The 144,179-nt window shown below is 36.0% G+C and overlaps 1 long non-coding RNA gene and 1 other non-coding gene across 2 annotated transcripts; both read left to right on the top strand.

Moving 5' to 3' along the window:
- Positions 1–53,864: 53,864 nt before the first annotated feature.
- LOC138695288 (uncharacterized) lies at positions 53,865–118,228 on the top strand. Its single transcript, XR_011331117.1, has 2 exons — positions 53,865–54,014; positions 117,859–118,228. It is a non-coding gene; the product is annotated as an uncharacterized lncRNA (long non-coding RNA).
- Positions 117,690–117,764, top strand: TRNAT-GGU (transfer RNA threonine (anticodon GGU)). The gene has a single exon. It is a non-coding gene; the product is annotated as a tRNA-Thr (tRNA).
- Positions 118,229–144,179: the final 25,951 nt, after the last annotated feature.

Genomic DNA, 144,179 nt, shown 5'->3' with positions numbered 1-144,179 from the left:
ACTGCAGCACTTCTCTTGAAATCGATCGCGATTTTCTCTCCTTGATTTCCTTAAGCTGGTGAAGTAAGGGTCCGAAGAAGTAAGTAGCCTATGGAAAAGATCGACATTTGTGTCTTTTCTAGATGTTTTTCTTGTGAAGACTTTTCTGAAACGTCTGTTATCTTCGTTCCTCGTCTCTTCAACTTCCGCAGATAGTTGACCAATAGGCATAATATAGTGTTCTATTACCTTCTTTCCTTGAAACAAGAGTCTGTGAGGATTGCAGGCACATAATACCACATGTACGTGCACAGATACAATTCCCTTAGCTTCCTTGCATACATGTAAAATGCCTGTTTATCAATTGAAACATCGCAAGAAAGGGTTTCTAATTTATACTCATATAGAAGGCTTATTAGATTTCCATCTAGTCTCGTAATATCTGCAGAAGTTGAAACCTTCACGAAAAATCTTCTTGCGGCATTTCTACCGTTTATATTGCCACTGCTTTGTTTTGGCATGTTAACAAGTAGTCCAATTTCCTGCTTGAATCTATCCTGAAGGTCTTCTTTGTTCAACAGCTTTATTTTTTTTCTCATTTTTATTTGCCATTAACTTATACCTAGTCTGCATGCTCTATGCAGCAGATATTCGAAACATCGAATCCACGCAAGCAGTGGTAATAAACTAAACCTAGTGGCTACGTCAGAGATGTCAAAGCGCCTGTATTACGTGTTCATACTGCAAGCAATACAAATTCATCATGGTTCACTTTTTAGCAAGATAAAATGCAATCATAGCTCTTAAGGAAATGTTGTGCGGGGCTCCTGAGAGCACGCAGTGCAGACGCTTTGATATGCCTGGGCTACGTGCATCAACATTGATTAAAAAATGTAGTAACCATGGGTTATGAAATCATAGTTAAAAATTAACATTGATTGAAAGATAATTTCTGTGTTCCATTCATAACCACCGTTTACTAAAACAAGGTTAGCTGAAATCTCATTTAACCAGGGTAAAGTCTATGATGGTACACCCTTATTACAAACTGACAAAAGAAAAACGTCCATATCTCTGCAAAGATAATAGTCAATGTCTAAAAACGACTTAATTAGATTTAAATATAGGGAATCCTTAATGCCTTGTTAAAAAATGGAATATCCATGAAGAAAACGGATGAAGAAGATTAGTAGAATGTTTGTAGAAGATTAGTAAAAGGGCTCCAATTATACCAGGGAAGTATGCAATAGCCTAAGATCTATCCATAATTGGACGGATAATAATAGACCAACCGGCAATTTGAAAAAACGATATATTTGCACAAGTCTGTTGAAGTCAGGCTAATTTAACTCGGAAAAAATCGAGAATGCGATATCTGAATTTTGCTGGTATTTATAAGCAAAAAATTCCTTTATTGCATTTATTTTGCTTTGAAATATTAATTCAACTGCTGGTCTCTTATTAAAAGTAGGTTAGCCTTTTTTTGGTATTACTTGTGCTATTTTTTGTAATAGTATGAATGTTATAATAATTCTTGCATAAAATGTTTTATATATAAAAAATTTATTCCAATGGCCAATATCTCGAAACAGGTTTTTGGCGCTAGGATCACTATTGTTAATCACCGTCGAATTTCTCTTCGTTCAGCCTGCGACACAGGAAGAGAGATACTCGAGTTGTCCCCAATAAAATACTGAAAATATCAGTTGCATAGAATCGTAATGTAAACAGTCGATTCGTAGCAGAAATATACTGTTTGTGGGTTATCCAAGTAATCCATTTGTTTTGCAGAAATGACACGATAAATTTTTATAAACGAAATTCCTTCCGAAATTTTCGCCACGTAATTCCTCGCAAAAATTCTCTTTCCACTAATAAAACTTAAAGCTCGCCACAATCCCTATCTACAGTAAGTACTGTACAATACTAATTGTCTGAGAAATAATCAGCTGTAGATCTGGCCGTCATTCTGTTACTAGGCCTTATAAATTACTGGTTATTTCCTTTATCCTGGTTGAGTGTAACAGAAGGCCTTACGGCCATAACTCTGCCAGGTTAAATAAAGCCATTATTATTATTAGTTAACCGCTCGAATATGGCCGGTTAGAGATTACCGTGGTTAATCTCCTATTTAAATCCTAACCGAGGTCGATGCACCGTGAAAATGGTTCATCAGGGGTTAGGTGGCAATTTTAACTGGTAGTTACACTAACCGACGTTGATGCACGTGGCTGCAAGTGTACTAGGATCGACGTCTCTCTCAGTCATATCGTGAATTTCAGTCATCTGTTTTGGGAGATGCGCAACATTTCTGACATGACTGGTAAGAAGAAAAGGCACTACATCCACCATAGTGAAATGTAGTTCATGTTCAACAATTACTGTCATGTCAGTATTTAGGACTACTATTGTTGGAAATTATCTCTCTTCCTCACGAATACTTTTCGCCTTTTCCCTAATTACATCTGCCGTTTCTCATTGGACTTTTAATTTGATGGGTCGGCAGTACCGAATAAATTAATGTTTAGAATTTTGTCAAATAATAATTCTGTTTCTATTGGTCGTTAGCTAAAATATAAGTGGCAAAGTGAAATGCTAAACAGAGAATCATCACTTGCAGACCCACTCTTTGAAAACCTTTGTTTATAGCAGCTTTGTTCAGAACTGCCATCACAACTCCACTTTATTCTAAGCTTACTGTATAATTATATTCATATCTTCCCCAACCATCAGACATCCTCTTGTACTTAGGCTAGGATATAGAAGGTTATAAAAAATTCATTAAACCTTGTAAGCACAATAAGTGTGATGGTTTGATAGTGTAGGCCTATTATAAAAATCATATTGATCTTGTTGAATTAGAAGAGGAAATTATGTATTCTAACTGTTCACATTTTTTATTTAAATCTGACAAAACTATATTTTATTCAAGAGCTATTTAAGATCTTAATAAATGTATGTATGAATTCATAATATATGCCTTTGAACAATTTTTTCAAGTTCACAAAATTTGGAATCTCACATTATTGTTCGTGACAACAAAATACAAATTCTTGAAAACTATTTAGATTATTACTACCATATAATGAGGTAGTGCTGAAAGGTACTTGTGCATGTATGAACATATCATATGAGCCGTTGAGAGTAGAAGTTGTGTAAGTCAAAAATGGGTAATGAGGGTTAAAGTAAACATTCTGTAATATACAGCGCAAAGTAGCAGTTGATGCACACCCAATCCCCGAACAAGCCAAAAAAAAAAAAATTCAAACAAAAATTATCGAACTGAAAGATGATGGCTACAGTTTTTTGGGATCTAAAAAGGAGTATTGTTGACAGAGTTTATGTTGCCTGGGACCACAATAACAGCAGATGCTTATTCCGAAACGCTAAAGAAGCTTCGGAGAGCAATCGAAAAAATAAACGCCGCGGATTGCTCTTCAAGGGTGTCATTCTTCTTCATGACAATGCGAGACCCCATACTGCTGCTCGCACAAAGGCTTTATTGGACAAGCACACATGGGAAACTTTCAAATATGCCCCCTACTGTCCAGACTTGGCGCCGAGCGACTACCGCCTCTTTCCCAATATGAAGAACTGGTTAGCTACTCAGCGCTTCAATGACAACGAGGAGCTCATGGACGGAGTGAAAACCTGGCGTCCTTTTATGAAGAAGGAATACACAGCTAGTCCCACGCTATAACAAGTGCTTGAATTTATGTGGCGACTATGTTGAAAAGTAGTGTCACTATCCAGGAACGTTTTCCAAGCAATATATAGTTTGTAACATTGTTTGTGTTTTTTTGTAGCCAATCGGAAGTTGATTTCTCAATAGCCCTCGTACGTACATACATACATACATACATACATACATACATACATACATACATACATACATACATACATACATACATACATACATACATACATACATACATACATGCATACATACATAAATGTGTTTATGTGTACTTTGAGTTAGCACCTTCTTGCTCTCAAAACTTTCATTCTTTGACGTCCATTCCTCCGTGTGTAGTGCGTGATATTCAAATCTGAAGGTCGATTATATCTCTATTACACGATACTTCATTTAATTGCCCAATTAATTGTATCAAATTTCCGTCTCATCCTTGTACTTTGAACACCTATTTGAGAGCTCACGAAACTAACATATTTTATGAAAGACTATCGTGCATATGTAATTCAGAAATGAAGACACGAAACTAAATCTCACAATAACTACATTCAGCACATGCAGAATTAGCGGCATATTGTTTATGAAAGCATTGGATATTTATAGGGTAACCTGAAGTGATGCTATAAAAAACGTTCCTAATAGTTTGGTCAAATATCAATCTCATTCACATAGATTAAATATCTAACCCAAATAGAGCAAACAATTACTGTTCGAATTAAATATCAACAATTTACAGTTTTCACGATCCAAAGAGAATAACTAAGAAAAATGTATCTGACTCCACCCAATGCAGGACATAGCTGCATGGTATGCCAAGAAGTTTCTGCTATCCCCTTACAATGTTTCTAAATAGGCTCATGGGATATCCACTATGTGTAGGTGTTTTAAAGTGACAATAGTCTGTCTGTATTTCGTACAGTAAATAATTTCGTAACTTCAGCTACTTAAAGAAAATCAAATATTAAAATATTTTGATTTATATGAAACCATAAGAAAAATTAAAATATTAATACCCCTTGTCTTTAGTTATAGAAGGACAGTGAATCCACAACAAGAAACTTTTCTCTTTTACAACTGGTTGTTCACTCAAAAGTAGTCGCAGTTAAGAGGAGACTTTGAAATAGAAGAAACTGAAGTCGCCTCTTGAAAAATATCAGCCTCTTTGCTATCTTTGATTATGCTTTTATTTTGGTAGAAGATGACAATTTTCGATTACCATGAAACTGTAGTCGAACTGATGAAAAAGTTTTATAAAGGCCACACAAAGATCAAGATAAAATACAAGTCATCTCTAGAAGAAAACGAAAAGGAATTAAGTAAATAAGACGAAGACAAATAAGAAAATCAGATATTGAAACAATATTATGAAGATGAAAATGAATAGAATAAACGAAGAAGAAAATGATGAACACAGTAAGGACGACGGTAGAGAAATTAAAACGATGAATATTATTAAGATCAAGGTCAAGAAAATTGACGACTTACGCGAAGACGAACATGATGAAGATGAAGACAAAGCAGATGATTGAGTGGAAGATGTGAGGTAATACATTGAAGATGATAATTTCGTACGAGTAAAGTTGAAGATGATAGAATGATAAAGTTAAAGATGACAGGATGATAAATTTTAAGATGATAGAATCATAATGATAAAGTTAAAAATGACTGAATGATATAGACGAAGATAACAGGATGATAAAACTGAAGATGACAAAATGATAAGTTTAAGATTAAGAGTCGATAAAATGACAATTTATGACAGCATAACAGAGGCACGGAAAATCAAGTACTTATGGAAAAACCTGTCAAAAATTGTTGACTTAATTGTAACTTAACACTAAACAAAAACAGTCCTCACAAGGATCCTCAGTGGAATTTTCAGCTGTTACATGCCTCGCATCCTCTGATTGAGGTTCTGACTGATATGTTATATCTATTATCAGGCAGTACATTTCACTTGACGGTATCTGTCAGAGGAAGAACAACTGTTTGTGTAATCTGAAATCTGACTAGTGGAATATGTAGCTAGTCGGCGATGTATGCAATGGAGGGGGAAAGGAACTGGCCACCCTACTCCATTATCTCCTGGTCTAGTTGCCTCATAAGTGGTGCCTTCTTGGTATCATTTGTGAGGTTCAGACCTGTCTTCGGACAGTTGACTAAACAACATGCCTCGCACAGTTGTAGCGAAATAGGCTGCCATTTCTACGGTAGTGACTTGAGTTTCTGAAATCTGTTTAACAAGGAAAATGTTTACAAAGAACTCAGAAATAAATACACGTTCATCTTACTTTTGTCACAAAGATATAAAAAGTGTCCTGCCTCTGTTTGAATATATTTTTGACATCTTGGATGTTGTTATGTAATACTCGACTAATCTCTTCTTGCAAAACGTTCGAAATGTTTTGTCGGATATTTTCTTCCACTTTCTCATAACTTAAAACTACAAAAAAAAAAAAAAAATCGCTGCAATATGCTGTACACCATTATCAAACAGTTATAACAAAACAAAATAGCTTGCATTGTGCACGAATGAGTAATCCATTCAGTGTCCTCAAAGAAGTAGGAAAAAAAACAATAGCTTGCACTACATTTTGCACGGTTGATTAATCCCCTTAGTTGCTCACATACTGAGGTAAGTAGCACGCATGCAGTACCCGGAAAACTCCCTTGAACCTCTGCGCGTACACAGGCGCACTGCGGGAGGCAACGTTTCTGTAAGTCTCGTGATATCATATACGGAAGAGTCTGTGGAAATACTTCCGTAAGTTTTAACGATTTAGATATGACGCGGTCCTTCCAGCACTTTCGCGAATGTTACGCCCTTGAGCCTCCCTATTTAACCACCTATGTACGTATCGAGGGACTTACATACCCTTGTAATGGCTTACCCCCATTTCATTTCTAGTTTCCATATGTGATACTAAACGGATGTACGAGGAATTGAATTAACGTGAACCTAAGACAACATACGACAACATATTAGCGTCAAAGAAACATCAGTGCTCTAAATGGAATTATAACCTACGCAACATTAAAACTGACTTAGCAGCTGCGTTCTTTGCGGTCGGAAACATATAAATTAACTTATGTCGTAATCGAATTGGTAAATTCCCAGAAAATTGTGCAGCAAATCATATACTAATTAACTGAAAATGTGTCAGAAAATGACTGCAACTATTGAATTTTAAAGGTATGAAAATCATGAGATGACTGGCAGCAAGTACTACAAAACCAGAATACTCGGAGTCCGTTCTTCTCATAGAAGAGGAACTGTGTATTCTCACAATGGGTCTGACTGGCTGTGTTGTGTTTGTCATTCATTGTCCTATAGTGTGGCCTTTCGTCATTGTGGACTTTCGTTATGCCGACTACATAATCGATAGTTTCATGCTTGTGAATGTTTAATGTTGGTTCAAAACCTTCAGAAGATTTGGGATATGACAACTGAAAGAACCCACTGAAGATATTTGTAGATGTTATTGTTGAAATATTCAATCAACAGAAATAACTTAATACCTATTTAGTGAACGGCTGAAGCGTAGCTTTGACGCTAGAAGAACAATGTTTCCAGCGTTTCAATAATGGATAAGGATACATTAAAGATTTACAACGTCCTGGAAGACCTAAAGTATGGAACATTGAGAATGTACACAGAGTTTTGAAAGAAAATCCACAAAAAGTACTGGTACGTAGGTTTCCAGAAGTACTTGGTGCTTCAAAAATACAGATACATCGCCAAATTAAAACGCTTATTAAAATAATAATAATAATAATAGCCTACGTAAGTTGTAAATCCGTATCTCATGAATTGAAATTTTAACAGACAACGCAGAGTGGATATCTGCCGTCAGCTTATAGCTAATCCAATGGATGTTAGATTTATCAGGAAAATTGTCACATGTGATAAAATGGTATATTACAGCAACCCTGACACAGTCATAACATTGACCTGGTGTCCGTCAGCCTGCCAAAGTCGCCGTTGAACAAAATCGATTTAGGTCCAAGGTAATGTATGTCTAGTGGAATTTTGATTCACAGGTTGTTTGTTCCAAACGGACTTGCTGTCGATGCGAATCTTCATTCTCAGAAGCTAGAACGAGTTCATAAAGTTTTGAGAGAGAGGTTCTCAGTTATGCATTATTGGGCAGAAGAATGAACACTGACATTAGAAAATAATGAAATATCAATAGCCTAAATGACACATTTGATGAATACATGAACTCTTGGTTGCAGCATGGGGAACGAATAAGTGAAAATGGATTCCCTAAAAGAATAATGTCTTACAGACAAGAAGGAAGAAGGAATACGCAACGTCTGTATAAACGCTAGTGCGACTAGCCATTTAAGGCGCAACAGGCTAATACCCTTAATACTTGCAAGAAAGAAGACGAATGTACCCCGCTTTAGTTATTAGAAATAAAATTGCCTTGCAACTGGACAATGACAGACCCCATACCTCTCGAACAACCATGAAAAAATCCAGAAATTTGTAAAAATCGAACTGCTACTACAACCGGCATGTAGCCCTGACATTGAGCCTTCAGATTACATTTGTTGCTATCCATAGCTCATTTTCTGCTTGGAAGAATTTCCCAAAACTTGGAAGCCGTTGAAATGGGTATAGCCGTATTCATTGCAGCAAAAAGCAGAAACTGGAACTGTCGCGGGATAACAAACCTCGCTGAAAGCTGGCTCAAGAACATAAAATCTAATAGCTTTTACTTTGAAGATTAGGTTAAATTTTAGTCACAGCACACACCAACTAAAATTTTCCTACAAAACCGAGATTACTTCATTCATTCATAATTTTCTGCCCAAAGACAAGTCTCTCATTGCAAACCCAGTATTCTCCAATCTTTCTTTTGTCTGTCTTCCTCTTAGTCTCTGCATACGAACCATTATCTTAATGTCATTTACATTACTTAATGGGAGGGTATATATATATATATATATATATATATATATATATATATATATAATCTAGATAAACACTACATGACTATATATTTTCTATTAGAATTATCATCATAACTGTCCTACTCGTCCTCAAAGGTTTTGGCTTTGGCATTTCCGACTACCAGTTGGCGAGGGATCATCCCTATGCACCCTAGCCCAAACAGGCTTTTTGTACACGCGTTATGAGTAGCGTGCCATTTTACTGTTCGGCTGTGCTGTCCCCAACATGCGCCGCAACACGCATTCCTCTCCAACCATGCCACTTGTAGTTGTTTGCCTTACCTCGGATATGAACTTCAGTCGTCATATTTCTCGGTATAAAGAGAATACTATGACCTGGTCGGGGTCTCCGACCTCTCTTTGCAGGTAAGTGAGTAGTATACAAACCACCACAGCTGCTATCTACTAATATTTCGGACAAAACACAAGGAACAAAACACAAGGAACGTCTTCTACTACTGACGGTCGATCCGACGCCGGGCAAAACGGAACTAGATGCACTATTTTCGAAATAAAGATGATAATTGTAGGGAAATTGTGGAAGAGTGGTATTGGAATGAAAGGACAAAACGAGTGAACTCCGAGAAAAACCTTAATGACTTTTGCTTTATCCACAACAAACGCAACTCCACCAACGCCGGGATTTGAGCTCGTGTCCGCGGTCATAGTAAACCAGCATTCTCCCAATGAGCTGCGAAGGTTTTATGCTTATAGGCCTGCCTGTTTGGAACTTCAAGAGAAACAATCCTCCCATCTTGATGGCAGTACGACATCCCTGTGCTCTATAGATTTGTAATTAGTAGATTTGTAATGTTGGACCGATTACAAATGTTGACTTCAGCATGGTACATAGGCCGAGGATGTGAGCTTGTACGAGAACACTGACTTGGTTCTGTGATCGATTACAGGAATATTAAGGTGAACATAAACAAATCTGGACAGCTCAGAAGTAAATATAAGCAACATAGCATTACAAAGATTTTATTTTCTGCAATGGTCTGCCTTATTTTACAGACTGTTTTGTCGTAACATAGTTTTAAATACGTTTGCTGCAATATTATAATTATGTCCCCATCATTACAAGCCTAGTAATTAGCATTGCTAGTCGTTATGTTGTAAGTTATTATTCTTTATTAAAATTAATTAATTGTGAAAAAGCAAATTATTATCACAAGCAGCATTTTCTACGGATCTCTGGAGATAGAACTAAGGAAGAGTTTAGTGAAGTGCTTTGTGTGGAATATAGTAGTGTATAGGGAAAAAAACATTGACATTGCGACGAAGTGAAGAGAAGCGAATAGAAGCGTTTGGAATATGGATATGTAGGATGGAGCGTGTGAAGTGGACAGACAGAAATGATGCTGTGTTGGAAAGAGTAGATGAAGAAAGAAAGATGCTGAAACTGATCAGTAAGAGGAAAAGAAATTGACTGGGTCACTGGTTGAGAAGAAAATACCTTCTGAAAGATACACTGGAAGGAATGGTGAACGGGAGAAGAGTTCGGGGCAGAAGAAGATATCAGATGATAGATGACATTAAGGTATATGAATCATATGAGGAGACAAAGAGGAAGGCAGAAAATAAGAAAGACTGGAAAATGCTGGGTTTCCAGTGAAAGACCTGCCCTCGGGCAAAACACTATGAATGAATGAATTGAAAGTTTTATCATTTTCAGTCGTTAGCATTTTGTCTTTTCATGCAATTGCAATTTTTTACAGGCCTAGTGGAACTTTAGCACAATGTCAGCACAATTCTGGACATTCATCTAGAACATAACGTGACACTGACTTGGAAATTACAGCCGTTACTCCAAGTTGACGTTAAAACTACTCTCTACCCATTGAATATAATATAACATTAATCAATATTTCACTACCACCATCACCTTCGATATCATCATCATCATCATCATCATCATCATCATCATCATCATCATCTGATTCTAAAACTTGTTACCGGTCCTCAAATTTTATTAATATTATTATTTTTATTAATATTACTTCTGTGCGTTTTTACTATATAAGGAATTTTGACTTAGTTCACGTGGCATTTTGGTGACATATAGGCCTATGGGAGTCTCACAACAAAAATATTGTCAGACGGATCTCCACTTGAGGCAGAACAGTATATCTCATTAGCAATGGTGTGATAGATTTATGTCTTACTAAGCATAGGAAACAGATATAAAAATGAGTTGTATGTCCAGATCGAGGCACAGTATATAAATTACTAAAAATATAGCAACAGCTTTTCTGGTTGCAAATCCATGAGACTTAGGTTAAATTCTCTGTAAGATATTGTAAATTCTTCTCCCTTCCATGGGAACGTTGACACATTATCCTGTGTCTTACGCAGTTGTATTACGCCTTGCTCACTACATGACCCATGCAAGAGTCCTGGTACTTGTGAAATTGTTCATATTCTGACACAAACTGTGACAGGAGCACGCTAAATAACCCCAATCTTTGAAATTGACGATACTTTTCTTGCCTTCTATATCTACTATGTATTTTAAAATTAATTATGAAAAAAATGTATATATTACATTCAGATAAAGGAATCGGGAAAGAACTGGAAAAACTTATTTAAACAATTAGCTAACCACAAATAATTTGTTGGATCTCTGGTATCAAAAACCAGTGAACTTGCCAGTATGTACTTTTTCCTTTTTCGCAAAGGAAATACAGTACTACGTATTGGAACACTCTGTACGTACTATTGGAGCGCAGTAATGGTGTTGTGTCAGATTCAGGATTACAAGCCTAATGGATTGATGCAACATTCATACATCTCAGAGTCGGCATCGCGATTAATCGCCTAACAAGCAGATCGTGTAATAAACGGCATTGACAGCGATTGCCTGTCCATCTACATGACACAGACCACGGTCATGCCTAACATGGGTCTGTAACATCTGCCGCGGCTGTGGGAACCGCTTGCGTTGCATTGCATCTCCATGAGTCCGTGTGTCCATTGCATAGGCCTATCGCAACGTTAGCAGGCACATCTGCAACAATCAAGAGACTCTGTCGGAGTCGGTGACTTTTTTCTTCTTCTATTAAAAGCTGTCATTATACTCATAATTATTATTTTCATCCATCCATTCTTTCTCCATTCAATCATTCTTCCATTCATTAATCGTCCTTGAGTAAATCTATTCATGTATCCTTCGGTTCATAATTTTTTTTAATCCAGGCTTGTGTCCGCCCGCTTATTGATTAATTAATTAATTAATTAATTAATTAATTTATTTATTTATTTATTTATTTATTCACTCATTCCACATGGCATTCCATTTGTCCGATCGTCTATCCTTGCAACGATTATTGCGTCATACTTTATCCAACACTCCTCTGTCCACCCGCCCAACATTCCGTCCGTCCCTCTAATCGTCCAAACTCCATCAGTTCGTCCGTCCGTCCGTTCGTCGGACATTCTGTTCATCCAATATTATCTTTACTTCACCATCCACAAATATTTTGTTCCGCCCAATCTTTTGTACGTCCATCCACCCAATCACCCATCCATTCATCATCGTAGTAACTGAGTAATTTTATAAGAGTAACCTTAGTGATGCATTCAAAAGTTATTGATTACCGTATTAAAACCATCTTACCCATTAATCCCATTTTCCTATGAATTGGACGGAAACATAATTCCAGTTAACCGACTATTGTGTCGAGTGTTTGCTTTCAATCAAAGGTTATTATCAGTTCAAATAACTCAGTAACGTATTCTGAACGCACTCTGTCGAAGATTTTCAACAGTCGCTTGGTGTATTCCCGCCTAATCGCCATTGGTTGAAGTAACTGCTTCCTGGCTACACATGCCTGCAGATATGCATACTTTTTTATTTATATTTCTGTTAGTTATATAATTCTAAATTTTCTATCATGTTATTGTTGTCTGGAAATGTATATAATAAACCTCTATAAATGAAATCAAGTCGATATTTATGTATACCAGTGTTCAAGATAATTGTGTTTACATTCAGTGTCATATCTATAAGGCATTGTGACAATACAGATTACTTTTCTACTATGATTTTTCCAAACAAGAGAGCAACGCAACTTGCAGTCACCTGAGGAGGCAGTGGATATCTGTATCAAATATGGGATAAAGTAACAGATGAAAATGAAACCAACTCAATCTCCGTGACTATAATTCCCCCATCACCAGATTCCCCCAACGATTTTGAGAATATTGATGACGACGACGTCATTGTGGTTCCTGATAAAACTACTGGTGTGCCATCTGATATTACAGGTACGATAGAGCCAACAATAATCCGGAACTATTCCGGAGGAGGACGATATCTTGCAAATACCACGAACACCTCTGAACCAACTGGGACAAATAATCAACCCAGCAGTACAGAAACAACTTCCTTAAAGTCTCTAAAAAAAAAAAAAAAAAAAAAAAAAAAAGGAAAGAGGGGCTATCGACAAATATTTGGATAAAAATAATAATACTGACATAGTTCGCTGGAATGATAACAAAGTTGTAACAGTTATCACCAGTTCTGAATCCCTCGACTATAAACAAGAAGTGCAACAAAGGACAAAAGGCTCAAGAACTAACATAGCAATCCCACAATATATTAGTTCCTACAATAAGTACAAGAATGGAGTTGACCTCTTCGATAACCTGATGGCTCTATACCAAATCCGGATTTGAGGCAAGAAGTGGTACTTCCCTCTATTCACAAAATATTATCTTAGACACCATGATGATAACATCTGGAAGTTATACACTACTTCTGAGCTGGGTACTCAAGACCTTCTTATGTTTCTAAGAGAGTAAGTAATCAACTTATTTTATGATGTTAGTAACCATATGACATGCAACAATTGAGGGGTTTGCCGGAAAAAGGGCGTATACGTCAATATGGCGAATTGAGATACATGCAATCTAAGATTTTAAAATGCACCTGAATAAAATGTTATACACGCATGCAGCCCTGTCCTGCAGCTATGTACAGTACAATCAAAATAAAATTTCGCTACTATAATTATTCACTACATTTTAAACCATTTTCCCCAAGAAGGGCGTATAGGGTAAACATTGGTAATTTCGTGGCAGTGGTTATTTCGTGATACTTTTTCTTTGCTCTTTTGTGAACTAACCAATGGTGTTACGAGATCCAAATTTCCGCGAAGGGATTGCATATGTTGTCCAGTTTCCAGAAACATACAGCTAAGCTTTGTGTGACTATTGTAGTTGCTTCAGTGAGCTTTTATGTTTGGAGAGAGCAAGTTTGCGTAGACTTCTCAGGCGTACAAATTTTGTGGATGTTAGTAATTACATTACAGGCTTATTACTAAAGGTAAGCATATGATATTTGGTACAAAGATTTATTGTATCTTCATGAAATTTTAGGAAATGTTTTTGGAATTTTAGATACATCTGTAGTCGCCATATAGGCTTAGCTTTACTGATAGAAATCTTAGCTGTTTGAGGCGAAATTTTGTTGAGCATTAAGTGTTACATTTTATACTATTTTAAAAACTGTATTACAATAGGAATTTTAGAAATCTGAAGACAAGATGTGATAACAAAAAAGAAAACGGAGACGCAATGGGTTCAGTGTAGCTTCTGTTTGATTTGTTATCATGCTAAGTGTCAATGATATGTGCTGGATGACTTACTTGCAAGAATTGTGACAGAAGATGGAACATGGCTCCACCATTTTGGACCGGAGACAGAGGCAGACAATGGAGTGGCATCATGCAAATTCACCAAAGAAATAGAAATTCAAAAGTACATCTTCGGCAGGAAACGTTATGTCTACTGTGTTTTTCGATTCAGAAGGGCTCTTGCTTGTGGACATCATGCCACACGGAACCACCATTAATTCTGACGGGTATGTTGCAACTCTCAAGAAACTTAAAGCTCAACTGAGTCGTGTTTGACGACATCGGGAGAAGCAGGATGTTATGCTATTGCACGACAACGCACAGCCATATGTCAGTAACAAGACCACAGACCAGATCAGAAAATTCGGATAGACAACACTGAAACATCCGCCTTACAGTCCTGAACTGGCACCGTGCGATTACCATATCTTTGGTAAACTGAAGGATCACTTCGCGGAACGAGGTTAGAAGATGACTCCCTTGTGCACGCTGCTAAAGAGTGGCTCAGACGTGTTGGTCCAGACTTTTACCGTGCTGGTCTACAGGCCCTCGTTCCTAGGTTACGTAAGGCAGTTGAAAGGGACGGGGATTATGTGGAAAAGTGGCATTTTGTTCCTTAAGGATGCATCTACATTCTGTGAAAATAGCAAAGCTGTAGGATAAAAATATAATTTTTAAACAAACGTTATGCATTACTTTTGGAGTTACCCTAGTAATATAGGCTATAGTAAAGTCCGTAATAAAAGTGTTCACCCTTTCAGGGCAAAGAAGATCCCTTTTCAATTTCAATTTTTACTTTGATTTCATTCTTATTATGTGTTGATATGTATTTCTATGTTTTCTTGCTATGAATATTAGACAGAATTACTATGTTTGAAGTCTTGTAACAATAAATGAGAATTTCATTTCACTTTAATGAATTTTTCCACAATTATTCTACCTCTCACGAAATTATCAACAGTAATCTCACTAGACGTTTTGATTTATCTAGAGAAAATCAAAACTCGAGTGGGATTTAATTGACTATTACACGATTAGAAGAAAGTATATAAAGATTAGAAGTAACGAAGTACTCCAATACAATAAAATATTAATTGACTTACGAAAATACAACTGTCTTCAAATGTATTATTGTACCATCTCAACATTACAAATATTACGCTAGATGCATGCTAGATGGCAGTAGTGAGCAATGCCTTCTCGTCGAGAAGTTCTCGATCTATTATACACGATGGCAATGTTACTAGTCAAGAAGACTTTGTTGATTCAGTTTCATTTTTATTGAAATGCAACATTCCACTTCAATTATCCGAAACCCAGTAATCAACGTCACTTGACAGATGATTTTCAATAAATCTTAATATTAAACAATCTCTGATACGTGACTATCCATAATATCATATAGCAGAAGCTATAACATAACCTAACTAATATACACAAGTGTTAGAAAAGTTTTAATTAACGACGATGACATAAAAAATAAACATGAATAATTTTAAAAGGAATAATTATTGAATGTACAATTTTAAAATTTGAATGTGGTTGGTGGTTCAATTGATGTTATATTGGACGTGTGCGTAATAGAAGTGGAACTCGTTGATTTAGGCCTACATGGTGTATTCAACTTATTCAGAATTTCCGAATGAATAATTTTAAAAGGAATAATTATTGAGTGTACAATTTTCAAATTTGAATGTGGTTGGTGGTTCAATTGATGTTATATTGGACGTGTGCGTAATAGAAGTGGAACTCGTTGATTTAGGCCTACATAGTGTATTCAACTTATTCAAGATTTCCGAATGGTCCTCTTCATTTATTTGTAAATCGGATTTCAGAAGATGCATAGGTATGATCAGTGATTTTTATTAATTCTTATTCTTGAATGTCAATGCGAGTCATATTTGAAACTGCTGTGTATCGACTGGAGTGGTTTGTAATTTTATATATATATATATATATATATATATATATATTTTTTTTTTTTTTTGACGTCCAGACCAGCGCAGTTTCAAATGTTGGCAAACAAAGAAACAAATGCTAGGGACGCGATAAAATTAAACAAATGCTAGGGACGCGATAAAATTAAACAAATGCTAGGGACGCGATATAATTGTGCGATAAGCAGCCATGATTGGTTGAAATACGTCCTTTCGTACCGTTTAATTGGTCAAAAGTAGTATGACGTAGTAAGAGTGTAATAGTCAATGCAATATCACGAAATTACCAAGGTTATCACGAAATAACCAACCTTTCAGCTTAAGTTGTAAAAGTGGTTTTTGGCACATTTTCAATCTTTTATGTCTCCAGATTTGTACAGCAAGTTATCTTCTTTTATATGAAAAAATCGGAATAAGGATATATTTACACATTTGCATTTTAAATTAGTTTTCATGAAATTATCACGAAATTACCAATGTTTACCCTAGGTCTATCCGCCTTTCTTCCGCCAAAGCCCTCAATTATTAATATTATTATTATTATTATTATTATTATTATTATTATTATTATTATGAAAGGTATCCCCGTAACATGCCATGAAGGCACTTGGGGGGCATGGAGGTAGAGCCCCATGCTTTCCATGACCTCGGTACTAGAATGAGGTGGTGTGGTCGGCACCACGCTCTGACCGCCTTTTACCCCCGGGAAAGACCCGGTACTCAATTTTATAGGAGGCTGAGTGAACCTCGAGGCCGTTCTGAAAGTTTGGCAACGAGAAAAAATCCTGTCACTACCTGGGATCGAACCCTGGACCTTCCAGTTCGTAGCCAACTGAGCTACCCGGCCGCCCATTATTATTATTATTATTATTATTATTATTATTATTATTATTGTTAGGTTTCAGATTGACAATGTTTTTCTTGAAGAGTAGTGATACACCGAAACCCAGACCGGGGCCACAGTTGTAAAGAAAATGTCTTATGGACGTCAGGTTCGGCAACATTGGACATTTCATAGCAAAAAAATCCATCAGGAAAACAACTTTGGTGTGCCTACTATCCGGTGTGCAGACAACAATATGTCTGAAGTATAAAAAGGGGCTCTGGGTCAAATATTTTGAAAAATATCACAAATTGTAAAATTAATGGATTAAGATGTGCAATTAATATACTAGTCGATTTCTCATATGGGCCCAATATCCTATGTATAGGACCCACTGTATATTTCAAATATGTTTTTTTTTTAAGAAAATCCAGTGTGTAGGCCTACATATGGAAACAACATATCTCAGTTTGTTTAGTAATAGGATATTAAAATAAGTAATGTTATGCTATTGTGAGTGTTAATGGGTATATGAAGAAATTAATAGCAATAAGGTAAAAGATAATTCAATCGACATTTGAAAAATGAGTGTCATTAGGCCTACACGTTTTATGCGTTTCGCAAGAATTAATTTCCTTCTTATGTTGTGGATGACATTAACAATTATAGTTTATTTTCATGAACTATCATTTAAAATATATGAACTATAAATGAAGTCACATGCAATGCACAGAAAGAAGAAGATACGTAGGTCTACATTTGCGTTTCCTGACTTGCACATGAAGATATAAGAAAACATTATATTATATCAACAAAATAAAAAATTTAATTTAATTTCTTATAAACTGAGTAAACTTTGAGTAGAGTCCGTAATTCTTTTTTCACATATTTTCACGTTCCATCTTTACAGTATTACTTTGCATTTTTACCAAAATCAGTATTTAAAAATAACAGAAGTATGAAAACATGTCAATAAATTACTGAGATAAAATAATCATGAACATTTCCTTTGTAATATAAGGAGAAGTTTACATACGACTGCGAAAAGCAAACGGATAATCGTCTAATACAAAACACAAATCATAACCAGTTTCACTGCAATTTATAGCTAGAAAAGAATTCTGGTTTTATATTTTGACACTTCAATGTGTCTCCTTTTCGTTACTCTTTTTCCTCAAATGCTAAGTTTACGTTTGATCTGGAAATTAATTCTTGTACATATCTTAAAGCCCTGAAAGTTTATGTATGATTAAGATTTCTACTGAACATATATTTATGTAAATACAGTATGAAATAATTTATAGAAAAAAATGAAATAAGTTTATTGCTCTACTTCCAGTACTGGAAAGAGATGCGTTAATTTTTCAAAACAATTCGGATAAATGATTTAGGTGTGCTAAGTATTTATCCTAAAACTCTTGGATTGCAGGCATAATTAGAGTACATTAGGGTCTACAACTGCCAAGAGTTTCGTTACATAAATGGCCAGACTTGCAACGTTTTGACTTTACGCATCAAATACAACACGAGGCAAAACAAACGACACTGGAATGTTATTTAATTGCGTTGGTACAGTATGTGTTCAAAATGTGTACCACCACGCGCCACAAATGTTCATAACGTTTCAGAAGATTATTGAACATGTTGATGGACAAAGGTTGCTGTAAAGACACAAAAGTTATTTTCTAGCGTAATTCGGAAATATTTGTGGATAGGTTATCCAGCGAATAGGGATTATAAAGAATGGACACTTCGCGTCGGTACCTTTGATGTAGCCGGACTGATTTCAATGACCTTCAAGCCAGCTAAAGCGTCAGATTCTGCCTTCTCCCTAGAGTTGGCGCTGACATCACACCAGCTAGCAGTCGACACAGCGGAAATATAACACATACAATTAATACATCTAGGTACATTATGTTCTCAAATAAAATAAATTGGATCCATAAAATAATAAATCCTTCATTAACTGCGATGTCTAGACTTTAGAGTTCCTTTATAATGAGAGTTGAGACGTTGACCCCAACAACAATTAAAATATGTAATGATTTGATAGCGCTGAAAATGGAAAAACAAAACTATTACGAGAAGTAAATCCATATACCTATATTATATTATTATACAAATATTAAACGAATTCGATACTTAATTTTATAATGTATTATATTATTTTATAATATAATGTATTATATCTGAAATATAAAATATTATTATTACAACTAGTTTGTCACTGAGAAATAAGGAAAAGCTATTAACTTGAATTTATTTGAAGCAAAGCGTTACTGGATTATGCAATAAGGTAGGCGATGTTTGGATCCTGTGCCTCAACTCTATTCTCAATTTTATTATTATCTTAGCGTATGCTCGATTACACTACCTCTAGCGCTTGAAAGTAGAACTAACCGCTGGCGCACAGAGAAACAAAACACAGGAAAATTCGCTCAGTGTCCATTCTTTATAATCCCTATTCGCTGGGTTATCTGTCTTGAAAACTGATTGTTTCAACATGCCCCTCATGTAGGCATCTGGGATCTATGATCCGGGAAGCAGGAAGGGTACGGGACAGAGTTTCACCAGAAATTAGGCTATCTCCAAAGTGTCGTTGTAGAAGAGCAAGTGACCCCGGCGGTGTGAGCAGTAGCTCCACCTTGCTGCATTCATTGTTGGAATTTTTGACGCGACAAAAACTGCGCAAATCCCGCACGAATGTGAATGAGTTCTTTGTAGAGTACCTGGTTTACTGTTTTTGGATTCTATGCAGCATCCTCGACGAAATAAGGGCCTAATATTCCATGACCGGATACGGTGCCCTAATCGTAACCAGAGCACTGTGCAGGGTTTATGTATAACGACATCAGGCCTTTCAAACCCTAAAAAACGAGTTGTTTGTCGATTAATGTAGCCTTGAAGGTAACCATCTGAAAACCATAATATGTTGCATATGGATCCTGATACTTTTCTTTAACGTGGAGCAAACTTGGCCCATTGTGACGTCCTACTCCGTATGACGGGAAATAATGTTCCACGATAAACACCTCATCTTTTATTGTGGGAACCATGATTTTGCACAAATCAACACAACAAAAATTCACAATATTTCAAACTATTATATACAAAAAATTAATACTTCAGCAGATGAACAAATATTTCAGTGTCGTTTGCTTTGCCACATACCGTATGTATAGGTATGAGGCCGAATAAATTTAGGGGAAAAAATATTGTGACGGCCACGTGAGGTTCGATCTCACGACCGACGGTGGAAGGGCTAAGTCGGCCGTGACGGGCAGGTTACGCGCGCATCTGCTACTTGCCGAGTGGGGAAGGAAGCAAACTGCTACGTGCGGAGTGAAGGGGGGGACGGACCCTCCCGAATCGTCCAGAAGTCCGTCGAAGTGGAAAAATCGAGAGCTCGAACTTTCTCGCTGTGGTTATAAATTACGCACGCGAGTGAGTGAGTGAGTCAGTCAGTCAGTGTTGTTACAGGCAGATTTGGACAGTAAGCGAGTTAGTCGTGTGTAGCAGTGAAGCCAGCTTCGAGACCAGAGCGCGACTTGAGTTGTGTCCGTAACTGTGGAGCCTGAAGCCCGGAGTTCGCTTGCAGTGGACAGCAGTTGGGGGACCTGAGTTCGAAGTTCAGCGGATCGTCTCTGAAGATCTGGGGTTCGAGATTCTGTGAACACGAGTGACTGAGCTAGAAGAACTAGCCAAGACAAACGAGCTGTGAACTGAGAACTGACAGTTCTGTGTTGTAAATAGTGCTTTGTGAATATTAGTTAAGATTAACAGTTCATTGTTGTTCGTAATAGTCCAAGTAAATTGTCATTGTCGTTTGTGGAATGCATTAACGAACGCTGTGTTGCTGTGCGGAGAGCAAATCCCATTGTTGACGGGAGTGAAATTAAATTGTAGAGAGTGATAATTATTGTTGCTTTGAATAAAAGTTACATTGTTGAGTTGGAATAAATTTACAATATAAATAGAATAATGTTAAACAACCCACTATGTAAAAAATAAAAAATACTCTGACATGAATTTTTTTTGGTATATCAACTAATTGCATAACTTCATTTATCACTACATCTTGAATAAGTAACAACATTAAACATACCAATTAAATCACTGTCGTGGGGTTTCGATTTAAATAAAAACCCAATAATTTTTGCGTAAAATGATTATATTTCACGAGAATCATTTAAAAATGGCTTGTACTGGCTGAATATAAAAAAAATCCATCCAAAAATTTAGAATAAATCGCTTTACACATACAGATAATCAGACGACAGGCAGAAAACTACTTTTCTGATATCGATAATATTGAAAGCATTTATTGTTTCCATGAATATGTCGAAACATATCTTTAGAATTCACAATATTTCTTCTTTACACTTTGTACAACCAGACAATCAAATTTATATTAATAGACAATAAAATGAAATGTATTCCGGCTTTCATATATTATCAGACATTTCTTCTGTCCGTATTTCCGTTAACACTCACATTCGTCCATTCATCCATCCAGTCATCCTTTCTTCCATCTATCTATCCGTCTGTAAGTCTTTTCATTAATCATCCATCCATTCATGCACTTATTCACCCTTCGATATATCCCTCCAACCATCCTTCAGTTCTGTCCCTTCATTCGTTCCTTTGTACATCCATTTCTCTGTCGATCGTTGAGTAATTTCGTCTGTCCCTTCCTTATCCAACTGTATCTCCCTTTCTTTCTCTACACGGAAATCGGTCTCTCTTGAACGCAACGCCAACGACCATGAAACTCGCCACAAATTAACACACTGCATTGTTTATTTTAGTCCTAAATATCACTCAAGAAAGGCAATAAATATGACTCAGCTCCATGGTATAAATGCATGATAATAACTAAAAAAAATCGCGTCTCTCTCTAAGTGTTTTATGATACAAAGATTCTATTTCATACTCAAGGCCGAGCTCGCGAATACTTTTATAAACTGTTTATTATGGAGTACAGTTATTTACTCATCTTGTTCTCATCGCCCGCAATAACTTCAAACAAAACTTCGAAGTGGGAGTACCGACTCACGTCAAATACCACTTGCAACTACGTGTAATTTATTCTGTTTTGAATGCCCCTTTGAATTAGAGAGATGAGTGAGATACGATGATATAGATATAATTTGTTGATGCTTCTGAATGATATAAATTAAAACTTGTCTCACGGTCGATTACACTCTAAATAACGATCTTCAATCTGCTGTATACGTAACATCAAATTAAAATAACTAGGTAAAAGCGGACTACATGATATAACCTATACATGTATGAAATTTTTAAAATAAAAAATACAAATTTGTGAATGATTAAAGCCTACTTACTTGACATGTAGTAATTCAATTCGACCATTGAGAAAGTAGTTACTTTTTCAGGAAATGATAATTGAAGATCTAACATTCTCAATGTGTTAAGTGCCAATTTTTTAAATTTCATTTCATTCAATCTAAGAGAGGAACAACAATATGAGAATACCATACTAAATTGTCTTTGTCGTAGTTGAACTGTAAATGACTCATCGTGCACCAAAAGACGGTGTTGTACCTGGGTAGGTATCTCAACATGGATTTCGTAGTGAATTTTTCATCAATATCTCGTAAAGTTGTTTTTGGCACTTAGCACATTAGAATGTTAGGTCCTCAATTGTGTTACATATTCATTCATTCATTCATTCATTCATTAATTCATAGTGTTCTCTCTAAGGGCAGATATTTCACTGCAAACCCAGCATTCTCCAGTCTTTCCTATTTTCTGCCTTCCTCTTTGTCTTCTCATATGATTCATATAGGCCTATCTTAATGTCGTCTATCAACTGATACCTTCTTCTGCCCCGAACTATTCTCTCGTTTACCGTTCCTTCTAGTGCATCCTTCAGAAGGCAGTTTCTTCTCAGTCAGTGACTTAGCCAATTCCTTTTTCACTTTCTGATTACTTTCAGCATCATTTTTTCTTCACCCACTCTTTGCAACATACCTTCACATCTTAGTTTGTCTGTCCATTTCACACGCTCCATTCTTCTCCATATCCACATTTCAAATGCTTTTAGTCGCTTCTCTTCACTTTGTCATAATGTCCATGTTTCTGCCCCCATACAATGCTACACTCCACACAAAGCACTTCATTAATCTCTTCCTTAGTTCTTTCTCCAGAGTCCGCAGAAGATGCTCCTTTTTCTATTGAAAGTTTCTTTTGCCATTGCTATTCTCCTTTTGACTTCTTGGCAGCAGCTCATGTTACTGCTTATAGTACACCCCAACCTAATTTAGAATTCGTAGGTTCACCTTCTTCACCTTTCTTCCTATGACCATCGTCTTCGCCTTGTTGGCATTTATCTTCATTCCATACTGCTCACAGCTGTCATTTAGCTCTAGTAGCATATCCCTTAGTATCATCACATCTTCTTCTAACAACGCCATATCATCAGCAAATCTTATACACTTTATTCTTCTTCCGCCTACTATCACTCCTCCCATGTTCTGAAAACAGTTCTTCACTAAATGCTCCAAGTAGATGTTGGACAGGGTACGTGATAAAGGACATTCTTGTCGTACTCCTCTCCCTATTTCACTTCCTTCTGACATTTCTTCTTCTATCCTGACTGTGACTCGTTGTTTCATATAAAAGTTGTTACCTCCTCTCTTTCCAATGAATGCCAATTTTCTTTAGGGTCCCCATCAGTTTAATCCAATCCACTCTGTCAAACGCCTTTTCTATGTCCACAAATACTACAGTATATACACTTCTTTTTCCTTCTCTAGTTATTTTTCGCCGATTGTTCGTAGCAGTCCAATTGTATCTCTCGTACTTTTTCTCTTCCTGAAGCCAAACTTCTTTCTTCCAACTGTTCTTCCATCTTAGAATATAAACGTCGATTCAGTATAATACCCACAACATAACTTCCGAGGACCTCATGCCGTGTTTGTAATTCAGCACTAACGATCTGGTCTCCCATTCAATTGTTCCAGGTTCGATCTCTGGCCTTGTCGTGATGGGTGAACAAACCAGACGTTGCAGAGATTATTCGGAGTACTCCACTTTCTCTCTTTCATTCCACCAACACCGTCCACCTCCCCACATAGGCCTATCATCTAGCATCTGCAATAGTTAAACACTGAACGACATAAGTCTTCTGTGGAGCACGGGTCTCCTATGCTGATATAAACTTTAAAAAGGGTTTAGTGATCCGTTCCTTAGAGCTTGTTGGATACTTGTCTGGAGATGGAAACTGACTCCATCAGGGACGAAATAGGATGAGCTGCCTGTCAGCATCGGATTCACAAATGTGACCTACGTCACTCTTCGAATTTGGAACCACGATCGCATATATGGATGTAGGGCGAACAATGGGCCAATGTGAGCATTAGTACATGGATCCATTCAGGGTCCGGATCTCAAAAAGCCAAGATAAAGCAAGTCAAGAGGGTCTCATGTCGACAGCAAACTGACTTTATTTCTCTATACGATCGTGTAAGAACTGACAGTAGTGGTGAAAATTTAAATATTATTTTGAAGTAAATAATTGAGTAAGGAAATATGGAGAAAGATAAAAGAGAACATCTTACGAAAGATCACATACAGTACGCCTATATTTAAGTAAAGAGCGATAGACAAGAAGTGTGGAACGGCGAAGAAAAGAGTTGAAATATGTCGTCATGAAATATCACCACGAATTTCTCGAAAAAATGTCATCCTCGGTGGCCTAGAGATTAACATACAAAATTAGCTAGGTCAGATATCAGAATTGAAGTTTTTAAAGCGTTATAAAATCCTTAACATGAGATCCTCCGGGAGGGAATTAAAGCTGAGAGGCCCGTACATATTTACGGAAAACAAAAGGATCCTGTTCCTGATAGAGGGCTCAAGACAAAATACAGTATATCGGTCATTTCATGTCTACGCTAATTAACCTCTTCAGCTGAAAGTGACTTTCAACTGAACAAAAATAATAACAATAATAATATTGCTGCTGTATTACCAGAACTATTAAAACTACGAAAGCTACAACTGCTATGTTGTTACTGTTACTGCTACTGCTACTATAGAGCATAATACCACAGTCTAGTATATACAGTCACGAAGCTCAATACGTAGGAAATATGCATCCATAGACAGCTGTTAATCACTAGGATCGCTACTATCGCCTCATCAAAGAAAATGCGAAATAGTACAGGCACAGTCTATTGTTTCTAGTACCCTCAAAACTCAAGTTTCGTGATTGTATATACTAGACTGTGATATTACCATATGATGAGAGTTGAAAGAGACATTTTCATTTTGACACAAGGGCGTTGTTTTCAATATAGAAACATATGACTTCTCCGATATTCAAACAAATACGCGTTAATATTTCGTTTTTTTTTAAATTACCCTGACTCCAACATTTGACGCTAGAGTAATTATAGTGTAGTAATGGATGTCTGACGAACAGATCTCAGTAGTTAGTACTATGTTATTTGAGAAAAACGCTGAGAAATAATTTTTTTTCCGACAAAAGAACTCTTTGCAATTTCTTGTAAATATAAGACTGGAGTGTCAGAGAGAGATTTCCCCGAAATCGTTAGAACACATTCAGGACTTCATAATTGAACCCAGTCCACACCTGTGGAGTAACGGCTAGCTCGTCTGGACGCGAAACCAGGTGGCCCGGGTTCGATTCCCGGTCAAGGTAAGTTACATGGTTGAGGTTTTCCTCAACCCAATATGAGCAAATGCTGGGTAACTTTCAGTGCTGGACCCCGGGCTCATTTCACCGGCATTATCACTTTCATTTCATTGAGGCGCTAAATAATCTAAGATGTTGAAAAAGCGTCGTAAAATAACGAACTAAAATAAAAAAAATGCAAATAACTGAACCCAGATCTGGCATCCTGAGATATTTTGGAATTTACAATTATGAGAAAATAGCTGCGAATCGAAAGATTTCTAAAGTGGCGGAGAGATGATAACCGTGTGCTCACAACTCCGTTCAAACTGGAAAATAAATTATTCACAGCATGAAGTAATGGCAGGTATAACAACTACTCTACTAAACCACCGAAGCTAACTTTGACATACATTAGTTAGTTATTTGCGTTATAGCCTAATAAGGCGAAACTTAGTAATTCAATCTTTTGCTTTCTTTTATTAATGTATATGATATAAACTGCTTACACAACTTTTAAGAACTAATAAGAGTATCACTTAGGATCTTAAATATGAAGTTTTAATTGAACATCGCTTTTGCCTTGAAATTGCATTTGTTCAGTTTTCAAAGTTATCCCTGCGTAACGGTTCAAAATAAGTAGGCGAATTTCCAGTTCACAAATGATATATCTCTAAGATGGAACAGAGAAAGTGGTTTTCAATCATAGGAAAGATTGTTTTCAACACTGTTTGATACGCTCAACTGAAACACGGTTTAGGCCAATTGTTTTAGAAATGGTTTCACTGGGAGTAACTGATGTTCTTGAAATAAAAAGGGTTGGTATATGGACCTAGAACTATAAATGGATAATTTGTGAAAAGAACAAACATGGAGTTGATGGAGATGTTTGGAGAATCAAACATAATATCCTTTATTAAAAGAGAAAGGCTTAGATGATTGGGCCATGTTGAGTAGATGCCAGGCTCTAGGTTACTCTGGCGAGCATTTTCTGGACACTCAAGTGGAACAAGACGAAGAAAAAGACCCAGGCTTAGGTGACTGCAAGGTATGGAGGATAATTTAAGGGAGATTGGAGATAAGAGACGGAGGAGATGGCACAGGACAAGACAGGTCAGGAGAGAACAGAATGGCTACAAATAAATTAATGAGGCCCAAGCCCTGCATCGGCTGTAGAGACAGTTATGAATGAAAAGTGGTTGAATTAGTTATCGAAATACTGCATTTCTAAATGAAAACTCTACATTTATGAGGCAATGGGATAAAAACAGTCATTCTAGTTCCAAGCAGTGACTATAGAGAAAATAATTAGCAAAATCGCGGGCGCATCTGAGTTACATTAGATTGTTCTCAAGTTTCATTTCGTAAGACGTCTCGAATAAAGACCGATAAATGTACTGTCTATATTTATAGAGAGTTATTCAAAAGGTTGTGCTGAAACTGAAGGAGCTTACAGAGAGATTGAATATATGAATTTTACAATAGGAACTCACGGTATAAAAAAAATAACTTTCAGTTAATAGGTCTACAAGCATGACGGACAACATACCAATAAAGTAAGTAATTTATTTAACAATTTAATTATTCAAAGATTACAAGAAATTAACAATTAATGTTGAATTACACTAAAAGTTTTTCGAAATGGTGACCACCACATTCATTGCAGATATTTCATCGTCGAAGGAAATTCTGGTGCACTCTCCCACATACCTCAGATATCTCACGAACCACATCAGATAGCCTACTGAAAGTATCCATACTAAAAATGTTTGTGTCTTCCAACGTGACACAATTTCCCACGGGTGCTAAATCAGATGTTGGAGGAGTACTGGGTGGTTTGTTTGCGCAATGGAAATAATAATTAATAAATACCAAAGTTCTAATAACATAACAAATATAATTTGACTGAACGATTAACAATATAACAATGTACAATGCATTGGTGAGTGAATAACAAAGATGAATCTGCTAGAATGAAGATATTAAAGTACAATAATAAAGATTCAACTATATACTTATGGCTGCCATTCTTACCAAATCTCTTTGGTTAACCTCGTATAATACCATTCTAGCAATAATATTCCCTTCAAGTAGATTGCCATATAATACGATAATAAAAACTAATCCTATAAGCTGACTTGCACACAACACAGTCATACATGTTAGCTTTTACTATGTCTCATTGCCTTGACTTCTCGTTGTAGCTAACATTCAAACATTTCAATCAATGAGTTACCGTATAACACTATAACACAATATACATTCCTAGAAACAAACTCCTAATCCATACAATTATATATATATATATATATATATATATATATATATATATACTTCGTTGCCATCACAAAATAGAATCGTAATACTTTAACTATAGCCATTCATAAAATCATGTTTACACATCTGTACAATACTTTACAAGTTTGGTATATCGAAGAGAAAGGAGGAAAGAAATACTAGCCTATATACCAATGAACTAGTCAATGTAATCCCATTTAATTACTCCGATCCATGCAATACTTCTATAGCGATCTAGAATCTCCTATTTCCCCATTCGATAATATTCTACGACGTTCCGTCTGTACTCATTATAACGTAGAACCACAGTCTAGCATATACAGTCACGAAGCTCAATACGTATAAATAAGCATCCAAAGATAGTTGCTAACCACTAGGATCGCTAATATCGCCCCATTACAGATAATGCGAAATAGTACTGGCACAGTTTATTGTTCCTAGCACCCTCACAACTCAAGCTTCGTGACTGTATATTATAGACTGTGGTAGAACTCTGCCTAAAAGCCCGCGTAATTTTACTCGCGACATAAACCCCTATAAACTCCGAAAACTCAAACTGTTCCATAATACGAACTCGCCGATTATCATACTCAATATACCGACGGAATGGTCTTCAGATTATTATCCAAAATATAATTCCACGACGACATTAATATTCTCTAAACAACTCACTATATTATCATAATACTCGACGACTATAACCTTGCACAATACTACCATATCTATATGACAGAGTATAACTTAACACAGAATTACAGGCGACAGATATCCAAATAACCTCACTGTTATTACTGCCATATCACTACGTCTCAGTAGTGCTGCTTACGATTAGGTTTTCTCCGGAGCGGTTGTTTGCACGCTTTCAATCGGAGATCTCCGGTTACCTCCGATTGATGCCGCGCAGGTTGTATATGTATATGTGCTGCGGCGCAGACATACACTTTCCGCTGAACATTCCTTTAATCGGATCAGGTAGTGATTGGAGTCCGCTGACGTCCGTGTATCTTTTAGAATAAATGTGTAATTTTTTGTTGTTTATTTTTTCTTTTTTATTTACCTCTCTCTCTCTCTTTCTTCGGCTCTTCTTTTTTTCTTGTTTTGCTTGAAGTACCTATGTACTAGGTTAGCTGACAGATTTTTTTTCTAGTTTTGGAATTCATAGATTCATAGTGTATGTGGAAAGGCATATTAGTTTTATGTCATTGATCAAATTAATAACATTAAAATTAACTGAAAACTAACGCAGAAGTAAAGCTTTTCAGTAGCTAACGTAAACATTTATAATTTTCCTGGAAACACTCGTTTATTCACAAACAGTTTTTGTCAATTATTATTCTAATCGGTTTACATTAACGTAAAATATATTAACGGAGCTTCAGAATGGAACAAAAGAAATGTGTGGTATCAATGGTTTAAAGTTTACTGTCCAAAATAATTTATTAAGATTCTTCACCAGACAGGATTGTAATCATTTTGTTAAAGGGTGTCAGTGTTTGAACTGCCTCGTCTAAAACGCGTCACTCTTCCTCTGTAATAAAAAATATAAGCGGATATCAACTTAAGGATAACTGTAATTATGTTATTACCACACGTTTCTTTAGTTTAAGAATGAAACTCAATATTTTAATCCAATAACTCAAGTTGCCTTTTATATATTCCATATAAGTTATGTATGATTTTTATTGCCTCGAAAGTTACGTTTTACAGAAATTTCAAGACTTTTTTTCTAGACTGTGGATCTTTGGAACAATAACACTAAAGCAGTTTAAAAAAATCGTATCAAATGTTTTCCGTAATTTTAAAACTATGAAAACGATGATATCACTAATTAACCGTCAATGTTTATCTGAATGGTAATAATTTATTTTTGACAGCAAGTACGAGTACCACAACCGCGACTCTTAATGTTAGCCTAAACACTTAGGCCTACATACCTACATTTTAAAATTTGGACCTACTCAGAGAATCTATCTAACCTGGTCCACGCCATGGAGCAGCGTTGTCAGACACAGCCGGAGCGGAGCGCTCCACTATAACTTGTTGCGTGCTCCGGTGCTTCCACAGGCATAAGCAAGTTCACGCTCCGACTGGACGTCTCCAGCACCACAACCGGTTTCGGAGCTTACAACTCTGACACTACTGCCATAGAGATTTCCAAATACGGATCTGTTATCGTCCTAGGAACGTTTGGCTTTTCTGGCAACACAATCACCAACTCATATTTCATTTCAAGTAAGCGGCTCATCACTGAAGTTTGGAGTTTCATCTCGTAACAATATGCTGGATCAATCTTAGAGGGTCCTTTTTTGTTGAAATTCTTCTACTTTTCAGTTTTTCATTCGCAATGTTACTCTGTCTGCACACAAAACCACGAAATTATTTATTAGAACTTTTATAATATAAATCAAAGCAAACACGCTTTTTAAAAGAGTTCAAAAGTGTTTTGAATAGTTAAATTTACTTACATACTTTCTTCAAGTTCGCGATTGTGCGATCGCTTCAAATGGTCTAACAAATTCGAAGTACCTCCACCCTTAGAGTAAATTCGCCCACAAAGTTCACAGCGTGCGACTTTATTATTATCTTCAACTAAATTAAAGAATTTCCATGCGACGGATATACGATTTGGTGCCATTTAATTCCACTCACAACTACCCTCAGTCCGTACGCGCCGGTCGTCCTTGAGCTCTACGTCCTCCAACTTCGCTTCGCTCCGAACCCCCGCATCCCTCCTTTGTTCCCTGTTCCTCCTACGATAGTATCGGAGATCATCGGTGGAGAGCTTTCTTCGTAATCTCCGATTTCTCCGCGGTAGTAGTCACTCCGATGAGCAGCACTAGGCGAATCTCATCTCTAGGGCTATGAAATGGGAGCAGTAAAGCTAGTGATGGTACCGAGTATAGCTGCGGCTGCAGCTGCCGCAGCTATACTCGGTACCATCACTAGCTTTAACTGTTCCCTTTTCATAGCCCTACTCATCACGATTGCAACTCAGTAATAACCCAGTATATGCCTACAATTTTCCAAACATCACAAGTAACCTATCATTACCAAACCTCTCTTTCCAAGTCTACTAAACCAGTCGATGTTCACCATCCCCGTAGAATTTCGGAGACTATTAGACAAGTACACGTTGCCTATCCCGCTGGAGTTTTCTGAGTGTATAAGACTAGTAGACGATGCCCATCCCACCCGAGTTTTCTGAATGCTAGGTCAATCTGTCGACATTTCGTAGGAAAGCTCGGTTCTCCCTTTCTGCGATATCCACAATTCCTGCTCTCCAATAGAAGGGTAACAAGGAAATGCATACGGAATAGATGGCACTGATGTCAAGATGGCGTATGGAGAACAAGAATATAAATATATAATATACAGTGTATATTGTACGTTCGCTCGGAAAAAAAAACCAGAGGATGGGGACTGAAAACGGAAGGCCACTCAAGTTACTGCTGTTTCCTTCATCCCGCGCAGAGGTAAACACCACATAGTTGCCAGTTCTGTAAAGACTTGGAGTGCACATAGTTTGCATTATTTGTTTGGTTTTCTTAGTGTACATTAAAATTAGTTAAATAAAGTGACGACCATGGGATTTTGTTGAAGAGTGAACAGCATAGTAATGACGACAATAATTGCAATGTTCGTACTACTTCTGTTGGAAGAGGTCATTCAATATAGAGACAAGCTACACATATCATAAAAAAATATATACGTATTTTTTCAGTGAAGGAGAATGCAAATGCAATTTACCAATTGGTAAAACTGTTCGCGCTAAGAGTGTTTCAAGATCATTAGTGAAGAAAATAATTTATATCAAAATAACCGAATATAACCTTACTAAAAAGAAAATCCAGACTGCATTACAAACAGTTAAAAAATTGAAGAAACTTGATTTCGGACGTGATATAATACTACACACTATTTATGAATGTTACAACAATCATAAGCCCTATATCTCTTACATTGGATATCATTTTAAGTGCAATGCAAGAAAAGACACAAGGCACAGATTGCGAAATGCTGTATTGGTAAAAGAATTACATGACTCAACAATTGTTATAGATTATATTACTCTGAAATTTGTGAAATTCACAAATTTATGTTAACTGTATAGGAGAATAAAATTATATATGACTCAAATAAATAGACTTTTTTCATATTTGTAAAATGAGTCTGAGAGACTCAACCCGTGATAGATAATTTGTAGAAACAAAAGCCGCCCTAAATAAGGGTTCGATAGATCGGCCTACTAATCAATCCAGAAAGAATAATAAGTAAACAAAACGATTTTGTGACACTTGGAAAGAAAAAGAAAAAAAACATTAAGATAAGAAAACGTAGGAAATTATTTACAATAAAAATTTTGTTGGGTACAAATGATTACTAATTATAGCTAAGGATGATTTTAACACGTGAGATCCTATGGCATCAATCGTTGCATCAGAAATTTTATATTGTTTAAGTTGATTTAAAATTTCACGTGGGATCGTGCCACGGGCACCGAACATGAGCCCAAAAACTGTCCAATGTGTAATGTGGTATTGTGCTCCAAGATGCTGACAACAAGGCTCATATATGACTTGTTTTTCACGACACACCTCTTGTGGCTGTTGCTCATGCATCTCAAAACGGATTGTGGGATCAAGAATGACACCCTTATCCTTCTGCCGATCAATTATGATGATATCAGCCCGTCTAGTAGAGCCATCAGAAGAGACGCAACCAACCTCCTCATAAACCTCATAGGAAGCATTCTGACGGAGTGAAGCTGCGATGAGAGAACGAACCGTATTATCTCTGTTGATTCGGAGCAATTCTCCATGATGGCAGAAACCCAAGACGTGAGGAAGCGTTTCTTGCTCGTCGCATCTTCTGCAACGGGTTGAGTCAAGAGTTCTACCAGGGAGAGTACGTACAGGTATTGTATTACAGTTCATCTTAATGGCTTGCGTCCACTGACTGCTCGAAAGTCCCTTTTTGGTTGAGATCCAACATTTCATGACAGTTCACTGGAGGGATAATAATAAATATAATAATAATAATAATAATAATAATAATAATAATAATAATAATAATAATAATAAGAAGAAGAAGAAGAAGAAGAAGAAGCTAACAAGAATGACAAATGTTATTAGTGAAAATAAACATAGATCGTAAGTGTGACGTTTAAGTAACGTACTCTAGTAGATGTTGCAACGTTGCTTTCATAGTCGCGTGTCGAGTTGTGTAATAACAACCACTGCTTCGGAAGCTTACTCACTTATTGCACTCTTTTCTCCTAGCGAACGTACAATATAGACAGCGGACAGAAAGTTCGGGGTGGATGAAAAGTAAATTCCAATCTTGATCCCATTTGGTATGTTAGATTTTATGAAATGAGAACTTTGCGTGTGGAGAGGAACGTTTACGCAATTACGCACGTACACACATACACTATATATATATATATATATATATATATATATATATATAGTGTATGTGTGTATATATATATATATATATATATATATATATATACACACACACACACACATACTGTCATGGGTTACATTATTATTATTATTATTATTATTATTATTATTATTATTGTTATTATTATTATTACTTATCTTCAGCGCCGACTCTTCTACCTCTATTTATGCCATGCCCTACTCTTTGTAATGGTAGATTTGTTTTGAATAGATTTCTTCGTTTTACTTTGGTAAACTATTCAGTTCCCTTAAAAAATTTGTCAGTATTTCAAGATTTTGTCCGATTTCTATATTTTAAATACATCTTGTTTTGTACAACTTTTAACTAAATGTAATAATTTCATCTCCGATCCTGAGCCATGAACTAATATGGGAACATCTAATATTTCGCAAAATAATTACGAAATATGGAAACAATAAAATTATCACAATAGTATTCCGATTAAAATAACATTTCCTCTGCGTGGAATTGGATTGTTTGTCCTTCCTGCCATAATTCTAGTGAAGACTAAGACCAACATTAGGCTTTAATACTTGATCGGAGTCTATAGCCATGTGATCAACATGACGCAAGGCCACGGCTTAAAACAACACGCGGTGCAAAGAAGGCAAAGGATACACACCCAGCTGGAGGGAGTCAAATGTCCACTTCCTTGCCTGGAACCAAGTCCATTGCATTTTAACTCAAAACGTTACCTTTCGCTCCCCATGGTAGGATAGCTCGATGATAACACTTCCGCTTGTGCCTGATGAAATTTTTTTTTTTTTTTTTTTTTTTTTTGTCTGTGCGTCACATTTCACGGAAGACGCAGTTCAATGTGAAATATTGCAATGTTACCACTATTTCTCTTTATTTTACAACGTTACTCCAAGTAATGTGTTTAACTTCAACATGATAATTGGTGGATCGTGAATGACATGGGAAAATAAGATGGAAGGAGTAAATAAGTCATACATACACATGTACATATGAGACCTAGAATACATACACTTGATGTTAACTATAATAAATTATCAATACAAACTCAGTAAGCTACGTGTTTTCTATACAAGAAGTCTAAACACATTCTATAAACAAACAAACAAACAAGCCAAGCTCTGTACGAAACATCTAAAGTCTCTGCTATGACGTTGTGTGTATGTGTAGTTGCTGAAAAGTAGAATTAACTCCGATTTTTGGCGAATGGGGTTTATTGTCTTAACGAGAGCTGATTCCGGAATGGGTCCTTGCACGCAGGATATTTTGGGCAAAGAAGATGAAAAACATTAAGCAGTAGCACAAATGAGATTCACTAGACATGTGGCAAATGTCAATTGTATGTTAAAACAAAGTATTTATATATGAGAAGGATGGAAAGAAGCAAATCATGTATAATAAACCAGATAATACCAAAACAACTGGTAAAAACACTTAAGAAGAATGCTTTCAGCAAGTCTTATCATCTCACTGGTAAACGGGATATAGGATCCCTAAGGAAGAGATAGAAAGATATATTTAGCCTCTGAATGAGTCACAGATGACCCATCCTTTTGTAGATTATTATTATTATTATTATTATTATTATTATTATTATTATTATTATTATTATTATTATTATTATTATTACTTTTCTCCTCCCGTTCACTATTTCTGTCAGTGCATCCTTCAGTAAGCAATTTCTTTTTAGCCAGTGACCCAGCCAATTTCTTTTTCTCTTCCTGATCAGTTTCAGCATTATTCTTTCTAGCACAGTTTCATTTCGTCTTCTGTCTGTCCATTTCACAAGCTCTATTCTTCTCCATAACCACATTTCAAATGTTTCTATAATGCTTTCCACGTGAAATAGTTTATGCGTCTCATCTTCTTCTTGGCCACAATATTTTGCCTGGTTGCATGTAACAATACAACTAGGCAACATTGCTTATGCCAGGGTTGGGCAGAATTATGCACTCTATGCTTGCACGGTGTACTACGAGAGAAGTGTGCTTATAGAGTGCACGAAAACCGGTTTATTTAAGTTGCGTACATACTGTATGTTTCAAAAGAAAATGTTATTCTACCGAACTAAATAAGAACACAAAGTAATGAAACACTTCCTTAAACACAAAACAAAACATGTCTGTTGCACATTAATTCATATTACTCAATTTCTCAAGATTTGGAGAAACTGTATTAGCACAAGCTATGCTAAGAACTGCCGTTAAAAGCCCATCATTTCTTGTTTGAGATTTGTTTATTTTCGTAATAGAAAATAACTGTTCACATCTATAAGTGGAACCAAATAAACACAAAACTTTCTCACACATCTTATGCAGATTGGGAAAGTGTCTCCTTGGGAATCCGTCATAAAACTGCATAAGACTCAACCTTGAATCATATTTCGCTCGCATCTCTCGATCACATCGCGGATCAATCAATTCACACTATAATGAAGGGGGGACGTTATCAATAATCAGTTGGAATCGGAACATATAGCAAAAATACGCAAATCCATTTCCCGGCAATCTAAATCGTGGAACCTTGATGTATAGTAAATTCCTCTAATAGACCGGATAGAATACATGCGTACATTTCGAAATTTTCATTTTTCAAAATTCTATGCGCTTAGATAAGGTTGGGAAATGACAAATTTCGCCCTTTTGCATTTGACGTATCCATAACAGCAATTTCTCCTTAAAAGCTGCAATTCTATCAGTAAATTGTGTATTAAGAATTTCTCTTCCCTAAAGTCCTAAAGTTAGCTCATTTAAAAGCTGTGTAAGGTCTGTTATAGCTGCTGGCACACTACAGCGCGCTGCAGCGCTCGCACTTGGAATTCCCCGTGCGCACGGAGGCCAAATGCACTCAAACGGCCATCGCTGGCTTAAGCGCTTATTCTGCCATGAATTAAGTCGCATGAATAGGAGTGTAGTCACTTCTCTTTATTTCATCGTAATAGCCATGTTTCGTCTCATACAGTGAAACGCTTTACACAAAGCACTTCACTAGTCTCTTCCCTAGTTGTTTTTCCAGGAGACCGTAGATGCTCTTTTAGGGAAAACAAAAGCACAAATTAAAAAAAAAACATTTTAACAGAAATTCCATTTGAACTAACGGGAATTTTAACCGTTGTAAGATGGTGACAATCTAGACCAGTGGTCGTCAGCACTCGCTGAAACGGGTAAAGTGCAACGAGTGCAATGTAATATGCTCCGTCGTGCAAAAGGAAAAAATAGAAAGCATACCCGCCAGCAAGCACGGATGCACACCAGTGGAATGTTCTATCCGCGGGTAAGAGCGCTAGCCCAAGGGTGCTCTGTGCTGATGACCGCTGTTCTAGATGTTCGGATAACACTGCACCCGTAGTTTCTTACACTATTTATTGTTCTATCCTTGACAGAAGTCGCCAAACTCACTTATTGCAAAGGGCTGGTACTGTGAGTCAAATATTGAATTCTTTCCTAATCCGTTTGCTTTGGTCAGCTAAGAATAAAGGACCCAATACAAGAGTCCATGCAGAATAACTTTCATTATTTCAGGTGATTGAAATACAACTGAGCCACATATGTGAATATTTGGATTTTTCAACCGCCAAGTGCCTAGAAACTTCGCAGATTTTGTAAAATTCAAAATCTTTTTTCAGAACGTTAAGACCTTGTAAGACTGACATTTCATGTATGGAATGCAGCTTACTTTATTTAATCTTTAAGAAGAATAATCAGAGGCTTGTGTCAAAGTTAAGACCTATAGCTCCAGATTTTTATCCCACTTTAATCTCTATATGCGATTTCTGCCATACACTGAACTTCAACAGTGGCCTGCTGAAGGTTATTGAACGAGATTACACTTAAGCAACCAACGCATCTTGGAACAGGAGTGCACAAATTGAAGATATCAATGTGGATAGAGGGCAATACCTTGAGACTCTGTAAAGGACAGCTCTTCAAGAAGAATATGAGGTGGTCGCCTCAGCTTAATATTCTTTTCATATTCATTTCAGAAAAACTTTGATTTAGCTATGTACTTCCACATCCTTCTAAAAAATGTCAAGAAATAAATAATGAATGTAGTACAAGACTATTCTTTATTTAACAACATTTTAAACTTCGAAGGTTATTCAGAGTTGAAATTTAATGTGAAGTAGAAATGGCGACAACTTTTTCCTGGAGCTCTTGCCATAAATCTACGACACGGTCCTTCCAGTCTTACTTTTCTTCCATAGGGAACCACGTCAAGAATTTATCATTCTTTAAACATCCATCGCTCCGGGTTTCGTTTGAACCAGGGAACACCAGCATGGTAACAGCATCATCAACAAAGACGATATTCATGTAGAGCAGTGGTGACCAAAGCGGGTGCCGTGTTTCAAACGGGTACGAGGAGTTTCCTGTACATTGCTGTGTGTTTCATTCACGTACTGAAGGCAAGTAGTGACGGTATCATGTCGCTCTACAAACTTTGTCTCTGCAAGCAGTAAAAGGTGGTTCCGTAAAGAACGAGGAGAACTTTTTTGTTGTTCTGTCGGACAAAATGTAATGTGTTTACTTTGCTCAACGATTCAATTAAGAGTATACAGAAACATTAATTGTCACGCTGAATAATGTATTATTATTATTATTATTATTATTATTATTATTATTATTATTATTACTGACCACTAAATATGTATTGTTTCTATAAATTCTTCTGTACGTGAATGAATATTGATATTTTTAGAACTTCTCCCTAGAAGGATAAAATTATTAGGTTTTATAAATATTAATCTCACTAGAGGTTTTAATTTCTCTAGAGAAAATCAAAACTCGAGTGGGATTTAAATTGGTTATTACATGATTAAAAGAGAGTATATAAAGATTAGAAGTAATGAAGTACTCCAATACAATAAAATATTAATTGGCTTACAAAAATACAACTGTCTTCAAATGTATTCTTTTACCATCTCAACATCACAAATATTACGCTAGATGGCAGTAGTGTGTTATGATTAGCTGTTTTCTTGTTATCAATTGTGCCAACTGTGGAATCTTCATTGAACTCTGTGGACGGTTACTAGTCAGGAAGGCTTTGTTGATTCAGTTTCATTTTTATTAAAACAGTTGCATTCCACTTCAATTATCCGGATCACTTGAGAGATGATTTTCAATAAATCTTAGTATTAAACAATTTCTGATACGTGACTATCCATAATATCATATAGCAGAAGCTATAACATAACCTAATTAATAAAAATAATTGTTAGAAAAGTTTCAATTAGGGATGATGAAATAAACAAGAAAAGTTTTAATTAAAGATGATGAAATAAAAAATAAACATGAATAATTTTAAAAGGAACAATTATTGAAAGTACAATTTTCAAATTTGAATGTTTTAGTGGTTGGTGGTTCAGTTGATGTTATATTGGACGTGTGCGTAAAAGAAGTGGAACTCGTTGATGTACATAGTGTCTTCCTCAACTTATTCAGAATTTTCGAAAGATGCTCTTCATTCATTTGTAAATAGGGTTTCAGGGAAGATGCATAGCTATGACCAGTGATTTTTATTAATTCTTGCTCTTGAATGCCAATGCGAATCATATTTGAAACTGCTGTACATCGACTAGAGTGGTTTGTATTTTTTTTTTTTTTTTTGACGTCCAGGCTAGTGCAGTTTGAAATGTTGGCAAACAAAGAAACAAATGCTAGGGTGTGATAAAAAGAAACAAATGCTAGGGAAGCGATAAAATTAAACAAATGCTAGGGACGGGGTAAAATTGTGCGATAAGCAGCTATGATTGGTAGAAAGACCTTGTTTCGTACCGTTTTATTGGTCAAAAGTAGTATGACGTAATAAAAGTGTAATACTCCCAATAATTTTAATCTTCTTAATTTTTAGGTGAGGGCAACTATTTATTAGTTATGCATTTAATAATAATACTGTAAAAAACTGATTCAATATTATGTGCCAACGAATTGTTAAACGCCAGGAATTTATTGACATGTCTTAAAACACAGCCAGGAAGAGAAAGATAAGATAAATAAATGTAAGGAAGTCAGCTACCTAATGAGGTTTGAAATATGTCGTGCTCTAAAGTCTTTTAATAGAACAGAATTTCTCAAAAGAGTAAGGATTAAAATACCTTAAATAACTTTCCATAAGAAGATTTTAATTTTGAAAACTACTAATTTCTCGATCAAGTATCGAGAGAAGAATTTAGAAAATTCCTGATTATATTCAAGAGGGATGTTAAAAAAAGAAGCAAGAAAAATCGTAGAACTATATTATTCACTGGCTCTTAATGACAGCAGTGACATTACAGATACAGCAAATCTTGAGATTTTTATCCGCGGGATTGATCAAGATGTACGTACAGGAACCACCATTGGTTATAGTTTTCATGCCAAGTACCTGTCCTCCGTCTCCTTACTTCATTGGTTGTCTGTCGTATGTAATCACTGCAGGTCGAGTTTTGGTCACTGTTGGCTTAGATCATAAGGCTACGAAGTGGGACAAACTGTAATTTATTATGCTGGTAGTTTTGATTACTCGGTATATCAGTCCTAGAATTCGGCTGTATTTCATTGATCAAGATTCCAGTGCCGTGTTTTATTAAATTATGGTAGTGACGACGATGCTATTACGTAAGCGACATATTATTGATGAGCTAAGTGACATTATCTTTTCATTCGGGCGTGGACGGAAATTCTATAACATTACGACCAATACGTCTTATGCACAAACTTATTTCTCTCTGAGGAAGAGATGAGATGGACAACCTTCAACGAGTGGATTTTCAACTTCGTTGATATCACAGAGATAAGCTCAGGGAGTTCCCTACCCACTTATGATAGAGGAATGAAGTCTCTCCTAGGCGTATTTCTATCGATGTCGGGACATGGACATAAACATTACAGAAAAAATTATATTTTGATGACTTCCGAAAATAGACTAAATGATTTACAAAAGACAAAACCCACCTTGAGTTAGTGTTTGCTTCAATTGAATATCTTGGGGAAACATTTGTGAATATTTCCGGATTATTTTTAATTAATAATAATAATAATAATAATAATAATACTAATAATAATTTATTTAACCTGGCAGAGTTAAGGCCATACGGCCTTCTCTAACACTCAACCAGGAGTAAAAACTGCGTTATAGAAACACTACAAATTTACAAAGTAGACACAAAACTGAATAAGATAATAATAATAAAATGTAAACAACAAGTAAGAAGAAATCAGACATAATATATAACATACAGAAAGAAAGAAAAAAGCATAATAAAATGTGAACAGCAGGTCAAAAATAAATGAGGCCTACAAAGTATAAAAAAATAAGAAAATTATTGATGATGATAATAATAATAATAATAATAATAATAATAAATAAGAATAGTAATGATAATAATGATGATAATAATATTAATAATAATAATAATAATAAATAAAATAATAATAACAGGCCTAATAGTAATAATAATACTAATAGTAGTAATACAATAGTGCAGTACAAAGCATACAATGAATACAATATTTTTAAGTATACACAGTAAGGAAAATTATGTTTATATATAGCTCAACTTATCACATTAGAGATATACCATTATCGGAAAATATGAAAACAAAAATATAAAATAAGTTAAATATCACTAGAACATAAAAAAAAATGTGAATACGTGGAAACATGCAATACAACACTTGTCATAATAGTAAGTTAGTTTGGCAACTCGTCATAAGATAATTTTCTAACTTGGATTTGAAAGATTTCAATGTTCGGCAGCCCTTGACTTCAGGCGGCAGAGAGTTCCAGTGACGAGAGGTAGCAACAGTGAAAGATGAGGAATACAGAGATGATGTGTGAAGTGGAATTTCTAGCGTGTTATCGCGTTGTGATCGAGTATTAATATTATGATAGCGAGAGAGAATATGAAAACGAGCGAATAAATAAGAGGGGGATGAAGTGTGCATAATTCGATATAGGAGAGAAAGTGAGTGCAGATTTCTCCTCTCATGTAACCTAAGCCATGATAACTTCTCGAAAGAAGGTGAGATATGATCATAGTATCGAACATTACAAATGAAGCGGACGCACGCGTTATGAACACGCTGTAGTTTCTGGGCGGAATCAATCCTGAGATCACTGAACAAAACGTCGCAATAATCGAAGTGAGGTAGAATGAGTGTCTGTACCAGCGTCTGTTTTAATTTAGATGGATAATGATACAATCTTTTTAGTGAATGAAGAATAGAGAATGCTTTCTTACATGTATATTTAATATGCGTATCCCAACTAAGATTAGATTCGAAATGCACTCCGAGATTTTTTACGGTAAAGCTAAACGGGATGATTGTTTTATCCAGTTTCACAGGTGGAATATTCAGGTCGTTGACTTCAGGAATTAATCTACGGTTCGCGAACAGAATAGCCTGTGATTTACATGCGTTTAGGTTAAGCCCAAATTGTTGAGACCAGGAAGAGATGGAATCAAGATCTTCATTAAGATTATTAATGCTATCATTTAGTGCATCAGGACGCGCTGAAATATACAATTGAACGTCGTCTGCATATATTTGATATCTGCAGTGCTTAAATGATTTAGAAATTCCATTTATATAAATAGAGAAGAGCAAGGGGCCTAATACTGATCCCTGAGGAACTCCTGTATCTACAGTACGCCAGGATGAGAAACGATTATTAGATATGACACGCTGCTGGCGGCCAGTAAGGTAGGAGTACATCCAGGTGATAGCACTATCAGAAAGGTGTAGCGTTTGTAGTTTAGTCAATAGTAGATCGAAGTCAACAGAATCAAAGGCTTTGCTATAGTCCAATAAAACTAGTACAGTAGCCTGTCGTTTATCCATGGCTGCGCGTATGTCCTCAGTAACATTCAACAAAGCGGTAGAAGTGCTATGGCCATTTCTGAATCCTGATTGTAAAGGGTCTAAAAGATTAAATTCTATTAGGTAGTCTGACAACTGCTTATGAATGATGCGTTCCAGGGCTTTGGATAAAACGGGAAGAATGGAGATTGGCCTATAGTCTTTTGCAGAAGTTGGTGAATTTACTTTAGGAAGTGGGCGTACCAAAGCTGTTTTCCAGAGTTGCGGATAAACAGACGTGATAACTGAAGAATTGAAAATATGGGTTATTACAGGAAGCACGATATCAACTAACTTATTGATAAAGACTATGCTTATGTTGTCAGAGCCTTGTGCTTTAGATTTAATGCTTTTAAGAGCCCTTCTTACTTCAGAATCAGTAATGTGCGAGAAGAAAAATTTTTCGCGAGAAGGAGGAGGATTAGCTAGGAGAGTATTAATTGTATTTAGTTTTGACTGCTTTTCAGGTCTTATAGTGGGAGGTGAGGTAAAGTATTCATTGAGTTTATCAAGTGGTATGTTTATAACTTCAGCTTCTGATGCTTTCTTCCCTACTCCCATATCACGTAAGTTATTCCAAAGACACCGCGGGGGAATGGACGGGTCGACGAGACTCAGGGCGTGACGGCGTTTAGCATTCCTAATGCTTTGTGTGGTTTTGTTTCTAAGTTTTTTGTAGTTGTTAAAGTTTTCGGCAGATTTGTTGTTTCTGTACTTCCGGAAAGCAGCGTCACGTGACGTCATAAGATTACGAATACTGTCATTCAACCATGGGGCGGGTCGGTGGGTGACTCGTCTCTTCTTTAAAGGTGCATGTTTGTCGAATAATTGTATTATCATGTCATTAAAGGTGGCAACTTTTTCGTCAACTGTGATTAAATTAAAAATAGTATGCCATGGCATTTGTAAGGCGTCAGAAGTTAGTTGGTCGTTGTCAATGCCTTTTAGATCTCTGTAATTACCTTAGCTGCATTTTTTGGGCACTGAAGAGAGTACTCGGCAAAAATAAGATCATGACCAGATATTCCCGGAACTGGTAACTGTCCCGAAGTTAGAATTTTATCAGAATTATTCGTAATGATTAGGTCAATTAAAGTATCGGAAGTAGGTGTGTGGTGGGTAGGATCGAGTGGAAGAATTGTTAGATTGAAAGTTTCGAACAAATTACGGAGTTGATTAGTCCCATTTGATCTCACTGCCAGAAGATTTAAATTGAAATCCCCCATAACCAAGACATGTTCATATTGCGGTAAAAGATCGGCTAACATGTTTGGATGCATGTTTGAAACAGAGTTATTGCGACAGGCGTTTGACAGATTTCTCAGGGCTACGAGTAACCGCTTGCTGTATGCGTGCAAGGTTTTCTAATGAACTTCGGTCAGGCAAGTAATTCCTTTTCTCTTGTCCAAGATGGAAACTTTTCTCCGAATTTCTTCACTAATCTTTCAATTGTTAACAGTCGAGGAACTTCCCCAAACTGAAATTTTACTCTAAAATCACATTGTACGACAACTAAACTACCAGACTGATATGTTTCACATAGGCCTAAAACATCATTTGATCAGCAGTGTAGGCGATTTTGTTTACTTGCCATAATAACTGTTAAATATTTCGTTAAGGATACACGTTAAACCATATGAGGCGTTCCGTAAGAGAAGGGTGAGCCCGTCAAGGGTCGAATTTTCTGTTTTTTACTCCTCCTAATATTTAAGAAACATATCTGCAACTTATGCCTTGCAGACGTTGGCAGGCTCTCCCGTACTACAGCGAAATTACCATTGTTTGTAAGGTTGGAGAAACTGCGTAGTCTGTGACAGGTTCATAACATTCATATTACTCCGTACGAGAAGGATGAATACGCCACTCCGCCTGAAGGCGCACGCAATTCATTGTCTCAGTGTTGTAACCACATAGACTAGTACAACAGTAGTGAGGAATTACGTGTATTTATGACATTGTAATTGCTTATTATGAGTAATAGTGACAGTGATAATCAACCAGGCATATCTGGTTATTGTAGGAAACGTCAGAGGCATGTCGAAAAATGGATAAACATACAAGCAAGGATTAAAAGGAACAAAGGTGAATCGTATACGTATTAGTACGAAAACATCTCGACATGTACAAGCTCGCGGTATAGACCCGCCATGTACTTGTGGGTGCTTCAACGCATCAGGTATGGAGAAAATACAGCCTGTATTTCGCAATTTCTGGGAGTTTGGTGATTATGACCTCCAGAATGCCTCTATTTCTAAGCTCGTAACCATTTTTGATGTGAACAGATGTATTAAGAACAGACCGACCTCTCTCAGATGGTTTTTCCAAAGAGGTATGTCACGCCAATAAAGCTCACTTCTGATCAAGTAAAGGATCTGAAAGCTCCCCTTATCTATGTGCTACACAACGTTTCTGGATGACGTGATCAGCAAATCGTGGAACTAGCAGCGACTGACTCAGAGGAACCTCTTCATGAAGATGATGTAACGGATTATTAGCACCTCTGTTCCCAGAACAAGTGAGATCACTTTTGATAGCAAGGGTAATAATATATATTTTTGTTTATTAATAATTTCATAAACTTCGTAAATGTTACATCACAGTGCGATTAAGTGTTTTTAATTTCCTATTATTATTATTATTATTATTATTATTATTATTATTATTATTATTATTATTATATTTTTATTAATGTCTGCCACTCTTGAATTCATTCTACGCCCTTTGCTTTTTCTAATATACTGTTTTCAAAATTATTCCCATAATACTGACGAATTCATAATGTAATCTATGATCACTATTAAGTTGGAATATTAAATTGGACATTTAATTGCAGTTTTCAATAAAGGTATTCGTTTTTCAGTGTATAAAGTAAAGTACGTATCCTTGGCGGCTTCGCCCTTATCTCGTTTACATTTAAAATACTTTGAACATCGATTATCTTCACAGGTACATTTGGTGGGTTCGCCCTTCTCTTATGGAACGTCTCATATAGCCTCCCGAGTTTATGATGTTGTATGACACCAAAATGAATAAAACAGTAGGTTCAATGTACAGAAAAGGTATTTGCATTTTAAATACAGCGTCCCTTTGTAATTGTCCAGCACTAACAGTAAGTTTAATACTAGCCCACCTCTGGAGGCACGGTTAGTACGTTGGGAGAAGTTACCTAGTTGAGGTTTTCTCCAAGATTTTCCCTCAACCAATTCAAGCAGAATTTCCGGGTAACTTTCGGTGTTGGACTTTGGATTAATTTCGTCATCATTTACGTTTCTCTGCTAGATTTCGGGTTTGCTCCGATGTAGAGTCCTCTACTGGCCAACGCCGAACTTGGACTCCGTGTTGGTGATCGCGTTACGCACTGTGGGCTCTTCATTGGGCTCATGGTAACTCATGGGACCCGCAGTGAGGCTTACATGGAAAAGGCATAGGGATCATGTAGGCTATAGGGGGGTTCGGAGCGGTGAGCAGGAGAATCTATAGCGTGGGGAGCCTTACGACATGCACACCATTCCATCCCGGTTAGTAAGTTATAATGGGCCCTCCCGAGCGACATGGGTGCCAGTTTAATCCGTACCCTCCCCTAAAGGGGGAATAACAGTAGATAGAATTCATATTAGAGGAGAAAAATTCGCTCCAGCCACCACGTCACTCAATTGAGTGCGCTCCTTGTATAATGGCAGTTGACTTAATAAAATATCTACATAAATACCAAACTTGGAGTCAGGCCACAAAGAGAAAAACACTGAAGGAGGGGAGTTCGATCCGGTGCTATGGATTGTACTTCGGCGTAGCTCAATGGTAAGAGCGCTTAGTATGTAGAACCAAGGACCAGGGATCGATCCCCGGCGCCGGAGCGAATTTTTCTCCTCTAATATTAATTGTTACCGTAACAGATATATTCTGTAGGATCCAAAAAATTATAATCTTTAGATAGATAGAAATTTAGTACTAATGTTTTAACTCCGCTTTCATCTGCAGCGGTTATTGATAGTCAAAATTAAATGCGGACGAATGTTGCTTGCTCTTCTTCTATGATTGAGGAGACACAGGAGAAAACAGTGTTGAGATATTTATCACATTTAAAATCCATCACTCACGGGAGGTTTCGAACCTCCGAACCTCGGAGAACGACTAGCATAGCAATAACATTAGACCATTGAGGACGACTTCTGTAAATACACAGAATATGTAACTAAGATTCAAGGAAATATTTTGACAGTATTTTATATTGCTCACATTATATAATACAAATAATTATGTCATATTGAAATGGTTCCTTTTACCTAGCGTAGATATTGTTCGTTTATTGGTTCAATTAGTTTTATGTATGTAGGATTAGGTGTTACAGTTAAGGAGAAGAGAGATAATTATTTCAATGAAAGACGGGAAGCAAGTCGTACACTTAGGAATAAAAAGAGAAGTTACTTGAAGGAAAAAGTGAATGAGGTAGAAACAAATATTAAGAATAAAAACATTAGAGATTTATATAAGGGTATAAAGGAATTTAAGAACGGATATCAGCCAAGGGCAAACGTGATCAAGGATGAGAATGGTGACTTGCTTGCAGACTCTCCATCAATCCTAAACAGATGGAAAAACTATTTTGCGCAACTATTAAATGTACATAGGCCAAATAGAAATGATCGGGACGAAATTGAAATACAAAACTGCTGAGCCATTTATACCCGAACTCGCGCTTTCAGAAGCCGAAATTGCGATAGAAAATCTGAAAAAGTACAAGTCTCCAGGTATCGATCAAATTCCAGCAGAATTAATGCAAGAGGGTGGAAGTGCATTATATAGCGAAATTTATAAACTTGAACTTGCTATTTGGGAAAAGGAAATTGTACCAGAACAATGGAAGGAGTCCATAATTGTACCTATTCTTAAGAAGGGGGACAAAACCAACTGTGGTAACTTTCGAGGCATGTCACTTTTGTTGTCGTCGTACAAAACTTTGTACAATATTCTTTTGAGAAGATTAGCTCCGTACGTAGATGAAATTATTGGGTATCATCAGTGCGGTTTTAGGCGTAATAGATCGACTATTGATAAGATTTTTTGTATTCGACAGATAATGGAGAAAAAATGGGAGTATAAGGGTACAGTACATCAGTTATTCATAGATTTCAAAAAGGCATATGACTCGGTTAAGAGGGAAGTATTATATGATATTCTTATTGAATTTGGTATTCCCAAGAAACTAGTTCGATTAATTGAAATGTGTCTCAGTGTGAAACTTACAGCAGAGGTCCGTATAGGTCAGTTTCTATCTGATGCTTTTCCAATTCACTGCAGGCTAAAGCAGGGAGATGCACTATCACCTTTACTTTTTAATTTCGCTTTAGAATATGCCATTAGGAAAATTCAGGATAACAGGCAGGGTTTGGAATTGAACGGGTTACATCAGCTTCTTGTCTATGCGGATGACGTGAATATGTTAGGAGAAAATCCACAAACGATTAGGGAAAACACGTAAATTCTAGTTGAAGCAAATAAAGCGATCGGTTTGGAAGTAAATCCCGAAAAGACAAAGTATATGATTATGTCTCGTGACCAGAATATTGTACGAAATGGAAATATAAAAATTGGAGATTTATCCTTCGAAGGGGTGGAAAAATTCAAATATCTTGGAGCAACAGTAACAAATGTAAATGACACTCGGGAGGAAATTAAACGCAGAATAAATAGCTATGGGAAATGCGTGTTATTATTCGGTTGAGAAGCTTTTATCATCTAGTCTGCTGTCAAAAAATCTGAAAGTTAGAATTTATAAAACAGTTATATTACCGGTTGTTCTGTATGGTTGTGAAACTTGGACTCTCACTCTGAGAGAGGAACATAGGTTAAGGGTGTTTGAGAATAAGATTTTTTTAGATTTAGATTTAGATTTATTTATTTAACCTGGTAGAGATAAGGCCGTCAGGCCTTCTCTGCCCCTCTACCAGGGGATTACAACTATAACATGAACAATAAGATTACAATTAATATTAAATTTACAATTACAATTACAATAAAAATTAAATAAGAATACCTGATTAATGAAAGCTAGACATTTTATCATAGAAGTTAAGAACAAAGAATATTTTTGTATTTACTAAATTACAAATTAAACCTACAATAACAAAATTCTATAGTGATGAAATTACCGGATATTGAGATATTTTGTGGTAGATTAAAAGAACTATTTACAAGAAACCATGTCTGAACGAGTCTCAATTACTGACCAAGTGCCTAGTAAGTTTGCGTTTGAATTGAATTTTATTTCGACAGTCCCTGATGCTAGCAGGTAGCGAGTTCCAGAGTCTTGGCAGGGCTATTGTGAAAGAGGATGAGTATGAAGAGGTGCGATGGGATGGTATTGTTAGTATTGTTTCATGGCGAGAGCGTGTGTTCAGATTGTGGTGGGAAGAAAGGTAAGTGAAGCGAGACGACAGGTACGAAGGAATAGAAGAGTTCAAGATTTCGAAGAGAAAGAGAAGTGAATGTAAATTTCTTTTCTTATCTAGTTTAAGCCAACCTATTGCTTCCAGGGATGGGGTAATATGATCATATTTACGAACATTGCTTACAAAACGTACACATAAATTATGAGCACGTTGAAGTTTCATTTTGTTGTCGCTGGAAAGGTCAGTCAGTAAAATGTCAGCATAGTCAAAATAGGGAAATACAAGGGTCTGCACAAGGGACTTTTTTAAGCAAGAGGGAAGATGAACATTTATCCTTTTTAGCACATGAATAATAGAATATACTTTTCTGCAGGTTTCTGTGATTTGCATGTCCCAGTTGAGATTATTATCCATGTGAATGCCAAGATTTTTTACCGAAGAACTGAAAGGGATATGCACTGTACTTACTTTAACGGGGGAAATGTTGAGGTGCTTTACAGCGTCGGTTTGCCGTTTGTGTCCTAATATGATTGCTTGTGTCTTTCCAGGATTGATATTAAGATGGAATTTCTTTGTCCATGTCACAATCGAGTCAATGTCTTCGTTCAATTTATCTATAGCGTCATTTATTCGATCTAAGCGGGAAGAGATGTAGCATTGAAGGTCGTCAGCATACAAGTGATAGTTACAATGCCTTACATGAGATGTAATATCACTGACATATATTGCGAACAACAATGGTCCGAGTACCGAACCCTGTGGTATACCTGATGTTATGTTAAGCCAGGAAGAGCTTCGATTCCCGGATACAACACATTGTTGTCTTTCCCGTAAGTAGGATTCGAACCAACTCACAGCAGTCTCTGACAAATGCAGATTTCTCAATTTATGGGTGAGCAGGTCGAAATTTACAGAGTTGAAAGCTTTGCTAAGGTCAAGAAGTGTTAGTATTGTTACTTTATTAGAGTCGATTGCTTCACGAATGTCTTCGGTCACTTTAAGTAGAGCAGTGCTTGTGTTGTGTCCAGCTCTGAAACCTGACTGATACTTGTCGAATAGTTTGTGTTCGTTCATGTAGTTAGTAATTTGTCTGTGTACGATTCTTTCCAGTGCTTTTGATATGGCTGGCAGGATACTGATTGGTCTATAGTCGTTCGGGTCGGTGGGAACTTTGACTTTTGGAAGAGGAAGAACGAAAGCTTGCTTCCATATTTTAGGGAAAGTTGAAGTGATTAAGGAACTATTGAATATGTGTGCAATTGTAGGTATTACTATGTCTTGTATTTTCTGTATGAGTAATATGCTAATGTTGTCTGGCCCTTGAGCTTTTGTCTTGATGCGTCGGATGGCTTTCATTACGTCAATGGGAGTGACGTCGGTAAAATAGAATTTGTCTCGAGTTGGGGGAGCTGAGTCAGGCAAAACTGTGTCTTGTTTCGTTGTGTCGTTTAAGGTCGGGTCCTTTACAAAGTGTTCGTTCAATCGGTCAAGTGGGATGGGAATGTCTGCTTGCTCACTAGCCCTTCCAAGTCCAATAACCTTCAGATTTTTCCATAATTCGGAAGGGGGGGGGTGCCATAAGGTGCTTAGGAAAATATTTGGGGCTAAGCGGGCTGAAGTTACAGGAGAATGGAGAAAGTTACACAACGCAGAACTGCACGCATTGTATTCTTCACCTGACATAATTAGGAACATAAAATCCAGACGTTTGAGATGGGCAGGGCATGTAGCACGTATGGGCGAATCCAGAAATGTATATAGAGTGTTAGTTGGGAGACCGGAGGGAAAAAGACCTTTGGGGAGGCCGAGACGTAGATGGGAGGATAATATTAAAATGGATTTGAGGGAGGTGGGATATGATGATAGAGACTGGATTAATCTTGCACAGGACAGGGACCGATGGCGGGCTTATGTGAGGGCGGCAATGAACCTTCGGGTTCCTTAAAAGCCATTTGTAAGTAAGTAAGGATTAGGTGTTAGGATATTATTAGGATATTTGTATCATATTAGTTTTGCATATGTAGCTTACAAGGAGAGGACACGCTCTGAGATTTTGTGGCATGAAAGTACAAGACACACTCTTTAAAGTCATACAGTCATACCTGGTATGGGTAGCCAATGACCCCTCGTTTTGGAAATATTGGCTATTGTTTATGACATACTTCCGTTAGGTGCCTAATAGGGAAGCATTAGACTGTGTAACAGCGTAGCCCATGTGGTTGTATGCTGAGTTGTCATCCAGGCAACCCGAGTTCGAATCATAATGCCTTCTCATTTTTTTTAAAGCTTAATATTATTATTATTATTATTATTACTATTATTATTGTTATTATTGTTGTTATTATTATTATTATTATTATTATTATTATTATTATTTTAATTTACTTTCAGTTGTCAGTTCCTATATTCAAAGCCATGTTGAAATATGCGTGGTATGCATCAAAATTGATAAACGAACGAGAAATGTTTGTGAATGTGAAGGATATCTGTTTCGCAGCAGAAGTGCGGAAAAATGTGTGTGACTGTGGATAACCTTCTTTCATTTGCTGTGCATGGTGCAGGAAATATGTATGTTTTGTGTGTTTTTATGACATCATAATGAATCGGGTACAAAATGAAATGGAATATCTGCTACAGAAATAGAACAGACACCAGTGACACATCTTACCTTCCTACGTGAGCAGTATTTCAATGTTTATCCTTTAATATACAATGTTAGTTAATTAGTAATTTGTTTAAAACCTGATGAAGCATTCAATACATTGAGAAATATGATATAGGTATGTAAATAGATAACTGTGATCACAATATTAATCATTATTAAAAGAAAAAAATATAGGACCAGCTAAGATTCGAACTGAGGTTGCCTGGATAACAACTCAACATCCAACCATATGGGCTACGCTGTTACACAGTCTAATGCTGCAAACCAAGCTTCCAGGTATAACTCCCTGTAAAGTTGATTTGAATAGTTTCGAGGGAAAAACTGTTCCGGGGCCGGGCATCGAACTCGGGACCTTTTGTTTAACGTACCAACTCCCTACCAGCTGAGCTACCCGGGAACTCTACCAGACACCGATCCAATTTTTCCCTCTTTATCCACAGACCTCAAAGTGGGCTGACAACCGTCAAGCAACCAACGTTGAGTGCACACTAACTCTGTGTGACTTAAATTGTGGTTTTCTGTTAACGAACAGTGACGTGTATTATGCAAACCAAGCTTCCAAGTATAACTCCCTGTAAAGTTGATATGAATAATTTTTCCCTCGAAATTATTCAGTCTAATGCTTCTAATGAAGTATGTCACAAACAATAGCCAATATTTCCAAAACGAGGGGTCATTGGCCACCCATACCAGGTATGGCTTTAAACAGTACGTCTTGTACTTTGTACAATCTTATTCCATTCGGTGATATACAGAGCGTGTCCTCTCCTTGTTAGATTGAGAATGTGTTAAGTTAAACTCAGAGCGTTAGTTTTAGCATAGTAGCAGCGCTACGAGGACATGGGACAAAGGAGTTAAGTGTGAAGCCATTGTTATAGGCAGACGTGTGAAGCCAATGTAATCAAGCATGAAATCGTCTTTTGAGCTGAAGTGTCCTCTAGTAACATTCCGGCAGCGTCCGTAGAGTACGATGCGTCTGTCTTTGTGAGAGCGGGGGAATTTCATAGTTCTTAGAATTTATAGAAAAGCCATTAGTAGAGTTGTAGCGTCACTACAACGTATATTTTTTGGAGTAAGCGTCTAGGTGACGTAGGGCTCTTGTAAGCCAATGGTAGCCTATAGACAGATCAAGTGATCTAGAGATAGCGTGGGTGATTTTGTTATATTGAGGGCTGCTAGACGTGTGTAGCGTCAGTCTCCGAAAATCATCGGCGGGTGAATACAGCATTCTCGAAAAGTCTTCGGCGGAGTGTAGAGTCAATCTCGGAAAGTCGTCAGTGGGGTGTAGAAGCAATCTTGGAACAGTCGTCGGTGAGTGAATACATCACTCGGGTTATTCATTCGGTGGTAGGAAGATACTGTGCTCCAACCACGAGAAAGTCTCCGCCGGATGAGACGAAGGGAGGTAATGCTGTGAATGAATGTTGATGTCATAAGGTCACATACGTGGGTACACTTATCTCTATTGGCTAGCCCTCACAGCACAAACCATAACATTGATACAGGCATATTGATACTACCCTAGTTACAAAATTAGATCACAGTTAATCTCCTGGTCTTTTAATGTCTTCATACAGGAAATAACATATGCAGGAGAGCGCATGGTTTTTAAACTGGCGTTATAACGGTAATATTATTTATCTACTTCGTGCCAATAGATGAGGCAATTGTAAGCACATTCCTTTCACGGTTGATCTCCTGGTTGGAGAACAGTATACATACGCGTGCGATATTCTAACTGGAACGGTGAATAGTTCATACGGGGAGATAGAATACAAGCTAATTATAACGTCATATAATTTGTGTATTTAGAGAACCTACAGGCTCCGTACAATATCAAGTACGAACTCAGAGTCCACACCTGTGGAGTAACGGTCAGCGCGTCTGGCCACGAAACCAGGTGGCCCGGGTTCGAATCCCGGTCGGGGCAAGTTACCTGGTTGAGGTTTTTTCCGGGGTTTTCCCTCAACCCAATACGAGCAAATGCTGGGTAACTTTCGGTGCTGGACCCCGGACTCATTTCACCGGCATTATCACCTTCATATCATTCAGACGCTAAATAACCTAGATGTTGATACAGCGTCGTAAAATAACCCAATAAAAAAACGAACTCAGAATTTTATTTGGAAGAAGGATCAATGTTATTAAGTTCGGGAATATACCCGAATAATCATAGTAGCCTCCCTCGAGATAGTATTAATATTGTTCTTGAATCATACAAGTAACTTTCAATATTAGCATCTTCGATAATTCGCCGAGTACGACCATAATTATTACCCGTCTAGCTACGCTCACCGTAAATTTGTCAATTGATATTACAAGTGAAATTAACACTCTTGGATACGTGTTCAGCTACGTTAAATAGCATCATATAATTGAGAATAAACGTCCCGTTGGGGCTGTGGATACAAACTCATACACGTGTTAATCACATCATTTCACACGTTACGCCACGGTCTTCCGAATTCCTCGTCCCAACCGTTCCCTTGGCAACCTGAGAACTCAGATCTATTGCAGTTGATTCGAGGAACAGGAGCAGGAACAACAACAACAACACAAATTTCGCCACCTCGAGTCACCTGCTCCAACAGAAGTGGAACTGGCAGCCGGAGCTAAACAAGAGGCAGAAATCATCGCGACGCAGACGACGAGACAGGGCGACGGCCTCAATGTGAACATGGGTCTCGAAATATTATTTTTCTTACAGAGATATATACAGAGTGGCCCACTTAACTCTTTCACCTCTGACAGCGTGTGAAATATTTCAGATATACACAAACCGACAATTACAAGTTAAATTACATCGAAGGGGACATTTGATACAGTAATGTATTTTTTGTACATGACATAATTTTCAGGATATTAGAGTCAACTTTACTTTTTTAAATGGGAACCAACTATGACATTCAAGCAGTCAGTAAAGTAGCCAGTTGTTATTAGACAAAGCTAATGCATCATTTACAATACAAAATAGAGTTGGATCCCATTTAAATATATAAAGTTGACTCAATTACCTTGAAAATTATTTCATGTACAAGAAATACATTACGTGTATCAGATGTCCCATTCGATGTAATTTAACTTGTAATTTTATTGTCGGTTTGTGTATATCTGAAATATTTCACACGCTATCGGAGGTGAAAGAGTTAAATGGGCCACCATGTATAGGAAAACACAGTCCAAATATCAGCAATCACATTAAAATAATTCGCGTTCCCTATCTGTATCAAACATTTTATTGGCATTAAACATGTTTTTTGCCTTGATTTTTAAACCTATACGAACAAAATAATATACTTGAGTAAATGTAAGCAAGAAACGAAAGTTAGTGGTTTCTTGAGCATAGAAATACGAGTAAAGATATTTTCAATGTCTCTGCGTTGAGATTGGTGCAATATTATGCAATTATATATAAAATCGACACTTCATTCCGTATTGATTCACAGAAAAATAATGAAAATATTTCCCGCTCTGTGGTCGGTAGAGTGCTGTTCAATGACATTCCTAAAAACGATGTATATTTTTCTGGTTTCTTAGGAAAAAGTGAATTTTTTTCCGCGTTGAGGTCGGCATAATATTGAGTTATGATATTCCAAAAAAGAATACTTTCCTCTATGTTTACATTGAATCAGTAAAATAATGTAAAATAACATTCCAACAAGACACATATTGTTTCTTCTTGCCTCATAACCTATGTTCGAAATAATGTTTGCTTTGAGATTGATAGAGTAGTGCGTAGTAACAGCCCAAATGTGTCAGCACGTTTCTCAAGTTGTCACGTAGTGAAAGCTTCAGGACCTACATTTAAGACATTTCCCATATACCCCTTACTATTTCACAGACAAATGAGATATTCTACTTTCGGGGTGTTTAGATATTAATATTGATGATCATATTATCACTCGTCTCTAACGAATATAAATAGTCCAGTTCTTATTCTCCTTTTGACTTCTTGGCAGCAGCTCATGTTACTGCTTATAGTACACCCCAAGTTTATATTTTTACTTTTCTTCCTATGACCATGGTCTTCGTCTTGTTGACATTTATCTTTATTCCATACTGCTCACAGCTAACATTTAGCTCCAGTAGCATATTCCTTAGTATCGTCACCTCTTCTGCTAATAACGCCATATAAAGGGCATCCTTGTCGTACTCCTCTCCCTATTTCACTTCCTTCTGACATTTCTTCTCCTATCCTGACTTTGACTCGTTGTTTCATATGAAGTTTACTGAATACATTATACTTATACTTATATGCAACGATATAAAACAAAAGAATACATGACACAATGATGAAATTGTAGTGAAATAACTTAAACAGAATGAATAACAGCATAATTCTGAAACAAGTTTTCTTGAAAACTAATAATGTTGGTTGTCCACATCAGAGATCACAAACTGATATCTAAATAGACTCTTCTATAGGCCTATTCTGAATTAATGCAGATTAATAAATAAACAGAACTTCGCGCTTGGCGCGTTAATTACAGTGGTCTGCATTTTGAAATTTTTTTATTGTTTTGCATCTGATATGTCATTCTTAACGGGTTTTTCGTGTTGAATTAGAGAATAATTTCCAATTTCTTTGAATACGTCAGTTTTCATACAAATCATAAAAATGTGAATAAATACTAATAAATTAAGAACCATCTAGTTAATGAAGTTGTAACTTTGTAAAAGTCATGAAAATTATTTTCAACAAGCATTTTGAGAGAAAAAATTGGACTACAATTTGCTAATAATAATTAACAGTCATATTATTCATAACCTTAAGTTACCTCTATATTTCATAAAATTTCCTCCTTTTTGACTTATTGAATGTTGTTCAAAGCAGTCCCTTTGCAATATTCAGCAAGCAGCCACTATGTTGCCACTCCACTTCCCTTGACGCCTCATTTTCATTTTTTGATATCTTGGTCAAATCTTTCACCTTGTTTCTCATTAAAATCTTCTAAATTATCAGAAAAATAATTTGGATTGGAATGAAGGAAATATACTTTGACAGTAATGTTGCAAGAAATTTGTTTAAAATTTTGTAACAACACTTTTACTATTTTAACATAATAATTTGGGTCTTTTTTTACTTCCAAGGAGATAAAAAACGACTCTTCGGAACGTATTTCAGCTCTTCTTTAGATTTTCACTCATAATATTCTTGAACTGCCTGCATATCATCAATTTTCGAATTTCTGGACAATTGAATAGGCCCATACAGCCTTAATTTTTTTCATAGGTTAATAACGTAAATTTAATAGAAAGGCGTCATTATTTAGAGAGTTCACAAATTGTTCCAGTTAAACATGAGGACAATCTAATGCACCTCAGATGCGGCCGCAATTTTGTTAACTATTTTTCTCTAAAACCACTGTTTGGAACTAGAATGACGAAGAGGAATACCCATGAAGATAGGAGACGGAGAAGACTGGCACAAGACAGGACAGAATGGAGGAATGAATGCATCAATTAATGAAAAACGGTTGAATTAGTTATCGAAATACTGCATTTAAACTTTTTCCCAGAGAACTTAGGAGCTATAAGCGATGAACAAGGGGAAAGATTCCCTCAAGATATACACAGGATGGAACAACGATATCAAGGAAGGTGGGATTCTAGTATGATGGGGGACTACTGTTGGTTTTTGTTCAGAGAAAGTGACGCAAACTGCAAGAGGAAAAAATAGCTGTAAGTAACGAAATATATTTTAAAAAAATCTAGCTTGAAGTCTGTTTATGGTTATTTAATTCATGTAGGGCTCCTAAATTATTTGGTTTGAGATTTTAATCAATTTTATTTTATTTATTTATATCACAAGTTTGCAATGTCTTAAACACCTTTCTGTACCCATTTCAAGAAATTTAATTTCATCATCATCAACATCACGGGTTGAGCCGGTAGGCCCGTTCCGTCCCCATTAGAATTGTTCTCTCCAACGAAAACTAGGACGACCAACATTTCTCCTTCCTCTTGGAGCATACTGGAAAGCTTTCTTGGGGATTCGATGATCCTCCATCCTTTCTAGATGTTCCATCCACCTATTTCTGTGATTTGTTAACTTTTGTGTTATTCCCTCTATCCCTAATTCTTTTCTGATATCTTCATTCCTCTTGTGTTGTAATAAAGAATATCCCGCCACTGATCTTAGGAATTTCATTTCTGAGGCTTCTAGTCGTCTTTTGTCTCTTTCTGTTAAGGTCCAAGTCTCTGCTCCGTAAAGTAGTACTGGAAGGGCTACTGTTTTGTAGAGTTTTAACTGTGTTTCTTTCGTTGTTCTTTTTCCTAAGCTCCGTCTAATTGTTCCACATATACCTTGAAATCTAATTTATTAACCTTAAAAAATTATAGTTCATCTGATTCAGATTTAAATTAATAAAATAAAAGCCTATTTTTAAGGGGAAAAGTATATAATGCTACTTTTTCTTATTGTAATTATTTTTATGCAGCGTTATTATTTTTCTGTGCAACGTCAGTGTATTTTGTGTATACATTTTGTACCTTAGGAATTTATTTCTTTTAACTGTTGTAATTACGTATTTTGAAAAGCGCAAAACCCTTTTTTATATTAAAATACTTCCGCTTCTGTCACACAAAAATGTTACTTGTAACAGATTTTTCGTTGCGATTTTCGTAATAAGCAGGGTGGTTTAGTAAAAAATCAGCTGATTTTACTTCTGTGGCAGACAAAAAGTTAAAATTTGTTGGCTAGTGTTATTTCCAAAACAACAAAATGCAGGCAGACCAGTGTTATAAACAAACAAATAGTTTGCAGCAACGATGTCGCAAATTAACCGAGTCAGATTTAAATGCTAAATGAACTGTATGATGTCCTCCTTTGTTTACCCCTGAAAAAATTCATAACACTCGTTGCTGTTTGTATCCAGAGTACACTCGTTCAGCGAATTACGAGTAGTGCTGCAGGGAGTGGCAAAGAGGATGTCACTACACCAACCAATAACAGTAACTTATCTCCCTGCAAACATGGACCGCATTGGTTGCATTCTGACGGCCTGGCACTATTTCACCTGCAATAATTACATCTCGCGTCGTACGAAATATATCAAGCCCAGGACAATGACACCAAGCGAAAAGAAGCCTTCAGTGTTGCCAATATATCTACTTTGTATTCATTTACATACAACATAATCACTTCCTTTTTCTTCTTCGTTTGAGTTCAAAGGAAATGTGTTTTAAGTCAAAAGTCATCGAGATCAAAATGAAAGCTATGTATTTCGTATAGCATATATTTTAGTAAAACAAAAATTTAAAGTTGTACAGCTTTCGACAGAAAAAATGACCGCTCTCCTGTAGCGTGAATTTGTCTAAATTCACTACGGACTACGCCTGGATCACACGACTTGCGAAAGAATGTTTATTTTGTACTTAATTTTTCCCTTGAATTATCTTTGTCATAAAATACTTATTGCAACATATGGTCTATAAACGGCCAGGAAAAGCACCAAACAAACAAAACAAAGGAAAAACAGAGCAGAGTTGTGTATAAGAAATTCGTTCCCTTGTAAACCTAAGCTCTCAAGGAAACAACCGTAGTTTTCCGGAAGGGACTTTGCGTATGGCAGCCGGTTATTATTATTTTGTCTAATATCAGACGTGTAAATTTTCACTGCTTTCTGCAATTTATAGAATTAAAAATTAACGAGTGACGTTTTCTATCACATTCCGAAAATTTATATGACACCAGTAATTGTCGTCATCAGTTACGATGCAATGGTGATGATTTATTTTAAGATGCAAAAAATTAAATTCCGTAGGAAAGGTTACACTTAATTTTATACATGAAAAAGAAAAACATTAACGGTCTTACTAATAAACAGTGTACATATAGTTTTATACGAGACTTATGCAGAGCTCAGACGTTACTAATAAACCAAGTATAAGCAATGGATGTATAAACAGCCTGTAACTATACATGGGAATTGAAGAGTTCAGAACCATAGTGGGCCAAGCAACATTTACTAAAATTGTAGAAAACAAGGGTTAAAATGAAGTTATCTGCAGTAATCTCAGACCTCGAGTGACATTTATTAAGACTATTTCGTGGATAAAATAAAAATGTAAATAATATATCCCTAAAATTCGATCACGAAATGTTAATAATTGTATAAACGAATACTTAACCTATTCAGACATTGTGAAGTTGAAATACTCGTAGATGAATATCGATTACTGCAATAAAGAAATTCGATGTTATTCAGTAATCCCAATTGCGAAAAGTGAAATACAGGTTTAACAATGTTAATTACATGTACTGCCCTTTTCTCTTATTATTATAACACAAATACATTTTCATTATCTGTTGAAATCATAAATTAATTTAACAGTAACAGTGGGGACAGCTATATACCAATGCTTATATTTTCACAGCGAGACATGTTGCTACACATTGAAGTCATCTCTGTATAGATAGGCCTAATTAAAAAACGAATTTTATTACGCCATACGGAAGGCAGTTTGATCAAAGACCTTATTATTACTATGCAACGACTTTGTGCGATGATGTTACATAAATTTGAACATTTGACTTTCTATTAATTATAGGTTAAGTTACCTGTGGGACCAGGACCAATGTCAGCTGTGCCTTATTTCGACCGTTACAATCATTGCTACACGAAAGCATTTTTTATAGTTCGACAAACGCATTCTCGCTGTAGTGTATAACGGAACTGAAGCTGCATCTACACAGTTCAATATTCTAATCGCGTATGCGTGCAATCTGGGAAGAATATTGAAAGAATCAATTTTAAAATGTACGTTCAATTAAGATGCATGAAGATTTTGTGTCTACATGGTGCGCCGTTTTGAACGTCGTCTTCACTGCGTAAATATATCAATTAATATTAAATATCAATCTTGCATTCATTGCTTTAAAGTTGAAAGAAAAGTTTAACCGTGTAGTTGTATCTTAATGTCTTCAAGATCATCAATTTACGGGGAAACAGTTGGCGACAGTGACTAAACAAAAGAACGACCACGCGATAAATTGATAGCGATAAATCTAGCTAAAAACATTATCGTAAAGTGTGACTGTGATTGGTTGGAATTCAAAATTTCATTAGTCGAAAATGGAATGACGTGATATAAGGAAATAGTCACCATAATTCAATGGAAACATATAGCAAGTAGAATTACATTTATATTTATTATTGGATTATTAGTTGAAATTTTATTATGAAATTGGATTTAATTGTAATTTTTATAATTGCAATAAAGTATACACATTCAAACTAAATTATAAGTCAATCTTCATTAAACTATGGTATTCACTTAACTTTAATGCTTGCTTTCTCCGTTTTTAGTAAATCGAGCTTGGCCCACTATGCTCTGAACCCTTCAATTGCTCTGCAGTAATTATATACACTATACAACAGGGGCGTATTTTGCGGACTACCGGGGCTACCGGCGGTAGCCCAAGGAAATTACAAAAGAAAAAGTTTATAATATAACATAATGTAATAATTTTGTATTACCGTATTAGTTTTACCACAGTAATTAAAATTAAAGTAATTGTTAGATTTATATGCGCTCTCTGCTCTCGAAAGAAACAAGTTGTCAAGGCGGCATCACTGGAGAAACCGCTGCTACGAAGGATAGCTTGTGACCGTTCCGCTCACGTCGCACAACTCCCCGTCCCCCCGCTCCCACCTGTTTCCATCGTGCACTGTAGGTAGGTGAGTTGCCGCTCTCGTGATCGGTTTCTTGGAAGGCGCGAAGCAACAATATGCTTAGTACGCTAGCTCATTAATGTAATTGTGTTCTTGCAGTGCAGTATTTTAAATTTGTGACTTATTCGAGTGTCTAAGAGTTATATTAATTGTGAATTATTAAGTTTCTAATTTCCAAATTAAGTGATATTGTGAAAAATATGGCAGAACAAGTTTCTGGAGAGGTTTGTGTTGAAAATGACTGTGTAATAGAAGGTTTATTAAAAGTGCCTTTTAACCGTCGTACATACAACGAGAAAGTTGAAATTGTGAAAATGGGAAGACCAACTCCTGAGTTAAATTTGTCCATGGACGTAAAAGAAAAACAGCGTGAGTACATACGCCATTTCACTTCAACATCATATGGTAAGTGGAATTGGTTGTGTGGTAGTTCTAAACTGTCTAAACTATTTTGCTGGCCATGTTTGTTATTTAGCCACGAAACTAATGTGTGGTCAAGAGAGGGGTTTTGTAATATGAACTCCCTTCGAACGGCAGTCCTAAAACACGACAAATCAAAAGTTCATATTTATAGTAGCATGAACTTTGCAAACTTTGGGAAGACAAGAATTGATTTACAGCTAGATAAGCAAAAAGTTCTACACATCAACCAACACAATGCTATTGTGAAAAAAAAAATCGGGAGATTTTACTGCGTCTTATTAACGCAGTCTGCTTTCTAGGAAAACAAGAATTGGCTTTACGGGGTCATAATGAGAGTGTGGAATCAGACAATAGAGGAAATTATATTGAATATTTAAGTTCCTTAAGTGAATTTGACCATTTACTGGCCAATCATCTTGAGAGTTCAACAGTATTCCGTGGTACTTCTCCCGCAATTCAGAATGACTTAATATTTGCTATAAGTGGGGTTATGATAAAGAACATAAAATCTGAAATAGAAGAAGCACCTTTTGTGGCCATTGTTGTTGATGAAACAAGTGACTGCTCTAATCAGAGTCAATTGTCCACTGTTTTAAGATACGTCGACAGTACTGCCAATGTTCAAGAACGGTTTATAGGATTCACAAATGTCAGTTCGGGCAAAACTGCTGCTGCTTTGTTTCAGCATGTGGAAGGTGTTATAGCAGAATACAATGTCGGCAATAAGTTAATTGCACAGACAAACGATGGTGCTTCAGTTATAGCGGGAAATATTAATGGCTTAAAAACAAAAGTTCAAGAAAAGTATCCTCAAGCACTGTTTGTCCATTGTTACAGCCATGTTCTCAATTTAGTTTTGCAACAAACTACTTTATCCATTCCAGAATGCCGCATTTTTTTCAAAACACTGTCGGGTTTAGCTGCATTTTTCTCATCTCCTAAAAGATCAGAAAAACTCAAGGAATTTATGAAAAAGAAACTCCCAAAAGTAGCACCAACTAGATGGAATTTTACATCTCGGCTTGTAAATACAGTAAAGTAATACAGAGAACAACTGACTACTTTCTTTGAAAATATCATTTGTAATGACTCTGAAGAAAACTGGGATGATGATGTAATTGTGCAGGCTCAAGGATATTTGTATTTTTTCACACAGTTTCAGAATATATTTCTTCTTGAAGTCTATGCTAGAGTGTTCGCACATACAGATGTGCTCTACAACATTCTTCAGACAAAAAGTCTAGACATAGCATACTGCTTGCAAGAGGTATCAAAGTTAAAACATACTATATCCGAGTTCAGACGTAGTGGGTTTCCGTCCATATGGAGTAATATGGAAAATGAAAATTCTTCAGACAATACAATGGAACCACCATTAAAGCGAAGAAAAGGAGATGATGAATTGAAATACAGGCAGCTGTACTACAGCATACTAGATCGTATGCACATGGAAATTACTGACAGATTTTCTGATTATGGAAAGCTTCAGTTCACACATCTTCTAGATTCTCAAAAATTTTCTGCTTATAGAGAAAACTTCCCGAATGAGGCACTAAACAAATTATTTCAGTCCTGTAACAGTCACTTTGATCAAGTACGTTTGAAAAATGAATTAAGTGTAATATATTCAGCAGAAGTCTTTGATTTTTCGAACAAACCTATCCATGAAATATTATCTGCCATATATGAAAACCAGCTGAACCAAGTTATTCCTGGCAACATTAATTGTGACAATACCAGCTGCGTCAACATCGGTAGAAAGAACATTTTCTTCGTTGAAGAGAATAAAATCCTACTATAGATCAACTCATACACAAGAACGTTTATCCGGCTTGGCACTGATGTCAATTGAAAAGTCATTTCTACAGAAACTTCGCAAGCGGCCCAACTGTAATTTCAATGACGAAGTCATCAAAGTATTTTCGTCCCAATCAAGACGTCTGGAATTCACATATAAATAGGTAAGGAATTTTATTATAGGGTTTTTAAAATATATTTTGTGTAATAATATGGTCAGTGGTAGCCCAGACCCTTAAACCAGTATACGCCACTGCTATACAATAAACTCCTTGTTTAAACGTTGTATGTACAGAAAAAAATGGCCGCCCCTCTAACAGCTGTTCGTATCGATTGTCATTTTATGATTATGGTTGCTTTGTAACCACAGAAGAACAAACCAAAGAACACAGCATAATTAGAATAATATTTCTGTAGCTGTACTCTTTGACCAAAATATAGCGTGGTAATCGATCAGCCCAGTTGTCCTATCGATACTTAGCGCGGCACAGTAGCGAGGATTATCGGATACAATAGAGAACCTCAGTTATTTTATTACCTTTCGTAATGAAGTAATGACGAAACTATGACGTAGATGTGTAACAGTTGTACTGTTAAACACGACGTATGTAGTGATTATTAGTAAGGAATTTACACACGACTTATAAACGAGCTATTCATTGTGTCGGGATCAGACAGTTAAACGTCTGCATAAGAGTATTTATTAATAGGCTTAATAAACTCAGACTCATTTTAACATCTTGATACAAAGTATGACATTAGCGAAAAAGTATTAATAAAATACATTTATTTACAACAATACGTACAGAAAAAGCCACGGTGGCTCAGTGCTAGAGCACTGGGTTGGGCCCGAGTTCAAATCCGGATTCACCTTGAACTTATAATTTGTGTGGGTAAGCATATGGTCCAGGCAACACAGGGAGTTCCCCAAGGTACTCAGGTTCCCCAGTGATATCCCAACAATTATCAATTATCATCATTCAATACGAATGCAATGTTGTGCATACTGAATAGTTTCTGACAAGCTAAGAGGCCTGTGCTTCTTGACACCATGGATATCAATCAGCCACGCTCGTAGATTCGGAACAAATATTGACCATTCCACTGATTGCACAAGGAAAATACATTATTGTGGAAAATAAGGGTTGGTTGGCTGGCTCTACGAGAGCTGGATCCGGAACGGTCTGTACACTTAGGCATATTTGACCCACTGCACGCCCTATATATGCGACAATCGTCTAAGTCAGACAGGTGTCCCGAGTGACATTCGTGAATCCGACGCTGACAGATGGGCCATCCTTCCTCAGCTCATGATAAAACCAGGTCCTCTCCGCATGCGAGTAGCCCGAAATCCCAAGTCCTTATGAAATGCCTGTTAGTTAAACATAGGCTAAAGGATTGGCAAAGATAATCGAAATCAAATTCTAAACTGCTGAAATAGATCTTTAATACAGCAATGTTTGTAAGGACAGAACATGAATTAAAAATCACCTCACAACTACCATTTAATTCAACTTTGAAGAATATTCCAGAAAACTCCAAAGTAAGGCCCTTTTGTGAAAAAGCCCAAAGATATAAAAATCAGTGATAAGCCAAGAAATTATAAAATTTGTTTCAATTGCTTGGTTGCGATGAATATTCGCCAAACGAAATCTATACATTTCTAGATATTTGGAAAATCATTAAACCACAGTAAGTAAGGACACCCTGTTTGACACTTATAAAGTAATGGCTACACTAGTTCTTCTCTTATTATTGCACAATTTTGGCACTCGACAAAGTACACTAAAAAAACTGAAAAGTGGAGAAATCAAATTCTTCAGATAAGCTGCTGAATATATAAGAGAAGACGAAATAATTAACCTCACGTCAGTATACTTTACAATGAAATAAGATTTTATTAATCACATAATATATGAAACAAAGAATGAAAAGAATTTGCTTATTAGCAGACCATATTAGATCTACAAATAGCAATGTTATGATAAAGCCACTTATTCATCCAAATCAAGAAAGAGAATGCTGAAATTGTATGCCTTCTTGTTCCAAATATTTGTCACATCTGTTAAAGAAGTGACGCGTCACTCGCTCCATTTCCCGTTGATAAAGTAGCTGCTTGTTTTTTCGGAGAAGTAGTATCCGAGAAAATATCGCTTTGCAATTTAGTTTGTGTAAGTGAATAATTATATTCTATTATAAAGGTCTTCCAATAAGAGTGTCACACTTTTAAAATTATTGTATAAACGAAAGAGGTTTATTTATTTAATTACTATTATTTGGAAGCATACTTAATGTCATTACGTATGGAAGAGAACGTCAATTAAATGGCCGCCACGGCTTCCTTGGGTTGCGCGTATACGGACGGGTTTTCCAATTTTCAATAACAGAAAACATAAATCAGGCTCAATTTCAACACAAATAACGCACATGATATTGTTCCTTAGGTTATTAACTGTTTCTGGCTTGTTGGTATAAACTCGTTATTTAACATAACCCCGTAAGAAGTAATTCAGCGGCGTTAAATCACATGATCTCGGGTGCCAGTTAACATCACCACCACGCGAAATGATGAAGCCTCTGTACTTCTACCTCAGAAGGTCCACTCTTTCGTGAGCAGTACGACACGTGGCGACATCTTATTGAAATAGACATTTCTGAGGTACATACCTTCCAAAAATAATCCCTTATCATAGCCCGGTATCTTACACACTGTACACTTCACGGAATGCACGGAATGCTTGGTGAACGGATGATTTTTTTTAATAATAAATTTTAATCATTTCTACCCGTTGTGGAATGGTGTAAAGTTTCATGATTATTTGTCAACAATAACTGTAACGTTGGAAAAATATGACTGCTATAGCTTCATAAACACGGCAGCTGTTATATGTTAAAAGTAGGACCCTCTTATTGGAAGATCCTTTTTATGAGGCGCTCATTTGAGGCGTTCCGTAAGAGAAGGACGAACCCGCCAAATGTACCTGTAGAGATAATCGATGTTCAAAGTATTTTACCTGTAAACGAAATAAGGGCGAATCCGCCAAGGACACGTCTGTATATAATGATAATTATTTTGTACACTGAAAAACGAATACCGTTATTGAAAATTGCAATTAAATGTCCAATTTAATATTCCATCTTAATTGTGATCATAGATGACTTTATGAATTCATCAAGATTATGGGAATAATTTGAAAACAGTACTAATATTAAAAAATCAAAGGTCGTAAAATGAACTCAATAGTGGCAGACATTAATAATAATAATAATAATAATAATAATAATAACAACAACAACAATTGTCACTGCGATATGACATTTACAAAGTGACTGAAATTATTAACAAATAAAAAATAAGTAGATCTCTGTCATGTTATTACCCTTGCTATCAAAAATGGTCTCATTTGTTCTGGGAACAGAGGCGCTAATGATCCATTACATCATCTTCATGAAAATGTTCCTCTGAGTCGGTCACTGCTAGTTTTCGTACTAATGTTCGATTCACCTTTGTTCCTTTTTCTTAGCTTGTACGTTTTTCCATTTTTCGACATGCCTCTGACTTTCCTACAATAACCAGATATGCCTGGTTGATTATCACCGTCACTATTATCATAATAAGCTATTACAATGTCATAAATACACGTAATTCCTCACTACTGTTGTACTAGTCTATGTGGCTACAACAACACTGAGACAATGAATGGCGTGCGCCTTCAGGCGGAGTGGCTTATTCGCCCTTCTCGTACGGAGTAATATGAATATTATGAACCTGTCACAGGCTACGCAGTTTCTCCAACCTTACAAACAATGATAATTTCGATGTAGTAAGAGCTAGTCCGACAACGTCTACTAGGCTTATGTTACAGATATGTGTCTTAAATATATGAGGAGTAAAAAACACAAAATTGGATCCTTGGCGGACTAGCCCTTCTCTTACGGAACGCCTCATTTTCAAAACGTCTCTTGTCCACCTGATAACGAAAGTCAGAGTCCATGGATACCCAGAGTAGCACAATCAGCTAGTCGGACGCCACTGCTATTACATTTAAACACGCTTGAGATACGAACATTTAAAGTAAAACTCAATTTAGGCCAATGTCCATGGCCCTTAAAATTAAAAATATTTTATTCTGATTTAGGCTACATTCATTACCTATACATCTGTATACGGCAAATAGCGCAAGCTGGAATACCAATGGCTGATTTGTCGGCATTTCCGGTGCAAATGATTGCGGCACACTGGATATCGACGGGACTCTGACGAAAATGAGCTTCTTGCGTCCATGCAATCTTCAAATAAAACTTTACACAAAACTATCATGATTTGGCTTCATAACGCCCTCTAAACCACTAAAATCTTCCATTAAAAATGACTATTGGAGTCAAATTGACTCTTCTCCACAGAAAAATTGCGATAAAATATTTGTTCCAGCTTTGGAATCTGAGTCTCACTCTTCCATTTGGTTCTAAATGCACAAATCTCTTTGGTTTCATAATGTCTCTTGCCGAGCTGGTAAGAAATTTTAGATCTGAAATCGTTTTTCGTGATTTCTCACAAAGTTCTGGGACTGGACAAGGATCATTTTGAAAATAAGTTCCTCATGTTATGGTTACATTTACTAATAACAAGTTGATGCAGAAGTTCGTAGTGTCTTTGATTTCCATGGTAATAACCTAGGACCTTTGTAAGACATTTGTTTGGGCTTTTTATTTTAATCCCATAGTATTTTGTTACTAAATGTGTCTTAAATTTTCCAATCTGTAAGAAACTTCGTTAATTATGGTCTAAATAAAATGGAGTGTAAATACAAAAAAAGAAGAAAAAAAATATTTTCGATATACCTTTCTATTTGAATTTAAGAGTAAAAACATCGGAGGCCACTAGAATCATTTGTGTCGTTTACTGCGAGAGCACCATCGAGGAAAGTACGAAACGAAAATGATTATTTATTTTTCCGTTTCAAAGAGGGCCATTTTGACATGAATAATTTCCCATGTACAGAAGAACTTCCGACTTTTATGAAGACTTTTCAAAAGTTTAATCCATGTGAACTACCTCGAGAATTTGCCACCATGAACAATTGCGACTAATCAAAAATCATAGATATTTACATCCCATGGGAAAAATAAAAAAAATGAGTACTTGGGTACCGTACTTTATTAGTGAAAACAGCAAAAGATTAATGTGTTACCATAATTTTGTCCTTCCGTACTTGATCGTCATCGTTTAGGTCATCAACAATATCGATCGTTTTTGTGTCAGATTGTTACTAATGACGAAAAATGATGTCTTTTCATCAACAATAAGAACAGAAAGGACTGGCTGACCTCTCTATTTCTTTTCCATAGATGCTATGATAAGATTTTTTATCTCCTCTCACAGCCCTCTGGTCTGCTTAGGACCCATGACCGAATAGTATACTGGAAACGTTTACCATCAAACCACTGAGACCAATTAGTAGGGAGTGAACGGAGCAAATTTCGTTTTTATTACGAACGAAAGTCCAATTAATAATGACGGGCTATATAACAGAAATTTGCATTTCTTAAAAGAAAAAAATTGCGTTCCTTTTATAGCTTTATAAGATAAAATAAATTAATTTAATAAAATTAATGAATTTAATTTGGAAACAAAACTATTATTGTGTTGGCTGTGAATTGCATGAAATTGTATTCTCACAAAAAAATCGATTTTTGGTTACGGTATCTTTTCTATAGGTCTATAGGTGAAGCAATGCAAAAATTGGTGCATAGGAACATAGGCTACTCTGTAATGAAACACCATTTTAAATTTTAAAGTTATTAACATAACATATGCACTCACTTAATTAATGAAGGTAATATTATAAAAGTTATAAAGACGACTTTATACACTATTGACGCTACGAGAAGTATATTTAGCAAGAGAAACTGCTTTGAAGGTGGGTGTTCAAAAGGTAATGCATCAAACAAGTCATCTTTCTTCAGGGATTTCACTGGAAACTATTCCAATAGATGTCATCATTTGTCTAAAATATTTATATACTCGTACACAAATATTTGAATTGGAGAGACTTTCTTTCTCGAAATGTTCTACGCTTTGACATGTAGACCTTACAAATGTCACTAGATAACCAAATACCAATATGACGTCTATTAACCACTTGAAAGATGTTTTACGAATTAAGTGGCTTTTCAAACTGTGCACAGAACAAAACATGAATTCTACATATGTACTATAGAGAAAGAGAAAGGTTCTGTGTAAGTTATTTGTTTTTCTTGTTAAGAAATAAAGACGCTTCTTTGATCACATTTCTAACGAACATTCTTGCACATATAAACATGTCCGAAATTTTTCGCAAACATTAATTGCAAAATTCGTTAAAATTAGTATACACTGAGGTGGTTTTTCAATTTCTTTCTAATGTGCAATAAACACAATTTTTTAAATTTTATTTTTATTTCCTTACAAATAAGCTTAATTATTTATTGCCATTATTATTATTATTATTATTATTATTATTATTATTATTATTATTATTATTATTATTACTACAACTACTACTACTACTACTACTACTACTACTACTACTACTACTACTACTACTACTACCACCACCACCACTAGCACTAGCACTATCACCACTTACTCATCGACATTATCACCATCACAGAAAGTCCGATAGATAAGAAAAGTGTGTTCCACGGGAAATTATGAGTTCTTCAAAGTATTCCTGGAGAAAAGAGAATGTGTTTATGGCCATGTCAACAACTTCTAACGTAACTGTGTTACTCGGTGAAACATTTCACGGAAGCTATTTGAAACCTGTTTTAAAGATGGGCTATTTGCACATTGAAGTCCGTGTGAATGTTTTATAGAAAATAACGTAAAACATTCTTAACATTATAATTATACTACAATTCAAGGAATAGTTCCTTTGACCATTCTTTTTTCTTGAAGTGAAAGATAACGAGGGTACTATATCTATCCTCTGTGAAGTAGAGATACTCTAGATTTGCACTTCTCTATCAAAATTCTAAGCTGGGTTCGTTGATTTGCAGCTTATCATTTTACGAAACGCTCATATACGAATTCCTACTTAACTGTTGATTTTCCTGGTAAAATGGCTGAAATAACACATGCAGATCTTCAATACAAATCGGAAGGAAAGCTTTCTTCAGAATAACTCATTTCAGCGAATGAAGCTGAGAAAGGTATCTAACCAGGAAGCTGCAAGAAGCCTAAAGACTCAAAGTGTGAAAGAGAATGAAGAAACGATATAAAATTTGCGTTCTTCGGAAAATGTAACTTAAGTCAATATTACCTCTTTCTAAATTTAAAAGTTCTTAAATTTCTCTGGAGTCTTAGAAATTGTGGAACACGCTGTATGAATGAACGTTTACAGCTGTTGCAATGATCTCGCCGTTACATTGAACAGGTGAGTTGGTAAGCCTAATCCATTACCATGTGTCTAACAATATAAATGTATTATCCTTTCGCCTTAGAAGGTAAAGGAATGACCCATTCCCGCCGCTCTTCCTCGATAGTGACTCCATCATAATGATGCATCATGCGGCCACTATAGGTCACAAAGACAAGCCGAAATGACCGACTGATTTAATAGCGCTCTCTGACCTTATCCCGAGGCGCCTCGTTTAAATCCACTCTCCACGACTAAATTTCGGATTTACGTGTGTAAGTGAATCTATGCCCCTAAAAGTGAAAGACCACCACCACCACCACCATCATCATGATCATCACCACCACCACCATCATCATGATCATCACCACCACCACCACCACCACCACCACCACCACCACCACAACCATCATAATTTTTCGCCCAAAATTGCCACAGTTATCATTATCCTGTGAAATATATGGCAGTCAAAGTTACTATAAGTTGAATTTCTCTTAGTTCTTTTGTTTCTCCATCCATTCTTATTCCAACAATTTGATTTTACTATTATACTAGGACCTCGTCGTTTTAGTAGGTTTTGTAATTTAGGAGTCATATTAATAATTACTTTATTAATTGTCATTCTAATTAAGGATTGTCATTGACTATTTTTAATTGACTGAAGATGGTTTCTCCACCTCTACTTCGAACGTCCAGCATTCTTGTTGTTTAGTCACCTGTCCGAAAACAGGTTGGAATCTCAAAAGTGACACCAGTAAGCCATCACTCATGAGGTAACTAAGATAAGAGATAATGGGGTAGGGTGGCCAGTTCCTTTTCTCCTCTATTGCATATATCGCTGACTAGTAACATATTACACTAATCAGACAGAGATGCTAGTAATAAAAATTGATCAATCTCTAACACATCGCCAAGTAGATGTATTGCCTGAAAATATATGTACATATCACCCAGAATCTCAATCAGAGCTACGTCCAGCATTATGTATGTGAATTGAAATACACTCATTTCAGCCTAAAACATATCAATTATGACATTTTCCATTCACTCAATCAGTCAAACCTTATACCTACTGTATACACTTTTCTACTCTAGGCCTATATGTATTTTCTATGTATATGAGGATAAATAATTTCTAAATTAAATAATCTTATTTTCTTCTTCAAACTTACTAAGTTTCATTACCGGTACGCAATAATATAATTTATTTACTTTTTACACTTATCACAATTTCAAATACTTGGAATGTACAATAAATAATAACACAATGGTAAAGAAAGCTTTCAATAGAAAAAGAAGACACTAGTGAAGTACTTACTTTGTGGTATTGTATGGGTCAGAAACATGGACATTACGACGAAATGAAGAAAAACGACTGGAAGCATTTGAAATGTGGGTATGGAGAAGAATGGAGTGTGTGAAATGGACCAACAGAATAAGAAATGAAGCTTTGCTAGAAAGAGTGGATGAAGAAAGATTAAGGCTGAAACTGAATAGGAGGAGAAAAATAAGCTGGCTGGGCCACTGGCTAAGAAAAAAACTGCCTAGTGAAGGATGCACTGGAAGGAATGGCGATCGCAAAAAAGTTCGGAGTAGAAGAATATATCAGATTGTAGACAAGATTAAGATACATGGATCATATGCGGTGACTAAGAAGAAAGAGAAAAATAGGAAAGAGTGGATAACGCTGGCTTTGCAGTGAAAGACCTGCCTTTGGGCAGAACACTATGAATGAATGTTTTACTTCACATCATTTGCCTTCACTCTAAAATACAATCGTAAAATATTTTCGTATGCGTTACCACATCTTTCTTTCAAATTCATTTAAAGTGAAATATTTAAGCTCGAATAGCCTATACTGTAAAATGGACAAAACGTTACGAAAATATCAACATCTGACGTCACTTGCTTAGCAACGGCAATGAGTTAGCTACACTATTCTTATGTTTCTTGCTTAGCATGGAATCAGACTCTTATACTGATATAGAATTTACTTTCATACATGAATTACGAATGTATATTTATTATTTCTCTTATCTTACAATTAGACCCATACTAACGGCTCTCCGACAAATCAATTCACGTGAAAGACAGTAATTCCATTGTAAATGCTTGTACAGATATAAAGAAATAAGAAGATATAATAATAATTGAATAATAATAATAATAATAATAATAATAATTATTATTATTATTATTATTATTATTATTATTATTATTATTATTACACAAATTGGATAAAATTCATTTCACTCTCAATCATGCATAAGAACCAGTTCCTTAAAAATTCAAATATCAGAATAATACAAGAGTTGGGGGTGTGACAGCGTTTTGCCGTCACAGCTCCGAACTGTGACAGCTACGGAAAAATCGCTGTGACAGATAATAGCGATAGTTCTTGGCGATTGCGAATGTTGTAACGCCCTGGAATTCACAGAGTCATTTAATAAACATGATGACAGTCAATATATGCCACATTCCAACGGTAATGTTGTCACCAGTCATAACGTGGACGTTTCTTGTTGCTGCAAGTCCCAGCTCGTCTGTGTTCTTCAAGTCTTCAATTCGTGGTCATTTTACAAAATTAAGGAATATAGCTGTTCTTTGCAAGGGGAATGTATATCGGAACAAAGCCGGAATGAACCCGAACATTACAATCAAAAGGCATAGCACAACCCGTAATGTACCGAACACAAATCTTCGTTTTGAGACTCAAACCATTAGGCCTACTTCTAACTGGTGACCAGTGATGTGTTCGGTCTTTTCTTTTACATATTCCGTAACATTAGATTATTTCAGATTTTATAGAAGTCAGTAATGAGTGTTAAATTGTTGAATTCTTTTAAATTAATGTTCTTTAGCAATATGGACTATATAAACTGGCAATATATTTAATCAAAATATTTCAATGTTTCCTATCTCGAGCCAACAGTTTATGTTCAACTCTCTTCTGAGAATTTAATTAATATACAAGTCTCTCAAGCACGGATTACCGACGGCAGGAATGTGAACGAAACAATACAATAAGCAAGAGCGGGCGACAGGAAAGGTCACGAGATAGCTTGAATAATATTCAAAATTGCATCGGAAGAGAAACGACATCGATAGAATCAGTCTTGCGTTATGATAGTTGCATTACGGTTTTAGTTTCAGTTTCACTGCATGTGAATACGTGTCTTGTTCCAAGTGCGTTTATTTTATTATATGTAGTGATGGAGCGTTCCGCTCGCAGAGTATCATTAAGCCTATTTTATTCGCAAACATATGTTGAGCGTTTAATTCTCTTTGGATTTTCTCTTGCTACGCTCTTTATTTCCACAAGCGAGTCTCCATCTGTTTATCTTCTTAGAAGAGGCATTACTTCCATCGGCCCGCATCTCTCGCTCCTTCGGCGTGCCTACATACACATGTCAAAACAGACACTAACGCCACCACTGCTTTTCGGTAAAAACCGCTGCTTTGTATTGTATAAACAATAGTGATTAGAGCGGCGAGTATATTAAAAACTTACCACACTCGGGCCTGTGTTACCTGCGATGTGTCCCAAGAATGTTTACTGAGGCGAGTCATTCGTGAAAGAATATAGACGATGGCAAGTGCTTCAGTATCAAAGAGTTGCCCTCGTTAAGCTCTAGAGTGGGGCGTTAGTTAATTAGATTTCAGATATCGATGGATCAGAATCAAGTCCTTTTTAATTTTTTTTTCAGGAGTGCTACTTTAAGCTCATGACATTCAAAGCTTCATGAAACGATTTGGAATAGCTTCATAGCAACCTTATGGAAAGGAATATTCACAATTTTGTTCCATTCATATATGCAGACAAGAACTGGAACACAATGAAACACAGATTTCTTTCTTATAAGAAGTTGGTCTTAGAACAGTCTGGTTCTCAGTCATCGATATGTTGTTCCTTCATGTTAAGCTTGTGACTTGTAACTGTCTCGATCCTGGGGCTATTATTTACGTACATAAGTACATAAGAAGCCATATCTATGAATCATGTATCTGTCTGAGATGGCGATTTCTCGGCGCTGTGATTTTGGAACTATAGTCAGAGTCGGAACCAGTGATAAATCTATCACAGCGAGAAAGCACAGTTCTGCAAATCACATCCAATCACTAAATAATATCCAACTGAGAGCATTAAGGTTTCACGCAATTATAAGGATCCTATGAAGTCTTCTCACTTTTTTAAACTATGTTCTTTCTAGATACGCCTACACTTTCCTTCCAGTAGTAGTAGTAGTAATATGATGATGATGATGATGACGACGACGACAACGACAACGACGATAACGATTACGATGAAAGAGAACATGATGCTGAAGACACAGATGAATATTCCATTGAAGACGAAGGTGATAGTGTCGATGTGTTCAAACAAATACATTACTGCAGGCTTATTTTTATAGTCTCGTTTTTATGTGTATGTCATATTACGTCTCTCATAAATCTTAAACCTCATTTAATTTCCATTAGACTTCTTTTTTAATTGCCATTACCTGTGTCTGCCGTCCTTATACAGCAACTATTTTCGCCATTGATTTATGGAATCGTAATGAGCTTGAGTTTTTATGTTTCTACTTGTAGTTCCAATCATAAATGAGGATACCTGTAGTACTCGTATGAACAATGCGAGAAAAATACAATTAATTTATTACGTATATTACTGTGTCTGCTATCTTATGAGAACATCGTTTAAATAAATAGTGACATAATTGACGAGATGGATGAAGCTGAAGTGGGATAGATATCTACGTTTTCCTGATATTTCATCACCGCATTATTATTAACCATTACATCGCTTGTTAGCATCTAATAATCTGCTAATTGAATGAGACGTTAAAGAAGAAAAATGTCATTTAATTAAAACAAAATGAAAAGTGTATATTTTAGTTTTGCAACTCTAAACCTGTTATAGAAAATTACGTTTCAAACGATACAGTCCTACAACTTCACTCTGTTCTTATTATTATAGCTGGAGTGATAGAAATTCACAAACTTGACACAGATATTAAAATTCACAACAATAATATTGTTTATCTTACAGGAATTTTCTACAAGGCTCATCAAAAGTCGTACTACTGAAATAATAAAATTATTATTAATTAAAAATTAAAGCAAGTGATAGATAATCCTGCATCTTTTAATTTTATGTCAATACTTAAGTTCAGGCATAGATTATAAATCTGCTTAATGTGCATCAAGTTTTAATATATTATAATCAACAGATACATATTACACCTCTTCCACACCACCATAGCACCGTCACAATCAATATCATCACTACTTTCTTCACCATAATCACGAACTATTTCTCCTACAAAATTCAGTGCCAGGCAGAAAAAAAAAATGAAAAATAGTATAGGTATCCCCTTTATACAGATTTGGGGGATATGGAGGTGGAACATAGTGGTCTAGTCGGCACCAGACTGATTGAGCCTCGGAGCTGTTCTGAAAGTTTTTGCAACGAGACAAATCCCATAACAACTCGGGATTCAACCCAGAATCCTTCAGTCCGCAGCCGTTGTTCTACTAACTGATGTATCCAGCTATCATTAAACATTATACTTACTTTAAGGGCATATTTCACAGGATTTTTCGTACTTTCTATCATAATACCTGACCGACGAATTGCACTCTTGGGAGTTTAAGACTACTTTAATATAAATTAATTACCTTGGAATATGTATTATATGACTCCTTGTGTTAAATTCTATCGTACCTGGTTTACATGTTTCGACCTATTATGGGTCATCCTCAGAACTGGTCGTTGCTGGTTTTGGCGCCTCTTGTTTTGTTTCCTGTGAGGGTGTGTTTGTGTGGTGTAATGTGGAGTCAAAGAGTGTGTGTTCTGAAATTGAGTTGTGTGTTGAGAATTTCATTGGGGTGAGTTTTTGTGTGTCTGTATATTTAATATTGTTCTAGTGTGTTTAGTTTCTGGCTTTTTGGTTGGATGTGTAGTATTTCCATGTCTTTGTTGATGTCTCTGTAGGTGTGGTTAGCATTTGTGATGTTCTGCATATGTGAAGGTGTGTTGTAATTTTGTTATGTTAATTACCGAATAAAAGAACGGATGGACAATGAAACGTAGCTATGGATGGATGCATGGATAGATGGATGGATGAATGGATGGATGGATGGAAGGATGAATGCATGGATGGAAGGAGAAATGGATGGATGGATGGATGGATTGGTGAATGGATGGATGGATGGATGGATGGAAGGATAAATGGATGGATGGATGAATGGATGGATGGAAGGATAAATGGATGGATGGATTGAAGTACAACTAAAAAAATGGATCGAAGAATGAACGAATAATCGAATGAATGAATACTAGGTCCACATTAAAAAGAAACAAACAAGACATTATTTATGGCCGGATAATGGCGACTAAGTGAGTGAATGAAGGGACGTTATATCAAAGGAAATAGTGAATTAAAATTAATTCATCAGTAAGGAAGTAATTGGTAAAATGTATAGAGGAAATGTTACAAATGTGAAATAGGGATAAAAATATGCAATAGGGGTACAAATATGAAATAGTGTGATATACGACCTGAGACATGTTGTATTTTAGCGAAAGGCTTCCAAATTACTACGCACCGATACTCTCTTTAGCGGGAATGTGTTGGTTTGCAGTTACAAGCTGAACTGTTCAAACGTTTATCATTATAACGTTTCCGAGGAAAGTGAAAATATTGGCGGTAAGTTCTTTTATTGAATATACAATGTTATTCCTTAAGTTATAAATATTAATTAATTATATATATATATATTCTTAAAGAGAAATAATCTACGTACATAGCAATGCAAGTTTAATTTATTTCGTTTCTAATTATGATATGTTTTGAGGTTATGACATACAACTTCAGACCGTCACAAATATGAAATATTAGCATTATTAGTATTCCATCTTTATACCCTGGTTTTCTGTTTCAGTACTAGTGTTGGTACCTGTAGGAGGAGGGAAAATCTCACCTTTCAATAAACTTAGAAAACAGTGGAATGAAATGGCAATGCAAGAAGCCATGAAACAAGGCGTGACACACGATTAATCTGGATTCAGTATTACGGTTGGAAAACATCACCTAATGAAGATGCGGAATGCTTGTTCTGCACTTTCCTTAGTAGAGGTCATTTTGACTTTGCAATTTTGTTGATCTTGTAATTTGTTAACAGTATTCCATATTTGTACCTTCGCTTTTATGAAGGAAATATGTTAGATTTTGAGGAATTTACTTTTTTTCAAACATTTTATACCATCTAACGAACTTGTAAGTCCGGTGTACCATTCAAAGGAACATTCAGCAACAAACAGGACGATACATTACGTTCAGTGTTCAAAATATGTAGCCTATGTTCTAAAACGAGAAAAACAAAATCATATTCCATATTTGTGCCTCTTCCTCTATCAATGAATGGGTGAAAAATAATGGACAGAGGATACAATGATAGTAATAATAACAATAATGCAATACAGCCAATCACGGTAAAATATATTCATTTATTTTGCTAGGAGACAGAAGAATGTCCTCTTTAATCACCGTAAATGGAACCACGCAGATTTAAGAATTTTCGATAGTAAATTTTGCTAATGGTACAGCAACAATAAGTAAAAGCTAAAATTAAAACGAGAGAAACTGGAATTCCTCAAAGCAAATATATTACACTATATAATTATTAACGCACATATTCCACAAAATTTAAGGTAATCGAACCCTGTTTTCTGAGGTGAGAAAGTTTTTAAAGTAAATTATGAATTTGATCTATTATATTCATGGTGCATCCAATACATCTTGCGTTAATGCCAGTGATAACTTCTCGCTGAATGGCAACGCAGTCCCTTCTAATAATTCGTCGATTCCAATTATGGGTTGGCGATTAAGCAGCCAACAGCCCCGAGCGTGTGTGATGGTCCTTGTTCCAAGTATGGGAAAATTCTCTCTGGTGTCTGTATCTTCGCATGGATCGCAAATATCAGCATTCTACCTTGTACCTCGAGGGTGAATCTTGTATACAACATACAATCCGTCGTTCTAGAATTTAGATGGTCAAGTGGCTATCATGTTAGTTATTAGACATGAGGATCATGGGTTCAAAAGAAAAGTTTTAAGATCAGAACCATTAGCATAATTTCTTTCGAAAGGGAAGCAAATTCGTGAAACCCACGTTGTAGAGATATGGCATGAAATAGAATTTCATCCATATGGTTCCTCTTTCATGTCAAATTTCAGTTCTGCCAGTTATCGTGCACGGCTATCGCTTTTATAAAGAAATAACGAATTCAGTATGTTTGTGTGTCTCGCATTGGAAAAATACGTAAAATCCCCAAAGTGAAAGAGGTTGGAAGAATCTGAATTATATCTCCAGTCCCAAAAGAAATTGAATACAATGAATCAGGATTTATGAAGACACGTATTTTCACTCTACTACTCAGAAGCGTTAATACATTCACACTACCACTTCCAATGTGAGTTCCTTTTCTTTCTGTACTTCAAACCATTTATTATTTATTAAAAACGTTTTAAAATCTATGCTACACTGAACTCACATTGCCTAGCAAAACAATATTCATATACCGGTACTAATCTTAGTTTACGCTACCTCATTCTAACTTCATTCTTGCATCCAAATCATCATAAATTTCATAATAGCATAATTTCGTCTGAGTCGTATGAAATAGTGTCCCAATACTCACATGTGAGCTGTGTATAAGTAGGCCTTAGTTTTATTCCAATAATAATAGGCTAATAATAATAATAATAATAATAATAATAATAATAATAATAATAATAATAATAAATACATTTCATAAAGTCTTCTCATTTATGGACGATGGTCCAATAAACTATTCAAAACATTTTCTAAACAGATCAATAACTTACGATACCGTTTTTATAGATCTTAAAAACTTCAAGAGTGTGGAAGCACAAAGCCTATCATCGTTCTTAAAGAAGAGCGGAAATATTTTTAAATAGAAACGTGCGGTTCTGGTGTTCATCACAGAAGTTCGCCGAGATGAAACTAGAAATGCGGGAAAAGATTACGCTAACGATTTTAAAAAAATTTCTTAAATATCCTACACTTGTAGACATATTGAGTCCTCTCAAATTTATTTTCAAAGACTATGATCAATAGCCGATTACAATTTTCTCATGTGTTTTAAAATATAATGAAATAAATAAGAAATACATATCACATCTCTGTTGTCATTATGATTATTAGCAGCAGCAGCAGTAGCAGTAGCAGTAGTAGTAGTAGTAGTAGTAGTAGTAGTAGCTGTAGTAGTAGTAGTAGTAGTAATAGTAGTAGTAGTAGTAGTAGTAGTAGTAGTAGTAGTAGTATTGTATAGTCATTATCTCTTTAGTTACTGAATGGCCCATGGTTTAATCATTTTCAGAAAAAAATGTAATGTTTTATTTAACGACGCTCGCAACTGCCGAGGCTGTATCAGCGTCGCCGGTGTGCCGGAATTTTGTTCTTCTACATGCCAGTAAACCTACAGACATGTGCCTGTTGCATTTAAGCACACTTAAATTCCATCGACCTGGCCAGGGATCGAACCCACAACCTCGGATATAGAAAGCCAGCGCTATACCAACTGAGTCAACCAGGCTGACTCATTTTCAGAAATATTGCGTAACTTATTCCCGAACAACATTAATATTGTTCTTTTAATTTTATGTCAAACTTAAATTCATCATAAAATGTTTTAATTATGATGAATTGTCTAAATAAAAACAAATAATAAAAATAATAGGAATTACAATTAAACTACTAGTAGATACTACATAATATCTTGAACAAAATGGTGTTGGTGTTACGTATGTAAGTCTATGTTCAAAAGATCTCTTAATCTAATCGCCTCGTTTGGCGAGGTGTGATCGCACGAGATTTACTTACTTACTTACTTACTTTCTTACAAATGGCTTCTAAGGAACCCGGAGGTTCATTGCCGCCCTCACATAAGCGCGCCATCGGTCCCTATCCTGTACAAGATTAATACTGTTCCTTTAATTTTGTGTCAAAACTTAAGTTAGTCATAAAATATTTTAAATTATGAATTGTCTAAATCAAAACAAATAATACAAATACAGTACAGTCTCATTAATCCGAATTAATTGGAACCAAGACCTATTCGGATTACAAGATTTTCGGATTAACCGAAATATTTCCTGTAATGCAATGCGTGCTATTCACGATCGCTGAGAGATGGTGGTGGGAGTACTCTGTTGCTATTTTTAGAACCACAATCAGCAGGTTCATTTCAATACGACAACAGAAAATTACTGATTTTATGAGCATAACCGATGTGTAAATTACATGGACAGAAAACACTAATTGTTGTAAGTACCCTTGAATGTGCTATTTTCATAATTTTTTTAAAGTAAAAGAAATTGAGTTAATTTATATACTTTTCTTTTCGCTACTTTATACTATTAAAATAAATTTGTTTTTTTTTTCTTAAAATAATTTTGTTCCGATTAACCAGATTTTTGGATTAGCTTAGTTCGGATTAACGAGACTCTACATAGGAATTACAATTAAACTACTAGTAAATACTAAGACGTCTTAATCAGTAATTATACCTCTGATAAATTTTGCATCAATAATTTTGTGTAGTTAATTTTTATCAAGCTTTTACAATACACGGAAAATTCATCCATAAACTGGACATTAAATCGGAATGAAGAGAATTGGAATAATTCAAATACGAGTTCATTAGATTAATATTTCTGGAATGGTATGGTTCAGACATTTGAAGAAAACGTTAATGAATGGATATATCATTTTTATTTTGTCTTGAAAAACTGACATCTTCAAAAATAAAACTTTCGTTTGCTACAAACAATATTTTCAGGAGTGTTACCATTCTTAGTTTGCATTGTCATTTAAGTGTTTCTATGTTTAAAAGAAAGTATGTTAACCCATGCAGAAAACAGAAGATAATATCATCTTTTTACTGAACGTGTATGCTTTGTCTGTGTTTATTCTGAATATTAAATGAACATAAGAAATAAGAAATCGTTAGACTAGCAGGTGTAGAAGAATAATATACGGGTCTAACGATCGAACCGAGTCCATCTATTTTCTTTAAGCTTGTGTTACTCAGAACACGGCTGGAAATTCAAAGCTAATGCGCTTCACGACAGTTGATTTATGTAAAACTAGTGTCTGCTCTATACGAGTACAAATTTCGAATTCTTAGCTGCAGAATTTTTATCGTATAAAAGTTAGAGGCATGATGAGTCTCAATATCGCATCATTGACATACACGTTAATCACATATTAACAATTTACTCTCTTGTATTGTATTCCTCGATGGTCTAGCGAATACTATATCAGACATAGAACTCGAGGTTCGAAGGTTCAAACCCAGTCGAGGAAAAATTGATTTTAAAGGGATATAAAATTCTTCCTCTGGGAGGGAAGTATAGCTGGAAGATCCGTGTCGTATAATTACGGCACTTGAAACAGGACTACAGGACTTTTTCCTGAAAGAGAACTCTAGGTAAAATTAATAACGTCAATTTCTCAGACACGTAGCAATTCAGAAGGAGCATAATAGATCCATAGCATGGCATAAATGCGTGCGGGCTTGTTTCACTATCCACCACTATATCCATCACTGTCTTTGTTGTCTCTGAAAAAGCGCCGATATAAGAGTATCGGTATATCATATATTAATAATAATAATAATAATAATAATAATAATAATAATAATAATAATAATAATAATAATAATAATATAAGAGGAGAAGGGAAAAACACTATAGGAGGGGGATTCGATCCGGTGCTGTGGATTGAACTTCGGCATAACTCAATGGGTAGAGTGCTTGGTACGTAGAACCAATGACCGGGTTTGAACCCCGGCGCTGCCGGAGCGAATTTTTCTCCTCTAAATTACAAGTCTTACCATAACAGATAAATTCTGTACGACCAAAAATTAATCTTTACGTAGATTCTTCGCCCAATTCAATTGAGTTCGCTCCTTGTATAATGGCAGTTGGCTCGAAATATGTCAACAAACATGTCGAACTTGGAGTAAGGCCACAAAGGGAAAAAAATAGAGGAGGAGCATTCGATCCGGTGCTGTGGATTGAACGTCGGCGTAGCTCAATGGTTAGAGCGCTTGGTACATAGAACCAAAGACCTGGGTTCGATCTCCGGCGTCAGAGCGAATTTTTCTCCTCCAATTACAATTGTTATCATAACAGATAAATTCTGTAGGACCAAAAATTAATCTTTACGTAGATTCTTCGCCCAACAGTGCATATATATATATATATATATATATAATAGTTACAATTTAGTTTTAAATAAGACAATTTGGATCGAAGGAATGATTAACGTAATGAAGGAAAATTGATAAATTAAACACAAATATTCTACAAAAGTAATATTTCAAGAAAGATCATATTCTAGAAACGAAAAAGAGTTTTTCTGACAATCGGATTTTGAAATTATTCAATATCTGACAGCCGTTTACACGATGTACACTAAAATACACTATTTTCACTATTACATTACCATAAAAACTACATTGATCAAACATTATTTGCACTATTGTTTACAATTTACAAGATAAGTAGGCTACAGTATTACAAAATAAAGTACCTTGCATTACAATACACAACACTGGCACTACGTAAGCTTAATAGTGTAAATAATATATTTTGATCAATGTAGGCCTACATTTATTATTACAGTGTAAATAGTATAAATAGCGCATTGTAGTGTATATAGTGTAAATAATTTAAATTGTAACTATTCGTAATATTGTTAAAGTGGTCCATGTTTTGTTCTGCTCCACTGTACGGAACAAAAGTCGCGTGAGCCGTCAATCAAGTACTTCGCTTGCTATAAGCACGCGCGACATCCACTTAAAACCTCTAGTAATACTTAGCCTTGTACACTCCTCGGATAAAGTACAGTCCCATTGTTAAGTTGAATATGTTAAGCTCTTTCTTAATGATTCTCAGTTTATAAATGTATGCGTTTTGAAAGCGTAGTTTCAATTTACTATCCCTTTTTTTTCATCTTTATTGGAGTGATAAATTCGAAGTAACTGGAGAGCTTACATAATGCTACAGAAGCCGGCCTAACAAAAAATGAACAGTATTACCATTTCACCTTTATGTGAAAAAAAAAAAAATCCAAAACTTACGTGCTCAAACCGGCTCGAGTGCCGTTGCTTGCGAACCTTGCTTAACGATCACGCGAGGGCACACACCCGGACGACCGGCATACAAAACAATTTTCCCCTACTGTATCTGAAGCGTGCTCACCCGTTATCGGATTTTAGGTAAGCTGAAAATTATGTGCCAAGGACATGCAGTCTCGGGTCTAATTGATTGGAAGCTATGTCACGTGCGCTGGCGTCTATGTAGTAAATCACAAGTGTCGAAGTGGCAACAGCAAGTAACCCCAGACCTACACGAAATTTATTTTTAATATCGTCTATGGAAGATTGAACACTAGACAAGGAATTTACTCTCTAGCTGAGGTTGCTGAGCACGTGCTTGTAAAATGTGTGCAGGCCATAACAGATTAACATTCGCTTCTGTTTTGACGTAGAAGTGAGGGGAAGGACAACTTGGGACTTGACCGTCACATAAAAATTCACCCTCTCTCAGTCTTCTTCTCCTTGTAATCCCCTTGTTCACCTTGTCATTCTTGTATTCCTCCTCTTGTCCTTATATTGCCCTTGTTGCCATGGTGTTCTCATTGTTATTGCACTTCCCGTATCCTTCTTGCCTTCCTCTTATTCTCCTTTTCCTCCCCCTAATTTCCCTTGTAGGCCTATTCCACTCATTTTCTGCATTCTCCTTGTTTACATCGTCTTCCTCTCGTTCTCCTTATATTCCACCTGTTCTCCTTGTATTAACCTCGTTGTCCTTATATTAGCCTTGTTCTCCTTCACTTTCACTTGTCCACCTGTTCTCCTTATATTACCATTGTTCACTTTCACTTCCACTTGTCCACCTGTTCTCCTTGTATTAGCCTTGTCCTCCTTCACTTTCACTTATCCACCTGTTCTCCTTGTATTAGCCTTGTTCTCCTTCACTTCCACTTGTTCACCTGTTCTCCTTGTATTAGCCTTGTCCTCCTTCACTTTCCCTTGTCCACATGTTCTCCTTGTATTAGCCTTGTCCTCCTTCACTTTCACTTGTCCACCTGTTCTCCTTGTATTAGCCTTGTTTTCCTTCATTTCCACTTGTTCACCTGTTCTCCTTGTATTCCCTTTTCCCCTTCACTTCCACTTGTTCACCTGTTCTCCTTCACTTCCACTTGTTCGCCCGTTCTCCTTGTATTAGCCCTGTCCTCCTTCACTTTCACTTGTCCACCTGTTCTCCTTGTATTAGCCTTGTCCTCCTTCACTTTCACTTGTCCACCTGTTCTCCTTGTATTAGCCTTGTTTTCCTTCATTTCCACTTGTTCACCTGTTCTCCTTGTATTCCCTTTTCTCCTTCACTTCCACTTGTTCACCTGTTCTCCTTCACTTCCACTTGTTCGCCCGTTCTCCTTGTATTACCCTTGTCTCCTTCACTTTCACTTGTCCACCTGTTCTCCTTGTATTAGCCTTATTCTCCTTCACTTCCACTTGTTCACCTGTTCTCCTTGTATTAGCCTTGTCCTCCTTCACTTTCACTTGTCCACCTGTTCTCCTTGTATTAGCCTTGTTCTCCTTCATTTCCACTTGTTATCTGTTCTCCTTGTATTACCCTTTTCTCCTTCACTTCCACTTGTCCATCTGTTCTCCTTGTATTACCCTTTTCTCCTTCACTTCCACTTGTTCGCCTGTTCTTCTTGTATTAGCCTTGTCCTCCTTCACTTTCACTTGTCCACCTGTTCTCCTTGTATTAGCCTTGTTCTCCTTCATTTCCACTTGTTCATCTGTTCTCCTTGTATTACCCTTTTCTCCTTCACTTCCACTTCTTCACCTGTTCTCCTTCACTTCCACTTGTTCGCCCGTTCTCCTTGTATTAGCCTTGTCCTCCTTCACCTTCACTTGTCCACCTGTTCTCCTTGTGTTAGCCTTGTTCTCCTTCACTTCCACTTGTTCACCTGTTCTCCTTGTATTAGCCTTGTCCTCCTTCACTTTCACTTGTCCACCTGTTCTCCTTGTATTAGCCTTGTCCTCCTTCACTTTCACTTGTCCACCTGTTCTCCTTGTATTAGACTTGTTCTCCTTCCCTTCCACTTGTTCACCTGTTCTCCTTGTATTAGCCTTGTCCTCCTTCACTTCCACTTGTCCTCCACCTTTTCTCATTGTTCCCGTTATCACTTAATACTTTGAAAGGACAAGAGAGAAGTTTCAGAAGTGCATTTCTAAAGTTTCTGCATATTCATATCTTCTACTCAACTAGTATATGCTTGCAGATTGAATTAATTTGCTTGCTATGTATTGTATATTTTTATATCACTTTAGACGTGTTCCAAATCTCAAAGCTACAATGCTGATGTAAGATCTATGGACTATAATAAATAAAATGAAATGAGATATTCTCCTTATATTCGCCTTGTTCTCCGCTCCTTTCCTTTCTTCTTGCATTTTCCTTGTTGTTCTCGCGTTACCCCTTGTACTTATCCCATATTTTTCTTGTCTTTCCTTAGTTTTCCTTGCATTCTTCCTATTCTCCTTGTACTCACTTCGTTCTACTTGTATTCCCATTGTTCTCTTATTTAATTTCTCGCACTATCCATACGCAGTTGTATGTAGAGCTATGAAGCAGAGTAAAGCTATGGACCTTTCGACAAGTGATCGCATCCACACGTAGTTCTAAGTAGAGATCATTCATTCATTCATTCATTTAGTGTTCTCCCCAATGGCAGGCCTTTCACTGCAAACTCAGCTTTCTCCAATTTTTCCTATTTTCTGCTTTCCTCTTTGGTTCCCGCATATGATCCATATATCTTAATGTCGTCTATCATCTGATATCTTCTTCTACGCCGAACTCTTTTCCCGTTCACCATTCCTTCCAGTGCATCCTTTAGTAGGCAGTTTCTTCTCAGCCAGTGACCTAACCAATTCCATTTCCTCTTCCTGTTCAGTTTCAGCATCATTCTTTCTTCACCCACTCTTTCCAACACAACTTCATTTCTTATTCTGTCTGTCCACTTCACATATTCCATTCTTCTCCATATCCACATTTGAAACGCTTCTATTTGCTTTTCTTCACTTCGTCGTACTGTCCATCTTCTGCCCCATACAATGCCATATTCAATACAAAGCACTTCCTTAGTTAATTTTCCAGAGGTCCGTAGAATATGCTCCTTTTTTAAAGTCTTCCTTTGCCATTGCTATCCTCTTCTTGACTTCCTGCCAGCAGGTCATGTTACTGCTTATAGTACACCCCAAGTATCTGAAGCTATCCACTTGCTCTATTGTCTCATTTAGAATTCCCAAGTTTTTCTTCTGTATTTTTCTTCCTATGACCATGCTCTTCGTCTTATTTGCATTTATCTTTATCCCATACGGCTCACAGCTGTCATTTAGCTGCAGTAGCATATCCCAAGTATTGTATCCTCTTCTGCTAACAACGCCGTATCATCAGCAAATCTTATGCAATGTATTCGTCTTCCTCCTGCTATCACCCCTCCCATGTTCTGAAAACAGTTCTTTACTAAATCCTCCAAGTAGATGTTCAACAGGGTAGGTGATAAAGGGCATCATTGACGTACTCCTCTCCCAATTTAACTTCCTCCTGACATTTCTTCTCCTATTCTGACTTTGGCTCGTTTCATATAGAGATTACTGAACAGTCTTCTCTATTTCCAATCCACATCAATTTTCTTTAAGATCCCAATCACTTTATACCAAAACACTCTGTCAAAAGCCTTTTCTAGTTAAATAGAGATAAGCAGCATAATAAAGCAATACACCTGTCGACAGATAATCGCTCCCACACGTAGTTATACGTAAGGATTTGCGGCATAGTAAAGATATATGTCTTTGGACGTGTGACCACTTCCATACGTAGTTCTACGTAAGATATGCACTATAGGAAAGCTATATACGTCATTTTTTGCTTAGATTTTTACAGGAAACTGGTATGTGTATGTGCGCGCGATAGGACGAATATCTATACGTTTGTGAATCATCCAATTGGATCCATTACACGTACAACCTCCAAGGCGTAGAGGTGATCTGAGTGGATAATTCATTGGTAGCTTTTCAACTACGGAGATACCATAGAGCCAGTCAAATAGGTCAGATCGCTTACCGAACTCGAGAAGAACTCTTTATAGGCAATCCCCGTCCACCATGATCATCCCACAGCTACCAACGAGACAAGTCCCTCGTTTAGGATCTCCACTAAACTTTTCCCGCCAGTAGCTATTAGGAGTACCTATAACTTCGCTAGGAGTTTAACCACTGTCGACTTCAGTGATGAATATTCATATTCACAGACCGAAATAAATACAGGTAGCTTGCTGTCTCCACTAGGCATCACCGAATCTACTGTAGTACACCCACCACTAAATTGTATCTATTTTATTAAATAAAATGATATAGAATGAGAGAATGGTGAAATTAATAGTATTGTTGCAATTATATTAATTGTACTGCTGAAGGAAAAGGGGAGAACCTCAAGAAAGCCTCAGCCTCCGACCTTGTCCTCCGCAAGTGCCACTTCAGACAGTGTTGGGGATCTAACGCGAATTCACGCATTGATAAGTCCGCGTTCTAGCACAGAGGTACCAGAGAAGTCCAAAGTAGCCGTGCACTGTTGCTAACTGCAATCCGTATAGTATTTTTCCAACATTTTCAGAATACTGCTTTTCTAAATGTCACTGTAAACTTGTTTCGCAAAGAGACGATAATGTATGAGCTGCCTAGTCTATAACAAAAGTAATCACTAACGTCGTTCTATAATTTCCTTCTTAAGTGAATGTTAGGCAAATTTAAATATAGATCTAATGCCTTTCACGCGACTTCGTTCATATCCCTCAACTTCTTTATGGCTACAATGTTCTGTGTGGGCGCATCTGATATTTAACTTAACATAACTAACAGTAACTGATTCTTAACATTGCGTTCAACTCAGTGGCATACGCAGAATTTTGTCAAGGGGAGGTCATTATTATAATTGTTTACAATTTACATTATCGGTATTTAAAATGTTGTGTATTATTATAATTATTATTATTATTATTATTATTATTATTATTATTATTATTATTATTATTATTATTTTATCACCTGAATTTTCACAGGGGAATATGAACTAATTCCTCCTCGAAGAACGATCGCGACACCATCGTAACACTGCGGCTGCGAAAAAACATTTGCCAATGTGAAATTTTCATTAACCTCGCGAGAATCACTAGGCTACACGACTTTTCGCTAAAAAAAAATTGTAAACTTGAGCACTGCGGTCGCTTAGACATATCAAAGAAGCCGAAACGATATTGTGAAATTTATATTAAAAATATGAACACACAAATACACAAAATACACAAAACGTGAAACGAAGAACCTTTTCAATATGTTTCACAACAAGTTAAATTTCATATTGTGTGGCTTCATTTTATTACAAGGTCGGTACTAGGAAGTATAAGTTAATAAAGATAGCGTTGTTGTAATTTGAACGTGCCACAGCACCAAGCACAGGGATTATATTCAAGGATGGTTAGGACCACACCTTATGTCCTTATGTCGATTTAGATTTTGTTATTCTGACAGTGAAAAATTAAAGAGGAAACGATTATGTATAAAAATATTCAAATCTAAATATGAAATTTTTTCAAAACATTCAAGGGAAGATTCAAATCTGGTAACTTTCCCTTGCGTTTGCCCCTGTTACAACTAGACAACGCTGAAGGGTTCGTGTTGTTCTAGGCGGCTAACAAGCCACGACCTCCATGAAATAAGTCGCATGAAAATAGATATAACAACAAACTATTATAACGTATTATTTAAGAATTGCAAATAGTCCTAATAGCTGAATAGTGTACTGAATGCAGAAATTTGTAATACAATTAACGGTATACTAGGAGTATATCAACCATTGAGGAGTAACAGCTGGCTATGAAAAGAGCTGACCCAGGATAGGATTGGCAAAAGAAGCTTTTAATAAAAAAAAGAGCATCTTCTGCGATTCTCTGAAAAAAAGAACTAAGAAACTAGTGAAATGCTTTGCGTGGAGTGTGGCATTGCATGAGGCAGAAACATGGACATTGCGGCCAAGTGAACAAAAGCGTCTAGGAGCATTTGAAATGTGGATATGGAGAAGAATGGAGCGTGTGAAGGGGACAGACTGAATAAGAAATGAAGATGTGTTGGAAAGAGTGGGTGAAGAAAGAATGATGCTGAAACTGATCAGAAAGAGAAAAAGGAATTCGTTGGGTCACCGGCTGAGAAGAAACTGCCTACCGAAGGATGCACTGAAAGGAATGGTGAACGGGGTAAGAGTTCGGGGCAGAAATAGATATCAGATGACAGACGATATTAAGATATATGGATCATATGCGGAGACAAAGAGGAAGGCTTAAAATAGGAGAGATTGAAGAATGCTAGGTTTGCAGTGAAGGACCTGGCCTTGAGCAGAACACTTACGTAGTATGTAGTATGGGTCTATGATAAGGGAAGTAATTAATGAAGAGTATGCAATCTATTTCCTCTTATGTGGAGCGATATTCTGAAATTAGTCCCAGCTCAGAACAAATTTTTCAGTGTAGTTGTACTGTACGTGCCCATTATCACTTTCATACTGCTCTCGGTGCCGAGATATAAAATACTCGTAGAGAGTCAAATCTGTGGGAGATGGCTGTCGAGGAATTACAGAGAGTTTTTTTTTCCTACGCAGGTATCAAGTTTCCTATGGAGCGTGAATGGGCAAAATTGTGATATTATAATTAGATACCGGTAAATAAGTTCAGAACTCTAAATTCCATGCTTATTAGTGAAGAGAAAATCCGGCGTTAGATTATCAACTGTAGCTTTCATTCCTTCTTCACGTGCTACTGCCATTCTCTTTTCATGTTTTTCTTTCCATGGTTTTTCAAGTAATTAAAGCCTAATTTATTACTATAAAGATTATTTATATGTTATTGTTTTCTTAATATTAGGCCTACTATTAGTTACACAATGAACCAATGCAACCCGTGTAACTACGTGCAATAACGCTACCTCCCCTCGCTACTGGCATAAAGGCGCCGAAGTTGCGTATAAAATTAGCCGTGCCAAGCGGCCTCTCTCTGTAATATCTCGGCATCGAGACCAGCCACAGATCTATGCGTCTGTTCGTCTAATTTTTAATCGTGAGATGTCAAATACGGAAGTGATAATAAACACCTACGATATACTTCGAGTGAACCGTAGTGAAAAGTTTGTTGTGAGCCGGGACTAATTCCAGAATGTCGCTATATATATGAAGAGAAAATATACAGACGCGCTCAAACCTCCTGACGTTTCGCGAAAGCCAGTAACATGCGAGCGCAATGTTGTCACAACTACTCTCTCCGTCTCTGTCACTCAGCGGCAGTAGTTTTAAAACTATGGAGCGCGACCCTTAACCTGAGGTTGGTTTGATAGGGAGATTCAGAAGACTTAATAATAATAATAATAATAATAATAATAATAATAATAATAATAATAATAATAATAATAATAATATTTATTATTATTATCTTCAGATTGCATCGAATGAAATTAAAAGTCACAAAATATAGAAAAATTAGTTGAGTCAGACGTAACTCGCTGAATTTATATCAGTTTTGTAAGTTTTACTTTTATTAGGGTTAATAAATTTGTCGAATAACACAAAGGCGCAGCTTGATCAAATAAATTGAACGATAGGATTAATTTGAAATAGTAGGCCCTAATTTTCTGTAGCCTACAAATGAATTGATTGAATTGACATGGCCGTAAATAGCATTATATCCATGCAGTCAGAGCACATTCTTACAAAAATAGCGGTTATTATATGCCTGTGTTCCGTTTAAGGAAAATGATGAATTAATAAAACGTACCTTTTGTGCTGGAAATTTATACTCCAGTGGCAGAGCTAATGGTGAGCCAACATCGTCGTCATCAGCCCCCTCACCATCAGTTTCACTGTCATCTGTGTCCCTGTCTTCTTGTAAATTAATGACCACTGGTTCTAAAATGCTTTCCCGGCCTAACTCTTTAGCGAAATCTTCCTCTTGTAATTTCACCGCGTGTTTCACGCATTTTCAAGTTCCTTATTTACAAGTTCTTCCACATCCGACATTTTGAAAGTTTTGTTGTTTCTAGCGACCTCCCTTTTCACCTGGGCCCAAATTAGTTCTATTGCACTATACTGGCAATGATAACGTGGGAGTCTTATCACTTCATGCCCCATTTCATTGGCCAGCTGATCAAGTTTATACATTTTTTTCACTGCTTTTGAAAGGCAACACTTTTTCCAAAAGTTCTGACTTAGTGTTTGAGGGAGAAAAACTAACACCTTTACTTTTCAGCCATTCACTGATTTCATCTTTTTTGGAGGAGATATTTGGTGTTTTAATAATGCTAACGGAATGGTATGGAGCATTGTCCATTATAATTATATTCCCTTCCTCTAGATGATTTAGAAATCTCTCTAAGAACCAATCGCGAAATGATTGTGCCGTCATTTCTTCGTGATAATCACTGATTTTCTTTGATCTGCATACCCATTTACTACCTGGAACGAAATCTATTTCAGCTGATCCTACATGGCAAACAATAAGTCTACCTCCCTTTCCTAAAGGCACTTTAAGACCTCTATTTCTATTTGAGTCTTGCCAAACATATTTCAGAGAATGATTTTTGTTGACCCACGTTTCATCAAGGTAAAATGTGGGTCGAGTGTCACCTGATGATCTGATCATGTGCATTTTGCGCAGAAACGTCAGTCTTCCGGCAACAATATCATTCCGTTCCATTAGATATTTTTGCCCATCATTGGTTTTCCTGTAGCGGAATCCCAACCGATTCAATAATCTTTTAGCGGAAGAAATTGAACCTGAGTAATTATTTTTTTTTCTAAGCAGTACGGTTAGTTTGTCAGCTGTCGGAAATTTTCCGTTATCGTAAAAGTAAAAAATTGTACGTCGTACAACGTCTTTTTGGAAGTCGTCTAGATTTGTAACTCTTTTAGGAACATTCATATGCTTTCTAGGAGAATGAAACAATTTATCGGCACCCTGTGTGTGCGCTCTTTTAACGTCTCTGCATACACGGGACACTGTAGACACACAAAGGACACGCCTCGGCAGTCAGTGCTTGACATTTTGAAAAGTTAAGATTTTTACGCATTTCATCAGAAGAGTATTTCCTAAAGAAATTATAAACACTAAACACCATTTTCCGAATTTTACTGCAATATCCACTCGATCCACCATTCCCACTTGCACTGGGCTCACTAAGAGACATAATTGTTTTGAGAATGACAAATTGCCAACACACGAAAAAGATGTTACATTACACTTTCATATACCGTACTTTAAACAGAGTCAACTGCACACAACACCATCAGAAATCGAACTGACATTTCAATTTAGTAGTTTCTCTTCTCTCCTCTCACAAAGAGATAACTCTGTTTATATTCTGAAGGGACCCTTTGTTTGAAGCTGTAAATTTATGGTTCTCAAAATTCTTACACATGATAAACATTCCTTATTGCATCGCAGCTGTATAAACATCGTCCACTATTTCATTGCTGGAAGTCAGCACAGAGCATTGAGACAGAGGCAACTGTGACGAAAAAATCTTACGAAATTACGATGATTAGAAACAAGTCTCTGATTCATTAGAAATCCCATCATCCACATTAAGAACAATAATAAAAAATCTCTGCAGCTGCGACGTCGGAAGGATGTAAGCGCAAGAGAGTGAAGTGTTATAAACATGAGAACTTGGAAACACGCACACGACAAATAACTATAAATTACTTTTTTCGATAGAATTGAGTACAGTACATATTGTAAATGTCTTTGACGTACAATACAGTAATTACATAATGGAGTAATACTGTATTACTTTTCATGAATCATGTATTTCCGTAAAGAAAAATGCTAATAGATACTGAATATAAGTGAAAATTACAAAGTATACCCGTCCAATAAGCGGTCCCGATTAATACGAGGTTTACACGCGGACCCTTGAACAGGTCTTATCGGGGTTTTATCGTATTAACCCATAAAATTGGAACCACTGGGGGTAGAAACGTGATTTTTGTTTCTATGTGTTTAGAAAACATTAAGCATTCATCATATATACATGCAGGGTCCATACAACATACCAATTTTCCGAGCGCACATGTTATTTGATTTCGAGATTTCTAAGCGGCGACTATGCGGCGGTTCTGCGTAGCCCGTATGTTGCAACGCAGCACTGCCGCTATTGGCTATCGCCGATAAGCAGACACACCTGCAAACGTCAGGAGGTTTGAGCGCGACTGTAGGTCCATAATTAATTACTTGCACTATCATAGACTCATACATTCCATTTGAAAACCGAAACAAAAATAAAACACTGAAAACAACACAACTGTAGTTTTTATTCCGAAAAGTGGGTTTACTTATTCTAGCCTATGTCTCGGTGTATCCCCTATCATGAAGTTACAATTTTCTTATTTCACTATCTTTTTTCGGCTTTGATATTTCCATCCTTTCTTCCTCTTTTTCTTTGCGTATTTTCCTTGTTTATTTCGCTTTACTTTCTCAATATAAGAATGTATGAAGGACAAACAAATAATTATGATGTTGCAAAAACAGATATTTTTGTGAAAATATACATTTTCAACATTTCTAATACGGAAGAAATATTCGAATGTAGGCTTTCACGGTCGGCGTCAATGGGGTTAGAGTTTTCTGGTATATGTAGAACAGTTTATTCTAAATTAGCGGACATATTTTGTTTATATTCATTATCTTAGTAACCAAATATTCTGCAACAAAATTAATGCAATTTTTGTATCAATATTATTTAGTGAATTTTATTGATCTCTATTTAACCCATTAGTGTTCACTGGAAATTTTAGTTGCCGTTTGTTATAAACAATTGTAATAAACATATATTAGGTTGACACTATTTTTTGTAACGGAAGCTCTTCTTGATATTATGATCCCATCATCTCAGGCACAATCATTAATTTCAAAGCAAATTGTTCTGGAATGCAGATGCGAAATTATGTACTAGAGCTTTTGAGTGTCTATATACATGAAACTAAAATGCAATTGCTGTCGTTAAATCTCACTTCATTATTTCAAATCTCACTAAACATATCAGAATATTTTAAAGCTAATTTATAATTATAGTTTTGTTGTCAGTATAGCCTACAGTGTTGTGAAATCATGTAACAACTTTAGTTCCCAGTGAGCACTACAGTATGCAAAAGTGTGTGCATTTCGTTCAATATGTCAGATGATAGGTTAATTTATTCACTGCGAACCAGATTTTAAACGCTATAAAATGATATTTCTAGTGCTCAGTGTAAACTAAAGTTGCCATGAAATTTTAGCATCTTCTGATGTCTATAGATTTTTTTTTAGTATTTTTCCATTACATGAGCGATGCATAGAACAGATATATGTGAAAAAAATGTAGAATATTAAAACGGAAATAGTTCTGGGCAATAATGGATTAAAATCAAAAGCACTCAATCACTACCAACGTTAATTCGGATAAAGAAATTTTCTTTGTGACTTTCATAACGTAAAATATACTGACAAGTTTGGATATAAAGTTAATATCACGCAAAAAGTATTTCCAGGAAAATTAATTATTATGCACAGAAATGTTTCTTTAGCTATCTGTTGGTATTTTAGATTAAGATTTTATTTCCTCTGGCCAGATGACTAAACATTTAAAGGAGACCAATTTTTCTTAAAGGATTGTCGGTTGCTAGCTGTAAACTTCTTTGCTACGAGTAGATGAACTTCAGGAGGGCCAATTTCTCTTAAAGGATTGTCGGTTGCTAGTTATAAACTTCTTTGCTACGAGTAGATGAATTTCATTTCAACTGAAACCTGATCTAAAAGATTTCTAATGAATAAGAAGGAAAATGTTTAGAGTCCATTACTAACCACTAATATATTTTAACATCTATTTCATTTTAAAATACAAGTTTTTCGTAATTAATAAATACTATTATAAATAATTAAATGTACTGTATTATAACTAAATATTTTAAATTTAAACTCATGAAAAATTACACGCATAAGTCTTATATGTACAAGTTACACACTATATATAGGCCTACATACGCTATATAGTTCAATCGTAAAATTTGTTATTTATATGAAATTACATTTTGTTATTTATGTAAATGCGGATGGATTTCATTTATGTACTGTATTTTGCATATCAGTTCAAGAAAAACTACAAACATTCACATTATTCGCAATACTCTGACAAAAAAGGCTCTAAATTGTTATGAAAGTATATATCATCCTCTTGGCACTCATTCTGCTTCCACTTTTTAATTGTTTCTTTCTTTCGTCCTTTCTTCCCCTCCTCATTATTCCTTGAAACAATAATAATAAAAATGATTTAATATTGTACTATGAGAGAACAATGTCTGCATCCCGTTCGACATAAATGGTCGTATGTCTGTAAGTACGGTATATGACACAATGGTGTCATCTTTAATCAAGTTGCCAACATTGTTAAACACCATCACGTCATCTTCCAGTAATACTTCCTTCTACACCACCCACAGAGTTGTCATCATAGCAGTTTCATTAGCTTATCCGAGGCCACCGTGTAAATACATTAGAGAATTACGAAACCAAGCAAACGGTAAAGATGAGCAGAAGCTGAATCAAATAACTGTATAACAGCTCACTGGAAGAACAAAGTAATTTATTCCTATAACTATGGTCATACTACTTTGTTCTATGTATGGTTCAGACATAATGTGAAATGCTCAATTATCTCAAGTAAAGATTCCCATTTACGTCTAAGAATAAAATAGAAATTCTTAGAGATTAAGCCTGCAGCGATGATGACTAGGCATTCCGCACAACAAAATAGTATATTACGATACAAGGTTGGGAAGTATACCTTTTACAAAATCGAGGAAAAGTTTGAAAACCGTGAATTGTACAACATTTTTTGCACGATCATATTTTTTAAATTGCTAACACAATATATTTTGTACTGAAAATTTAGAGCAATATTATTTCAAAGCCTTCGCAAAACTGCACTGTAATGGTAACTAAGTAATAATAAGCGCACTGTAATGAGTCTATTTCAGTATAGGTTTATGTTATTAAAAATGGTTTTTCTAACAACAAGTTTCTGTGTGGGAATTCTAACTTTCAAGGCCAAACAACAAGAGCGTAAATACAACAAAAAACACGATCATGCAAAAAAATATATATATATTAGTCATCGGACTTACCAAGTGATAAAATCACCACAATTTTCCTTTAATTCGGACCTGCCGCTCCAAAGTGTCCAAGAGGATAGCACCGCAGTCTCTAATGGACCTTTTGTACCTTGCCACTCCTATATTAAGAACGATATTTAAGTCCTAATTGCCCTTTTCTTTTTGTAGGTATCGCGACTCAGCTATGTGGAACCACCTGTCGATTCAGCTATGTAGACTTCAGGTTCCAACTGTCCCAATATACTGCTCTTAGCTCCCTCCCCCGAAAGCGTACTACGCCTCCTCAAACAAATGCAATCTTTACGCCAGTAACAATACTGCATCATGCCACATTGTTTTGTTGAATAATATCGAACTGATTATAATAATACGAAATGTAGAGTGACAGTGTAATGATGCAGGGAAACGAGAGAACAGTGAGAAAAACTCTCAGAATATTCAGCTTTATTCATCACAAATACGTTTCCGCTATCTGCGGAATTTGAAATCGGGTCCGCAGTTGCAAGCCAGTGCTCTGCCAATTGAGCTAATATAATATAATATGATATAATATAATATAATATATAATATAATATAATATAACTCTGCCAGGTTAAATAAATCATTATTATTATTATTATTATTATTAATATAATATAATATAATATAATATAATATAATATAATATAATACATAGTCTTTCATAAGTAACGATTCTATCGAAAAATCAACTATTTCGGATAATTTTTTGAAATGATGTTCATCCTCACGAGAAAGAACACTTCCCGGTACCGTACAGTTGATTTGGAAACAAACACCCCCTTCCCTCGCCGCCAGAGATATTAAACGAAATAATGGTTAGTGTTTTAAACCTTTATTAAAACATATAAATGTAAAAACAGTTTCAATTTTTGACAAATTATGGTGTACAACTTTCAAAATGTCTTCCGTTCTTTCGAATGCACAAATGTAAGCAACGTATCAACTCTTCATGGACTCTCGTGAACATGTCAGGCATAACCATTTGTATTCGTCTCACTAATTCAGGAATGGTGCGTGGCTTAGTCGCAAAGAAACGATCCTTGATGAATCCCCAGAAAAAGAAGTCCAGAGAAGTCAAATCAGGTGATCGCGAAGGCCAACAAATTGGGCCTGTGCGACCGATCCATCTGCCAGGAAACACTTCGTCTACCAAATAAATGCTTAATTTAAGCGACACTATTTCCAAGTTCAAAGCAGGCAGAAATTTTTCTCTTCTGTAATAATGTTAAGCGGCTGCGTGGCATTTTATCATTTCAGTCTATCACAACAATGTGTATAGACATGACCATGTGCCATTATCCTTGGCGTATAGAAGGCCATTCTGCAGGTCATTTTAAGTCCTTGGCATAAAGAAAACCATGCTCCAGGTCATTTTAAGTTGGCATCAAATGCACGTTACACATGGATAAGTAACTTCCTCTGGCGGCGGTGTGAGGAGATGTTTGTTTCCAAATGGACTTTACGGCACCGGGAAGGGTTGTTTCCCGTGGAGATGAGCATCGTTTCAAAAAATTATCCAAAATAGTTGATTTTTCGATAGACTCGTTACTCATGAAAGTCTCTGTATAATACAACATAATATAATATAATATAATATAATATAATATAATATAATATAATATAATATAATATAATATAATATAATATAATATAATATAATAATGTTTATTGGTGTCACTTATAACATTACAATCTGTCTTCGGACAGAAAAATTACTTATTTACTTAGTTACTTACTGGCTTTTAAGGAACCCGGAGGTTCATTGCCGCCCTCACATAAGTCCGCCATTGGTTCCTATCCTGAGCAAGATTAATCCAGTCTCTACCATCATATCCCGCCTCCCTCAAATCCATTTTAATATTATCTTCCCACCTACGTCTCGGCCTCCCCAAATGTCTTTTTCCCTCCGGCCTCCCAACTATCGGACAGAAAACTAAACAACATGATAATTATAATACAGACCTTGATATAATACAAGTTAATAATATGTCCCGTGCCGTAACGACGTAGACTAATATAGAGGTGTTCAATCTTTACTGTTAACGAACCCACAAAGTACATTTTCTTTTTAGAGTCGTACCCTCAAACTGCATTACAGTTATAAAAGAAATAACACAAGTCTATGACTGAAAATACATTATTATTATTATTATTATTATTATTATTATTATTATTATTATTATTATTATTATTATTATTATTATTATTATTATCATCATCATTATAAATACAATAATTACACTTGTCAACAATGAAAATGTTTCTTGCTCAAAAATAGCTAATTCTTATGTATTTCCACCTGCTGAATTCAAAAATCAACATAAAAATGACAGATTAGCTCTTGCTTTGGACATAAAGTGACATTTCATTTTTTAAAGTAAACATTTTCATTTTGGGGGAAATTTTGTTTTGAGAGTTGGCACACCTGTCAAATAACAAAACACAAATGTTCTTCAGCTGTCTGTAAGTTACAAACATAGATATTGTTGCTATGGCTGTGAATTTCATATTGTTTCTGCTGTATTAATGCAGAATTTCTGGTTTGGAAGTGTTTTTAAAGTGTAAAATTGTAAAAATTCCACGAAAATTGTGTGTTTGAAGTAGCAAATGAAGACAGTGTGGAACAAGAAGAAGAACCCAACAAGCCTTCCACATCCCATGACCCTGATTTTGAGGAAAAAAGATGATAAACTGCACAGACTGAGTCAAGCGGAATTGAGTGATCTCATTATAAACCTTGACCTGTCAAAGGAGAAGGCAGAAATTCTAGGGTCTAGACTACAGCAATGGAATCTTCTCGAACGTGATGTCAGGGTCTCACAGTACAGACAACGTCACAGGAATCTGCTTCCCTTTTTTGAGAAGAAAAACAATCTTGTTGTTTGCTGCGACATTAATGGCTTATGAAATGTTTGAATTTGAACCATGATCCAACTGAATGGAGGCTATCCTCCAAGCTTAGTTTGAAAGCTATATTACTTCATAATGGCAACCATCTTCCTTTTATTCCCGTTGGTCATGCAGTTCACATGAAGGAGATTTATGCAAATATGGCAGCCCTCTTCGACTCAATCAAATATCATGAACACAAGTGGAAAATCTGTGGTGATCTAAAAATCATTGCTGTACTCTTAGGAATGCAACTGGGGTACACAAAATATTGCTGCTTTTTATGTATGTGGGACAGCAGGGATAGGAAATCACATTATATTCAAGCAGACTGGCCTGCAAGAAATCATAACCCTAGCGAGAAAAATGTCGTTGCCGAGCCTCTCGTGGACCCAAAAGATGTTCTTCTTCCACCCTGTATATTAAGCTGGGTTTGATAAAAAAAAAATTTGTCACAGGTATGAACCAAGAAGGACAGGCATTTAAGTACGTAAGAGAGAAATTTCCGAAATTAAATGATGCCAAAGTCAAGAAAGGTATTTTTGTCGGGCCACAAATTCGAGAACTTGTAAAGGATCCTGCATTTGACCAAGTTTTGGAGGGGAAAGGAAAGGAAGTTTGGGAAGCCTTCAAAGCAGTTATTCATGGATTTTTAGGCAACAAAAGAGATAACTACACTCAGTTGGTGACAGTGCTCCTGCAAAAATACCATCAACTCGGATGCAACATGTCCCTTAAAATCCATTTTCTCCACTCCCACCTAGACTTTTTCCCTCCTAGTTGTGGAGCTTTCAGTGATGAACACGGATGAAGGTTCCATCACGATATTTCTGTTGTGGAACAAAGATATCAGGGCCGTTGGAATGAAACAATGCTTGCGGATTACTGCTGGTCTTTGCGTAGGGATGCTCCGGAACTCACACGAGGCAAGCTAAAAGATGACGATCTCATGAAGTCACACATGATTCTCTTCAGACCCAACCATCTGCCAGGTATTCTTCCATAAATTTAGAACTCATAGAATGTAACTGCCATTACAAAAAATTACATGCACTTTCAATGTTGTTTGCATATGTAATTAAAATGTATCGTTTTCTCTTAATCCGATAAACTGAAATACTTCCACCTATTGTGTATCACAGAAACTAAAGCTAAGAAAATTTTTCATTGTCATAATCGTTTTTCTCAACCCAAAATTAGTAAGAATTGACTCACGAAGTGCAGGAAACATACAAATTTTTTTTTTTATTGGCCAGTGTTATTGGTGAAATGATAACAGTAATGAACTATGTAAAATGTTACTGAAGATAGAAAAAAGAAGAGTTGATATTGTAAAAGAAAATTTGTAAAATGCAATAATCATCACCAAGTATAATAAAATAAATGTCAGCATTTTTATGTACCGGTACGTAGTCTCTGGGATGAGTACCTCTAGAGACAACTCCGCTTATCCCTGGGGTTAAGCGTACCATAGATTGAATACCACTGGTGTAAGGTATCATGCCTTGTACTAGACTCCCTTGTAGGGAGTTTGTTTTTCTCATGAAATTGCGACCAGTGTATTGAATCGGCGTCCACCAAGATCGTGATGAATTTTGGAGCTACATTAGGTAACAAAATCCGATTCCGAAAACCAGCAATAAGGCTGGGGAAACCACCGTGCTAACAACACTTACCCCGTACTTGTTGGAACTTAGACCACCTCTGCTGAGGCATGTGAACGTTAGCTCAGCAGTCAGTTGGTAGACCTTGTTCCTCTATTGGCTGTTGCGCGTAATTTATTATTATTATTATTATTATTATTATTATTATTATTATTATTATTATTATTATTATTATTATTATTATTATTATTACATAATATGACAATATAGTATTATATGTACGATATGAAGAGTCCACTGCAAGAATGATGGATGTCATTTGGAATACATTTTGCAGGAGAAGCAATTAAAGTTCGAAATGCTTAGCGCTCAAAGCTTAACCGTGATTTTCCGATAATTACTGGACAATGACTATCAATGTTAATGCAATATAACTCTCTATGTACATTCTATATGTCTTAAGCTATGCAATGACAGTCTTGGTTCATTTTCATTCTTGCAGTGGGCTCTTCATATGTAATATATGATATGATATAATATAATGATGTGATACGGTGTGACATGTTGTGGTATATATAACATGACATGACATATTGTATGATTGGGTGTGATATGAAATATGCGATACGACGTAATGTGATATGTAACATAAATACAATGTAAATTATTATGTAGACATTTATACATAATATACAATCTGTTCTCTAAAAATACAGTAGTTATAGGAAAACATTCTTGAGGCTCTGAATATGCTCTCCAAAGAGAATTAGAATAAATTAATTTATTGACATCTTTGCATAAATTAATTTTTTGCCTAGCCGCCTGTGCCTTTATCCAAAGACCATTGGAATGAACGTGCCAAGGCTATTTGCTATTACTTACTTACAAATGGCTTTTAGAGAACCTGGAGGTTCATTGCCGCTCTTACTATTTGCTATATAGTAGTATAAATATAACCCTGCTACAGATCACGAAGGCCCAAAGGCCTCTGGGATAGCAGGAATTACTGATATTTGCTATGAGCTTCATTAAAATTCGGTGTTTCTTATTCCCTTTGAGGCAGCCTACAGTCTCTTAAGCGGGTACTCCAAAGTGGCAAATGGGAAATGTATCCCAGATATTGGGTAGCCTACTACAGATGAAATAAAATACACTAGAACCTCTATTATCCATGGTAATGAAGGGAATAGACTGAACGGTTAATGGAAAAGGTCGGATAGTCCGTACCATAAAAAATTCATAAATTAAGTGCATAGTATTTACAGTTTCGTAATTTAAAGTTCCTACCGTACCGCAAAAACTTGTTCTTCATACTACACACTCCACTATACAATATTACGCTGGTTGTAACCAATAAACACAACGAAGTAAAATAATATGTGCATACAACATTAGACTATCCTTGTTTTTTATTAAATCACGTACAGTTGTAATCCCAATCTCGTATTCTGATGCGAGATGAATCATATTTTCTCCTTTCCCAAAGCGTCCAATTATTCGTACTTTTTTCGATATTTAATACATCTTTTCTTTTAATACCCGTAGAATGGTGCAAGGGTTAGCAGTAATATGGAAGTTATTGGGGTTATTTTTTTGAAAAAAAAAAAAAGATAGTGACTATTTTACAAGCTGCGAAAAATATTCCTTCCAAAAATAACTATTTCTGTCGCCGCCAGCAGCAGAATTTCTATTACATATTGTGTAACGGTAAAGGCTTGAAGTAACTTTCTCTAAAAAAAAGTGTCAACACAATGCACAGTAGGGTATATTTAATATTTTTCCTGCAGAAAATAAGCGATAAAGAGTCGGATAACCCGCTGATCGGTTAATACGGTGATGGATAATCGGGGTTCTACAGTAACATCTGCTGACTAACTGGCTGGGGATAGAATTGAACTAGAAGATGAAAACTAAAGAATATAAAGCTCCAGGTTGAGAGTTAACGCAGTGAATCAGCTCTTAAATCATTATAAAAACTACAACACTAAACAGCAAGCAATAATAGACAGTTAACCATTTTACCGAGAGAAGAAAAAATTATGAACATTGATGAAATTTCTCTAGGAACGAAATAAAATTTTCAGATAATGACTACCTTTTGTTAAGAGGAGGTTCAGCATCATATTAAGGGGTTAGGTACACCTTATAGCAGTAAAGTTTTGGAAATATTCAACATTTTTTCCCTCCATTATTGTATCTTGTACAGTAATGAAAATTGGTATGTGTAAAACATTGTCGTCCTGCTATATGAAACAAATATTTGTACGATTTAAAAGAAATTATATATATATATATATATATTTTTTTTTTTTTCAAAATTCATAATGGTGGTAGTTCACTGTGCAGTGATGAAGCGTTTCCCTCGTAACTCATAAACTTCTTAACTTTTTCATGTTCTCTCTCTTTTATTTTATTGCTGAAACTCATGTTTACAATATCATGCTTTTTCAACTACATTCCTTAATAAATAATTTTGTGTTATTTTGTGTTCTAAGAAAATACTGATATTTGACAATTTTTAAAATGAATTTACATTTCATCAGACAATCTATCAAAGGTAGAGAAGTGATCTTGTATCATCCCGTAGATACGGCATGCATAAATACACACAAAAAATTTAATCACAGAATGTTGAATAGTTTTTTAGTTATGTGGAAACGCTTCATCACAGTGAAATGAATTTTTAAAAAATGTAAATATTTTTTAAATCGTAAAAATATTTTTTCTTGTAGCAGAAGGACAGTGTTTTACACATATTAATTTTCATTATTGTACAAGATACAGCAATGGAGGAAAAAGTATTGAATATTTCGAAAATTTTACTGCTGTAAGTTGCGCATAACCCCTTAACTCCCCACTAAGATCTAGCACACTATATCTAAAAAGGTGTCATCTACAGTATCAAAACTAAGGTCAAAGCTCTCATTCCGGTTGTTTCGAGCCACCCATAGACATAGGATGAAATTATGCCTCTTACATCACGGAATACAATGGCAGGAACAGAGCAGATTTTGGAAGATTTTCACGGCAGAGTAAAGCAACGATTGGTGGCAGGTCAAGGCAATGCTGATAACGACACTTCCTCACATGTTAACGACGTCGCGTGGGATCAATAGTTCGACCTATCGTGAACCCTTCCCGTCCTTTCCCTCATGCGTCGGCCCGGCCTTGTGGAGACGATGCAAATGGCATGGTCACGACCTCAGCTTCTTCGGATTCCCAGCCGGATCTTCTGCATGTTATTCGCTGTTGTGAAACAATACAGTCCTAATTACTTTCCTATGAGTGTGAGATGAATATTCGACACGCCTTCGAAGCGCTCGCACAGGTGAGCTTTAGTTACAATAACGTTCCTTAAATAAATGTTACAGTGTAGAGAATTACTTCACGATGACGGAAACACTTTAGCTCGGGAATAGTTGATATGATTCTCCAAGGTGCTGTAAACAATGAAAGGTGCGAACGGACAGATTAATTAAAAACACAAGAGTAGGTCAAGACATTTTATGTTTTGGTAGGTCCGGTTTGAAAGGATATGTTAGAAGAGAAAGAATGCTGTCAAAGGCATATTGAGATAACGTGAAGAGGAAAGGTATTGCGATCAGTTATTTCTAGGTTTTGTTTTCTCATCTTTAGTTTTTGCATTTCGTTTGATTCAGAAATGCTCCTTCTTAGGAAGGACATCTTTGACTTTTTCTTCAGATCTTGCATTTCAGTTTATTTGCACATAGGAACGCTCTAAGGGAAGAAACGAAAATCCTCCTTGACATCTTCGCTATGAAGAACAGGGTTGCCAGATGATCCCAGACCAGACCAGACTATACACCAACAAGGCGCCAGATAGTAGCCAGGTCGCCAAGTGGAAATTTTCGTCGCCACAAGGAACATAAAAGGCGCCAGAATGGCGACAAGTACCCACATCTGGCAACTCTGATGAAGAAAGATATGTCACCCTGCGACTGTGCACATATGACGTCGTGATGCAATGGATCTTGCGAGACTTCTGCGTTCAACTGGAAAGGCATGTCATTTATGTACAGTACTACTGCAGCCATATTTGTCAACTGAAGCAAGTGATTTTTTAATAAGCCACAGTAATGCTATATCCATTCCTTTTTAATAGCTGCAAGAAAAGTTACAGATTTTGAAAATGTAATATGATAAGACAAAGTTAACTGAAGTTCAATATAGGCCTATCTTTCTTCTAAAAAATTACGAAATTATTGACTCTGCACAACAAATCGATAGGGTTTGGGTAAAGATAGGTAAGTCATAAAAATGAGTTTTGATACAAATGAAAATTTAACTTCGGATCCTTACTGCAAACAGCTTTCTATACAAATAAAACGTATGGAATATTTGTATTCTTCTGTTTTTGTACACCCACTAGTAAAATTTAACTTGTTTATCCAACTGGAAAACGAAACTCCATTTGCAAAAACAACACCATCAAAATATTCCAACTGAAAGAATAAAGAGGGAAAGATTAAAACTGTATGCATCCAAGAAATTGAAAGTTGGAGACTGGAGCGACAGAAATACCCGTAGATGGAAAAGTGTCGTAAAGCACTGAGTGCTACGATAAGGCTCTGTATCACTGCAAAACTTACAGTCAGACAGACAAAGCAGAGTAATTAAATAAGCCATAGACAAGACGAATTTAACCAAATATTAGTTAGATAGATAAACGTATGTAAATAGATAGAGAGATAGAAATACAGACAGAACAAATTAATCGATTTATACACTCAGTACAAAATATGAAATATATATTATATTATTAGATTATGAAAAAATAAAGGACATTGGATATAATTACATAGTTCGAATTGGGACGGTATAAGATCTATCACTACGTGGTGGCAGTTCACTGTTTCGGAGTAGGCGTTGAATAGAGTGACACATACAGAGTAAAAGTAAGCAAAGAAAGCTTGGTACAAAGTCAAGTAGAGTGTACGGTAATAAAAATTCAATTAGCACACGAAATAGATAGCTACTCTTTTTCATTGTTGTAGGATGACGACACAGGTGGAAGTAAAAATTTTTCACCACACGATTATACACAATATATAGGACTCTGATCAAAAAACAATTTTGAGAAACAACAAATACCTCACAGCAGCAAGGACATACGACACCACAACATGAAACATCTATACATCAAAATATTGATTATCATCTTGTGTTACGCACTTCTTAGATTTGTAATTGTTATAAAGTAGGAGGTTCTTAACCACAGATTCGGATTCAATACATAAAAATTAAAGTAAAAAGTTCATTTTCATTCAGGCATAGGTCTTGTTTACTAATGGCTTTGTACAGTTTGTGAAAATTTCCGTATCATCAGGTGATACATGATTTCCCTTTCTTAACGTTTTTTGTAATTTTTTTTAAATATTGTAGTAATATAATCCGTGGCGCCACAGTCCTAGATGCTGCGGCCGGCGTGCGAGCCGCCGTGCGCTGGCCGCAGTGTTAAAGAAAAGCACTGTAGAAGACACTTTAGATTGCGCTCATTCATAGACAGATGGGTTGACAAGATGTGAGACCGAGACTGGAAACAAACTCATTTGTGAAGCCGGAAAGGGCAATACGAACTAACTCATGAATTGCAGATGACGATGATCATTATGATGAATTACAATTCCTAAATTGAAGGGCTTGGGTCAACACAGTGCTAAGCCACATTCAAATTTTATAGGAAAATAACTCTTAAATCTTTAAGAGCCTTTTTCCCTACACAATTTGAGTGAGGTTTAGCACTATGTTGCCCCAAGCCCTTCAATTTATACCTGATGACTCTTCTGCTATACCTCGTCAAATTTTGCTAATACGAGTATATATTCTAATGATTTATTGTTGCTTTCGTACAGTAACAGTGACCCTACTAATATTTTGAAACTCTTAGGACTTGGTGGAGTATGTTATGTATACAGAGAGGTTTATTATACATTGTGTTTCCGGGCTAGTGTTACAAACTTTCAGGGATGATGGGGAAGGGCACATGTATCAATTTGAGATAAGGAACTCTGATCCGGAAATGACCGAGTCGAAAGTTACAATAGTTGTGTGAAAATGAAATAATTTTATCCCTCTGTACACCTTATTTATATGTATTTATCTGTAATTACATCTTACATATACTGTATTCATCTGACCTTGTTTACGTTGTCTACCTACAGTATTCCGTTCAGTGCGCTGTCTGAGGGGTGGGGACAGGAAACTACACTAAAGCAATGCAGATGGCGTAGTGTGTAACGGACATGGTCGGTCCTGATATGCACGTCTGTCGACAGCAGTGTATGTGTACAAGTTGCAGTGTCCAATCGATTAGTCCTAGTGAAATGGAGGAGTACACGAGAGGGGAACATGCAGATCTGATTTTCGAATACGGATGAGCCAAGGGGAACAGTAAACAGATCACAGATTGTATCGGGCCAAGTACCCATGTAGGAGACATCCGGCCAACACCATCTTTCCACGACTATTCCAAAGGTTAAGGGAAGGAGGGCGTGTGGTGCCAAATTACAATTCCATTTCCACACAACTATTTTGCTTATAACTTTCGACTCAGTCATTTCTGGACCAGGGTTCCTTATCTCAAATTGATACATGTGCTCTTCGCCACCATCCCTGAAAGTTTGTAACACCAGGCCGGAAACATTCTGTATACAGAATTTATGAGCACCAAGATCTTGCTGTAATTTTAAATTACATTCGTACATTGAAGCGATAACAGTCTCTTGCTGTCGGGTTTTGCTGATGCATCGGGTTACATTACTTACTTTTTCAGAATGACTGAGTACTTTTTCCAACAAAAGAAAGTCAAATTGCAACACGTGTATCCTGAAAGGCGTTTACCATGTAAGAGATATTTCTCATTCGCGTCTCAGTGCAATCTTACACCACATATAATAGTCTCCGATCCTCTAATTACAGTCTACGATTTCGTTAACACGACACGACGGATTCTGATTGATGGGTGGGTACGCCTCACACCCTCCGCAAAGTCAACATGTGCCTCGTAATAGACGTAATCAATCACGCCAAAATAAATTACAGAAGAAGGGTTTCGAAATTTGGCGAAGATGAAAACATTCCTACAAAAATACCACAGCGTTCCTGAGGGAAAGGTTGGAACGCCCGAGAGTGCTGTAAGACACAGTGACCAAGGGTTAAAGGATCAGCCAGCACCGCACAGCTTGCTTTCTACTTGTTGTGCAACTTGCGGTCCGCTGATTGATGAACGGCCGTGTCCCATGCGGGAGTCATTTGCATAGATTGCATCGGTGACGAAAAGAACACTACTGTGTCTTCTGGGACTGTTCTTCAGGTTGTTCAACCGAATTAAAATCTGTCCCCGTGGCTTGGTTACTGTAGCTGTTATATATTTTTCGATACTAGCAGCATCAATTTATGATAAAGAAATGAAATGTATAAAAGAGCCTAGAAAAGAATTAGGGCCTACTGTACAATTACCAAGTCCCCAATTAAATAAATGAATAAATAAGTAAATCAATAAATAATCCAGATTGAACAATTGAAATAATATAATAGAAAAGGCTTTCTGGTGGAAAAAGTAGAAAGTACAGCTTTCATCGAAAGACAGTAAATTCTTTAGTTAGTAGATTTAACACATGTGAAAGGTAAGTACTCTACGTCAAGGTTTACATTACTTCGTTCTCCACTCTTAGTATCAGGCAGCTTCAGGGAGTCCTGTGGTGGAAAAGAGAGAGAACATGTAGGTTCAAAAATTCATTACTCCACAAAACTTTGTGCGTAATAACACCACAGTCTAGTATTTACAGTCACGAAGCTCAATACGTAGGGAATATGCATCCATAAATAGTTGCTAACCACTAGGATCGCTACTAACGCCTCATCACAGACAATGCGAAATAGTACCGGCACAGTCTATTGTTCCTAGTATCCTCAAAACTCAAGCTTCGTGACTGTATATACTAGACTGTGGCAATACTATGTAGCCACCGGCGTAGCTCAGGCGATAGAGCGTTTGCCTGGTGATCCGGAGTTGCGCTCGGGAGTGAGCTTGATTCCCGCTTGGGCTGATTATATGGTTTTATGAGGTTTTTCCTCAACCGTAAGGCGAGTGTCAGATAACCTATGGCGAATTCTCGGCCTCATTTCGTTAAATACTAACTAGCTATGACCAATTCCATTGAAGCTTAATAACTCAGTAGTTGATATAGAGTCGTTAAATAACCAAGTAAGAAATAAAATAAAATAATCTACATTTTAAACGTTCACAATTTGAAACAGGACATCACTTAAACCAGGATGAATTCAGAACAAGCAATAACTGACTTTGAATGGTTGGCACTGAAAACAAAGTGTGCGTATGTAGAGAAAATTTATACAGTTATACACTATCTACCAAAAAGTAATTGGGTACTATTTTGCCCTTTTAGAACCTCGTGGTACCACCTCTTGTTGCTATAACAGCAGCCATCCTGTCAGACACGCTCTCCACTAGTTTGTGTAGGATATATACTGGAATGCGTCGCCATTCCACTTGCAACATGGCACTCAGTTGGACAATGGAAGTTAGCCGCATCTCCCGAGACCTCAATCGCCGGTTCAATTGGTTCCAAAGGTGCTTAATGGGATTGAGATCAGGACTCTGTGCAGGCCAGTCCAACCGGTGAACAATATTGTCTGCATACCACTGCATAGTAGCCGCCGAAACATGGAGCCAACTTCCATTGTCCAACTGAGGACCACGTTGCAAGGGGAATGGCGACGCATTCCAGTGGATATCCTACACCAGTCATGCGATGGTGACTAATATTTGCGGCCGAGAGCTATTTTATGCCCGCTGCGCGCGCGCGGAGCTCTTTACCTATAAACATTGCTAAAGGACGTACAGATCTTAGAACACAACGCATCATGACGGAACGGAAGCGCTTAAAGCTTTCAAGGAAGAGTGGAAGATACAATATTTATGGTTAGAACATGGTGATGGAGTCCAGTGTTTGTTGTGTAAAAAAAATATATCATTTGCAAAAAAAGCAACATAAAACGGCATTATGAGACGCAACATGAGGAGAAAAGAGAAATAAATTCATTTCGGAATTGACATCGAAGGTAAATTAATTTACATTTGGGTCAGCAGATAGTATCTATTCCTTTTATTTCTTTATTTTAAATGCATTATTGATGTTTTATTTGTTGCTTGTTTCTGGATATTTACTTTTATTAGACTACGTGTTTCTTTAATTTAGAAATAATATTTTATCTTTGATTGCACTTTAACTTATACTATTACTAAACTCAAAATGCTAATTCACTTTTATTCCAATAACTATTTTCAGGATTTTTATCGAATATGAACTAAACATTTTGAAAACTTTGATGCAAGGAGCGTTTTTAGTAACGTCAATATAAAATATACTTAAAAATATAATTTCAAAACTATTAGACCTAATTGCACAAAATTTTGTACAGATGATATTATTATAGATCTGTTTACATAGTTTAAATTTCACAAATTTTGGCCGAAATTGTGGAAGTTTTAAAAGTCATACATATCCCCTTAAATGGTTGACCCCAAAAATTACGATGGCTCTCAATATCTTAATTTAATCAATTTGTTTCTTCGTGTTACGGGCATCTCACAAATCACTCTAAGAAAACTCATTACATAATCACGACTGGAGAGTAAGGACTACATTTTCACAATCACACAATCAATATACTCTATTTAAATCAATATTGCCATTATTATTTTTTCAACAAATACTCAAAAGTACTTAGAGATCACGCACGTGGAGCAGGTAGACCCTATTAGTTTCTCCTAACCAATGAAGTGAAATATTTACATAATAAATAATTGCTTTTAACAATAAAATGGTTTACATACAATTAACTTTTCCTATTTCTCTTTTTGTTCCTAAAAACCCTTCCCTTTGCGATTTGTTTATATATGTACATGTATATTAAATAACTGAGTAATTAGCCCTATTACATAGCCAGAAATTTAGTAACGCAAGTTATTGTAATAATTGCTGCCTTTATTCGCTGCATGTGCATGTGCATCCCTGTTGTCTACGTTACAGTGAATGCGCTATGCGCTCGTGATCAAGGTCGAGCTCTTCTACCATGATTGGGAGCTAATATCGTCTCATCCCTGTCCTACACAAACTAGTGGAGAGCATGCCTGACAGGATGGTTGCTGTTATAGCAATAAGAGGTGGTACCATGAGGTTCTAAAGGGGCAAAAACAGTGCCCAATTACTTTTTGGTAGATAGTGTATCTCTGAAATAACGAAAAATGTAAAGTGTGGCGGAATTATTTATATAAGTTGCAGTTTCAAAAAAGTGTTTAATACCGGTACTTAAATGCAAACCACTGTTTTATGGTATTATTATTATTATTATTATTATTATTATTATTATTATTATTATTATTATTATTATTGAATTTCCAATTTATAGAACCCTATTTTACCCGAAGGTACATTAGGGCTGTAATTAAATCATACATATTATAGCCCTGTACAAATACTTACATAAAATATATACATAATTATGACATAAAATAGACATATTGCATAAAATGTGCATGACATAATCAAATTCATAGTTATATTATATACAAATACGTAGATAAGAGATAAAACAGATATAGCTACGAGTAATGCATAGAAATAGATACACAATATATGAAACACACACATATTACATACAATTCTTTCCCAGGATACATCACACACAGATTTGTTACATAAAACAAGTAGTAAGCATTTCGTAGAAACATACATATTACTTTTAAGGACATAAAAAGACATAAAAATGGCATGAAATAGACACATGACATACAAATGCATGTTCAACACATAAGACATAGACATACTATATAAAAGGCACAGACAAGACACAAAAGAAAAAAAAATCCATAAAAACATATATGATATGAAACAGTGATATTATAGCTATTATTATCATTATGATTATTAGTATTAATAATACTTAATAGTAGTAGTATCTCCTTTTATTGCAGCCTGTTTTGCCCTGTGGCATGTTAGATTAATGATAAAAACCCTGAAAATATATACAGACACATAATTACGTCAGTTAGATGAGCCTCGCCAAAGTACTGGCAAATGTCTGCAGGCGATTATTAGGCCTACTGCTCAATGTTTTCAAAGTTCGCTCTGTGGAATAATTAAAAAATTCAGGGCGAAAGTTATACTTCAAATCGTGTACGGCATGTTGCCAATTCGCACTGAAATTGTGCTTCAAATAACCCTTTGAAAGAAATCATCAGGTAATCTGATTCGAGGAGAAGAAAACAACATTTTTCGGGTACCAGAGTGCTGCATGGGAGTTAAATCGCTCGCTTGAACTCGGTCGAGTGTCGCACCCTCGAGTGAGACACGATCGGTCGTGATACGCTCGTAATAAATAGAAGCACAGTACAAGGTCATCTCACAGACATGTCTTATCTTGTATGAAAGGCAACAGATAAGATACACATATGTTTTGCTCACACTGTAAAAATAAGGCTTTATTTTCTGCGTTTATGACAAACGTTTAATGGAACAGTCAATGGAACGTACCAAAACAGGAACATGAAGTTATATGTAAAATAGTATGAAAAACTTCGATATACAGTTATTTTTGCTAATTAAGAATTATTCAATATTTGATTTACCACATATATAATTTGATAGGTCCATACATAGTGCTCCGCCTATATACTGCGACAATGTAGAAACGTTTCACAAAATATTATTGACATAGCAGTAGATTAATAACAATATTAGTACAGAGATAACGTCACAGAAAATATAATAAAACGAATAATCATGCTGCACAACTGTTACAGAAGCAAAGATTGATACACTATTATTAGAGATTATTATTATTACTAGAAAACTTGATACAGTTCTTGCATTATCGTTATTGTGTTCTCCGCTTATAATAATTACATTTACATCCAATAACATCTATCAGATGTGGCAAAAACAAAATCACTCCTGTGTGGGGGGGGGGGGGAACATTTACCTACAACATTTATATTACATTTTAAAACAAGTTTTGTAGTTGTACTATGGAGAGATTAGTTAAACACTGTAAAGTTTTGGAATGATAAACATCTATGATGTTAGTCTACTACACAGTTCATCACTGTAACAAGAACGAATGCCTAACGCTCAGCTTATACCATTCGAGGATTTATCGCTCGTTGCAATTTTACCCATCATGCATGTGCGCTACCTATCGGATTATGCTATGGACTACTTGGCGCTCGAGCGAAAAAGTTCGATGCAGACTTCTGGCGGGTACATTTGCTCAGGCGCCTCTGTTTAAGAATGACAATCAGAACTGTGCAATTTCTTGACGTCATGAATCTCCTTTACACAAAGATGATAATCGAACAATAACAGGATGCTCCGCGAAAATCTGACACCAAACAGTTTTATTCGCGACCAGTATGGTTTAGATTAATCGGATTTTGAAACCCGGTCGCCATTCAACTAACGATAGCCTTATGCTATTTGTCGGATCATTATCTACCTAGATATTTAATCCTATCATAGAAAACTTTCAATATTTTCTCGACCAACTTCTACAACTCCTACCAAGGCTATGAATTGATTTAGTCATCGTAGCTTGAGAGAGGAACAGAGGTTGAGTGTTTGAGAATAAGGTGCTTAGGAAAATATTTGGGGCTAAGAGGGATGAAGTTACAGGAGAATGGAGGAAGTTACACAATGCAGAACTGCACGCATTGTATTCTTCACCTGACATAATTAGGAACATTAACTCCAGATGTTTGAGATGGGCAGGGCATGTAGTACGTATGGGCGAATCCAGAAATGCATATAGAGTGTTAGTTGGGAGGTGGGAGAAAAAAGACCTTTGGGAAGACCGAGACGTGGATGGGAGGATAATATTAAAATGGATTCAAGGGAGGTGGGATATGATTGTAGAGACTGGATTAATCTTGCTGAGGATAGGGACCGATGACAAGCTTATGTGAGGGCGGCAATGAACCTCCGGGTTCCTTGAAAGTCATAACTATGTAAGTAAGTAAGCTTGCTACCGGTAGCCTACATCAATTCTCGTAAATATGAGTGTTATCAAATTTAAATCTTACTATTGCTTCTATTTCTCTCGCGTGGAAGGCATTCTGGAGTCTGAAGTTCATCATACTGGAGGGAACACTCAGCAAGAAACTCAGAGTAGAAATATTGGAGACCTGCGTAACTCCTGTACTGTTATATGGGTGCCAGACGTGGTCTCTTACTGCCAAACTTCGTAACAGTCTCCAAATATGCCAAAGAAAGATGCTGAGAAAGATACTAGGCTTATCACTGAGGGACAGAGTTCCAAACGAATTGCTACAAAAGATGGCAGCAATTAAAGATCCAGCACTGCAAGCCACCAACACCAAATGGAAGTGGGGAGGCCATGTTGCACGACTTAGAGACGAAAGATGGACGCAGAAAGTCACACTATGGGATCCCCGCATTGGCAAGAGATCACCCGGAAGACCTAGACGAAGATGGGCCGACCTCTTCAGTGAACGAGTAGGAAGCCATTGGTCAAGCAGAGCAAGACATAGGGAAGACTGGAGAAACATAAGAAGACAAGTGAACAGCGACTAAAACCAGTGCGACAGAAACAAGCGAACAATACCAAAGTGTGCAGAATGTGAACCAAGTGAACAATTCCACTCTTACGCGGAGTAGCTCACCGCGTGAGACAAATAGAGCTCTCCCTCTATAGGAGGAGGCCTTTGCCCTTAACGGGACATTTTTTAGGCTAATCATTTCATCATTTCATATTGCTTCTACCGCGCTTTGTAGAACTATGTATCTACAGTATGACTGGTTTATAACGATCAATGTCATCTTCCGGTACCAAACATCCAGTCGAATCGGTCTTACCATGTTGCGTTCTGCAATGGCTTCCTTCATTCCGTCTTATCAGGTTTTTCTAGGCGAGTCCTTTCGTCTCCTTACTGGCGGTGTCAGTTTCGTGTGTTTTTTCACGATTAGAATTCGACAGCTGCATAACTTTACTATGTTACATACGTAGAATTACGTATGGGTGCGATCACCTGTCGACAAGTGCATAGCTTTACAATGCTGTATACATAGAACTATGTGTGAGTACGATAACCTGTCTACAAGTGCACAGTTTTACTATGCTACATACGTAGAATTATGTATGGGTGCGATCACCTGTCGACAAGTGCATAGCCTTACAATGCTGTATACATAGAACTATGTGTGAGTACGATCACCTGTCTACAAGTGCACAGTTTTACTATGCTACATACGTAGAATTATGTATGGGTGCGATCACCTGTCGACAAGTGCATAGCCTTACAATGCTGTATACATAGAACTATGTGTGAGTACGATAACCTGTCTACAAGTGCACAGTTTTACTATGCTACATACGTAGAATTATGTATGGGTGCGATCACCTGTCGACAAGTGCATAGCCTTACAATGCTGTATACATAGAACTATGTGTGAGTACGATCACCTGTCTACAAGTGCACAGTTTTACTATGCTACATACGTAGAATTATGTATGGGTGCGATCACCTGTCGACAAGTGCATAGCCTTACAATGCTGTATACATAGAACTATGTATGGGTGCGATCACCTGTCAACAAGTACATAACTTTACTGCGCTGCTTATTTTTACGCGTGGGTGATACGAAAATTGAAACAAGAACAAGGAGAATACAAGTATAAAGGTAAGACAGGGAGGACAAGGGGAATACAGGAGAAAAAGAGGAACACAAGGAGAACGGGGGAAATGGATGAGAATAAGGGGAACACAAGGGTAAAAAGGGAGACATGTGGAGAAGAAGAGGAAGACAAGGAGAACAAGGGGATAACAAAGAGAAAAACAAGAGCATTACAAGGAGAACAAAAGGAAGACAAAGGGACAAGGGAAATACATGAGAAGAAACGGACAAATAATGATAACAAGGGAAACAAGAGGAGTACATAAGGACAAGGAAACACAAGGACAAGAAGGGGAGTACAAGAAAAGCAAGGGTAACGCAAGGAACACAAAGGACAAATGAAATACAAGGAGAACGAGGGTAACACAAGAAGAAGAGGGGGAATATATGAGAACATGGAGAACACAGAGATAACAATAAGAACACAAGGGAAACATGGGGAATAAATGAGAACAGGGGAACAAAAGCAGAAAAGGATAATGTAAAGAGAAGAAGGGGAATAGAAAAAGAACAAATAAGGAGGTTCCATTTTCTGTGACGGTCAATTCCCAAGTTACTGCCCATACCTAATGAGGGGAAAGACGTAGTTCTATGTCAACAGAAGTCCGGGATATTTGTATTCTTTGCATAGATTATTTATAGATGTGAATAACGATTCTTTCAACAACAAAGGTTATTTACCTTATTGATGTTACACGAGAATGACGACTGAGAAAGTATATTTCCTGGAAAGGACGTGAAATTCGAGAAAATTTTCATTTGAATCCATTTTCTTCTGAACGGGACACCCAGTTTCAGAAGGAAGTTCGAATTTCCAGGGGCAAACAAATAAACAAGAGGATTACGCAAATCAAGATTTCAGGTATAACTCCCTGTAAAGTTTATTTGAATAATTTCAAGGGAAAAATTGTTCCGGAGCCGGGTATCGAACCCGGGACCTTTGGTTTAACGTACCAACGCTCTACTACTGAGCTACCCGGAACTCTTACCGACACCGATCCAATTTTTCCCTCTATATCCACAGACCTCAAAGCGGGCTGACAACCGTCAAGCAACCAACTTCGAGTGCACACTAACTCCGTGTGACTTAAATTGTGGTTTTCTGTTAACGAACAGTGACGTGAATTATGCAAATCAAGATTTCAGGTATAACTCCCTGTTAAGTTGATTTGAATAATTTCAAGGGAAAAATTGTTCCGGAGCCGGGTATCGAACCCGGGACCTTTGGTTTACCCGGCTCCGGAACAATTTTTCCCTTGAAATTATTCAAATCAACTTTACAGGGAGTTATACCTGAAATCTTGATTTGCATAATTCACGTCACTGTTCGTTAACAGAAAACCACAATTTAAGTCACACGGAGTTAGTGTGCACTCGAAGTTGGTTGCTTGACGGTTGTCAGCCCACTTTGAGGTCTGTGGATATAGAGGGAAAAATTGGATCGGTGTCGGTAAGAGTTCCGGGTAGCTCAGTAGTAGAGCGTTGGTACGGTAAACCAAAGGTCCCGGGTTCGATACCCGGCTCCGGAACAATTTTTCCCTTGAAATTATTCAAACAAGAAGATTCATAGTAGCGAAAAGGGAGCCTCCCCAAAAATCTCTGTCAAACCGTCCTCTCTTTTCCAGAATTCGAAGACGAGTCTTTGGAGCGGAAAGACACAGAAGAGGACGATACGAAGAGGAATGCCGACGGCATGGCCTTGACCTAGTGATGCCGCAGGCTCACTTTCACTCTCGCCGCCGCTCCCCTCCTGCACGCCTTTCTTTCAGACGTAGACCCGCTACACAAGACAAGACTGCATCTGGTGTTACCACGCCCACACACGACTACGCAGACCCGTCGGAGAATGTGACACTTGATATACGATGCTGTGATAATGCTGATGACGACTGTAGTATAAAAATAGTAATGTATTTGTTCAATTACAGAAGTTATTCAAAGATAACGACATGATACAGAGACGTGACGGAATAAACACTTCATTTCAATCTGAAACCTCATTGTCAATTAGAGAAGAATCCGGCCTAGACATCTTTTTCATCACAAATAGAATCTCGCTCTTCTTCAGTGAGAATACACTAACTAAAGTAACGACAAGCAATGCCAATAATTAAAAAAATGTATTTATTATAAAACATATTCGAGTATCACTAAGATGACACACACATTTAAAAAAATGAATTACCGGTATAGTGTGGTAATATACGAAACATAAACCTTCCATTCTCGAGCCGCGCATGATGTCTACATCCATTAACTGGGTCCACACCTGTGGAGTAACGGTTAGCGCTTCTGATGTTTATACAGGGACCAAATGCCCGTGAAAAACGAAGTTTTACTGCAAACCCAATTTCTTTATCTTCCAAACTGTGGATTAGCCTATATCACAAAGTTTTCCTGTTACGAAAACTGATACAAAAATTACATTTTCAGTAAGGAAAAAATTAATTAGGCTACTTCAGAATGGGTATACTTAGATCAGTGAATTTTGTGATACATTTAGAAATATGTGAAAGGCTTCCTGTTCAATTATTACTTTTTGTTTAAAAAATGTGTGACAAATCGTTGACGCATTGTAGTCCACTCCACCCCCTTCCCTTTTCCTTTAGGAAAATCTTCATTTTCTAAAATTCCCTTGCGTTTGAAATTCGCGGCAATTGGACCCGGAACTTCCAATGCCACTTACATAATAATATTTGGAGTTGAACACTGGTCAATCAGCTTATTCCCTCCATTTTTAATAATCAGCTGTAGAGTTTGCTACAAGTGAGAAGTTAGATTTCTTCCTTTAAAAAACTGAAAATGGGTCGAGTGTGGACGTTAAGTGGCAGATTATTGGGATTTGCAAGAATGACTTGAGACAATATGTAACTCTATCCAAAATGATTAATATAAATACACCCATTCTGCAGTAATTATTTTTCCCTGCACTAAATGAGATATTTCAGTAAGTTCTCACAACGGAAAAATTGTTATAAACGATCCACAGTTTGAATGCTAGAGAGATTAGATTTGTAGTAGAAAAAAAAACTTCACTTTTCACAGACATTAAACCTCTGTATAAACATTAGAGAGTTTCACCTAAGTATAAGGACAAGAGTAAAACATCTCTTATAAAGGCGTGTTCTTAAACTTGTGGTAGAAGCTATACTTATGTCCCCTCTTAAAGATTCACGTTTTACTACAGAGAGTGGCAATTATTTACATTATGGCAAACTTTAGGATCGATCGCGAAAGGAATTCCGAAAAACGGATAGATTCCATTGGAGAGTTTAGACTTCATTTTCATTATAACCAACTAAGCTAAGGAAACAGGTGGGAAAATTTAGAGGGAAGAAAGTAGGTCCGTAGCCCATTTATTTTAGGTCTCATCCCAACATTTTTCTTAGCACCCAAGGAAACCACGGAAAAACTATGGGCAGGATGAGTTGTACTGGCGTCAAGCCAATTGGCTAACAGTGTGATCCTAACTGTGGGAACATGTCAAATCGGCCTTTTATGCAAGCCGTGAAAGAGAGGTAGCCTATTTTACACTTTAATATTGACCTTAAATACGCAAACGTAGTAATATTAGAAAAATGCTACATTACACTATCTAAAATAAAGCGTACTTCACGGGAGCAGATCCGCACTCTTCCATAGATTCAAGCAAAATGACGTAACCCCCATTCCAGTCTGACCAGTAGGAGCATTTGGCTTCTGCGTACTTTGAAATGTATGTTGCGTATGGGGTTACCGATTAAATCTCTTTTTTTTTAATTGCAATTATCAAAAGACAAACAGTGCTCCAACCAGGAGAGTGCGAGTGGGGAAACTATCTCTCACAGGTGGATTCCAGATTTATTTTATGATTGGCTGGCGAAAAGACGAGCCTCTCAACTATATCAGACTTGAAAACATTAACCTCGCACTGTTTAATATAATACTGCATTACCGGTACCCTGATTGGTGCTTTGTTAGTGAGTAGTTGCATAGTAACTTATACAGTATGTCACGCCTTGCCGCTAGAGTTGTTCAGACGCCTTATCCTGGTTGGAGCATATAGGTATACAAATTAATGAAAGAATTTAAAATGCATCTCAGTAATAATTCGACTTTAGTTTCCTCGGCTGCATACGAAAGCCAATCTTCTTAATTGCAAAAGTAATATTTCATTTGTAAAATACATTGCACGGTTTAGGGTTTAAGTACATGTAGACCTATGCAATTAATCTGCAAGATTAACGGTGTAGATAGAGATGTTTAATTCAAGTAGTGGTGCAGCCACCAGAGGGTGGAGAAGCAGATGCAAATGCTTCTCATTTTATTCTGTCAGCGGCTAACTTATACTGTAGTACAGTCAGTGATACCAAACGCGGCATAATTTAAAGCATTTCACACAAAATGTTTGAAAACAATTATTGAATATTTCATTGTTGTTTGTGTTAATAATTCCTGGCCACCATAGAAAGCCAATAAAGATCTCAAATGTATCAGTCCGATCGTGATCCAATTCATAACAAAGTGCAGCTCAGAGTTCTTCAGCGTTTAAACTTCCATTTGTTTAAATGATATGTTAATTGTGGAGTTACAGATAAAATAAAATGGAAAAAAAAATCAAAATAAAGTGCATTATTCCATGACCTATTAAAAATTAATAACAAACCCTCCATATGTAAGGTGAAATAATAATAATAATAATAATAATAATAATAATAATAATAATAATAATAATAATAATAATAATAATAATATCATTATCATCTTCATAGTATTATTAAATATGAGTGATATTTTAAGAAATTCTGGAAAAGTGAATAAACTAATCAAGTTTTAATCTCACCCCAGGTGATAATACTAATAACATATTAAATTATTTCTTTAAATGTTAGCAAGCAAAACATATTATTTTATCATCAGACAGATTACAATCCTGGCTGCACCACTGAATTCGAGGATATATTAGAATGGAAATATATAGTAACTTGGTTACATAGTGTGGAATTTTCGTATGGAAGAACAAAATATGTATAACATATTTGGTGGCAGAGGAACAAAACGCGCAATTCTTATATACAGTAGTTGTAAATTTTATATTAAAAACGAACCTAAGGAATTTTTTTATGAATGAAGTGAATCTATCGTTTTCGGGTGCGAGAAAGCGATTTACGGTAGCTATGTAGGTCATCATTTTGGTAAACCTTATTTCGGGGGGTAAATTAAACGAGCAATTATTGCATATTTTTCAAATTGAAAATTTCTCCAAAAGTAGACCTAATAATAATTTTGGTAAATTCGGTGAATCTCCTTTTTTTTTTTGTGTGTGCTAGAAAGTAATTTATAATTAGTCTGGACTTTGGGAAGACTCATATACGGCGTCAAATGCTTGCCTGTTTGCTTACTTACAAATTGCATTTAAGAAAAACGGAGGTTCATTGCCGCTCTCACATAAGCCCGCCATCGGCCCCTATCGTGAGCAAGATAAATTCAGTCCCTATCACTATACCCCACCTCCCTCAAATCCATTTTAATATTATCCTCCCATATACGTCTACGTCTCGGCCTCTCCTAAAGTCTTTTTCCCCCCAGATCTCACAACTAATACTCTATATGCATTTCTGGATTCACCCATACGTGCTACATACCCTTCCCATCTCAAATGTCTGGATTTAATGTTCCTAATTATGTCACAATATTCTCGAACACCCTTAACCTCTGTTCCGAGAGTTCAAGTTTCACAACCATACATTACAACCGGTAATATAGGCTAAGTGTTTTACAAGTTCTACCTTTCAGCTTTTTGAGGGCAGACTGGATGACAAAATCTTCTCAACCTGCGTTTGATTTCCTCTCGAGTATCATTTATATTTGTTATTGATGCTCCAAGGTACTTGATTTTTACCACCTCTTCTAAGGAGAAATTTCCAATTATTATATTTCCATTTCGTACTATGTTCTGGTCACAAGACGTAATCGTATACTTTGTCTCTTCTCGAGATTTACTTCCAAACCCATCTCCTTACTTGCTTCGTGTACAACTCCCATGTTTTTGCTTATCGTTTGTGGATTTTCACGTCATCCACATAGACAAACAGCTGATGTAACCCGTTCAATTCCAAACCCTGTCTGTTATCCTGAACTTTCCTAATGGCATATTTTAGAGCAAAGTTAAAAAGTAAAGGTGATAGTGCATCTCCTTGCTTCAGCCCGCAGTGAATTGGAAAAGCATCAGATAAAAACTGGCCTGTACGGATTGTGCTGTACGTTTCACTTAGACACATTTTAATTAATTAAACTAGTTTCCTGAGAATACTAAATTCAATAAGAATATTATATAAAACTTCTCTTTTAACAGAGTCATATGCCTTTTTTGAAATCTGTTAATAACTGATGTATTGTGCCCTTACATTCACATTTCTTCTCCAATATCTGTCAAATAGAAAAAAATATGATCAATAGTCGATCTATTATGCCTAAAACCACATTAATGATACCCAATAATTTCATCTACTTATGGAGTTAATCTTCTCAAATGCATTAAATTACTAGATTAATTTCTATGAACTAATAAATATTCTATTAGGAATAAAATACATGTAGAGGACACATTTACGACATAAAATACTGAATGCGAAGTAGTGATACATGAATGAACCTGGAGTATGTTTAATCCCACGACCGCGCCCTCCGCGCCGCGTTTTTGAATTCCGTATGGAGCTCGACTTTGAAGACAGAAAGCAGTGACAGTTACCCCCGACAACAGGGAGAACTTGAAACACCGCAGCCATAGCTACAGAGAGTAAGGGTCTCTTATTGGTCTGAGTCTTAATGCTTTTGACGTAGTATTACAATTTATGGAAATAATGTAGAAAATATAAATTTTTATGCCTGAGCCTCCCTTCACTAAGCGATGGCCGGCCTGCCAGGTACGTATTGTATAACTTACAATTATAATGTTTTGTATTTCGATATTACTTCTTAACTAATTAATTAATTAATATGTATCTGATTCGTTTTACATTATTAATCAAGGATTTTCATTACTGCTACAATATCTGGAGAAAACATAGCAAAGTATAACATTTTTATACCCTCAGTACACCACTACCAACCGAGAGTCGCTCTTCCATGTACGTACCATATATACGTAAAATAAGTATACATACACTATTATAATTATTCATTGTTAAAAGTTATATTATAAGTTATATAAATGGTTAAAATAAATTAAGAATTTCTTTAGTGGTTCGCTCATTTGTAATATTGACAGTGACAGGGAAGATATGAATTTTATAAAAAGTAGTTATACAAATCTATTAGGAGGGAACACACTACTGAAACAAGAAGAAATAAGTAATATGAGATAGTCTAAAATGAAAGTCCTTAAACTTATCTCAGCCAAGATGATGCTGAGAAACGTATGAGAACAAGGTGTCAAAATTGAAAAATTGGGAGGACTATTTGGGAGGAAGAAACTTTTATTAATACAGGTTTGAGAACAGAAAAAGAACAATTCACCGACTTCGATGATGAACAAGAAGAAGAAAAGAGAAGCGGAAGATACTGAAAAGAATTACGGGGAAGACAATAGGGAAAGGAATAGTCAGAAATTATATGTACGTTACGGTATGTTTAATTTATTCGTCGTGCTTAAAATGTCTGAAATCTCAAAATCGCTTCCTTTATTAGTCACACTACACCTAACTCTCTACATAGAGTACTGTGTACATATGCTAATTTGAACGTGATGACCTCTGTCGACCTACGTCACTCATTTTAAGAAGGATTATTCCGGCAGGGAAAATAAATAAGGAAGAATCAGTTAGTGATAACGTTGAGGTGTTCATTATTTTCCTGAGGCAAATATAATTTCTAACCAATGCGTAATCATTAGCATCTAATTTACAATCATTTTTGGTAACTTAGAACACACGATAGCAAGATTCTCGTTCCCCTGTCAATCCTGTCCATAAAAGGAAACATTTCTGTTTGTATTATTCATAAGTAGTTCTCAATGCCATTCAGTTGGACTTACAAAAATATATACATACAATTACAACGTTATACGAAGGTAATACATTTACATAATTTATTTCACAAGTTTCGAAATAATTTATTCCGTTTACCATGCTGCCGGTGATATTCCAGCTTATATTGTGCTTGATCTATACACACATAACTTCATTAATTCATTCATAGTTTTCTGCCCAAGGGCAGGTCTTTCATTCCTCTTACTAATATGATCCATATAATCGTACCGGTATCTTAATGTTGTCTATCTTCCTCTGCCTTTAACTCCCGTTCACCATGACTTGCAGTGCTTCCTTTAGTAGGGAGTTTCTTCTTAGCCAGCAACTCAACCAATTTCTCTTCCTGATCAGTTTCAGTATCATTCTTTCTTCACCCACTCCTTTCAACACAGCTTTATTTCTTATTCTGTCTGTTCATTTCACACGCTCCATCCTTCTCCATATCCACATTTCAAATACTTCTAGTCGCTTCTATTCTCTTCGTCGTAATATCCATGTTTCTGCTCCATACAATGCTACACTCTACACAAAGCACTTTTCTAGTATTAGTCCTTAGTTCTTTTTCAAGAGGTCCGCAGAATTTGCTCCTTTCTCTACTAAACACTCCCTTTGCCATTGCTATTCGTCCTTTTGACTTCCTTGCAGTAGCTCATGTTACTGCTTATAGTACACCCAAGTATTTGAGGATGTCCTCTCGCTCTACTGCCTCATTTACAATTCGAAAGTTTACCCTCTTTATTTTTCTTCCTGTGATATTTTCTTAATCTTTTTCGCATTTATCTTCGTCCCATACTCCTCACAGCTGACATTTAACTTCAGAAGTATATCCCTTAGTATCGTATCCTCTTCTGCTAACAACGCCATATCATCAGGAAATCTTATGTACTTTATTCTTCTTGCTCCTACTGTTACCGCTCCCATGTTCTAAAAAGAGTTCTTCACCAAATCCTGCAAGTAGATATTAAACAGGGAAGGTAATAAAAGACATCATTTCATTCCTTCTGACATTTATTTTTCTATCCTGAGTTTGATTTGTTTCATATATAATTACTGAACAGTCTCCTCTCTTTCCAATCATAGGTACATGGTGGACTATATACTCTTCATCGTCTAATTATATTATGTAAAAGAAGGAACTGAAGACGAAAATTGTTACAGTAGATTTTGAGTGAATAGACATTTCGAGGTTTTTGTGTGTAAAAGCGATTATACAATACTTCTATTGCATCATTCTCGGTTAACTTTACTTGTCAACATTGAATATTATCAAACTCCATTGAGTGATCTCTCAGAAATTTCTGTACACATAGAAACAAACGGTATGCCAGAAACCATTTTCTTGATATCAGGAATGCTGAAGAGGTTATTCTTATGAAATACGAGTATATCTGATTTTTTGCAGCATTACATTTAATCTTTAGATCGTACAATGAAAAAAAAATTACTATTATTTCGGAAGGATTTAAACTACAACATATTTTGGTTAATCAGTGGCTAATGTAATTCAAGGCAATCAGTCTGAGTAAACATTTTGCAGTTAGCACTTTGGAGATGTTTTTGCAATTGTCTAATTTGTTAATGTTTATGTTAGTGGAGGTCTTCTTCTTGTTGGATATTTTTGAAATGTCGGTACTCATTTTAGTTTTCTCTCTTTGAGCTTAGGTAAAATGATCGAGTCTTGTGAGTCATCTTGTTTTAAATTGAAAAGTGTGTTAGTATACCAATATAGCAAATGAAAAACGTATTTATTAGTACAAAAAATAAATATTAATAAATTTATCGTAACATATACAGTATAGAAATTTCCAAACTAAAGGGTTACTTTCAAAACAAATACATACAAATCTTAAGGAAAGAGTATTGGGTAGTTGCCAAACCTCACACATCAAAGATTCGGAATTCCTGCCAGGACGAGCAAAGTAGCGTACCAGTACATTTAAAATAATTTACTTTCCATTTTTCCTTCGTTTTTTGTCTTTCGAAATGTTGGGCAACCAGTGCACTAGACCTAGCAGATCGTGCCGTGTGACCCACGTCTGCGAATGGTTCAAAATGTTTTGACATCTAAATGCAAGTTACTCAACGTTTCACATTCCAGAGAAAATGGGATCACCCTGCTTGAACAAATTGGAGGACCTTGGCGCTGTACACATGGGAACACCTGTCCGCAGGATTTACTGCTTCACAGCTACTTGAGAAACAAACGTGAAGAAACAGTTGCAACTCCATTGTGTTTCAAGTACAGCTTTCATGGCACTAATTTACAATATATTATTGATAGAAATCTTACACCTTAGTGTTATCCATGCATTTCAAGCTTGCTAGAGCAATTGAAGGGTACAGAGAAAAAACAGTCACAATTCTCATAAGGTTGATGACATCATTTAATTTAGTATATTATTGCAAAATTTATGTGTTTTTCTTATCAAAACTGGTGACGGAGAATTATCACTACGTATACTATCATCCTTTCCTACTTTTTCATTAGAAGCAGCAATAAATTTTGCAGTATTATACTGAATTAGATGATGACATCACCCTTAAGAAAATTGTGACTCTGTTCTTTTTTTTCTCTGTACCCTTCAATTGTTTTCCACTCTGGAGACCCGATTTAAAAACTCGAATGCCCAAATGAAAATTGTGATTGGAAAAGTCGAATTATAGTCACGTTCTATCGAACTTTCATTTTTCCTGCACAATTTTATCTTAAATGACACCTATAAAGCATCACTCTTGAAGCAACTAAACCAGGAGATAATGGGGTAGGGTGATCAGTAATAGTTTCGAAATGTTAGCAATTATGCGACACTTGATTGAAAACCAAAATAATACACTCCTCTAATTGCTCTAGAGAAATTGCAAGCTTCAATTATATCGTTGAACCATGATTTTTTGTAAACGGCGACGTTCTCTGAGAAATTAGCAAGGCGTGCATTATTACATGAGATTGTGGGTATTAAATTATTAAATTAATTGTCGATTACATCATCAAGGAAGGAAAATGTATTAACATGTATTATATAATTTGAAATTGTGGAATGTAAAAAGCAAACCACCGCAGTGACTCCTCTGCCTAGTAAACATAGGACGAATCACGGTTCGCATACCCACGCCTTGCCTAAGCGATATATCATACCTGCCTTGGGGCAGGTCACTCACAATCAACAATTTCATCTCTCTTCATAAAATCATACTATTACCATCAGCACAGAAGCAATGGAAAACAACTACATTGCATTATCTCCAACGAGACGAGCTCTAGAGAAATTTGCTACGAACGGTTCAAGAAGAAGCCAAACGGCTGAAGAGTAGGATTTACGGCATTTACTTAGGCGAAAATTTAAATTGGGAATGCCAAATAAAGGAAATATCCAAGAGAGTATGCTATAGGCTATCATGCATTCTCTTAACGCGTTCAGAAACTTCCTATCGCCAAAATTAAAACAGACTTCAGGGCAAACCCTCGTATTACCACTGTTTGACTATTGCCACGTAATACTTACAGATTTGACAACTGAACTTTCGAACAAGCTGCAGCGTATCCACAGTATGTGTCAGATTCATCAGCAATCCTCGCAAATTTGACCACATTACATCCTCGTTCAAATATTTATCCTGGCTGCTACTTAATAACCGTAAAACACTTCATTCGCTGTCTCTTTTCTTTCGAGTTCTCCATACTGCTATTCCTAATTATCTGCGTTTCCGGTGTACCTAATTATCCTCCAATCACAATCTAAACACCAGGTCACAGGAGAGCCAAATCCTAGCAATTCCTTCCCGTAGAACATCACACTATTCATCCTGTTTTACTGCCTCAGTCTCCCGTGAATGGATTAGGTGCTGCCAGGCAATAACTACTTTTAAGAAAAGGCTAAACGATTTCTTACGGACGCAGTCAAATTGATTTATAATTATAATCATTAACTAGTTGAATAATTTTATTTCATTTAGGCATTATTATTATTATTATTATTATTATTATTATTATTATTGCTATTATTATTATTATTATTATTATTATTATTATTATTATTATTATTATATAGTTATTTTATTGATGTGTTGGGAAGGTAATTCTATTAATCCCGTATTGTATTGTATTGTATTGTATTTATGTTTCGTTTATAGCAATGTAGTAATTTTGTATCATAAATACTGGTTGCTGTCAAGAAGTCAAAAAGAGAATAGCAATGGCAAAGGAAGTTTTTAATAGAAAAAGGAGTATCTTCTGCGGATCTCAGGAGAAAGAATGACGGAAGCGAAGTGCTTTGTGTGGAGTTTGGCCTTGTATGGGGCAGAAACATGGACATTACGATGAAGTGAATAGAAGCATTTGAAATGAAATGTGGATATGAAGAAGGATGGCGCATGTGAAATGGATATATAGAGTAAGAGAGTAAGAAACGAAACTGTGTTGGAAAGTGTGGATGAAGAAAGAATGATGCTGAAATTGATCAGAAAGAGGAAAAAGAATTGGCTGGATCACTGGCTAAGAAGAAACTGTCTACTGAAGGATGTACTGGAAGGAATAGTGAACGGGAAAAGAGTTCGAGACAGAAGAAGATATCAGATGACAGACGACATTGAGATATATGGATCATATGCAGAGACAAAGAAGAAGGCAGAAAATAGAAAAGACTGGAGAATGCTGGGTCTGCAGTGAAAGACCTGCCCTTGGGCAGAACACTATGAATGTATGAACGAATGAACATACTGGTTGAGTGCAAGAGAAAGCCGAATGGCCTTAACTCTGTCAGTTAAAATAAACCATTATTATTATTATTATTATTATTATTAGACTATTATTATTATTATTATTATTATTATTATTATTATTATTATTATTATTATTATTATTATTATTATTATTAGAATTAAAAGCGAAACCATTTTCAAGTTGGACGTATGAAACAAAATGTGCTTACAAATCTAGGATCGATACTACATTTACATATTAAAATAGCGGATGGAGAAAGACAAAACAGAAATTTTCAATTTTCATGGTATAAGAAATATCCTCGGTTAACAGGGTGCTCTGAGACAAATAAGCTATATTGTTTTATCCGTATTCCGTTTGAGGGTGATGAGTCGTCATCATCTACTTGTGGGATCTGTGTCACGAAGAAGTTTGATAGAAAAGCCGATAAACATCTGCTCTATAAAAACACACAAGATAAACAGATTTTTTCAACCTACCTAGTATTAACATAACACCTTAACTTCGCCACTAATAATAATACTATATTGAACATTAAAATCCCATTTACTCATATAACCATAAAAGTTATTTAAGAGATTATAAGAAATTCAATGAGTGGTATTACTTATTCATGGTTTTATTTGATTAATAGCTTTTCAATCAAGTACGAGCTGAACGCTCATTGTATAATATCACCCACCACACTAGAACGGAGTCAGGTTCTCAATTTTATGTTTTGTTTTCTAGTCACGATTTTATGCGGCTGTCATTTAACGTTTCTTAAATGTCACAAATGAAGTTTCCTGTTGCTTTCTTCTGTCATTAAACCTAGTTGCATCCATAAATATTTACCAGTTTCTATTCCATTGTGGAATGAGTAATTGTACTCATATTCAAAGCATATAGTTTGTGTAGGTAATAATCAGTAAAGACTGGGCCGAATGATTAGTTTCCATTTCAACATAAGCAGGTAAATATACGAAATTTATATGAATGCCAGTATGAATTTTCTGCTAGAAAACCAACAGATCGCGCAAAATAGACTAAAATTTCTTAATACTGCTTATAAGTACGCTCTCATTGGCGGAATGGAGCCGAGTCGAATCGAATCCTTCAAATATACAGATTTTATCTCCCTAAGTATGCAGGTTCCTCAAATACAGCTTACAAATTCTCTACGTTTTGCAGGATGATCCATAATCTTTTCATGATTACGGTACCTAAAATACATTTCTATAAAATTTAATAGCAATGTCAGTTGTCTCACAATAATAATAATAATAATAATAATAATAATAATAATAATAATAATAATAATAATAATAATAATACTTACTGGCTTTTAAGGAACCCGGAGGTTCATTGTCACCCTCACATAAGCCCGCCATTGGTCCCTATCCTGAGCAAGATTAATCCAGTCTCTATCATCATATCCCACCTCCCTCAAATCCATTTTAATATTATCTTCCCATTTACGTCTCGGCCTCGCCAAAGGTTTTTTTCCCTACGGCCTCCCAACTAACATTCTATAAATAATAATAATAATAATAATAATAATAATAATAATAATAATAATAATAATAATAATAATAATGCAATTGTAATTTATGCGACCAGAGTTCACAATAAAATACAGAGGTTATCGCAATTATATAACAGAGTCTCTTTCCTTTATAGTATGAAAATTGGTACGAAATATAAAAAAAAAACTCTCAGAGGTAATTATAGCTGCTAAATGATATTACACTATATGAAAGTCCTTATATTTTTCGTCAAGCACTCCAGAAGAAAGTTTTATTCTGTGGATATGTCCCTAAGGAAGACATATGGAATCTGGCCTGGAGGTGATATTTGTTAATTGATATAAGCCTATTACAGTTTCTGAAAACGAAAATTTGTGATAATAATAATTCTGTCGTTAGTACTTCAAAGGAAACTATAAACACTTGACTACGTATTATTAGCCTATGTTCATTTTGAAATATTAAAATTTCGTTTGCAAGTTCCGTAATCTTCTAAATAGCTAAATACCCATAGAAACGGAACACAACTATATCGCAAAGAAGCCGATAACGAATAAATAATTAACACTCGTAAGAAAAGAGTAATAGCGGTCGCCAATGAATTAGTAACCAGGTCTTTGTAAAATAGTCATATTGGACAAGCCACTGAACTTATTGAGAATTTAGGCTACTCTTCGTTGTTCTAGGATATCTTCACTGTGCGACTGCAGTTCTTCCCATCCACCCGATATGCGTTATCATGGACGATGTGAAATTAATTTTTAGTATAGCCAACTTACATAACGCTCAAGAGTTGTCAAGTTATTGACAGAGAAAGCTGTAGACTTTGACCGTTTTATTTCATGCAGTTATCTTCCTCCATTCATGTCTTAAGTTTAATGCAGGAGTGAAATAAAATCAGTAGACCTAATGGGGATAGGTATTCCAATTTTTTTCTTGTCATGTCTTATCATTCATAATTGTGTTGCAATTTATTACGGTAGTTTCTTTTTGTATATTTCAAATACTACAGGTCGAGAGTTATGCCCCTAGCCTTAAAGCAAAGCCTTACTGCAAACGATGTTGTTTCAAAATGATGCGTTTCCTGCATTTATATTCATAGGCACGTTTCCATCTAATGAACTTGACATTAGAAACTCAAGTACCTAAAAGTCACTGCTCTTTATTGACATATGTACTCTCTTATAAAAGAGGGGTTACTTTTGATTTGAGTTTGGTATAAAATGCGAAACACACACTCATAATTACTGAAGCAGTGAGTGAAAGGTGATTTCTGATAATCGAGTAATGTTGAGATAGTACTATCAGTAAGACATGAAAAAACGCAAAACGTCTCTTACTGTAGTAGTCCTTGGTCATCTATTGGCTTCCGTGATAGCTGTTAGATCCGAGGTTTGCAGGTTTGCTTCCTCCGGGAAGGAAGTAAAACTGTAGGTTTCGTATCACAGATTTACGAAACGTAAGAACGCGGTCTCCAACAGAGGGCCACAGACAAATTTCTCTACCATTTCTTGCCTAAGTCCAATTTCGCGTCTGAATAATCTTTGCAGTTGAAGGCATCGTTGAATAAAATACTACTATAGCCACCACTACTACTCTTACTATCCCTCTGTTCTTTTAAACATACGAGAAGAATGTCCATAAATAAATTACAGCGACCATTTCACTCATTTAATATTAGTGCCAGAAATGTAGCTGTGTCGAAAAGAGTGGGTGAAGAAAGAATGGTGCTGAAACTGATCAGGAAGAAAAAAATGAATTGGTTGGGTCACTGGCTGAGAAGAAACTATCTACTGAAGGATGCACTGGAAGGAATGGTAAACGGAAATAGAGTTTGGGGCAGAAGAAGATATCAGATGATAAGACGACATTAAGATATATGGATCATATGCGGAGATTAAGAGGAAGGTAGAAAATAGGAAGATTGGAGAATGTGGGTTTGCAGTGAAAACCTACCTTTGGATAGAAGACTACCGCTAACCTCTTAGGCTATGTCTGATATAAAGCAATTACAGTCGTGATTCTTTGATGTACATGTATGTATTTATCGCTATACGAGTGTAATTAGGGAACGGAATTTAATTTACTTTTTTTTTTTTGCCTATAGATAAAAGACTGTAACTAAGATAAAAATTCCTTCCCAGAACACGATACTTTGTATACAAAATTTTATTTGACATAAAAATAATTTTTTATATATATTTTAGTGAAGTAACCCTAACAAATACAACTACGTCCCTCGTAAATTCTATTAAGCGCTGTAAAAGGGCCTAAGTCATAAATTCCAAGTTTTTAGCAAAGCGGAAGCAAAGTTTGAAACTAGTACAATTATGATGGACTGGAAATCTGACTCCCTACATCATTACAAAAGAGAATAGACATATGCTGTTTATACTGTCTGAAGAAGTATATTCATTCTATTCACATGTAGGTCACCTCAAAACCACCAGTTTCTGACTTTCGCCCTTTTTTATCGCGCACCATACAATTATTCGATAACCTCAAAACCACGTGGTCTTGTGTTAGTTATAAACATAGGGTAACGTAATAAGAGAGGAGTTCTGTTAGCATGTCTGATCGTGAAACGGGCTGACCCGGGCTCAAATCCTGGTTCGGACAAGTTATCTGGTTGATTGTTTTCCCGGAGTTTTCCCTCAATCTATTAAGGGGTTAGGTACAGCTTATAGCAGTAAAATTTTGGAAATACTCAACAATTTTTCCTCCATTACTGTATCTTGTAAAAGAATCAAAATTAGCATGTATAAAACACTGTCCTTCTGCTATATGAAAAAATATTTTTACGATTTAAAAAAAAAATCATTTACATTTTTTTTTTTTTTTTTTCAAAATTCAGTTCACTGTGCAGTGATGAAGCGTTTCCCACATACCGGTAACTTAAAAATTATCCAACATTTTGTGATGAAATTCTTTATGTGTATCTATGCATGTAATATCTACAATATGATGCAAGATCACTTCTCTACCTTTGATAGATTGTCTGATAAAAAATAAATTCATTTTTTAAAAAAGGTCAAATATCATTATTTTTCTTTTAACACAAAATTAAAAAATATATATATTTATTAAGGAATGTAATTTAAAGAGCATGATATTGTAAACATGAGTTTCAGCAATAAAATAAAAGAGAGAGAACATTAAAAAAATTAACAAGTTTATGAGTTATGAGGGAAAAGCTTCATCACTGCACAGTGAACTGCCACTATTTTAAATTTGCAAAAAGAAATATAAATCATTTTTAAACCATAAAAATATTTGTTTCATATAGGAGGAGGACAGTGTTTTATACATACCAATTTTCATTATTGTACAAGATACAGTAATGGAGGAAAAAAAAAATGTTGAATATTTCCAAAAATTTTACCGCTAGCCCCTTAAGAACAAATGCTAGGTAAATTTCGGATTTGGACCCTGCGCTCATTTCGCTGGCATTATCACCTTCATTTCTCTGAGACGCTACATAACCATGTCAGTTAATGAAGAATCGTAGGATAAACTAATTGAAAAAAACCAGGAGAGGAATAGAAAGGGAATTAACTAGGCATGTACCAACTCAAAAATTCTCAATTACCATTCTCACGTCTTCGCACTGAACTATTGAGCTACCTCTCGGAGTTACGAGGAAGGTACTTCAATTCGTCATTTCTCAATTAACTTTCACCCGAAACAGCGTTATTGAAATCGGAGTTCGCAATGGGTGCTTCTTCCTCGTGGTTTGATGTTGCATTGGCACCATTGTCTTCTTTGGTGAATTTTGTAATTAACGCATCATAAAAGTACGATGAGAACATGACAGTAACGAAGTAGGTATGGAATGACTCTTACAGTTGTGTGACCCATCTATCACACGTTATTCTCTGGAATCGTCGACAGCTGTAGAGTAACGGTTAGCATGTCTGACCGCGAAACAAGAGGATCGGGTTCGAATCCTGGTTGGAACAAGTTACCTGATTTAGGGTTTTTCCGGGGCTTTTCTTCACCTTTTAGAGGAAATGTTGGGTGCTGGGTAACTTTCGACGCTGGACTCTAGACTCATTTCGCTGGCATTATCATCTTCATTTTCACTCAGACGCTAGAAAACCATTACAGTTGTTAAAGCGTTGTAAAACAAGCCAATTAAAAAATTTCTCTGGAATCAAATTCCAGTTCCGTTAGTTTGATCATGTATGGTTTGGCACGCAGTCCGTGAAAAACTATTGAAGTGGAGATTATTCAGCCTTTTATCAATCACGACTAATTCTTAGAAAGCAATTACCCTCCAGAAATCTTAATAGACTGTATACTTCGTGACCTTTGCATAAAGAAGCAATAAAAGCACAGGACTACAGAAGAGTGAGTGTTTCAGAACAATATCGCAGTTTTGTAAATTACTATGATTACATAAATTGTAGATTTAATAACTGTTCAAAACTGTTATTTGCAAACATCAATATTTTAATTTACAGTCTCTTCGGGAAAGGTCTCCGAACGTGATGTCTTTCAATCAAGTACATTTTCACAACTCTTACTTTCTTTTACTGTCACTTACTCGTTATGAAACAACTGGCCTCGAGTTATAACAATGCAATCTCGGAAACACACATTAAAGTTCACAAATACCGCCCCTCACTGTCTTGCTAGCTTGCCGAGTGAGTGTCATCACACTGACCTCCCTTTTCTATAACGACAGTTACCGACAGGATCACGCAATTTGGCAAAGTAATCCTAAGCAACATTTTCGTATGTATGTATTACAATCCATTATCTTCTAACGACCTTGTTCAGTCACGAGATTATCTAATATCTATAGAGTAGCTGATGTCGAGATGGTATTTTGGCCAGGAATTTGCCAGAAGTTTACCTAATATTGGTCTTACAGCTTGGGAAACCTCAGAAGAAATCCAACAACATAATCAGCCTGAGCGGGATTCCAGACCAGGTCCGAGAGCAGCTTCTATATAAGAATCCCTAGTTCACACTGGTGGCCAATTTGTTGTACTTCCTTCTCTTTTCTTTCACATTAAGTGATTATTAAATAAAGAGTAACGTTTCAAGAGGTATGTCTGATACAGAAAAACACAACGGATCTATAGTTGAAGGGTTCAGAGTCATAGTGTCATTTATTAAAAACGGAGAAAGCAAAGGTTAAAGTTAAATGAATAAAATAGTTTAATAAAGATTGACATGTCATTTAATTTGAATGTGTATATTTATATTACTTGCTATATGTTTCCATTGAATTATGGCAATAACTTCATTTTAACTCTTGTTTTTTTACGGTTTTAATAAATGGAGCTTGGCCCACTATGGTTCTGAACCCTTCAGTTCAACCTAAGACCAGCTTTTAACGTGAACTAATAAGATAAGCCTTCCTAAGTTCGCCACGTGATGCAAATTTATTTTTACATTGTTGATGAAGTCATGTTTCGAAAGTATAAAAAATGGCGTTGTAATATTGATAGTAAAGAATATCTTAAACAAACATTTCGTAAAGAATAAGGTACCCTTTCTCGTACAAAAACAAAAGAGACAGGGGGATGCAACTGGCGAAGTTAGGACGCATATGTTCCTTAAGTTCGCCACTTGTGCGCCTGTTGTAAATTCAAATAATAGTTTAATATCAACAGAGTACAGATGTAATATATTTTAATACAGAAAATATGGTCATTGTAGAATAAATAAAGTTTTATCATTAATAAATTATCACGGGATTAATAATTTCAGTATTCTTTTACCTATAAAATATCTAAAATATCACTCATTTAAATACTGAGGTTAAAATGTAATCAGCTATTTAAACTGCCAACTGTTTCAAACGATCTCAGAGAAGCAGAAACGAATGATCCTAAGTTGGCCACGGAAGAAGCTGCAGTGGCGAACTTAATAACAGTTCCAATATTTAATAATAGGTCTAATGTCATAAAGTAGGACATCACTATAGTAAATGTAATTCTAAAAATATAGCCAGAAAATACACAAAATAGACTTTAAAATGGTATATTACACTCTGTAAATGAATTACTTACTCCGTTGGATGAAACGGATACTTATGGCAAACCACAGTTAACACAATATGGCGACTGTCTCATAGCAAAAGATATTGGTAATTCACCTTGCGTATTCAACGAAGTTCTACTGCATCATGCATCAAAATACTGCTGCTAACTTTTGGCCAAATATATCTTAACGAAAATGACGAGTGGCGAATTTTGGAGATCTGGCGAACTTAGAGATACCTACCTTATAGATCTATATTACTTCGCGCAGTATTCGACTAATCGTATCCTAATCTGTTATGTTGCAGCTTATTTATTTCGTATATTTCTTTCGCATTTATACGCCTTTGTTTACGAAACCAAAAATTTAATATTACATTCAAATAAAAAATTAACATACCTACATTGAATAATGTATCTCAGCTATTTACGCATTTCGAACTATTGCTAATTTATTTAACAGTCAAAATACTATTTCTCACCTTATATTATTTGTCATGCGTTGCAATAGGAAACTTCGGCTTGTCAGCAATACAAATTATTTTTATGGACTATTTTACATTAAGCTATATGAGGCATCGTTATTGTTTTAAGAAAGAACACGAAAATAAAATACAAAGCTTCGGAAATGAAGCTTATAATAGGAGTTAAAAATCTACAAAACTAGATCACATAAAAAACAAAGACATAAGAGAAGAAATATAAATTTGTTGCAGGAAAGAAAGATTGTACAATTATATCCAACAATATATAGAACGTTTAGAAAGAATTCCAGATACAAGATTACCAACAAATATGGAAATTATAAACCTAAGGGAAAAAGATCTGTAGGTAGACCAAGAAGTGATGGCTGGAAGATCTTTGAAGGCGGAACAGACAGGTAGCTGTCTGTACCATAAAGTGAAGGCGAAGAGGAGTAGAAAATTAAAAAAAAAAAAATAATAATAATAATAATAATAATAATAATAATAATAATAATAATAATAATAATAATACGGGTATACCACGTCTTTGCTATAAATTGTGAAATAACACTTTGCATACTCAAGAAAAAATGAAAAGTAATGAACTCTTGCTCCCTTTCGCCCTGAGTACTTCTATTTAGATCAAGGGCGATTCTTATTTTGGACAGACTACAGACATCACTAGTAGTAAATAACCGTAGCTTATTCTAACCCGATGTACAGTACGTAGGAAGTACGACACGTCTAGGGATATCAAGGCGCATAAGGGATGTCTTTACAAAAGGAGTTATGCACATACGAAGTATCTATACTCTTTTCGTTAGTAGGCCTAAAATGTGTGTGTAAGTTTGGAGGTATTAACATGACGGTCCCACCATCGGATATTTCAACAATTGATTTGTAACCTCTCTTAGAGACAAGGTCTGTAACAAACACTTCCGACAATTAATCTAAGGTTTAATGTTTAGGTGGGTTTTACTGAGAGCCTGGAAATCTACACGAGCAATGAGACGACCCAAACTCCTTATTTTGTAACCAAGACGTAACTTAAGTACACAGTTTCTAGCTTCGGAAAAGATAAGTGATAAAAGATGGATAACTGGACTTCTGACCGGACACTGCCATCTGAATAAGCATATGCAAATATTGTGCTTCACAGAGGACCCAATTTGTAAGAAATGGGAGATGAATGTTGAGTCAACATCTTACATTCTGCTGAACTGTCAAGATTTAAGCCACATCAGGCATGGATACGTCGAAAAACATATGTTGTCTTCCGAGGAAATTCAGGAAATAAACCTAACACCATCGTTAAGTTTATCACCCACTGGGGGTCTCCTGGGTTGATTTCTAGTTTATGGGGCTCACGATGGTCCCTTCGCGCGTAAATGCTTTAGTAGTTATCTACGCTCTTACTGAGGAAGAAGGTAATGTTCAGGTGACGTAGTAAGAAGTGATATAAATGCCAACATATCATTATCTTTTTACGTAAGTGTCATAATGGAATGGTTTAGCTGCATCGCTCTCGTTTCTTGCTTTCAATGTTCATTGTATATTCAACCTTTATACATTGTAGCCTATTGGTTAATTAGTTCTCGTGTTTTATAGTACGTTATTAATTTTTTTTTCGCTCAGAAACTCATCGTTCTCATGAGAGCTTGTCCTGCAAATACCCCACTGCAGTACAATTCGAACAGTTGGCTCGCAGAGACATTTATCTATAAAACATGAGATCTACGTTACAAGGAGCAGCTGACCTGTAATATAAATATTGTGTCACGACATGGTGCATGGTCAGGACATGATAACTCCAAAAATGTCCTTTTTTAATTCTAAGTACAGCCCTATTGAAAACAGATCTCTTTCATTTTGTATAGCCATGATACCTGCATCTAAGCTTATGTTACTTTCATTCACATTTGTATGTAAACTAGAAATATGATTTGTATAGGGAAAGTGAAAATAAAAATCTTGTAACACAAAACAGGTTTTTTGGAGTTATTATGTTTTGACCAAACACTACAGAATTAACACATACGGAATTATATCTTCAATATTTAAAACTTAATCTCACTAAACTTGAGGAATTAAACATAACTATAGGAATTAAATTTTCAAAAATTATCCTAACACTAGGAAATGCAAAAGTACGGGAAATAATAGGCAAAGTAAATGAGCACTAATAGTTTTGTTTTCCTAATGCTTCTAATTGAAGCGTTTATTCAAAGAAGGGCCCAACTCGTCATTTTAGAATTTTACAGAAGGAACAAAAAACGAATTATCTCGGTAACGAATGCCGACTCAAAGTTAATTACTTAAGATCACATATTTGAAGCACTTCCAAGAAGATGTTATAATATAATTTTATTATTTCTATCATTACTTGGAAAGGGTTCAGACATAATTTAAAATAACAGAATTGGGTCCTTCTACAATACTAATATTTTGGAAATAAAATTCCTCTTAAATCCATATTATTAATATAATTTGAACACAGATCAAATTCTAAGCTATTACAGTAAGTAAATCCATACAGATAAGACGTCATACTAAGGAAACTGGAACTCCAAACTAGGAAAAGTAGCTACCATATTGTGAACTGACCCCTGTGGTGAGTTATATTAATGAAATAATAGTTTTATGAAACGAAACTGGGAAAAGAAAGGTCAACTGCAACTGGGCTGTTCTTCTACAAAATGAATAATAATACAATAAGGCCCCTAAAGCAATAATTGTGGTCTTCTTCTACTAATTGACATATTTTTACGTGTTTCTGCTGGAATTATAGGCCTAATTATGACTGGGACCTTTTTATACTGACCAGATGCGCCTTCTGAGGAAGTACAATGAAATGGAAATAAATGCAATTAAAAAAATTTAATTGGGTCCTGTTTTGAGTAGCTGCTTATATTTCATTCAACCTCTCTGTCTCTGTAACTGTATATATTCGAATGTAAATAACATTGTCCTTAAAGACTTGTACACTCCTAATCAACGAGAGACTTATTTAACATACGTCAGAAAGAGATAAACAATAGCAATGTTCGAACTGTATTTCTATCTACAGGATGTTTCCGAGGTGGTGTTACAAACTTTCAATGATGACTGCGAAGGGCACATGTATCAATTTGAGATAAGGAACCATGGTCTGGAAATGACTGAGTCGAAAATTATAAGCAAAAATAGTTGTGTGGAAATGGAATTGTAATTTGGCACCAAGTGCCCTCCTTCCCTTAACTTTTGGAACAGTCGTGGAAAAATGATATGGGCCGGATGTCTCCTACGTGGGTACTTGTTCCGATACAATCGGTGAGCTTGTCTACTGCTCCCATTGGCTCATCCGTCCTCGAAAATCAGGTCTGCTTATTCCGCTCTCGTGTACTCCTCCATTTCACTAGGACTGATCGACTGGACACTGTAACTTGTACACATACACTGCTGTCTACAGACGTGCAAATCAGGACAGACCATGTCCGTTACACATTACGCTATCTGCATTGCTTTAGTGTAGTTTCCTGCCCCCATCCCTCAGACAGCGCAATGAATGTAATACTGTAAGTAGACAACGTAAACAACGTCAGATGAATACAGTATGTGTAAGATGTACAGATAAATATACATAATTAAGGTGTACAGAACTATTTTTGCTTGTATCTTTCGACTCGGTCATTTCCGGACCAGAGTTCCTTATCTGAAATTGATACATGTGCTCTTCGCCATCATCCCTGAAAGTTTGTAACACCACCTCGGAAACAGCCTGTATATTACTAAAGTGGTCTGACGTCCATTGCTGTGGAGTAATGGTTAGCACGTCTGACCGTGAAACGAGCGAGCCCGGGTTCAAATTCTAGTTGGGACAAGTTACCTGGTTGGGTTTTTTTCAGAGTTTTCCCTCAACCAATTTAAACAGAATTGCTGAGTAACTTTTGGCGTTGGACCTCGGACTCATTTCGCTATCATTAATTCACATATCATCGACTATACAATAGTCCGGGTTAAGTTCACTGAGCGGCGTTCGGCTACCCAAACATTCACAGAATAGAAGTGGTAAGCACAATAAGCCTCAGTCTGCAGTGCAAACCTTCGGGTCCCTCCTCCGTACGAGAGAGAGAGAGAGAGAGAGAGAGAGAGAGAGAGAGAGAGAGAGATAGAGTGTGGTCTGACAAGAGTAGTATCTTTGTCTTAGCTTTAAACAGATATGCACGTTTCAATAATTAAGACAAATTACTATTAATTTTAGTATTCACAATAATATAATATACGCAATTGACAACGCTTTCATATATAATAACTAACAATGATATAAAATTGAAGACCTCGGGTGTAAATAGTGATAACCCTCAAAATTGAGGTTAACAGTTTTCTGTTGTTAGCAGCCTATAAGCCACATTATCTTTGATTTGTTTAAATAATTATGCAAATATGTTAACAATGATTGGATTGACCACCTCTGTGGTGTAGGGATCATCATACTGGTCTCTTACGCAGAGGGTCCGGGTTCGATTCCCGATCGGGTTGAATTTCGTGGTTGAGGTTTTTCCTCAACCGTAAGGAAATTGCCAGGAAAATCGGGCCACAACGTCCCTGAATATCACAGGCGTCATTCATCACCGAAATCATATTCATAACAAATCAGTAATACATATACAGACGCCATCTAGTTCACAACAACAGAACCAGTCTCAACAATAGTACACAGGCCTTCGGATTTCAAACAAAAGATTAACTCGCGATATGACCAAAGATGTTAAAGCGAGTATAAATAACAGCGAGGAAAAAAAAATGATTGGACTATGCTGCTTGAAAAATATGACAGTCCTCTTGTGTTTGCAGTAGAAATTAAAATGTATACAATTTGTAAATATGGGTTATCGTTATTTACCCCCGAAGTCTTCAATTTAAGATCGTATGTAATGAGATTTTCCTTGTTCACGTCATGAAGAATCGTGAAGAACACGAAATATATTTACATAAACATTTTTTTTTCGAATTAAGAGTAACAAGAGTACTGTTTGACAAATAATAGAAATAATGTGTAAAATATACTAATATTTTATAGCACAGTGGACTTCCAATTAAAGGTCAATCTTATCAATTTCAGATTACTGTTTCTCACCCGAAGGGAAACATTTCATTATACAAGGAGATAGCACAGAGATTCCTTTCCTTTCACTAACACGATCATTTTAATGTAAATGTGTTAAAATTGTGGGAGGCCTGTCAATTTTGGAAGCGAAAAACGTCTGTGAAACAGTGCTTGCTCACAGTGCACTTGACACAAGATTAAATAAATTAGATTTTGAAGTGTCTTGGGCTTAATATTCGAACAGTTATTCATCAGGAGAAAAGTTGGTATATACTAGTAGATTCTTAAAATTATTTATCGATCAGAGTTCTATCTTAATAATATTTCCTTTGAAGGGAGAAACACGTATCCAAATTCGAAAAGTGAATATAATCATTGGTTTATTATTCTCAACCACTTCAAATCTTCCATACTGAAACAAAAGTTCTCCGCCAGGAGTAATATAACGAAACTTTGGATCAATTTGCTGACGTAGACGTTGTATTAAAGCACTGCTGAAGTTGATGATGATATATTATTATTACTTACTTATTTATGGCCTTTAAGGAACCCGGAGGTTCATTGCAGCCCTCACATAAGACCATCGGTCCCTATCCTGAGCAAGATTAATCCAGTCTCTACAACAGCCGTGGGCAAATTTGTAATCACGATGACATCACTGGACGCAAGCCACAACATGGTGGAAACATAGTACAGGTGTGGGACAAGCTGTGCGTGTTTTCGTTCAGTCTGCGCATGACGTCACCTTTACTGCAGGCCGCACTCGAATGACACAGTCAACATAACAGATTGTTGCGTCCATAGATTTAAATGAATAAATAAAAATCATGGTTTGTGTATTCAGTAAATATTGACAGTATAGGCTATAATAGGGTCTACCTTGAAGTGATAACATTATAAAATAGAGAACAATAAATTAAATTCAAGAGTCAAGAAATAATGTAATACGGTAGTGCAACGTTAATAATTGCCTTCTGTAATATACACGTACTTTTATAATAATTATAATACATTATGCTACAAATATGCACAAAATTAGGCCCATATATCACACAAATTATATTACACATTAATTCAAGTACAATAGGAACTACCTTGAAATGATAACGTAATAAAATTATGATCTATTACATATTAAACTCAAGTTTCAAGAAACAATGTGATATGGCAGTGTGTCATTAATAATATGGCCTTCTGTAATATACACGTGGTTTTATAATAATTACAATACAATGTGTAATAAATATATACATACTTAGATCTATACAGTCATTTATAACATACATTATTTTGTACATGAATTCAAATACTTTTGAACCTTCATTAACATATGTATATGAATTTCTTGGAATAATTTGTCATTATAGTAAACAAATATTTTTATATATTCAGGCTATTGGAGACATAATATAGTCTACTACATTATTTACCTTATTATTCCACACACGACATAATATAGTTTCACCATTATAAATCCCACTCTGTTAAGTAAATACTTATTCTTATGCAATCTTTTTCATTTTCTTTATAATATTTCTCTTTGAAATTCCAGATATTTTTATTATTTTATTAATTTCTTTAATTTTAATAAATGTTCTTGTTCTAACCAATGTCGTAATTACTTCTGGCGGAAGAGGAGAACTCATTTCTGCTTCGTTTTTCATGGCAGAATTAACCAAATTTAGTCTTTTTTATTATAAATTTCTCATGAGAAACAGAATCTCCGTGCACATCTGAGAATATACTTCAACAAGCATGGCAACCAATTGTAGAGCCTTAGAAGGGAGAATTAAGTTTCCACGGGAAACTGTAGTAATCCAGTCTTTTTGATTAGCAGAAGTTGACAATTTTGTGGGAATTCCAAGGTTCGGGTATTGCTCCATATGTTTTGATGCAGCATATCCTGCAATATATTTTAATCCTTCCTGGGATATCCGCTGTCTTGCAGAGATTTCATATTTTTTTTCTGGGAGGCCTACATTTTCTTCAGGATCTCGATCGTTGGTAAATTTAACCGGTTTCAGAATGCCTTTAAGAAATTCTGCCGTTGCACATAGTTCTTTCTGCAGATTATCATTGACTTCTGATTGGCTTGTACTAGGACCCACTATTAATGCCTCTTCTTCCGAAAGCAAATCGGAGGTGTTTTTGTTCTCACAAAACTGAGAT

This window comes from Periplaneta americana, chromosome 2, assembly GCF_040183065.1.
Source record: "Periplaneta americana isolate PAMFEO1 chromosome 2, P.americana_PAMFEO1_priV1, whole genome shotgun sequence".
Lineage (NCBI taxonomy): Eukaryota > Metazoa > Arthropoda > Insecta > Blattodea > Blattidae > Periplaneta > Periplaneta americana.
This window is presented reverse-complemented; position numbering and strand designations above follow the sequence as displayed.